General features: G+C 35.7%; 1 protein-coding gene across 15 annotated transcripts; it reads left to right on the top strand.

Annotated features, from left to right (window-relative positions):
- The first annotated feature begins 43,850 nt into the window (after nucleotides 1–43,850).
- Nucleotides 43,851–135,194, top strand: LOC110670968 (ADP-ribosylation factor GTPase-activating protein AGD4). 15 transcript variants are annotated; one of them, XR_009143374.1, is made up of 22 exons: nucleotides 43,871–44,061; nucleotides 44,435–44,558; nucleotides 45,372–45,448; nucleotides 48,430–48,530; nucleotides 50,457–50,527; nucleotides 54,395–54,457; nucleotides 55,480–55,524; nucleotides 57,795–57,860; nucleotides 59,061–59,108; nucleotides 59,204–59,299; nucleotides 59,400–59,441; nucleotides 60,958–61,029; nucleotides 62,298–62,513; nucleotides 63,595–63,726; nucleotides 87,049–87,264; nucleotides 87,727–87,813; nucleotides 87,902–88,174; nucleotides 100,589–100,710; nucleotides 113,611–113,701; nucleotides 120,729–121,195; nucleotides 129,421–129,487; nucleotides 134,504–135,194. XR_009143374.1 is itself a non-coding variant. In XM_058134912.1 (21 exons), the coding sequence occupies exons 2-21, from the start codon at nucleotides 44,511–44,513 to the stop codon at nucleotides 134,616–134,618; spliced, it is 2,448 nt and encodes an 815-aa protein (XP_057990895.1). In that variant the 5' UTR covers nucleotides 43,851–44,061; nucleotides 44,457–44,510; the 3' UTR covers nucleotides 134,619–135,194. The 15 variants fall into 15 exon arrangements, 14 of the variants coding, with proteins under 14 accessions (XP_057990895.1, XP_057990904.1, XP_057990905.1 ...); XM_058134912.1 differs by lacking the exon at nucleotides 129,421–129,487 and having other exon boundaries at nucleotides 43,851–44,061; nucleotides 44,457–44,558; XM_058134915.1 differs by lacking the exons at nucleotides 129,421–129,487; nucleotides 134,504–135,194 and adding an exon at nucleotides 122,143–122,416.
- Nucleotides 135,195–144,179: the final 8,985 nt, after the last annotated feature.

Below are 144,179 nucleotides of genomic sequence, written 5' to 3'. Positions count from 1 at the left end.
CGGCTACTTGGGGTTGATAATTGATATTGATTATATCTCCCATTAATAACGGTTAGTGGGTTAAGACTATATGAGTACTCATTACCTAGCTAGCCATTCTCTCATTAATAATAGTTAGTGAGGTTGAGATTGCTTTGTCGTAGTGTACAACACGACACTGATCATGAAATTGTAACACCCCCATTTGCATAGCCTGGTAGATTTCACTGTTCCGGTGATCGGTGTCGGTCCGGATAATTAAGGAGATTAGAGCCACACTTAAGACAACTTGAGAAGCCATAAACACAAATAATTAGTAATGTCTAATTAGTTAACTATAAATAAGAAAAAAAGAACATAAGAAGTTAAACGAGCCGAGAGTCACAGCGATGAGTGACCTCCTCGGGAATGACTGCGAAGTCGTTTTAAACTCAAATTTCGAACTGTAAAAAGTGGCGTTGCGGTCCTTAAGATCCTTATGGACACAGTGGAAAAGAGAAAATCACGAAAAAGAACTGTTAAGCCAGTCAAATAATTAGGTCAGGGAGCCGGAAGAAATATGGAATTATTTGCAAACCGGGATGAACCGGCGAGGGACAATTTGGTCAATTGACCTCGAGAGCTGACTCCTGACCTAACTGTCAAATAAAAATGGAGAAAAGAAAATTTCAGAATCGAGAATTAAATTAAAGAACTAATAGAAAAAAATAAATAGAAAAAAAAAGAAGTTAGAAAAGTCAAAGGTGATGACATCATGAATGATGTCATAAAAGAATTAATTAAATATTTATTAAATTAAATTTTTTATGGTCTCCCCTAAGCCTAAATAAATAAAGGAAACAAAAGAAAAAAAAATTAGAAAAACCCTTCTTCTTCTCTCTTGTTGCCGCCTCCCCTCTTCCATAAATCCTCCATGAAAGCTTTTCATTTAAGCTTACCTTTAAGCTTAATTTTTCATTACCCAACCTTAATAACTCTCATAAGAACTTCATTAAAGCTTGTAGTTGCAACTTGAGAAGAGAATTTCAAGAAGAAAGAGGAGCTAAAGATAGGGTTTTGAGGATTTAAGAGAGGTGAGCATGTTAACTTGTTACTTTCCATTTTTAATGCATCATTAGTTGTTGAATTAGCTTGTAATGTGTTAAAATGAAATAAAAATATGGGGAAGGACAAACTGAAATTTTGGCCAGCCATGGATGTAGGAAAGTTTGATGTATTTTGAATGAATTAAAGGTGTAGTAAGTTTGTATGAGTATGGTAGTAGAATAGAGATGCATAAATGTAGTTAAATACAATAATTTAGTAAGTTAGGGTTTTGGGACTTAGGGTTTGTGAACCAAATTTTTGAAGAAATGCATAAATGATATCTTTGACCACTTATGAACTGAAAAATGGTCTATAATGACCAAAGGAAATGTGTGGGAATTGTTGGAATGAAAACCAAATTCGTAGGTCCAATGCAGCATGACCAAACCCACTTTGAAGGACCAAAACTCAAATTTTACAAGTCCAATTGATATGCCACAAATTGGGGATGAAAATAGACATAAAAGAGCACAATTTTCATTGAGGAACCATGCCCAAAAATTGACCAAAACTGGGTGAACAAATTGACCAAAGTGAAATGAGAGCAGGCTGCCACTGCACCAAACTGACCAAATGAACAGTAATTGTTCATTTGGTCATAACTCGAGCTAGGAAGGTCAAATTGACCTGAAATTTTACCAGAAATTAGATAAGGTATAGATCTAAAACTGTTATGAAGAACACCACACCAAATTGTGCCATTAACCCATTCAAATTATTGAGCAAAGTTGAGTTACCAAACCTGCAACTCTGCAGAATTTCTATTGAGTAGTAATGTTTGAAGGGTTATAACTCTCTCTACAAAACTCTTATTTAGGCGATTCTTGAACCGATGGAAACCTAAGACATAGTAGAACATTTCATATGAAGAAATTTAGACCAAATTATGAACTTAACTTAATCAAATTACTGACCAAAGTTGGATCAAAATCTGCCAGAACCCAAAATCTCAGCATGAACAGTGCATGTGAACAGTAATTTTATTTTGGCCATAACTTGAGCTACAAAACTCCGATTGAGGTGATCCAAAAATGAGAATACACTTAAGACAATAAGGAACATTTTCTATGAAGGAAGTTTTGTCAAATTCCAACAGTATATTGACCAATGGAATAGTGCAACTTAGAACTCCAAAACCGAAAATTGGCAATTTTGCCAAAATGACCTAAGCTTTGAGAAAACGATCAAAACCAACAAGTTTAATGACCAAAATGTGGTATGTGGGTGAAGTTGGAGTTTCCATACCTATTAAGCCTTAGAAAGTGAACTATTTGACTTGAATAGTGCAGTGAATAGTAATCCGAAACACAATTTCAAGGACGTCAAAATTAGCACGTTAGAGCTAGGTATAAGTGAAGTTAAATTTATTTTTGGATTTATGTTAAATTATGGTACTGAAACACTATAAAATTGTATGTTTCAATAGAAAAGAATACCGGGATAGAACCCAAGGAGTCGAGTTAAGGCCAAAAGGCGACTCATTTGAGGTTTGTGCGCAACATCTTCATGCTTTAAAATTCATTGATAAAGTGAACGAAATATGTATTTTACTTGTGATTTGGAATTGTTGAAAGTTTATTTGTGACATTATTTATAATGTTTTGATTAAACTGTGAAAGTTATTGTGTATATTTGAAATAGCAATGTTTAGCAAATTGTTAAGATAAGTTTTGAAACCACAGTGTCATGACCATATATTTGAACACCTCACTAGCACGACTAGTGGGGGTAATAAGTTTCGAATTTTGATTCCTTCTCTGGAGAAGTGTTGAGGTGTGCCAGTAGAAGAGGATGTGAATGGATATCCTTATATTTGAGCTAGCTAGCCTTGTGATATGATTTCTCTTTAGCCTCTGGCTATTGAGATTATATTTGTTTCGAATGGCATGATCTAACTGTGGGTTTTATGAAATGTGTTTTGATACTTTGAAATGAACTTGGTTTGCATTAAAATCTCATAATTCATGTTTTGTGTTTAATGCTTATGTTTAGTCAAATTTTTGAATAAATGTGATTTTATTTTTGCATAAAGATTATTTTAGTATGTTGTGTACCACTGAGTCCTAGTACTCAGCGATAGCTTCTATTCATTGCAGAATCTGAGAGACTAGAAGAGCAGCTGAAATACTGAGGTGTGAGGAGCTATCATCTTGAAGTCTTCGGGTATAATTTATACCCTGCCTGTAAATATTTATTTTGATGTATGTATTGCATATAAAGGTATGGACATGTAAATGGGTCTTGAGCAGCTTGTACAAAATTTGTATGAAGTTTGTAATAAAATTTAGTTTGTATTTCTTTTGATGTGAATTTTGTAAGGATGTATATAAATTGTTTTGTCTCAAATGAAATGATTACGGAATTGTTGAAATTGATAGAGTTTGATTGTGAAATTGAAGTTGTGGTTGAGAAAAATTTTTAGAAGTGCTTTTTACAGGTATTTGAAGAACGGTTTTCTTAAAATACAGAGGAAACTCTGTCAAAATTTTTATAAAATTTGCGGAAAAATAAAATGGGCCAAAATTTCCAACTAGCTTTTCACTTAAGTACATGTTTTAAATACTTATTAGAAATGCTCACCACTTACCAAAAGTATGAAATTGTTTTAAAATCCCTTGTAGGGTGCTTAATGAGTTATCGGTAGGTGAAGTTCGGTAGTTCATTAAGTATTCTACGAGATCATGTTATGACTTACAGAGGGGTATGGTGTGACATGTTTAGTGGTATCAGAGCAAATTTTTGAAGTATGTTTTAACTTGTGAATTTGTTTTTTTCCTTGTTAAGTACAACTGCTCAATGAACATAATTGTTACATACAGTGCATTACATCATAAATATGAACTAATAGAGGGAAATCTCCTTGTGTTACTTGTTCAGGAGATACCCTAACTTCAACCTGAAATGGAAGAAGGGGATCGCTCAATTGAGCAGTCTGTTGAAGCTGAGGCACAAGGGGAAGCCCCAGCTTTACCGAATGTTAGTGGGTCAGCAGCACCAACCCCACAAATGCCGCAGTTCCCTGCACAGTCGCCTGAGATGGTCGCGATGTTTGACAAATGGTGGGGTATGCCCGCTCAAGCTCCACCACAACCACCTGTGGCACAACCATTGCCTCCAGCCAGACAGTATGACAAGTTATTGAAGTATGGGGCTGCAGAATTTAAGGGTACAGTGGACCCTTTAGAGGTAGAGCAATGGCTTGAAAGAATGGACAGAGTATTTAAGAAGCTACATTGCCAAGATGAACTAAAGTTTGAGTACTCTATGTCGCTACTGCAAGGGGATGCGTATGATTGGTGGAAGACCATCCCCACAGCTTGGCTGAACCACTAGTGTTGACTTGGGATGACTTCATCAGAGAATTCAGACAGAAATACATCCCAGATGCATATGTTGACCAGAAATTGCAAGAATTTTTTAGTCTGAAACAAGGGAACCGATCGGTGGCAGAGTATGAGAGGGAGTTCTCCCGCCTGAGTCACTATGCGAGGAGTCTCCTTACTACCAGCAAGGCAAGGTGCAAGAGATTTGAGACGGGTTTGAAGCCCAGCATAAGGATGCAAGTCATGGGATTTCGACACAGCAACTTCTCAGAGCTTATATCTCAAGCACTTGAACTAGAGAGAATTGAATCAGAAGCAACCCCAGTGAAAGAAAAATCAGAAAAAGCTAAGAAATCAGAAAAAGACAAGGGGGAAAAATCAGTTGAACAGAGTTCTGGTGCTACCGCTGGAAAGAGAAAGAAGTTTAGTGGACCCAGCAGGGGTCGAGGTGGAAGATTTGGTAGGGCGATTTTCGACAGAGACCCCCTAGGTGCAGTCGTGATCGGCGAGGGTTCACATTCTGCCCGCCCCTGTGAGACTTGTGGCAAGATTCATGGGGGGGAGTGCTACTGGGCCACTGGAGCCTACTTTAACTACGGAGGCACGGGCCATATAGCTAAAGACTGTACTAGTGCTCCGAGATATAGTCCAGCTCCTACTACTGCCGAGGGATCTATTCAGAGTCCTGCTCTCAGAGGTTCACAGTCAGTTGGCAAAGGAAGAGGTAGAGTTAGAGGCACTACTTCAGGCAGTCAGGACAAGGAAGTGCTTCAACCAGAATCTACACAATGAGACAGTGAGAAGAGGCTGAGACTTCTGATGTGGTAGCTAGTACATTCTCTATCTCTGATCAAGAAGTATTTGTGTTGTTTGATCCGGGTTCAACCCATTCATATGTTAGTGCTAGCATAGTTAGTTCACTTGTTGTTCCATGTGTGCAAATGGATTTTGAAGTGCTAGTAACTAGTCCGTTAGGACAAGAGGTCCGGCTCAACAGAATTTATAGAGACTGTTCTTTGGTGATCCAAGGACATGTTTTCCTGTCAGACTTGATTGAAATGCCCTTCAGAGAGTATGATATCATCTTGGGCATGGATTGGTTAGCCAGGCATCATGCGATGATTGATTTGTAGACGAAAGCGATCACTTTTGGTCTCCCTTTATACGGTGATATGGTAATACATGGGGAGAGGCATTTACTGCCATCAAACATCATTTCAGCTGCATTAGTAAGAAGGATGATCAGAAAGGGGTGTGAAGCATACTTGGCACATGTGATAGACACCCAAGTGGGGAGTCCAGTACAAAGGGACATCCCTACTGTATGTGATTTTCCGGATGTATTTCCTGATGAATTGCCAGGATTACCTCCAGAAAGAGAGGTGCAGTTTGAAATTGATGTTATGCCTGGTGTGGACCCAATCTCCATAACGCCATATAGAATGGCATCTGCAGAATTAAAAGAGTTGAAAGAACAATTGCAAGAGTTGCTTGGCAAGGGCTTTATCCTCCCTAGTGTGTCACCTTGGGGAGCGCCAGTGTTATTTGTAAAGAAGAAGGATGGCACTCTCCGGTTATGCATTGATTATCGACAGTTGAATAAGGTGACAATAAAGAATAGATATCCATTGCCCCGCATTGATGACTTGTTTGATCAGTTGAGGGGTGCAGCTGTGTTCTCCAAAATTGACCTGAGATCAGGTTATTATCAGCTGAAAGTAAAAGAGTAGAGTATTCCTAAAACTGCCTTCAGAACCCGCTATGGCCATTATGAATTCCTCGTCATGCCATTCGGGTTAACTAATGCTCCGGCTGCTTTTATGGATCTGATGAACACTATCTTCAGACCATACCTCGACCAGTTTGTTGTGGTATTCATAGATGATATATTGGTCTATTCGAGGAATGCAGAAGAGCATGATAGACATCTGCGGATTGTACTGCAGACTTTGAGGGAGAAACAGCTATATGCGAAATTATCGAAGTGTGAATTTTGGCTGAAAGAAATATCTTTCTTGGGGCATGTAGTATCAAAAGAGGGCATCAAGGTAGATCCAAGTAAGATTGAAGCTATCCTTAATTGGAGGCCACCTAGAAATGTCACAGAAATTCGTAGTTTTCTGGGTTTAGCTGGATACTACCGTAGATTTGTGAAGGGATTCTCCATGTTGGCATCTCCATTGACCAAGCTGCTTAGAAAAGATGTGAAATTTCAGTGGATGGATAAATGCCAACAGAGTTTTGATGAATTGAAAAAATGTTTGACTGAAGCTCCAGTCCTGACTTTACCTGCTCCGGGTAAAGAATATACAGTATATAGTAATGCTTCTCACAATGGGTTAGGCTGTGTATTGATGCAAGATCGAAATGTCATTGCCTATGCATCACGCCAGCTAAAACCGCATGAGAGGAATTATCCGACACATGACTTGGAGCTTGCAGCTATAGTGTTTGCTCTGAAGATCTGGAGACATTATTTGTATGGGGAGAAGTGCTACATCTATACAGATCATAAGAGTTTGAAGTATTTGGGCACCCAGAAAGAGCTGAATTTGAGACAGAGGAGATGGTTAGAGTTAATAAAAGACTACGATTGTCTGATAGACTATCAGCCAGGGAAAGCTAATGTTGTGGCTGACGCCCTAAGTCGCAAGACTATGGCAAGTCTACGGGTTAATCCTTTGTCTTTGGTACATGAGTTAAGATCATTGCATGCCAGCTTAGAGATTAATGATGATGGGCAGACAACAGTTGTATGGCATGTACAGCCAGTGTTGATTGATCAGATTAGAATGGCTGCTCAGAATGATCAGAAGTATCAGAAGTTGATGGAAGAAGTTAGGCAGGGCAAGAAACCAGAATTCTCAATCAGAGATGACAGTCTACTGCTACACCAGGGCAGAATATGTGTTCCCAATGATGTTGAATTGAGGAAGATCATTTTGAAGGAAGCACATGAGTCTCCTTTTGCCATGCACCCTGGTGGCACAAAAATGTATAGGGGGCTAAAGGAGCATTACTGGTGGATGGGTATGAAACGAGATGTGGCAGAGTTTGTATCCAAATGCCTAACTTGTCAACAAGTAAAGGCAGAGCATCAAGTACCTACTGGGTTGTTACATCCACTACCAGTGCTCGAATGGAAATGGGAAAGAATAACGATGGATTTTGTGATGGGACTTCCGAGGACACAGAAGAGTCATGATGCAGTATGGGTTATTGTCGACAGACTAACTAAGTCTGCTCATTTTCTGCCAGTCCGGATGGATTATAGTTTGGAAAGATTGGCCAAGGTATACATCGATGAGATTGTGAGACTGCATGGAGTTCCAGTATCCATCGTGTCAGACAGAGATCCTAGGTTCACTTCTAGATTCTGGGGCAGTCTTCAGAGAGCCCTAGGAACTAGATTGAACTTCAGTACTACATTCCACCCACAGACAGATGGCCAGTCTGAGAGGGTAATTCAGATCTTGGAGGACTTGCTACGGGCTTGTGTGATTGAGTTTGAGGGTAGTTGGGATACACACTTGCCTTTGATTGAGTTTGCTTACAACAACAGCTACCAATCAAGCATTGGAATGCCTCCATATGAAGCTTTGTATGGCAGAAAATGTAGAACCCCGTTGTGTTGGGATGACGGGGGTGAGAGAAAGATGATTGGACCCGAAATCGTTCAGCAAACTGAAGAGAAAATCAGGGTGATTAGAGGTCGACTTAAGACTACATCAAACCATCAGAAGTCCTACATTGATTTGAAAAGAAGGGATATTCAGTATGCAGTGGGTGAGAAAGTTTTCCTCAAGGTTTCTCCTTGGAAGAGAATTATGAGATTCGGCAGAAAGGGGAAACTGAGTCCTCATTTCATTGGGCCATATGAGGTTCTAGAAAGATTGGGTCCTTTGGCATATCGGTTGGCACTACCTCCAGAGTTGGAAAAGATACATAATGTCTTCCATGTGTCTATGTTGAGGAGGTACCGATCAGACCCATCTCATGTATTACCAGTAGAGGAAATTGAAGTGAATCCAGACCTCACATATGAAGAAGAACCCATAGAGATTCTGGCTTATGAGGTGAAGCAGCTACGGAACAAGTAGATACCATTGGTAAAAGTGCTGTGGAACCATCATTCGGGCCAGGAGGCTACTTGGGAACGAGAAGTGGACATGAGGAAACAGCACCCACAACAATTCAAAGATTAGTACCAGGTAAAATTTCGGGACGAAATTTATTTAAGGGGGGGGAGAATTGTAACACCCCCGTTTGCATAGCCTGGTAGATTTCAACTATTCGTGCAGGTGTCGGTCCGGACAATTAAGGAGATTAGAGCCACACTTAAGACAACTTGAGAAGCCATAAACACAAATAATTAGTAATGTCTAATTAGTTAACTATAAATAAGAAAAACATAACATAAGAAGTTAAAAGAGCCGAGAGTCACAGCGATGAGTGACCTCCTCGGGAATGACTGCGAAGTCATTTTAAACTCAAATTTCGAACCGTAAAAAGTGGCGCTGCGGTCCTTAAGATCCTTATGGACACAGCGGAAAAGAGAAAATCACGAAAAAGAACTGTTAAGCCAGTCAAATAATTAGGTCAGGGAGCCGGAAGAAATATGGAATTATTTGCAAACCGGGATGAACCTGCGAGGGACAATTTGGTCAATTGACCCCGAGAGCTGACTGCTAACCTAATTGTCAAATAAAAACAGAGAAAAGAAAATTTCAGAATCGAGAATTAAATTAAAGAACTAATAGAAAAAAATAAATAGAAAAAAAAAAAAGAAGTTAGAAAAGTCAAAGGTGATGACATCATGAATGATGTCATAAAAGAATTAATTAAATATTTATTAAATTAAATTTTTTATGGTCTCCCCTAAGCCTAAATAAATAAAGGAAACAAAAGAAAAAAAAATTAGAAAAACTCTTCCTCTTCTCTCTTGTTGCCGCCTCCCCTCTTCCATAAATCCTCCATGAAAGCTTTTCATTTAAGCTTACCTTTAAGCTTAATTTTTCATTACCCAACCTTAATAACTCTCATAAGAACTTCATTAAAGCTTGTAGTTGCAACTTGAGAAGAGAATTTCAAGAAGAAAGAGGAGCTAAAGAGAGGGTTTTGAGGATTTAAGAGAGGTGAGCATGTTAACTTCTTACTTTCCATTTTTAATGCATCATTAGTTGTTGAATTAGCTTGTAATGTGTTAAAATGAAATAAAAATATGGGGAAGGACAAACTGAAATTTCGGCCAGCCATGGATGTAGGAAAGTTTTATGTATTTTAAATGAATTAAAAGTGTAGTAAGTTTGTATGAGTATGGCAGTAGGATAGAGATGCATAAATGTAGTTAAATACAATAATTTAGTAAGTTAGGGTTTTAGGGCTTAGGGTTTGTGAACCAAATTTTTGAAGAAATGCATAAATGATATCTTTGACCACTTATGAACTGAAAAATGGTCTATAATGACCAAAGCAAATGTGTGGGAATTGTTGGAATGAAAACCAAATTCGTAGGTCCAATGATCATGCTGCTGGCAGCATGACCAAACCCAATTTTAAGGACCAAAACTCAAATTTTACAAGTCCAATTGATATGCCACAAATTGGGGATGAAAATAGACATAAAAGAGCACAATTTTTATTAAGGAACCATGCCCAAAAACTGACCAAAACTAGGTGAACAAATTGACCAAAGTGAAATGAGAGCAGTGCCATCAAGATTAAACTGACCAAATGAACAGTAACTGTTCATTTGGTCATAACTCGAGCTAGGAAAGTCAAATTGACCTGAAATTTTACCAGCAATTAGATAAGATATAGATCTAAAACTGTTATGAAGAACACCACACCAAATTGTGCCATTAACCCATTCAAATTATTGAGCAAAGTTAAGTTACCAAACCTGCAACTCTGAAGAATTTCTATTGAGCAGTAATGTTTGAAGGGTTATAACTCTCTCTACAAAACTCTGATTTAGGCGATTCTTGAACCGATGGAAACCTAAGACATAGTAGAACGTTTCATATGAAGAAATTTAAACCAAATTATGAACTTAACTTAATCAAATTACTGACCAAATTTGGATCAAAATCTGCCAGAACCCAAAATCTGAGCATGAACAGTGCACGTGAACAGTAATTTTATTTTGGCCATAACTTGAGCTACAAAACTCCGATTGAGGTGATCCAAAAATGAGAATACACTTAAGACAATAAGGAACATTTTCTATGAAGGAAGTTTTGTCAAATGCCAACAGTAGATTGACCAATGGAATAGTGCAACTTTGAACTCCAAAACCGAAAATTGGCAATTTTGCCAAAATGACCTAAGCTTTGAGAAAACGACCAAAACCAACAAGTTTAATGACCAAAATGTGGTATGTGGGTGAAGTTGGAGTTCCCATACCTATTAAGCCTTAGAAAGTCAACTATTTGACTTGAATAGTGCAGTGAATAGTAACTCGAAACACAAAATTTCAAGGACGTCGAAATTAGCACGTTAGAGCTAGGTATAAGTGAAGTTAAATTTTTTTTTAGATTTATGTTAAATTATGGTACTGAAACACTATAAAATTGTGTGTTTCAGTGGAAAAGAATACCGGGGCAGAACCCGAGGAGTCGAGTTAAGGCCAAAAGGCGACTCATTTGAGGTTTGTGCACAACATCTTCATGCTTTAAAATTCATTGATAAAGTGAACGAAATATGTATTTTACTTGTGATTTGGAATTGTTGAAAGTTTATTTGTGACATTATTTATAATGTTTTGATTAAACTGTAAAAGTTATTGTGTATATTTGAAATAGCAATGTTTAGCAAATTGTTAAGATAAGTTTTGAAACCACAGTTTCATGACCATATATTTGAACACCTCACTAGCACGACTAGTGGGGATAATTAGTTTCGAATTTTGATTCCTTCTCTGAAGAAGTGTTGAGGTGTGCCAATAGAAGAGGATGTGAATGGATATCCATATATTTGATCTAGCTAGCCTTGTGATATGATTTCTCTTTAGCCTCTGGCTATTGAGATTCTATTTGTTTCGAATGGCATGATCTAACTATGGGTTTTATGAAATGTGTTTTGATACTTTGAAATGAACTTGGTTTGCATTAAAATCTCATAATTCATGTTTTGTGTTTAATGCTTATGTTTAGTCAAATTTTTGAATAAATGTGATTTTATTTTTGCATAAAGATTATTTTAGTATGTTGTATACCACTGAGTCCTAGTACTAAGCGATAGCTTATTCTTTATCATGCAGATACAGAGACTAGAAGAAGCAGATGAGTCTTGAGGTGTGAGGAGCTATCATCTTGAAGTCTTCGGGTATAATTTATACCCTGCCTGTAAATATTTATTTTGATGTATGTATTGCATATAAAGGTATGGACATGTAAATGGGTCTTGAGCAGCTTGTACAAAATTTGTATGAAGTTTGTAATAAAATTTAGTTTGTATTTCTTTTGATGTGAATTTTGTAAGGATGTATATAAATTGTTTTGTCTCAAATGAAATGATTGTGGAATTGTTGAAATTGATAGAGTTTGATTGTGAAATTGAAGTTGTGGTTGAGAAAAATTTTTAGAAGTGCTTTTTACAGGTATTTGAAGAACGGTTTTCTCAAAATACAGAGGAAACTCTGTCAAAATTTTTATAAAATTTACGGAAAAATAAAATGGGCCAAAATTTCCAACTAGCTTTTCACTTAAGTACATGTTTTAAATACTTATTAGAAATGCTCACCACTTACCAAAAGTATGAAATTGTTTTAAAATCCCTTGTAGGGTGCTTAATGAGTTATCGGTAGGTGAAGTTCGGTAGTTCATTAAGTATTCTACGGGATCATGTTATGCCTCACAGAGGGGTAAGGTGTGACAGAAATTTTGTGTCATAGCCTAAACTGTGTGTTGATCTTGGCAATACTAATGCTTTGTTAATTATGATTTATGAAGTGTGATTTCTTATTTGAAATATTATTCCAATAAATGGCTCTTATGGATGTAGAACTATTGTGAAGTTTTCATGCTTAAAAAAAATGTGATTTATTATGCTTTGATAAATTGTGTTTTACCTTAAGTTTTAAAATTATTAATTATGCACTACTAAGTGATATACTTAGCGATAGCTTCTTTATGCTGTCGCAAGTAAGGGAAAGGAGAAGGCTGCTGAGTGAGAGACTTGGAAGCAGCATTTTGGTATTGATTGTGGGTATTTACGTTAGGTATACCCTTGTGATTCCTTTGGATATATTTTGTACCTATATGTATGGATGTACGGACATTGAGCAGTTTGTATTAAAAAACACTGCATTACTAAAGTATTTTGAGTTTGTAACTATTTGTATTTTATTTTGAGACTTATGGAAATGTAACCTTTGCAATATTTAGTCTATCATTATTTTCAATAAATATTTACATTGAATTTTAACTATTCCCATGCAGTTTTTCGCAAAATAATTGATAAGATAAAAAGCTATGATTTGTTTAAAATCCCTTGTAGCATAACTAATGGGTTATCGGTAGATGTAGTTTGGTAATTCTTTAGGTATCCTACAGGAACATGTGGTGCCTTATAAGGGATAATGTGTGATAGGCCACAAGAGCCATAAATCATGAAATGGCATAATGTCATATGCAGTATTGCTATCGGAACCCTATTGGCATACCAACCTATCCAAACCAATCATACTAGGTATACTAGGGCATGATACAATGTTAATTATTTAATTCTTTATATTTAAGGTTTGGTGGTTACTATTCATGCAAGAATGTTGACTTTTTCATAACTAATACGTAGGCAAGTTTTAATTACACTAAAATACCACATTTTGGGTTTTACATTTACTGGCATTGGTTGCCAATTTCACTTCCAAGCTCAGTGAAAGTTATTTCGAATTTTCAGTTTTGGTCACTAAAGTTTACTATTCCATTAAACATTTCTACAGCAAGAATTTGGCTAATCACTCTTCATCAAAGTTGTTCCGTATTGTGTCTACTTTAATTCTCTTTTTGAATCACTCAATTTGGAGTTTTGTAACTCAAGTTATGCCATTTTTCCCATGGCTGGCCAGATTAGTCATAACCCAAAATTTATGGGCAAAACTGGTTCTGGCAGTTTGATGTCCTGACTTTGGCTAGCAATTCGAGTGAGTTATGGTCAGAATTTAGATTTCTGTTCCTCATGAAAGTTGTTCTAAACTGTCTAAGATTTCCATTGCCATAAAAATCAGGTCATTTGGACCTTTCTACACCAAGTTATGACCATTTGAACAAATACTGTTTATATGGTCAATTTCTAGGTCTAGCATGTTGGTTACCCAGATTTAGGTAATTTTTAGGTCACTCTAGGTCGGTTTTCTAGGCAGGGTTTCTTCATAAAAAATATGGCATTATGTGTCTAATTTCATCTCTAATTGCCCTTACACCAATTAGAGCAACATAGTTCAAGTTATGCCCAATTGAACACTTTGGACACAAGCTGTCTAGAATCAGTCTCATTGCACAACCTTACATACCTTTAATTGTTTTGTTATCTCATCAATATATATCAACAAACACATGCCAAATAGTCTTAATTTAGGGTTAAATACATCAATTAAATCATAAGAATCCATATCCCCAAATTCAAAATTCCTAACTCCATTTGCTAAAATTTCAAAATCCAAGAGATCTAATAACACTAACCTTGTGTAATAGCTTCAATCACCCTTCAAACACTATTTTCTTCAATCAAACACCACTTCCCTCTTATCCTTCACTTCTGGCTGGATTTGCCTCTTGGAATTTAGTGTGTTTTTCTTTGCTTTAGGACTGGATATGAAGTTCTCTCAAGGTTTGCAACAATTTTGGTGAAGAAAAATAGATGTTTGGAAGCTTAGGTTTGATGTATCAATGAAAGAAATAAAGAAATTTTTGAGAGAAAATGAAAAGACAGAGTGACGGGAATGTTTAAGAAGAAGAAGAAGACCATTAGCCTCAAAATAAGAAACTAAAAATGAGTTTTCAAAATTCCATTTGATGGTGGCTTTTTATTGTGTCATGCTTAAGTCATCATGATGTCATAATTTGGGATTTTAATTTCTTTTTCTTTTTCTCTCTTATCTAATCATTTTCAATTAAATTTTCATCAATATTTATTCACATTTTATGTCATATGCCTCACTTACATTGTCACGACCCAACCTATGGGCCGGACCGGCACTAGGACCTGGGCCAGCCTAAAGCCCCCGAGGCCCGTAGTAAGCCTAACTGTTCATTAACCCAACTCTAAGGCCCATTTGGGCCCAATATCAAGAAAACAAACGGACAGAGTCCGGCCATAAAATGGACTTTCCAACGGGGAGTTTTCGACTCACCCGACCTGTAAACACAATAAATACTCAATTGGGGAGCTCAGCTCACCCTCCACATACTCATATCCTCGTAAAAATAAATGGGAGCTCAGCTCCCTCATCCAATCCATCAAACATGCATATCATTATACGTTTACAGGTCCAACATGATAATAATATTACAGACCATAACCAAATAAATAATTCTAACACATGCGGAAATTCTAGAAGTAAATAAAATTACACAAATATTGATAAACAACCTGCGAAGGAGAAAAGCAGGTTAACCAAAATAAAATCCTCCTGTAGCCTGAAAAAATATTGAACAGGAGTGAGCGTTCGACTCAGAGAGTAAAATATCAATTTTAACCATAATCTCTATAACTATCTAAAACTAATGCACCCTGTAGAGTGAAATGCAACATCAACAACATTTTCACATCATAACATCAAAAAGGTAATTTGGAGCACTCACGCACCCTGTAGCATCAATCATAACATATGGGAGCTGATCCCCTATACAGCTCTCTTAAATCCAACCTGGTGCCAGCGAAGAACTCAAGCCGGACTTTCGCTTAATAAACCAAATCGAGGGTCCCAGCGAAGAACTCAAGCCGTGACTACCCCTCGAAGGATCGGGTCCCAGCGAAGAACTCAAGCCGTGACTACCCGTCCTATCCATAGTCCACACCACATCACACGCACGCCAACGCACGCACACTACTCCAAATTACCACAACAACATCATGGCACTTTAACAGTTATCAATGCATCATAAATCGTGCCTAGAGTTTAACTACATAAATATATGCATATAAGTGATGCATGGGCATGCTGAACATATAATAATATCGAAATTATAATTAAAATTAATATTTTACTCACAGACTTGACGACAATCATCGTGGCGGGCGGAGGAAGAAGGTCATCGGCTCACTGACAATTTTATTACAATCATTTAATAAATTTGACTCAATACAGACAAAGAAAAAGACCAATACGTCCTAAGTCGTGCCGAAAATCCGGCAGAGTCTCCCCTATACCTAGGACCTACCCAACTTGCAAAAGGGCTCAAAACACACTTCTATATTCACAATCCATATGTCCACAACTCAATCACATCACACAGCCCCTCCTGGGCCCACCAAATCAATCATCCATCACAACATGTAAAATTTCAATTTAGTCCCTATAATTGACCATTTTTGCAAAAACTACCCAAATAAGCTCTAAAAATTCTAAAACTTTGCCCCGCGGTCCTTAACAATATTACTAGGCTATTGCAAAAAGAATCATAATTTTCTAAGCTAGCACGAATATTTTATTGATTTTTAATCCTATTTAAGCACTAGAAAATTACAAAAAAGCAAAGTTCGGGTTTACCTTTGCCAATTCCGACTTCAGTAACGCGCTCGGGACGTCGGACAATGGGGGGCTAGCCAAAACCTCGGTGCAATTCGGAGACTTTTCCAGAACAGTGCATGCGCCGAATTTCGCATCCGGTCAATCGTCGAATTTCCGCGAATCGAGGATACCTACACGAAGCCCATAACACGGGGGTTAGTACATAAATTTTTCAAAATTTTCTAAGCTCATTAAATGCTCGGAAAAACACTGCGAAGTTCCGTGGGACCCACCGAAAAACGGTGTCGGAAAAATTTGAAATTTATGTCGCCGCGAAGCTCTCGACGAGTGGAGCGTGCTGGTACCCTCGGTTTTCTCGTGGGATTCACGGTTTTCAAGAAATCTAGCCCAAAAGTCGAAATGGGCTAAAAACTTCCCTAGCAAAAATTGGACAAACCACTCGATGGATTTCGGCGTTCTTGGTGTCTATGGAAAGCTCTCGCCGAGTAGATGATTTTAGACACAAGATCCGGTCCAATTGGTGGCCGGATCGGCCGAATTTTGGCCGGGAAGTCCAACAGTCGCGCGCGTTCTATGGCGGCTTCCTGCGTTCAGGCGCCGTGGGGAAGGGCCGAGGTGGGGACGCAGGGGAGGCGGCGGCGCGGCAAGGGGAGGAGGGAGGAGAGACAAAAGAGAGAGAGAAGAGGAGAAGGTCGACGCGCGCGGGAGGAAGAAGAAAAAGAGAAGAAGACCGGTCCGATCCGGTCCGGTTCGATTCGGTCGGTTCGATTCAGAATACAAAATTTTGAATTTTTACTCTGCCTCGGGACCGAAAACGAGGTCCAAAAATTCCGAAAAAATTTCAGAAAACTCAGAAAAATACGTAGACTCCAAATATATTTTTAGTTTTGCCACGTGGTCTTTAAATTAATTTTTAAAATTCATCAATGTTTATATTTTCGGAAAATCAAACCCGATTTTTAAAATCCGAAAAATCTCAAAAAAAATCTTAAAATTTAAATAAAATTAAAATACCAAAAATGCTCATAAATTTAAAATTTTGGGGTGTTACATTCTTCCCCCCTTACAGAAAATTCGTCCTCGAATTTTACACAAGGCAGAATAAAGCACATGATTATACATTGAACAGATAAGGGTACTTGCTACGCATGTCCCGTTCTGACTCCCAGGTGCACTCTTCCACTGACTGACTCCTCCACAAAACCTTAACCATAGGGATCTGTTTTGATCTCAGCTGTCTCACTTGGTAGTCCACTATGGCTACAGGCTGCTCCTCAAATGTCAAGTTCTCTTTTAGCTCTATCACATCCGGCTGTAGTACATGAGAAGGATCTGGAATGTATTTCCTGAGCATGGAGATGTGAAACACGGGATGAACGTGAGAAAGGTTGGGTGGTAGCTCCAACCGGTAGGCAACTGCTCCAACTCTATCAGTAACCTCAAAAGGTCCGATATACCGAGGTGCCAACTTGCCCTTCTTTCCAAATCTCATGACTCCCTTCATTGGAGAAACCTTCAGGAATACATAGTCGCCCACTGCAAACTCCACATCCCTCCGTCTGGGGTCTGCATAACTCTTCTGCCTACTGAAAGATGTTTTCAGTCATTCCCTGATTAAAGGAACTACCTCTGAAGTGTACTGCACTAGGTCTACATCATGCACCTTCGCTTCCCCCATTTCTGTCCAACACAGAGGAGACCTACACTTTCTCCCATATAATGCCTCATAGGGTGCCATCCCTATGCTGGAGTGATAACTGTTGTTGTAGGCAAACTCCACCAAAGCTAGTTGCTCATCCCATTGACCTCCAAAATCCAAGACACTCATGCGAAGCATGTCTTCCAGTGTTTGGATTGTCCTTTCTGATCGTCCGTCTGCGAGGGTGGAAAGCCGCATCAAGTTCAAGCAGGTGCCAAGTGCCTCCTGCAACTTTGTCCAAAATCGAGAAGTGAACTGGGGCCCTCTGTCAGATATTATGGAAGTCGAAACTCCATGCAATCTGACTATTTCTCGAATGTAGAGCCGGGCATACTGTGCCATAGAGTATGTAGTCTTTACAGGCAAGAAGTGAGCTGATTTGGTTAGACGGTCTACAATTACCCATATTGAATCATATCCTCGCGTGGTACGAGGCAACCCAGTCACAAAATCCATAGTGATCATTTCCCACTTCCATTCTGGGATAGGGAGTTCTTGCAGCTTCCCTGACGGTCTTTGGTGTTCAAACTTCACCTTCTGACAAGTCAAGCACTTGGACACAAAATCTGCTATGTCTCTTTTCATACCATTCCACCAATAGCTATCTTTCACATCATGGTACATCTTGGTGGAACCTGGGTGGACACTGTACAGTGTATAGTGTGCCTCTCGCATGATTTCATTCCTGAGGTTGTCCACATCGGGCACACATATCCTAGAACCTTGCACTAGGGAGCCATCATTGGCAAATCCAAACTCACCACCTTCACCTTGCTGTACTCTTTCTATAATCTTCATCAATTGTTGGTCTCTGTGCTGGGAAACTCTAACTCTGTCCCTCAAGTCTGGCCTCACTGAAAAGTGAGCCAACAATACCCCCTCATCTAAAAGATATAGGATTAAACCTTGATCCATCAACTCATATACCTCCTGAATCAATGGTCTCTTCTCTACTGAAATGTGCGCCAAACTGCCAGAAGATTTTCTGCTCAAGGCATCTACTACAACATTGGCCTTTCCAGGGTGGTACTAGATGGTGCAATCATAGTCTTTCAGAAGCTCCATCCATCTCCTCTGTCTCAAGTTTAAATCCCTCTGTTGGAAGATGTACTTCAAGCTCTTGTGGTCGGTGTATATCTCGCACACTTCACCATACAGATAGTGTCTCCAGATCTTTAGTGCAAAGATTACAGCCGCCATTTCCAAATCATGGGTGGGGTAGTTCTGCTCATGCCTCTTCAGCTGCCTTGAAGCATAAGCCACTAACTTTCCATTCTGCATCAAAACACACCCTAGGCCAACTCTGGAGGCGTCACAATACACGGTGTATCCTTCACCACTCACAGGTAGTGTTAACACAGGGGCAGTGGTTAGACACTCCTTAAGCTTCTGGAAACTCACCTCACAGTCATCTGTCCAAATGAATGGAACATTCTTCCTAGTCAACTTAGTTAGGGGAGCCGCTATCCTGGAGAAATCTTATACAAAACGCCTATAGTAACCAGCTAAACCCAGAAAACTTCGCACCTCAGTGACTGTTGTAGGCCTAAGCCAATCAGTCACAGCTTCAATTTTCTTGGGATCCACTTGAATGCCGTCCCTAGAAACCACGTGTCCCAAGAATGAGATGCTTTCTAGCCAAAATTCACATTTGAAAATTTGGCATATAGCTGGTGGTCCCTCAACGTCTGCAACACCATCCTCAAGTGCCACACGTGTTCTTCCTCGGTCTGAGAGTATACCAAAATGTCATCTATGAATACGATGACAAAACGGTCCAAAAATGGCTTGAACACCCTGTTCATCAAGTCCATGAAGGCTGCTGGTGCATTAGTGAGTCCAAAAGACATCACCAAGAACTCATAATGACCATATCTTGTCCTGAAAGCCGTTTTGGACACGTCCTCATTCCTGATTCTCAATTGATGGTAGCCTAATCGCAGGTCTATTTTGGAAAAGAATCTAGCCCCTTGGAGCTGATCAAACAGATCATCGATCCGAGGGAGTGGATACTTATTCTTCACAGTCACCTTGTTCAGCTGTCTATAGTCAATGCACAACCTCAATGACCCATCCTTCTTTCTAACAAATAGAACAGGAGCACCCCAGGGTGAAGTGCTCGGACGTATGAAACCCTTGTCCAAAAGCTCCTGTAGTTGCTCCTTCAGCTCTTTCAATTCTGCTGGTGCCATCCTGTAAGGTGGCATGGATATGGGGTTTGTACCTGGCACAACATCAATACAAAACTCTATTTCCCTTCCTGGTGGCAACCCTGGAAGCTCCTCTGGGAAGACATCCATAAATTCTCTGACAACAGGAACATTTTCCATGCTGACACCTTCTACAGATGTATCTCTCACCAATGCCAAATACCCTTGGCATCCACGCCTCAACATTTTTCTAGCACTAATTGCTGACACCAAATTATATGGAGCCACGCTCCTGTCACCATCAAAGCTAAACTCTTCCACACCAGGTATGTGGAAATACACCTTTGTTCTGCAGTCTAAAGTGGCATAGTGAGTTGACAACCAATCCATCCCCAGGATTACATCAAAATCCATTACTGGTAGAGGAACCAAGTCTGCTGGGAGGATCTTTCCATCCACTACCACTGGGCTACCCGGAAAAACCATATCTACATCTATGTTGTCACTAAGTGGGGTAGCTACCGACAAAGGACATCCTAAGGTTGTAGGGTTTCTACCCAACCTCATGGCAAACACAAGGGAGACAAATGAGTGCGTAGCACCCGGATCTATCAAAACACGAGCCTCATAAGAACAGACCAGAAGAATACCTGCCACAACTGCATTGGAAGCCTGAGCATCCTGGTGGGTCAGGGTGAAAACCCGAGCTTGACCCCTACCCTGAGTGGCAGAACCCTGATACTGACTTCTACCTCCTGATCTGCTTCCAAATCCATGTCCCCCTTGTCCTCGGCCCTGTTGGCCACTGAACTGACTGCCTGCCATGTTGAAAGCACCCGGATACAACTGTCGAGGAACATTTGCAACAGAACCTTGTGACCCCATCTGTGGCTCGCTGAACACGAGGCATTCCCTAGCAAAGTGACCTACTTGGCCACACCTGAAACATACTCCTGAACCCATCAAACAAGGTCCTGAATGTCCTCTTCCACACTGTGCACAAGGTGCCAAGGAGGATCCTGAACCAGACCCAGAACTGCTGTACCCTGAACTGTGACCACTGCTGGATCCGTACCCTGGTCTGAATCCTCGAGGTTTGTGTCTAAAACCACTCTTCTTGTTCCTACTTTTTCCTCTGTAATTACTCTGGCTATCACTGTCTGGAGTACCCATGGAAGGGACACCTGAGGAACCCTCTGCTCTGTTTTTCTTTGCTCTCCCGCTGTCATCCGCAGCATAGCTAATCTCAATCTGTCTGGCTCGATCAACCACCACATCAAAAGACTGATTAGACATCATGGCCAGGTTCGCATACCTCCTGTCAAGCCCCTTTAGGAATCTCTTCACCTTCATAGTTTCTGTAGCTACTGCTGCAGGGGCATATCTGCTCAATTCCAGAAATTCTGCAGCATATTCATCTACAGACCTACCATTCTGTCTTAAGGCCTCAAAGGCCCACTGCTTCTGATCTCTGAAGCTTTCTGGCACAAACCGATTGATAAAAAGTTCCACAAACTGAGCCCATGTCAAACCCTCCATCCGGGGTAACACGTAGTCATTCATCCATTGTCTAGGCATAGGCCCCATGACATGCTGCATACACTCTATCAGTCTTCTATCAGTCAACTGTAATTCTGTTCCTGCCTGTCTGCAGGAATCCAAAAACCGATATGCATCGTCTGACACATCATAAGTACCAGGCACCAACTTCTTAAAATTTATGATCTGTTTGTAAGATTCCTCTCTTGGTGCGGTGGACTGCTGCTGCTGTGGAGGGTGGACCATATAGTGTGCCATCATATCAATGGTCCTCTGCAAACTAGCTAGAGTAGCTGCCATGGGGTCCATGGGACCCTGTGCCATAAAGGACTGATCCTGTACTGGGGGTGGCTGCTCCTCTACTTGAGCAGCTCTAGGCCTCCTACCCCGCCTCCTCGGGGCAGGCGCCTCATCCTGTGCTGACACCTCGTCAGGCACATCAGTTCTCGTGCGATGGCGCCTCTCCCGCTTCGCACATTTTCTGAAATTCAAGACATTAGCCCACAAAATTCAAAACTGCACATTACACAGCTCTATAGACTCATATTTATACACAATATATGGAGCAGAAACTAGAAGCAAAGACGACAATGCAAGACGAATGTGGACCCTATTTTTCCGCATGTGACTCCTAGTAGACTCTTCCCAACACTTTAGACAAACATTCCCTAAGAATCTGGAGCCTAAGCTCTGATACCACATTTGTCACGACCCAACCTATGGGCCGGACCAAGACTAGGACACAGGCGACCTAAAGCCCCCGAGGCCCGTAGTAAGCCTAACTGTTCATTAACCCAACTCTAAGGCCCATTTGGGCCCAATATCAAGAAAACAAACGGACAGAGTCCGGCCATAAAATGGACTTTCCAACGGGGAGTTTTCGACTCACCCGACCTGTAAAAACAATAAATACTCAATTGGGGAGCTCAGCTCACCCTCCACATACTCATATCCTCATAAAAATAAATGGGAGCTCAGCTCCCTCATCCAATCCATCAAACATGCATATCATTATACGTTTACAGGTCCAACATGATAATAATATTACAGACCATAACCAAATAAATAATTCTAACACATGCGGAAATTCTAGAAGTAAATAAAATTACACAATTATTGATAAACAACCTGCGAAGGAGAAAAGCAGATTAACCAAAATAAAATCCTCCTGTAGCCTGAAAAAATTATTGAACAGGAGTGAGCGTTCGACTCAGATAGTAAAATATCAATTTTAACCATAATCTCTATAACTATCTAAAACTAATGCACCCTGTAGAGTGAAATGCAACATCAACAACATTTTCACATCATAACATCAAAAAGGTAATTTGGAGCACTCACGCACCCTGTAGCATCAATCATAACATATGGGAGCTGATCCCCTATACAGCTCTCTTAAATCCAACCTGGTGCCAGCGAAGAACTCAAGCCGAACTTTCGCTTAATAAACCAAATCGAGGGTCCCAGCGAAGAACTCAAGCCGTGACTACCCCTCGAAGGATCGGGTCCCAGCGAAGAACTCAAGCCGTGACTACCCGCCCTATCCATAGTCCACACCACATCACACGCACGCCAACGCACGCACACTGCTCCAAATTACCACAACAACATCATGGCACTTTAACAGTTATCAATGCATCATAAATCGTGCCTAGAGTTTAACTACATAAATATATGCATATAAGTGATGCATGGGCATGCTTGAACATATAATAATATCGAAATTACAATTAAAATTAATATTTTACTCACAGACTTGACGACAATCACTGTGGAGGCTGGGCGGAGGAAGAAGGCTGTCCCGGCTCACCTGACAATTTTATTACAATCATTTAATAAATTTGACTCAATACAAACAAAGAAAAAGACCAATACGTCCTAAGTCGTGCCGAAAATCCGGCAGAGTCTCCCCTATACCTAGGACCTACCCAACCTGCAAAAGGGCTCAAAACACACTTCTATATTCACAATCCATATGTCCACAACTCAATCACATCACACAACCCCTCCTGGGCCCACCAAATCAATCATCCATCACAACATGTAAAATTTCAATTTAGTCCCTATAATTGACCATTTTTGCAAAAACTGCCCAAATAAGCTCTAAAAATTCTAAAACTTTACCCCGCGGTCCTTAGCAATATTACTAGGCTATTGCAAAAAGAATCATAATTTTCTAAGCTATCACGAATATTTTATGGATTTTTAATCCTATTTAAGCACTAGAAAATTATGAAAAAGCAAAGTTCGGGTTTACCTTTGCCAATTCCGACTTCAGGAACGCGCTCAGGACGTCTGACAATGGGGGGCTAGCCAAAACCTCGGTGCAATTCGGAGACTTTTCCGGTAACGGGTCTGTCTGGCCGGAATTTCGCAGACCCGGTCAACTGTCGAATTTCCGCGAATCGAGGATACCTACATGAAGCCCATAACATGGGGGTTAGTACATAAATTTTCAGAATTTTCTAAGCTCATTAAATGCTCGGAAAAACACTGCGAAGTTCCATGAGACCCATCGAAAAACGGTGTCGGAAAAATTTGAAATTTATGTCGCCGCGAAGCTCTCGACGAGTGGAGCGTGCTGGTACCCTCGGTTTTCTCGTGGGATTCACGGTTTTCGAGAAATCTAGCCCAAAAGTCGAAATGGGCTAAAAACTTCCCTAGCAAAAATTGGACAAACCACTTGATGGATTTCGGCGTTCTTGGTGTCTATGGAAAGCTCTCGCCGAGTAGATGATTTTAGACACAAGACCCGGTCCAATTGGTGGCCGGATCGGTCGGATTTTGGCCGGGAAGTCTAACAGTCGCGTGCGCACTGCGCTTCCGTTCTAAGGCCGTGGGGAAGGGCCGAGGTGGGGACGCAGGGGAGGCGGCGGCGCGGCAAGGGGAGGAGGGAGGAGAGAGAAAAGAGAGAGAGAAGAGGAGAAGGTCGACGCGCGCGGGAGGGAGAAGAAAAAGAGAAGAAGACCGGTCCGATTCGACCGGTCAGATCCGGTCCGGTTCGATTCGGCCGGTTCGATTCAGAATACAAAATTTTGAATTTTTACTCTGCCTCGGGACCGAAAACGAGGTCCAAAAATTCCGAAAAAATTTCAAAAAACTCAGAAAAATACGTAGACTCCAAATATATTTTTAGTTTTGCCACGTGGTCTTTAAATTAATTTTTAAAATTCATCAAAGTTTATATTTTCGGAAAATCGAACCCGATTTTTAAAATCCAAAAAATCTCAAAAAAATTCTTAAAATTTAAATAAAATTAAAATACCAAAAATGCTCATAAATTTAAAATTTTGGGGTGTTACATACTTAAATGGACAAGTGAGTCAAAAATCATCTCTGAATGTGAAATGACAAAAATGCCATTCGTTTTGCTTATTGAGCCAAAAACGTCTGTACCGATTGATAAAATTTTTTTAGTATTTTCTTGGCATTCTTTTGTCATCGAAGACTTAGTAACTCCTCACTAGAGTTCCAAAAATTATTTCACAGGATTTTCCCATGGGTCTAGAGCCGCTAACTGCCTTCACAGTCGCTTCCCATTAGGTCACCTATCGCCGGAGCACCGACTTATTTAACCTTAGATTATTTCATTACTTAAAATTTTCCTTAATTTTTCTTATCATTATTTGGTTTATTTATGACTCCTCACTCTAATTTAAATATGGTTCCAGATATTCTGTGTGACACCCCTTACCTGTCTACAGTGTAGCCGAGCAAGATATACCACGCAGTGTAGCCGAGCAAGATATACCACGTAGTGTATCGGAACACCCTATTTTAATTCAATCAATTTTTTTTCCTAATTTATTTTTTTTTTTTTGGTTTTTTTCCATAGTTATGAAGTAAAATTTATGAAATATAATTTATTTAAGTCATTTACTGAAATTATAATTTATTTGAGGTTCCGAAAATTTTATAGAAAATCCGGCAGAGTACCGGCTAAAAATGGAGAAAACAGTTCTTCGGAACCTGTGAAAAACACTTCCAAAATTTTCAACCAATCCCAAACTCCATTTCATCATCAAAATCTCAATATTTTTCAACAACATTTCCATTTCTCAATCATTCATTTCTCATGGTATTCATATACAAGCAATAAATAAATACTCAATTTTCCATTCAAAAACACAATTTTCACTATTTACATTAACATCAAAATATATTACATAAATATCAATTACACATGAGAAAATAAAAGTTAGTTACAAAATACCAAAATGAAACTTAGTGTCCTACCAATGCACTGAAGATGGTGAGGTGACACGGACACTATGCAGAGCTGCAGGAGGTCTCACCCAGTTTGTGGTCTAATGGGCTCTCGGTCAGTATCTCCAGAACCTACGTGTGGCAAAAGCAATGCGCTAAGCAATAATGCTTAGTGGTGCCAATAATAAAATAAAAAGAAATAACAGAAAATAAATATGCAGTGAATGTATTGATGTCTCATTGCAAATAAATTTTCGATGAGTATCTGTAGTCTTACTTATTTTGTACTTGTTATATTCATTATTTCATTAAATTTATCCACTTTCATTTTTTGTTGCCCAAGTAACCTATACTGAACGACTGGACTTGATAAACGGGTAAACTGGCACTGGGTATCAAGTACCTCGGGCCATCACACCATCGGTCACATATGCGTCTCCCAGTGTACAACAGAACAGCTAATAAGCTATAATAACATTAGGCACAAGGCAAAGTATCAACATAATGTTAGAATGGCTAAAAGCCATGAAATCACAGAATGGCATAATGCCATGTGCAGTACTGCTAACTGAACCCTATTGGCATGCTAAGCTATCCAAACAAATCTTGTTAGGTATATTAGGGCATTTTACACTTTTGAGTTTTACAATTTTTTAATTTCAAGTTTTGGTGTTACTATTCACTTCATTAGTCAACCAAAATGTTGACTTTTGCATAGACAATAGGTACATTAGTTTTAATACTCCCAACATACCACATTTTACATTCAAAATTTGTTGGTATTGGTTGCCAACACCATTTCTAAGCTTAAAGTTAATTAAGCAGAATTTTCAGTTTTCATACCTTATTTTTACTGTTCCATTAGTCATTTTTGCAGTAGGAATTTGGCAAAATGATCAACATGAAACTTGTTCTTTATTTTGTCTAGTTGAATTTCCTTTTTTGAATCACTCCATTTGGAGTTTTGTAGCTCAAGTTATGGTCCAAAAACCACAACTGGCCGGATAGGTTCTGCTCATAATTTGGGCTAGGTTTCTTCATGGAAGTTGTTGGTCTATATCTCAACTTGTTGTTGGTAAAATTTCAGGTCAATTGGACCATTCTACACTGAGTTATGGCCAAATGAACAATCACTGTTCATTTGGTCATTCTGCAGGTCACTCGGATTGGGGCAAGCTTTTGGTCAACTTGGTTTGATTTTATGGGCATGGTTTCTTCACCAAAGTTGTGCCATTATGTGTCTAGTTTCATGTCCAATTGGCCTTGTACCAATTGAACCTCTACAATTCAAGTTATGGCTGCCCAAACGTGCTGGACTCATGTCCAGTGCAGAGGTCACCTAGGCGACCACACTAAACCTAAATCCCATCACTAAACACACTTCATTTCTTGTTTACCAATAACCAAATTGTCACTAATTGACCATTAAAATGTTTCTACACCATTATAGGATTAAAACCTCAATTTGGTCAAAACCCTAAATTCTCAATTCCTCTATTCTTCCATTAACTTACAATATAAGGTGCTAAGTGTTAATTTCATATCAAAGGACAGCTTATATACTCTTTTAATCTAAAAAAAATCATCAAAACTCTCATAAGTCTATGGCTGCCAAAAATGGTAAAAATTCATCATGCAACTTTTGTTTAATTTTACTTAATTTTCACACTTAATTCCTACTCCACATATGATATACATAAAATTTCTAGAAGGAATTGGCACTAACCTCTTTTGGGAGATAACTTGAGCTTATAAATCTCCTTAATTTCTTCTTCTAATTGCTGCCTAGAGGATGTTCAAGTTGCTAGGTAAATTTTTTGTGAAGCAAGTTTCTGGTTTCAAGGTGAAATAAGGTGAGATTTGGGAGCTTTAGTGAGCTTTCATGGTGGAATGGCTTTGGGAGAGAAAGTGACGCCTGGTTTGGGTGAGGAAGAGAAGATGGCTTTTTTTTTTTTGTCTCAATTATCCTCTTTAATAGGTTAATTTAAGTGGCGCTTAATTGTGATTGGTGGATAGGTTTTTAATGACATCATATGATGTCATAATTAGGTATTTTCTTTTCTTCTCTTCTCTACTCATTTCCAATTTAATTTTTAGCAATATTTATTCATATTTTATATTATAATAATTATTTACTTAACTGGACAAGTCGACCAAAAATCACCTCTGAAGGCGAAATGACCAAAATGCCCTCCGTTTGGCTTAACAGACCAAAATTGTCTGTACCGATTGAAAAATTTTTCTAAGTATTTTCTTGGCATTCTAATGCCATAGAAACCTCAATGACCCTTCTCTGGAGTCCTAAAAATTATTTTATGAATTTTCCCCTAGGTCTAGGGCTCCTATTTACGAGAACCGCAACTTCTTACTAGGTTACCCGTCGCTTGGGCACCGACTCATTTAGCTTGGTTGTGTTTTATTTCTAAAATTTTTCCTAAATTTTTCTTATTAATATTTGAGTTAATTATGGTTCCTCACTTTAGTTTAAATATTTTTCCGGACGTTCTAGCTGTCCAATCCGACACTGGTCACCGGAATAGTAGAATGTACGGAGTTGCTACAGGGAGGGTGTTACAACTCTTCCCCTCTAATTTAAATTTCATCCTCGAAATTTACCTGATGCAAACAGTTGAGGGAACTGTTGCCTCATTGTCTCTTCACTTTCCCAAGTTGCCTCCTCGGTGTTGTGGTGCCTCCAAAGCACTTTCACCAGTGGAATCTGCTTATTCCTCAACTCTTTCACTTCCCGAGCTAGAATCCTTATGGGTTCTTCTTCATATGTCAAATCCGGTTGTACTTTAATTTTTTCCATGGAGATGATATGTGAAGGATCTGAGCGGTATCTTCTTATTCTTAGCATAGATACGTGGAACACATTGTGGATCTTATCCAGCTCTGATGGTAAAACTAGCCTATAGGCCACTAGACCCACACGTTCAATGATTTCATATGGGCCAATGAACCTAGGGCTTAACTTACCTTTTCTTCCAAACCTCAATACCTTCTTCCATGGTGACACCTTCAGAAACACTTTGTCGCCAACCGTATATTCTATTTCTTTTCTCTTCAGGTCGGCATAAGATTTTTGTCTGTCTGAGGCAACCTTCAGATTGGCTTTGATTAGTTTTACCTTCTCCTCAGTTTGTTTCACCAGGTCTGGCCCTACCAGTTTATCTTCACCCAATTCAGTCCAGCACACTGGAGTTCTACATTTCCTCCCATACAGTGCTTCATACGGGGCTATTTGGATGCTAGCTTGGTAGCTATTGTTGTATGCAAATTCTACCAGTGGAAGATATCTATCCCAACTTTCCTCAAACTCAATGACACAGCTCCTCAGCATATCCTCAAGGACTTGACATATATTTCACATTATTATTACCATTTCAGTTCAATATGTGCATTAGTTTAATTGGCTTCAATTGTTTACCTGGATTACTCTTTCTGATTGCCCATCCGTCTGAGGATGGAAAGCTGTGCTGAAGTGGAGTTGTGTACCCAAGGACTCATGCAACTTCTTCCAGAATCTCGATGTAAACCTTGGGTCTCGATCAGATATGATAGAAAGTAGAATTCCATGCAGTCTAACTATCTCACTGATATACAATTCTGCTAACGCGTCTCGGTGATGTCGGTCTAATTGGCGAGAAAGTCGCGACTTCGTCAATCTATCTACTATCACCCATACTGCATCATGCTTCTTTTGGGTGAAAGGTAGACCACTTACAAAATCCATGGTGACCCGATCCCATTTCCATTCAGGTATGCGTATAGGCTGTAGCAAACCAATGGAACTTGATGTTCTGCCTTCACTTGCTGACATGTCAAGCATTTAGTCACATAGTCAGCTATGTCCTTCTTCATACCAGGCCACCAATACTGAAGCTTCAGATCATGATACATTTTTGTACTTTCTGGGTATATAGCATAAACACTGGAATGTGCCTCTTTCAGAATACTGGCTTTCAATTCCCCATTATCTGATACACATACTCTTCCTTTGTAGTATAGACACCCATCTACTTTCACCTCATAGTCAGTTGCTTTTCCCTCTGAGATTTTGCTCATAATAGCCATTAACTTTTCATCTGCCTTTTGCCCATCTAAAATCTGCTGTAGCAGGTTTGGCCTCACTTGCAACTCAGCCAAAATAGCTCCATCTCAAACTAAAGATAGACGGGCATTCAATGATCTCAAAGCTGTGATGGATTTTTTGCTCAAAGCATCAGCAACTACATTTGCCTTCCCAGGATGATAGTCAATCACACAATCATAGTTCTTCAGGAACTCAATCCATCGCCTCTGTCTAAGGTTGAGCTCCTTTTGGGTTGGCAAGTATTTCAAGCTTTTGTGGTCTGTGTAAATGTAGCACTTTTCACCATACAAGTAATGCCTTCATATCTTCAGTGCGAAGATAATTACTACAAGTTCTAAATCATGGGTAGGGTAATTCTGTTCATGTGGCCTTAGCTGCCTGGAAGCATAAGCGACCACCTTCCCCTCTTGCATCAATACACACCCTAACCCATTATGAGAGGCATCACTGTAGACCACAAAGTCCTTTCCTGAAACTGGTTGTGTTAACACTGGTGCCTCTGTCAACATAGCCTTTAACTTCTTAAAACTAGTCTGACACTTGTCATTCCAGTCAAATCTAACATTCTTATATAACAATTTAGTCATTGGAGCAGCTATTAAGGAAAATCCCTTCACAAATCTCCTGTAATACCTAGCCAGCCCTAAAAAGCTTCTGACCTCAGTTGTATTTCTAGGAGGCTTCCATTCCATCACTGCTTCTATTTTCTTGGGATCCACCCTAATCCCATCAACTGACACTATGTGTCTAAGGAATGCAATCTCATTCAACCAGAAGTCACACTTGGACAACTTAGCATACAGCTTCTTTTCTCTCAGGGTTTGCAGAACAATCCTCAAATGCTCATCATGTTTTTCACTAGTCTTGGAATACATCAAAATATCATCAATAAAAACCACTACGAACTGATCTAGGTATGGATGGAAGATACGGTTCATAAGGTCTATGAATGCCGCTGGTGCATTTGTTAGGCCAAAGGGCATCTCCAGAAACTCATAATGCCCATACCGGGTCCTAAATGTAGTCTTTGGCACATCTGCCTCCTTCACCTTCAACTGATGATACCTTGATCTGAGATCAATTTTTGAAAATACTCCTGCTCCCTTCAAGTGATCAAACAGATCATCAATTCTAGGCAATGGATATTTATTCTTCACTGTCACTTTATTCAACTGCCGGTAATCAATGCATAACCTCAAAGTCCCATCCTTCTTTTTCACAAATAACACTGGAGCTCCCCATGGTGACACACTGAGGTGTATGAACCCCTTATCCAGCAATTCTTATAACTGGATTTTCAATTCCTTCAATTCTGTGGGCGCCATCCTATAAGGAGCAATAGAGATTGGTGCTGTACCCGTTAGTATATCAATAGCAAATTCAACTTCCCTTTCTGGTGGCAAACCAGGCAATTCTTCAGGGAACACATCTGGGAAGTCTTTTACTATGGGTATATCACACAGATCTAGCTTAGCCTGCCTAGTATCCACCAAATGTACTAGGTAGGCTTCACAGCCTTTTCTTATCAGTTTTCTTGCAATTGTGGCTGAGATAACATTGGAAAAGAAATCTGTCCTTTCCCCTATAACTGTAATCTCATTACCCTCAGGAGTTTTCAAAGAAATCCTCTTCAGTTTATAATCAACCATTGCCTGATGACGTGACAACCAGTACATTCCCAAAATCACGTCAAACTCATGGAAAGGCAACTCAATCAAGTCTGCTAAGAATTCATACCCCTGAATCCTTAACGGGCAACCCTTATACACGTTGTTCACCACTACACTGTGGCCCAATGGATTAGTGACCAGAATGTCTTGGTCACTCTCCCCTACTAGTATCCCCCTTTCTACAAGTAGGTTGATGCAGATGTATGAATGAGTGGATCCTGGATCTACCAATGCATGCACAGATGTATTGTAGAGGGAGAACGTACCCCTGATGACGTCCGGGGCATCTTGCTCCTCCTGAGCTCTCATGGCATAGGCTCTGGCAGGTGGTCTGCCCTCAGGCCTCTCTGCTGGCTCAGATGCAGGCCTCTGTGATGGTCCCACTGCCTCAGATTTGCCAGATTTCCTACCCCTTTGTGGTGCAGGAGCAGGTCTGTCTGCTTGTGTTGGAGCAGCTGTAGTAGTTCTGCGTGGACAGTTCCTCAACTGATGCTCTGTTGACCCACACCTTAAGCAGGCACCAGTCACTCTCCAACACTCCCCCTTATGCCACTTCAGGCAATGTGGACATGCAGAAGATGCTGGGGCTGGTCCCCTGAACCCCATCCCTGGAGAGCTGCCCACTGATGGTGTGGACTGACCTCTCCTAGGGGTGAACTGTGGCCTGGGCCCCTGAGACTGACCCTGACCTTGTGGTTGACCTGAACTCTGTGCAGGTGGACCTTTGAACTTCTTCCCAGGTGCAGGAGATGAACTAGACTGACCCGGGCCCCTCTTCTGCTGTCTCTCTCTTCTGGTCTGCTCACTTATTCTTACTTTTTCAACTTTTATTGCAGCTTCCACTAACTTGGTGAAGTCTGTGATTCCCAAGGCAGTGATCATGATCTTTATATTGTCATTTAATCCTTCTTCAAATCTCTTACACCTTTCAGCTTCATTAGGGACTATCTCCCTTCTGTAGCGACTCAATCTGACAAATTCCTTTTCATACTCGGCCACTGTCAACTGTCTCTGCCTCAGGCTAATGAATTCCCTTCATCTCTCTTCTAGGTATACACTACCCACATATTTCTTCTTGAATTCGGAGAGGAAGAAGTCCCTAGTTATTACTTGTGGCTGTACTTCACTGGACACCGTATCCCACCATTCATATGCATCATCTTGCAACAGAGATACAGTAGCTTCTAGATTTTGTTCAGGAGTGCAGTGGAGTTGTTTTAAAACTCTGCCTATTGTGTTCAACCAATTTTCGGCTGCAACAGAATCATCTTCTCTCTTGCCAAAGAAGTCCACTGCCCCAAATTTTCTCAATTTTTCCAGGTGTGATTTCGGTTGTGGAGGTGGTGGTGGTGGTGGCATTACCCCAGCCATTTGTTTGAAGAATTCGGGCATTTGCTGGAACACGGCCTGTAGAGGTTGAGCAGGCTCTGATGGAGCTAGCGGAGCAGGTTCCCCCCTACCCCTAGTCTCAGCTGGTGCAGGTGGAGCATGACTCTCCACTTCCTCCTCAACTGCTCTCTGTGATGTAGGGTCCATATCCTATTCAAAATAACAAAGACAAACAGATCTGCATTAGTGTCACCTCGACTCTTACAAATGCAATGCATGGTATGGACTCAATCTAGGCCCACAAACGCCTAAACCGTGCTCTGATACTACTAAATCTAGGCACAAGGCCAAGTATCAACATAATGTCAGAATGGCTAAAAGCCATGAAATCACAGAATGGCATAATGCCATGTGCAGTACTGCTAACTGAACCCTATTGGCATGCCAAGCTATCCAAACCAATCTTGTTAGGTATACTAGGTCATTTTACACTTTTGAGTTTTACAATTTTTGAATTTCAAGTTTTGGTGTTACTATTCACTTTATTAGTCAATCAAAATGTTGACTTTTGCATAGACAATAGGTACATTGGTTTTAATACTCTCAACATACCACATTTTGCATTCAAAATTTGTTGGTATTGGTTGCCAATACCATTTTTAAGCTTAAAGTTAATTGAGGAGAATTTTCAGTTTTCATACCTTATTTTTACTGTTCCATTAGTCATTTTTGCAGTAGGAATTTGGCAAAATGATCAACATGAAAGTTGTTCCTTATTTTGTCTAGTTGAATTTCCTTTTTTGAATCACTTCATTTGGAGTTTTGTAGCTCAAGTTATGGTCCAAAAATCACAACTGGCCGGATTGGAAATTTTCTGGACTGACCATATCTACAGTGCGGTGAACAGTGACTGCAACTCACTTGTTGGATAGGTTCTGGTCATAATTTGAGCTAAATTTCTTCATGAAAGTTGTTGTTCTATATCTCAACTTGTTGTTGGTAAAATTTCAGGTCAATTGGACCATTCTACACTGAGTTATAGCCAAATGAACTGTTCATTTGGTCATTCTGCAGAAACAGACTGCAGGTCACTCTGATTGGGGCAAGCTTTTTGGTCCACTTGGTTTGGTTTTATGGGCATAGTTTCTTCACCAAAGTTGTGCCATTATGTGTCTAGTTTCATGTTCAATTGGCCTTGCACCAATTGAACCTCTACAGTTCAAGTTATGGCTGCCCAAACCTGCTGGACTCATATCCAATTCTGTAGGTCACCTAGGGCAGCCACACTAAACCTAAATCCCATCGCTAAACACACTTCATTTCTTGTTTACCAATAACCAAATGGTCACTAATTGACCATTAAAATTTTCCTACACCATTATAGGATTAAAACCTCAATTTGGTCAAAACCCTAAATTCTCAATTCCTCTATTCTTCCGTTAACTTACAATATAAGGTGCTAAGTGTTAATTTCATATCAAAGGATAGCTTATATACTCTTTTAATCTAAAAAAAATCATCATAACTCTCATAAGTCCATGGCTGCCAAAAATGGTAAAAATTCATCATGCAACTTTTGTTTAATTTCACTTAATTTTCACACTTAATTCCTACTCCACATATGATATACATAAAATTTCTAGAAGGAATTGGCACTAACCTCTTTTAAGAGATAACTTGAGCTTATAAATCTCCTTAATTTCTTCTTCTAATTGCTGCCTAGAGGATGTTCAAGTTGCTAGGTAAATTTTTTGTGAAGCAAGTTTGTGGTTTCAAGGTGAAATAAGGTGAGGTTTGGGGGCTTTAGTGAGCTTTCATGGTGGAATGGCTTTGGGAGAGAAAGTGACGCCTAGTTTGGGTGAGGAAGAGCAGATGGCTTTTGTTTTTTTTTTTGGCTCAATTATCCTCTTTAATAGGTTAATTTAAGTGGTGCTTAATTGTGATTGGTGGATAGGTTTTTAATGACATCATATGATGTCATAATTAGGTATTTTCTTTTCTTCTCTTCTCTACTCATTTCCAATTTAATTTTTAGCAATATTTATTCACATTTTATGTTATAATAATTATTTACTTAACTGGACAAGTCGGCCAAAAATCACCTCTGAAGGCGAAATGACCAAAATGCCCTCCGTTTGGCTTAACAGACCAAAATTGTCTGTACCGATTGAAAATTTTTTTTAAGTATTTTCTTAGCATTCTAATGCCGTAGAAACCTCAATGACCCTTCTCTGGAGTCCCAAAAATTATTTTATGAATTTTTTTCCTAGGTCTAAGGCTCCTAGTTGCGAGAAACGCAACTTCCTACTAGGTTGAGGTTGCCCATTGCTTGGGTACCGGCTCATTTAGCTTGGTTGTATTTTATTTCTAAAATTTTTCCTAAATTTTTCTTATTAATATTTGAGTTAATTATGGTTCCTCACTTTAGTTTAAATATTTTTCCGGACGTTCTAGCTGTCCGGTCCGACACTTGTCACTGGAACAGTAGACTGTACGGAGTTGCTACAGGGATGGTGTTACATTCGGGATGTCCGGACAAACATTAGTTACCATAATAGTATAATATACGGACTATCTAAAGTGAGCACAAAAGTGTTTGAAAATGAAATTGCTAAAGATTGCTATGAAAATATGTACCAAAAGCTTGATTGGAAATTGAAAATAAAGTTAAATTAAATTGTAAACATTAATATGTGCAGTGAAATTGTAAAACTGAGTTGGAATTGAAAACTAGATTTGAAAGCAATGTAAAACTAAACTGTAAATTAATTTGATCACTTGAAGAAATTTGGAATTGATTGCTGAAATTAAAGGAGTGTTGGTACATGAAAAGTAAAGTTTGTACAAGAAAATTAAAGATTGTTCATTGTTGGAAATATAGAGGATTGCATTTGAAATGTAAAATCTGTGTAGAAAAATGTAAATTGTGTGCTTTTTTGAAAAGTATATTGCTTGCAAAAAATTTGTAAAATTATTTGCAGAAAAATAAATGAGAGCTTTGAAAACTAGAACACAAATTGCTAGAATTAAAATATTTGCAAGAAACTGTAAATTGTTATTGAAAGTTGAAGAACTTGATTATTGAAATTGAAATATTTGCAAGAGTTATGCATTGAAAATAAAAATTGATTGCTAAAATGTAAAGAGCAAAATTGGTTGCTAAAAAATGAAATGGGAAAAATATTAAACTAAGATATTGTGTCTATGTTGTCAATTGGGTTGAGTGTGTGTTTTTTGAATAAAGCTTGCTCCACTATTTATAAACGTGGCTTGCTTGGTGACCAAGAATTACATCTTAGGAAACTTAGTGATCAAGTAAATTACATCCACTATAAGCTTCTGGATCATTGAATTCAATTTCTGCACCATACAATTTAGCTTCAGTTTGCCTTTGTCATGAAAATCACATGATTTCATCTTTTACTTCTCTCTAAGATAAGGGAGAGCATTTGGTAGGTTTATTTTGGACTGATACAAAATCAAAAAACTGAAAAACCGATTTTATTGAAAATGTCAAAAGAAACTGAACCAAATTAAGGAAAAAACCAAATCAAACTGAATATAATCGGTTTGGTTCGATTTGGTTCGGTACAGTTCAAAATAGTTGGGTTTGAGAAAGAGACTAGATGAAGAGTTCATCTTAAAGATACGTTCTTCATATAACTCAGAAACCCATGAACAACTTAACAATCAATAAACAAATTCATATATCTTAAACAAATCACAATATCAAATGAACAATTTCTCAAAATTGTAATTTTAATAAAGATCAACAAAACCCTATGTCACACCTTACCCCTCTGTAAGGCTTAACATGATCCCGTAGAATATCTAATGAACTGCCGAACTTCACCTACCGATAACTCATTAAGTACCCTACAAGGGATTTTAAAACAATTTTCTTATTTTTGATAAGTGGTGAGCATTTCTAATAAGTATTTAAAACATGTAATTAAGTGGAAAGCTAGTTGGAAATTTTGGCCCATTTTATATTTTCGCAAATTTTATAAAAATTTTGACAGAGTTCCCTCTGTATTTTGAGAAAACAGTTCTTCAAATACCTGTAAAAAGCACTTCTAAAAATTTTTCTCAACAACTGCTTCAATTTCATACTCAATCTCAATCAATTTCTCAACACATTTATCAACTTTCAAATTTCAAATCCACTATCCAATGATCATCAAAATACTAGCAATCCATTTTATTCAAATTAAATAAAATATTTCCATTCATATTTCATTAGAAACAAAACAATTTAGATACATCATTACAAAATTTACATTAAGAGAATTTCAAGCTACAATATATATTACACCTTTATACAATTTTTATACAAACTGCTCAAGACCCATTTTTACATGTCCATACATTTATGTGCAATATATACATCAAAAGAAATATTTACAGTTAGGGTATAAAATATACTCGAAGACTTTAAGCTGATAGCTCCTCACACTCAAGAAATTCGATCTGCTGCTCCTCTAGTCTCTATATCTGCGACAGCAATAGAAGCTATCGCTGAGTACTAGGACTCAGTGGTACACAACATACTAAAATAATCTTTATGCAAAACTTAAATTACATTTATTTAAAAAATTTGACTAAACATGAGCATTAAATACAAAACATGAATTATGAGGTTTTAATGCAAACCAAGTTCATTTCAAAGTATCAAAACACATTTCATAAAACCCACAGTTAGATCATGCCATTCGAAATAAATAGAATCTCAATAGCCAGAGGCTAAAGAGAAATCACATCACAAGGCTAGCTAGCTCAAATATATGGATATCCATTCACATCCTCTTCTACTGGCACACCTCAACACTTCTCCAGAGAAGGAATCAAAATTCGAAACTAATTACCCCCACTAGTTGTGCTAGTGAGGTGTTCAAATATATGGTCATGACACTGTGGTTTCAAAACTTATCTTAACAATTTGCTAAACATTGTCATTTCAAATATACACAGTAACTTTCACAATTTAAATCAAAACATCATAAATAAGGTCACAATACTTTCAACAATTCAAAGCAAAAGTAAAAAGCATATTTCATTCACTTAATCAATGAATTTTTAAAGCATAGTGATGTTGTGCATAAACCTCAAACGAGTCGCCTGTTGGCCTTAACTCGACTCCTCGGGTTCTGTTCCGGTATTCTTTTCCACTGAAACACACAATTTCACAGTGTTTCAGTACCATAACTTAGCATAAATCCAATAATAAATTTAACTTCACTTTTACCTAGCTCTAACGTGCTAAATTCGATATTCTTGAAATTTTGTGTTTCGGGTTACTATTCACTGTACTATTCAAGTCAAATTATTGACTTTCTAAGGCTTAATAGGTATGGGAACTTCAACTTCACTCACATACCACATTTTGGTCACCAAACTTGTTGGTTTTGGTCACTTTCTCAAAACTTAGGTCTTTTAGGCAAAATTGCCAAATTTTTAATTTTAGTGTCCCTAATTGTACTGTTTTATTAGTCAGTTTACTGTTGAAATTTGGTAAAACTTTCTTCATAGAAATTGTTCCTTATTGTTTTAAGTTTATTCTCCTTTTTGAATCACTCCAATTGGAGTTTTTTAGCTCAAGTTATAAGCAAATTACATTTACTATTCATGTTGCAGAATTTTGGTTCTGTAGATTTGTTGATCCAACTTCATTCAGTAATTTGATCAAGTTAGGTCCATAATTTGGTCTAATTTTCTTCATATGAAATGTTTTACTATGTCTTAGGTTTCCATCAGTTCAAGGATTGCCTAAATCGGAGTTTTCTAGAGAGAGTTATAGCCATTGAAACTTTACTGTTCATATGGCAATCTGCAGTTCTGCAGATTCAGGTCACCAATTTTGCTTAGTAATTTAATTGGGTTAATGGCATAATTTGAGTTAGTGTTCTTCATAAAAGTTTTAGGTCTATTTCTCGTCTAATCACTGGTAAAATTTCAGGTCATTTAGACGTTCCTAGCTCGAGTTATGACCAAATGAACAAACACTGTTCATTTGATCAGTTTGTGCAGTGGCAGCCTGCGATTTCTCAACTTCGGTCACTTTATTCACTAGGTTTTAGTCACTTTTTGGGCAGGCTTCCTAAATGAAAATTATGTCATTTAGTGCCTATTTTCATCCCCAATTGGTCCCATATCCATTGGATTTGTAAAATTTCATTTTTGGTCCCTCAAAGAGAATTTTGGTCATGCTGCCAGCACATGACCTTATCCAATCCGAATTGGCTTTTAATTCCAACACTTCTAACACACCTCATTTGGTCACAAATGACCATTTTTCACTTCACATTAGGTCAAAGATACCATTTACAAGTTTTTCACATTTTTGGTCTCTAACCCTAAGTGTCCCAAAACCCTAACTTACTAACTTGTTGCATTTAACTAATTCAAAACATTTAATCATGATCATTCAACACCAATAAGCTCACATACACCTTTAAATTCACCGAGTTCATGCATACACATCCTCAAACCCTAGTTGACTAAAATTTAGGTTTGATCCTTCAACAATTTATTTCATTTCATTTTTCCACAATTTCTAGTGTAATTCAACTACTTAATTATGAATTTAAACATTATATTAAAAACTAACTACTAACCTCTTTTGTTGAATTTCTCCCTCTTCAAATGAGAGAGAAAGGGGTGACGGGACTGGAGGAGAAGTAATTAAATTTTTTTTTCTTTTTCTTTTCTTTTAAGTATTTTGTTTTTAGGAAGACCATAAATTCCAATTTAATTAATTATATTAATTATGACTTTTGGCATCATGCATGATATCATGCATGATGACATCTTCCTATACCTTTTTAACTTTTTCATTTTTCTTCTTTTTTTTTCTATTAGTTCTTTAATTTAATTCTCGATTCCAAAAATTTTTTTTTTTCTGATTTTATTTGACAGTTAGGTCAGGAGCCAGCTCTCGGGGTCAATTGACCAAATTGCCCCTCGCCGGTTCATCCCGGTTTGCAATTAATTCTATATTTCTTCCGGCTTCCTGACCTAATTATTTGACTGGCTTAACAGTTCTTTTTTGTGATTTTCTCTTTTTCACTGTGTTCATAAGGGTCCTAAGGACCACAGTGTCACTTTTTACAGTTTGAAATTTGAGTTTAAAACGGCTTCGCAGTCATTCCCGAGAAGATTACCCATCGCTGTGACTCTCGGCTCGTTTAACTTCTTATGTTATGTTTTTCTTGTTTATACTTAACTAATTGGACATTACTAATTATTTGTGTTTATAGCTTCTCTAGTTGTCTTAAGTGTGGTTTTAATCCCTTTAATTGTTCGAATCGACACCGGTCACCAGAATAATGAAATATACCAGGCTATACAAATAAGGGTGTTACACCCTAAATCTCAAGTTCCATTACACATATTTAGAAAACTCAAAAAAAAAAAAAAATCAGTAGCATGACTCTACAATCCCATAAGCAATGAACTCATAAACCTTGAAGCTATTAACATGACTTAGATGCCATGAACCTAGAGCCTAGAACTCATGTAAATCAATAGAGACATGATCTAGAAGCTATGAACGCGATCTAAAAGTGTTCCAAGTTCATTTCATTGTTTTTGTGTCACACCTTACCCCTCTGTAAGGCATAATATGATCTCGTAGAATACCTAATGAACTACCGAACTTCACCTACCGATAACTCATGAAGTACCCTACAAGGGATTTAAAAACAATTTTCTTATTTTTAACAAGTAGTGAGCATTTTCTAATAGGTATTAAAATATTTAATTAAAGTTGAAATCTAGTTAATATTTTTGGCCCATTTTTTTTCTTAAATTTTATAAAAATTTTGGCAGAGTTCTATCTGTATTTTGAGAAAACGGTTCTTCAAATACCTGAAAAAAAGTACTTTCAAAAATTTTCTCAACCACTACTTCAATTTCACAATCAATCTCAACAATTTCTCAAATCTCAAAATTCAATAGTCAACATTTCTTAATTTCTAAAATTCAATCATCAGTAAAATAATATCTATCAATCTTATTCAAATTAAAATAAAACATTTCCATTCATTAAAGACAACAAACTATATATATACATCATACCAAAACCTACATTAAGAAAATCCAAACTAAAATTTTATTACAGCTTTATACAAACTTTGTACAAACTGCTCAAGACCGATTTACATGTCCATACATTTATGTGCAATACATACATCAAAATAAATATTTACAGGCAGGGTATAAATTATACCTGATAACTTCAAAGCAGAAAGATCCTCAATCCTCAACAGCTTAGTCTGCTGCTCCTCTAGTCTCTATATCTGCGACAGTAATAAAAGCTATCGCTGAGTACTAGGACTCAGTGGTGCACAATATACTAAAATAATCTTTATGCAGAACTTAAATCACATTTATTCGAATTTTTGACTGAACATGAGAATTAAATACAAATCATGCATTATGAGATTTTAATCCCAAACAATTTCATTTTGAAGTATGAAATCACATTTCATAAAACCCACAGTTAGATCATGCCATTCGAAACAAATAGAATCTCAATAGCCAGAGGCTAAAGAGAAATCACATTACAAGGCTAGCTAGCTCAAATATATGGATATTCATTTATATCCTCTTCTACTGGCACACCTCAACACTTCTCCAGAGAAGGAATCAAAATTCGAAACTAATTACCCCCACTAGTCGTGCTAGTGAGGTGTTCAAATATATGGTCATGACACTGTGGTTTCAAAACTTATCTTAACAATTTGCTAAACATTGTCATTTCAAATATACACAATAACTTTCACAATTTAAATCAAAATATCATAAATAAGGTCACAATAAACTTTCAACAATTCAAAGCAAAAGTAAAATGTATATTTCATTCACTTTATCAATGATTTTTAAGCATAGTGATGTTGTGCACAAACCTCAAGCGAGTCGCCTCTTGGCCTTGACTCGGTTTCTCGGGTTCTTTCCCGGTATTCTTTTCAACTGAAACACACAATTTTACAGTGTTTCAGTACCATAACTTAGTATAAATCCAAAAATAAATTTAACTTCACTTTTACCTAGATCTAACGTGCTAAACTTGACGTTCCTTAAATTTTTGTGTTTCAGGTTACTATTCACTACACTATTTAAGTCAAATTATTGACTTTCTAAGACTTAATAGGTATGGGAATTCCAACTTCACCCACATACCACATTTTGGTCACTAAATTTGTTGGTTTTGGTTGTTTATTCAATTTCTAAGTCTTTTAAGCAAATTTGATAATTTTCAGTTTTGGTGTCTAAGGTTGCACTGTTCCATTGGTCACCTTACTGTTGGAATTTGGCAAAACTTTCTTCACAGAAAATGTTCCCTATCGTCTTAAGTTTATTCTCCTTTTTGAATCACTACAATTGGAGTTTTGTAGCTAAAGTTATGGCTATTTGAACCATGGCTACCGGATTGGATATAACCCAGAATTCTAGGCAATTTTTAGTGCTGGCAGATTTGGGTCACCAACTTGGGGTGGCCAAATGACTTGGTTAATGGAATAATTTGTGTTTGTGTTCATGAAAGTTTTAGGTCTATATCTCATCTAAACACTGGTAAAATTTAAGGTCATTTTGACCTGCCTAGCTCGAGTTATGACGAAATAAAAAAACATTGTTCATTTGGTCAGTTTGTACAGGGTAGCCTACAATTTTTCAACTTTGGTCAATTTGTTCACTAGGTTTTGGTCACTTTTTAGGCATGATTTTCTCTTTTTCACTGTGTTCGTAATGGTCCTAAGGACCACAGTGTTACATTTTATGGTTTGAAATTTGACTTTAAATCGACTTCGCAATCGTTCTCGAGGAGGTCACCCATCACTGTGACTCTCGGCTCGTTTAACTTCTTATATTCAGTTTTTCTTATTTATATTTAACTAATTGACAATTACTAATTATTTGTGTTTATGGCTTATCTAGTTGTCTTAAGTGTGGTTCTAATCCCCTTAATTGTCCGGACCGACACCGATCACCGGAACAGTGAAATATACCAGGCTATACAAATAGGGGTGTTACATTTTGACCTGCTAGAGATGCTGGAGATGCAATCTAGACTAGAGACACGAACCCAGAAGCCATGGTTGTTGTCGTGGCTCATCTTGTTGATGGTGATGTGATCTAGAAGCGTTTAGAGAGGAGGAAAGGGAAGGATTAGTGGGAAGAACTCAAGAAGACGAGAGATTGGAGTTGTGAGTCGTGGGTTTCTGAAATAGTTGAGGGAGAAGTTTAAGGTTGAGAGTGACTGAAATGTCAAGGAGAAGGCCTAGGGTTTCATTTCATAAGTTCGTGTGTGTGTGTATATATATATATATATATATATATTTGATTTTTTATTTTTTTACTGAATTAACCAAACCGTACCAAATAATTGAAATTATATAAAACTCAAAATTGAACTAAACCGCTCAAATTGAAAAATCAAACTGATTGAACTGAATGAATTCAGTTCGATTTGATTTTTTTGGATTTGAATCGAATATTGCATAGGTCTACTTTAAGGTCCGAAAACCTTGCTCTTTAAGTGATGCAACCACTTCTTCCACTACCTTGATTTTATGAGCTAATTATTGATACTCCCTAATTCATGTAACTACTTATATTCAATAACAAACTTCTTGATTTTAGGAGCTGCATTACTTGTTTTCCACCCAAGAAAATTACTACTATTTGACTCTTGCTCTTCCCATAACTTAATCACAGGCTAGACTATTTTATGTGGAAAATTTAATTTTAATTCTTGAATTCATAATAATTTGGGCCTAAAAAATTGAAATTCAATTGTGATTTAAATAAATATAATAGATAAAATAAATGATTAAGAAATTAAAAAATATTTTTAACATTAAAAAAAATATTGTTTTACAAGAAAAATATGTAACTAATATGAAGCCTTATAAGCATACTGAAGTTAAAAAATTGTTGCTCCTGCTATACAAGATTTTTATGTTTTTATGTATTTAAGTATTGTGTATGTATACGTATTGACCGTATCGAGAGCCGGTCAACACCTGCTGATGGATAAACATGTTAAGCCATGCGAACAGGTCATGTTGAGCTGAACCACGTTTCACTGAAAGTCGGTCCTTCTCAGTTGAAAAAAAAAAAAAAAATAAAAAAAAAGCAAGACACGACGAGTCGTTCACAACCTACAAGTTGCCATTTTGAGATTTCTCTTGCCCTAATTTCCTTCTGTGTTTCCCAATTACCAGTCAAGCTTCAACTCCCATCTAGCTTTTCTTTTAATTCGGTTCACTCAGTCTCCGGTAGTTTAAGGTGTCACTCTTCTACTCCTCTCCCTTTCATTTTGATTATGAAGAGTAGATGTGAATTTGATGATTGGGCTTTATAAATTCATGATTTGTTGAAGCTTTGAGCTTATTCATTTGTTGATTCCTAATGCTTCTTGCCATTGCTTGTTTAATGATCCAAATTTGACCCTTTTATGGATAATTTTGGCCGGTCTAATGAGGATCTGGTGAAATGGGATTCCAAGTTACTGAGAACTTGCTGCATTGCTTATTTATTTATTTATTTTGGATATATACATGTAAAGATGGGTTCTTTTAGCTATTCCACATTTGTTGATTCCATATCTGGTATCTGCTATTTAGTTTTGGTTTAGATTTATTGCTTTTATTTTGAGCAGATTGTGTGTGGAATTGGATCAGAGGCTGAGCTAAAGAGAAAGAAAAGGAGTGATTTATATATTTAAAGGAGGGAAAATGGCTGCCTTCATCAATCTACAGGATTCCCCAATGTTCCAGAAGGAGGTAATGCATATTCATCCTATGATTTTTCTTCATAATGTTGTTTTATGCTAAACCATTCTGTCTATTGTCAATTTCAATATTTTCTTTGGTTAGTGGAATGTAATTGTTGCATTTTTTTATGAATTTTGACAATTTCTTTAGTAAATAGAATAATGGATGCAAATTGCTGCATTTTCTGATTGAATTTTGACGGATACGTGTGTTTCTCTACTGCAGAATCATAAAAAATAGCTGAATTACCCAGAAACCTCGTTTTGAACTTTTCTTGCCGATTTCATTTCTTTGATATTTGGTCAGGATGTCAATTGATTAAAAAGAATTCTAGATAGATTGAAATTAGGGTTAGGGTTAGGGTTTCAAAAAATTGAGCAATGACTATTTCAAATATTTGTTTGAGATGAGTGCTACAACTTTTAAGAAGATATTACTAGCTTGTAGTTTTTATGGAATGAAACTATTTTCCTTGCTTCTTTAGGGTTTTCTACTTCAGGGAGGGTTGTAAAGGAGTGAAATTTCCGATGTTTGGCATCATTTGAGGGCTTTATTTTTGTGGTTTCTCATATGGCGCTTTTTAGAGGAGAAAAACTTATCCTTTATTAAATTCTAGGTTTTGGAAGTGCCTATTATTTGTAATTGAGACTACTTCAATAGGAGCTTAGTAAATCCTATAGGTTCACTGGATCTCAATGGCATCAAGCTTCCTAGAGCTAGTTTCCACAAATTGTGTGATCCCTTTATTTATTATGATCGTTAGTTAATTGACCAGATAACTAGATGTTTATTCAATGAGATCAATTTCCATTATTTGGACAGATATGTTCTCTTGAACAGATAGCCGAGGAGTTGAATGATCGCTGCCAACAACTGTATAAAGGGTGTAAGAGGTTTATGTAAGTTTCCTGCAGTCATTACTTACAAATGCTTCCTAATCCACGAAATTACTTTTTTAGACATTTGGATAAGTTTTGTTTTGATGCTTGTAGGTAATGAAAAGTAATCCATTCTACTTAAATTTCAAAACTTAAAAGTTGCTAATTTGTTCTACATGTATGTGCCTGTTAGATAAATAAAACAAGGAAAAGAAGACAATTTGAATTGTGGCCTAACTTTGAGGGCAAAACTAGACAGGATGTTAAAAATTTTTCCAATAACTTCTGAAAACCTCTTTAGCCAGTTACTTTGTTTAATTGGTAGTAATGAACTGCACCCTTTATCATATTTGCTGCATCTTGTGAGTCATATATATCACTTGGGAAACACCAATGCTAGTACTGCCACAAGGACCATCACTAGTGAATGTCTATCATCACAATTAGTTCCATTGGACTATGATTATATGAATTTTTTTCCCTTTTTTTCAATTATTTTATATTTCTTGGGACAAGCTTTTTTATTGTCCCTAAAAATGAAACATTAATAGGTTTTTACTAGTAACTACAACCAAACTAAAGTTAAAATAATAGTAGTTTTTATTAGGAGGATATTTAAGTTCTAACCATAGTTACCTAATTCACTCCTCCTCCCTACGAATCATGATCTGGATCGCGCGTCCAAGATTGCTGTTCTTCGGCTTTCCAAATCGCCTTGGAACACGATCTAGATTGCTAAAATTGGCGTTTGAACTCTTACTTTCCATTTGATTCTTTCTAGAAGAGGAAGCAGAAGCAGCGATGCCCAAAACTAGAAAAGAATTGCAAAACTAGAAGAAGAAGGTGGAGGAGGAGGAGAACTCATGGGCCAAAAAATTTGAGCTGTTTTGATTGAGTGTGCATTTTTATTTTGTTTTTTTAATAATAGGTAGGTGTACACATGTAGTGACCTTTCCTTTCCTATGTAAGTGGTTTAGGGTAAGTATTCCTTGGGTTCGAGAGTATTTAATATATAATAAATATTTTTAATTAATATATTATTGAAAATGTATAAAATTTTAGAAAATATAAATACTATTAATTATTAATTATATTTTTAAATACTTAAAAATTATATTATTTAATATTTAAAAAAATAAAATGAAATTTCAATTTTGAATAATATATTTATAATGCTAAAAAAATCATATTAATTAATTATTGTATTAAATTAATATTTTTAATTTTTTATAAATCTATTATGCTAAGTAAAATTAAAAAATAATTAGATATAAATATAATTTGTCTATCAGTAATTGAATTGGCGTATTGTGAATCGAATTAATTTACCGCAAACCGAATTGACGTACCAACTAAGTCTATTCCTTGCGTGTCCTATATTTCATTAAGTAGCATATCGTGTATCATGTACCCATACCACGACTCAAGAGTACAGCGTTCCAGATAACTATGGTTCTAACTAGTGGTAGGAGTAGACTATGATTATGTAAAAGTTTTTCCCTCTTTTTTTTTTTTCCATTATTTTATATTTCTTGAAACAAGCTGTTTTATTGTCCCTAGAAATATGAAACATTAATAGGTTTTTACTACTAACTACAACCAAGCTATAGTTAAAATAATAGTAGTTTTCATTAGGAGGATTTCTAAGTCTATTCTCCTGGCTATTGACCAAAATATATTAAAAGAAAATTCAATTAAGGAGAATATGTAATTTTGAAAACATTTTACCAAAATATGGTGGTTTGAAGGAGGTGAATTCAAAAAATATTTTACCAAAGGGTCGATGTTTTCTAGTGGGTTAGAAAACATCCAGGTTTGGAATTCACTCCTTGATATTAAACTGGGCATTGTAGATTATTAGTTAAATCTCATTTTTATTTGTTGAAAATGTTTATTACGAATGCAGGATGACTTTAGTTATCCCTTTTTACATGTCCACTAGCGATAAATTTTTTAACTAAAATAAATTATCAAAAGTATCCACACACATTTAATTTTTGTTTTTATTTTTTTAATCTTTTATATGTATAAATTTTTTCGTTACATCATAAAAATTAGAAAACAATACTAGTTACTTGAAAAACTCTCTCACCCTCTCTATCTCGCACACACATGTACTGTAAAGTCTTCCTCTAACTCTCTCTCTTTCTCTCTCTCTCTCTCTCTCCCCCTCTCGTCTATTCAGTATACACTTTATCACTCTCCATACAACAAATTTTCTCATTCTCTTCTCTCTCAAAATCTCTCAGAAGATTTCCCTTCAATTTGTTTCAAGATAAATTGGTTTTCTTTGCTCCTTTCAGGCTTATTTTAGGAGAGCCAATGTCATTTTTGCAGTTTTATTTATTAGCAATGTAGAGAGCTAATGTTATGATGTTTTATGGCTGGTGATCATATCCAAGTTTTAATTGAGAATTAGGTATTTTGCTTGTACAATGATTAGGTGATGTTCTGTAGGTGCAAATATGGTCCCATTTTAAATTATAATTCATTTTTGCTTCATTCGTGGTGAATCTTTCCTTCTCTCTTTTTTTCCAACACCTGTTTTTCAATCTATGATTACTTTCTCCATTTATTTGCGGCATAGCAAAGTACTGATGCTTTAAATTATAATCCATGTTTTGCTTTTGTTTGTGTTGAATCTCTATTCCATCACTTCTTTTCCCCTTCAAGTCCAACACCTCTTTCTACATCTATGTTTATGTTTGCTTTCTCGATTTATTTGGAGGATAGCAAAGTACTGATGCTTTTTATTCTTTTAGCTAGTATCATATGCTTTTGGAAAGAGTATCGTCTTTCTTTCTCTTCTACAATTCCTATTTCTGTCCATCTCGAACTTCTCAATTTAATTTGAATATTGCACAGTGGTATTTTTCTTTTTTTTTTTATATATTTTTTAATGACTATTATATACTTTTGCATTTGGTTCATTCTAATTCATAGCCAAAAGTTGAAAATGTTAAAAGGGAAAATTTGCTATTTTCTTGTTTGGTTTTCTACAGGGTAGCTCTTGGAGATGCATGCAGTGCAGACACCACTTTTGCTGATTCCTTGGAAGCATTTGGTGGTGGACAAGATGACCCTGTTAGTGTATCTATAGGAGGTTGAGAAGTCTCTTATCTTCTTATTGTTGTTTGTAGAAAAGCCTCACAATTGGTCTCTCTCTCTCTCTCTCTCTCTCTCTCACAAACACATTGACACACACACACACACACACACAGACACACATGCTTGATTGGGTTGGGAAAAGAGGGGCTGGCAAGGGATTAAGGTAAAATTTGATTAGAAAAAGGTAAAATAATTTATGATTTAGGGTCCCTTTGCCCTCTTCCTCTAGCAGCTGCACCAACAAGCTAATTACTTGCAAGGCTACCTCATAGTAATGTGCAGCTGAAATAGCATTACATTACCATATTGTCAAACATCCATGTTCCATCTCCTACGTTTTGATGTCCTATGTTCCCAATACATAGTCGTATTGGTTCATAATTTTATTTTAACTGCAAGTTAGAATTTGAGTGGGCCAAATAAGAAGTTTTGTTTGTAATATAGTCCATGATGTTTTTAAAAAAATTCATTTAAAAAATATTGTCTTTTCTTTATTTTTAAAGTAAAAGCTTCTAAAAGAAGCCCAAGATCAAAACTTGGCTTTTCAGATCAGAGCTTCCAATTTTTGTTATTTTTTTTTAATTTTTATTTTTGTCCTTTTATTTTCTTTTTTCACTCTTTAACATTATCTTTCTATTTTTAGTCTCTAGTTTAATATATTAGTTTTTTTTTTTTTTTTTTTTTATCTTTGATATAATGAGTTTTAGAAAATTTAATTTTATTACTTAAATTTTGAAATGATTACATTAATTTTATTGAATTTTCAACAAACATGATGCTTCATGTATAATGCAGAAATTCATAAGAGTTAAAAATGAATAAAACTTTATAAATTATGAAACAATTTTTACTTCATTCTTGGACATCATGTTTAAGTATTTAGTTTTTCATTTTTATTTAGTGTTTGAAATCTATGATCAATGCCTTTGCCATTCGAAGCAAATTAATAAAATAATTTGGCATGTGTACCTGTATTTTATTTGATGTTATGATGTTTATTAGGTGATTTAGGAAATAATGAAATTCAATTGTAGGTTTAGAATATTTTCTTCTCAGGAAAAAAAAATTATCACAATAGATGCATTTTTAAAAGAAAAATATTGAAGATCTAGAAGTTGGAAAAGATGGTCAATCATCTATTTCAAACCAACACCTTGTTTGGATTGGTGGAAAAGGGAGGGGAAGGAAAATAACAAGGGGAAAATAAGTTTGAAAGCACATTTTCCCTTGTTTGGAGAGAAGAAGGAAAATAAGGAGGGAGAGGAAAATTTATCTTATTTTTCTCTAGTTATTTTCTCTCCAATTTGGAGAGAATTTAAAATAAGATATCAAAGAGGAAAAGTAGCTTACCCTTTGCCATTTTTCATTTTCCATCCATTATTTTCTACTTATTCAAATGCAAGGAGGGAAAATAAAGGATGACAAATAAGAAAAAAATTTCCTTCTTTTATTTTCCTTCCTCTACAATTATTTATCCAAACAGAGTGTAAAAATTTAGTTATTGAGCATGCTAGGAAGTTTAAATGAGCTGAAACTGAAAAATTGACACTGTTTATTTCAACATGTAAATATAAAATATGGCTTGTGTATAAACAGTTACTTGTGTGCATAGCTGCACAATGTTAACAAAGAAGAATTCTTTCAAGGATGAGGCATTCTATTTTTGCTTATCCAAATCCTTTGTTGCATTATTAATTGAAACCGAGTTTATATATTGTGTAATTATATTATATTGTAAATTATAGGCCTTCATCTTAGGAAATTTTGCAATTGATTACTAATTTATCTTCAAAATTTAATGATGATTTGCGCCCAGTTACTGATTTAATAATTAAATTGTATGTTCAATCATGTTTTTGGGGATATTGTGAAGTTTGATTATAAAAAATGAAATTTTGTGTAATATGTTCCCATGATGCAGGCCCTGTCATATCCAAGTTCATCAATGCATTTCGTGAGCTTTCTACATATAAAGAGCTTCTCCGTTCTCAAGTGAGTGCTCAATTTCCATGTAATAAGGTCCTTGCTAATGATATTAAATACTGAGTTTCTAGTTTTCTGCCTATATATAGTGCAAAAATGTGTGCTTTTTTGACATAGTGGTCAAGTTGATAACTTTTGACATTTTCTCGAAAGTTTTACCATTTGCTAGTGTTTCTGAACTTTCTTCTTCTTCTTCTTCTTCTTCTTCTTCTTTTTTTTTTTTTTTTTTTTTTTTTTTTTGTCATTAGGCTTTTTTTTTAAAGGAAAATAATATTGTAGACAATTCTACTTGACTTGAAAATTGACATGAACTTGGCCTGAAATCCTTTATGTACCTCAACTCAATGGGTAGCTTGAGCGTGCTAGTAATCCGGCGACTTTTCCCTAACTTGACAGAAAAAATGGCACCATAAAAGGTCAAAACCTGAAACAATCCCTACGCGACCCCACTTGATTTGACATGTTTGCCACTTCTACATGAAGAAGTGTTTTTTCATTGATGAACTTTTTGGGTTCTATGCTCCTTCTTTGATTAACTATGTGACATCCCTTACCCGTCTACAGTGTAGCCGAGCAAGCTATGCCACACGGTGTACCGGCACACTCTATTTTACCTTAATTAATTTTTGTCAAGGTTTTGAATATAGTTTGTGAAATATAGTTCATTTATTGAAATTATAATTTATTTGAGGTTCCGAAAATTTTATAGGAAATTCGGCAGAGTACCGGCTAAAAATGGAGAAAACTGTTCTTCGGAACCTGTTAAAAACACTTCCAAAATTTGTATTCAATCATCTCAAACTCCAATATCCAAAATCTCAACAATATTTCTCAATTTCAGTTCTCAATAACCTTTTCATTTCTCAAACATCCATTTCTCATAATACTCATATACAAGCAATAAATAAATGCTCAAATTTTGCATTCATAGTCATAACTTTCATTATTTACATGAACATCAAAATATATTACATAAGTTCAAATACATATGAGAAAGTAAAAATTTGCTACAAAATATCAAAATGACACCTAGTGTCCTACCAATGCACTGCAGAAGTTGAGGTGACAAGGACACTGTGCAGAACTGCTGGATGGACTCACCCAGTCTGTGGTTTATTGGGCTCACGATCGGGATCTCCAGTAACTACGCGTGGCAAAAGCAACGCACTAAGCAATAATGCTTAGTGGTGCAATAATATAATAAAAGAAAATAGCAAGAAAATAAATGTGTATAGAATGTGTATGCTTTCTTTGTTTGGTGTTGGTATATTCATTATTTCATTAACTTTGTTCACTTTTATTCATTTGGTTGCCCCAAGTAACCTACACTAGGCATCGGATCGATAACGGGTAAAGTGGCACTGGGTAGCTAGTACCTCGGGCAGTCACACCATCGGTGACATATGCATCTCCCGGTGTGCAACAGAATAGCTAACAAGCTGTAAATAATATCTGGCACTAGGCCAAGTCTCAATACAAAGTCAGAATGGCTAAAAGCCATGAAATCCGCTGAATGGCATATCGCCATGTGCAAGATCGCTAATCGAACCCTATTGGCATGCCAAACTATCCAAACCAATCTTGTTAGGTATACTAGGGCATTCGATACTTTAAAATTCTTCAATCTTTGAATTTCAAGTTTCGGTGTCACTATTCACCTCTTTGGTCAACTAAAATGTTGACTTTTAGGTAGAAATTAGGTACATTGGTTTTGACACTCCCAACATACCACATTTTGCTGTTTACACTTGTTGGGATTGGTCACATTTACCATTTCTAACTTAAAACCAAGAGGGCAGAAAATTTCAGTTTTTGAAGCATATGTTTACTGTTCCATTAAACACTGTTGCAGTGGGAATTTGAAGAAATGACAAACATGAAAGTTGTTCCTTATTTTGTCTAGTTGAATTTCCTTTTTTGAATCACTTCATTTGGAGTTTTTTAGCTCCAGATATGGCTCAAAAACCACAGCTGGCCGGATTGCCAATCTGCAGAATTGACCATATCTACAGTAACATGAACAGTGACTGTGATTGCATTTTTGAATTGGTTCTGGCCATAATTTGGGGTAGGTTTCTTCATGAAAGTTGTTTGTCTATGTCTTAACTTGTTGCTGTAAAAATTTCAGGTCAATTGACTAAATCTACAGTGAGTTATGGCCACTGTTCATTTGGTCATTCTGCAGAATCAGTTGCAGGGTATTCGGATTGGGGCCAAGTTTTGGTCCTCTTGCTTTGGTCTTTTGGGCATGGTTTCTTCAGAAAAAATGTGCCATTATAAGCCTAGTTTCATGTCCAATTGGCCAAACATAAATTGGACCAACACATCCAAAGTTATGGCTGTGTAATTGGACTGGATTCTCAGTCCCCATTCTGCTGTCTTTAGGCAGCATAGTCATTCTCTTTGCCAAGCCATTTTTCAGTCCAATTTATGGTCAACATACCTCAAATGGTCACTAATTGACCATTAGAGTGTTCTTTAACAGTTTCATAAGCCAAGTAAAAGTTTCACTTCTCAAAACCCTAATGTCCAACTCAATTTACCCATAAACCTCAATTAGCACACTAGTTCAACATCCATGCATATTCATACCTTAAACACCATTTCTAGCTCACTTTAAATCCATTAAAACAATCAAAACCATTCCTCTATTAGGGCTGCCGAATTCTATGGTGGACATACACATGAATTTGTTTCATTTATTTCACAATTTCTCATCCATTACAAGCCTCAATCATGGAATTAATGAGTTTTAACTACATATATGCACTAACCTCTTATAGGGAGATTTTTCCCAAGCTCAAAACTTCACTTTCCTTCTTCTTCTTGGCTGCCAAAAGCTTCCCCAAGTGATATGGTCAAGGTTTAATGAAAGGGTTAGGGTTTAGTGGTGTAACAAAGGGAGCAATTAAGCTTGATTGAAAAAAATCAATGGAGGGGTCTAGGGCATGTTTCGGCTGGCTTTTGGGGAGGGAGATGGCTGCTGCAATTTTTGGTTATTTGGTCTTCATTTAGTCTCTTTATTAGTTAGTCAAATGATGGCTTAATTGTGATTGGTCATAGTTTTCTTAATGACATCACCATGATGTCATAAATGAGTTTTTTCCTCACTTTCTTTTCTTTCCTCCACTACTCATTTTCAATTTAATTTCTAGTAATGTTTATTCATATTTTGTGTCATATTAATTATTTACTCAACTGGACAAGTCGGCCAAAAATCACCTCTGAAGGCGAAATGACCAAAATGCTCTCCGTTTGGCTGAACGGGTCGAAATTGTCTGTATCGATTGAAAAATTTTTCTAGGTATTTTCTTGGCATTCTAATGCCATGGGAACCTCAATAACCCTTCTCTGGAGTCCCAAAAATTATTTTATAATTTTTCCGCTCCTCGTTGTGAGAACCGCAACTTCCCTCTGGTTACCCATCGCTAGGGCATCGGCTCAGTTAATTTGGTTGTATTTTATTTCTAAAATTTTTACTAAATTTTTCTTATTAATATTTGAGTTAATTATGATTCCTGACTTTAGTTTAAATATTTTTCCGGACGTTCTAGCTGTCCGGACCGACACCGGTCACCGGAACAGTAGAATGTACGGAGTTGGTACAGGGAGGGTGTTACAAACTATACTCTTCAAGTTCAAAGATTAAAAAAGATGGTATCAACATCATGAAAAATCAACTTAGAAAAAACATTATTTTGGTCGGTAATATTTGATTAAGTTGGTTATATTTGATTAGGTGCATTTTGAGAATTCATTTAAAGTTGAGGGTCAATTTATTATCGTCACAATCACAATGAAAAGATCCTGTTTTATCTGAATATTTGTTCTTTGAAAAGTTTTTATATCTAGCTTATGACATTTTCTGTATTACAGGTCGAGCACGTATTAATTGATCGACTTGTGCACTTTATGGATGTTGATCTACAAGATGCTAAGGTGCTTTATTGTTAAACTATATCTAATATGTTGATCCACCAAGTTTAAAGTAAAAGATTTTTTCAATATCATAATATGGAAGGTTCTAGATATCATTGTGCTATCATGAACGAGATCAACCATGATATCTCTTTTGGTTTTCTTAATGTTTGGAAAAGGAAATTTTATTGAGATAGGAAACCTGAGTTCTTGAAGGTAAGACATCTTCATATGAGAACAAAGAAGAAATAAATAAAACAAAATAGCTAGTAAATCTAAAGGAATCTCCAATCTCATTGTATATTTGCTAAATAAATTTAGCTTAAAGGAGAGATAGGATGGGGTAGTTGTTTAGATTTTTAAGTTATCAAAGTCAAAGAAGATGCTAGAGGACTGTTGGAGTGTTCTTGTTACTAACTTTATGAATGAAGGAGAAATTTAAAATTGCAAAAATTATTGGGTTATCACAACCATAATCCAAGTTCTGCAGTATCATTGTTCCTAATGCTTCAAACTCTAGAAACCAATTTGGTTTGATGCTTGGAAGATGTGCTATGGAGGCTTCTTTCTCAAAGCTGGGGCTAATGGAAAAGCATTTGGAGGGAAAAAAAAAAGACTTTCCTTATGGTTTTATCATGTTTACAACATGCAATATAAAATTTTCCTTTAAATAAAAATGCAGTGTTTATTATTACTTTTTTTTTTCCCTTTATAAATGAAAGAAGACAAAAAGAGTATAGCTACTACTAATTGAGGAGAAATTATCATCTTCATATCATTCTTAACAATTCTATTGATAATTTCTGATAGCACTATATAGGGCAAAGAATAGTGGAGCAAAATATGAATGAGAACATAAATAAAGTAACAGAATACACTAAAAAAAAAGTATTTTGTCCATTTTTTAATTTCAATTTTATGTTTTAGGGAAGGGGATGGAAAAATAGATCATTACAAAAACTTTGTTGTTAGAGGTTAAAATTTTTGGATGTGCATAATTTTGGGTGCTAGCATTATAAACTAATCTCTATTATTTTCTACAGGAGTCTCGCAAGCGCTTTGACAAAGCCTTTTATGCTTATGATCAGGTATTTGTGATTGAAAGAACTTGTTGAAAATGTAATGGTTCGATACTAAAATTTCTATTTGCATGGGATAATGTTAATAAATGAAAGTTTGTTTATTGTATACATAGATAGATGCCTAAATGCCTGTAGACATTCATTCCTATGTAGATTCTCTCTCTCTTGCTCTTGGGCGCTTGTTTACACACACGGGAATAACAAAAGTAACATATGTATGTGCCATAGTTCTTTTTTCCTCCTTCATTCATCTTCACTTTTAATGGGGCTGTGTGGCAGCGGTTGCAGGGGGAAGAAACTTACGAGAATATGCTTATACTGTAGATTTTCTATTTAATGCATTGTTGAGACCTTCATATTATGTATGGAGCATATTACCTGAAAGGGAACTTGATTCTTTGCTAGTCTAGTAGATTCTTTAATGTTCTGCTAACTATTGTATTGGGATAATAGCTGTAAAGCTTTCACTGCCCTTTATAATAAAAGTTTGTGGAACACCTGGCGAAACTGCTGGTAGTGAAAAGGGAAACTGGCCCATGTTTCTGCTGTTGCAGGTTCCTTAGTTAATGGGCTAGTGACGTAGTGTTTTCTGCTCTTGCAAGAAGAAATTATCTACATAATGAAATCAATATTTACAACTGAAGTAAGGTAGCATATGGAATATGTGAGGGCAGATTCTTTTGGATTTTTAATTTATAATTGCAGTTATAATGTGATAGAACTTTCTTTTTGTAATCATATTTGGCATAAATGAAGGCTTAGTAAGGCCTTATCTCTTGATTGGTGAGATATATTCTCACTTGTTTTCACATTTTGAGGTGGCATGGACAATTTAGAATCTTGTCTTTAGCGTCTTTGAGGAGCATTGGGTGTGTGCAGAGTCTCTGGAGGCTTTCTCAGTCAATGGAGTGGTTTAGGCGGTAGAATTCTTTGGAATTGTGGTTCTTTTAGTATTTTTTTTTTTTTTTTTTTGCTGTGATATGAAATATGGAGTTTGGATGGAGAGACATGCATACATCAGAGTTTGTCCCTTAATTTGTAGCGGGAGAAAGTGGTGTCTTTTGCTTCTGTATGGGCATATGCTATCATAGGTTCTAGGAGAGGGTTTTTTTTTTTTTTTTTTTTTTTTTAATCCAATTTGATTGGAGGAGGATTCTTCTTCCTCTACAGCATGGATTTAAATAGTGGTCGTGGCCGTATTTGCGGTTGCTGAAATAGGCTTGTAATAGTTGTAACGTAACGGTAAAGACCTATTGCTATGCAAATTATTTTGAAAAATTTGTAAAGTTCACGAAATGAATAGATATTTAAAGATATAAGTAAAACTAAGATACACAACTAAATAATAAGCATAAATATATTAAATAAAGACATTAAATCCATCATTCTTGGACATTATTAGCATTAATCAATTTAAAACTGAGATAAATAACTTGCCATTTGCAAAATATGTATGTAGAAGTGTGATTAATTACTCTCTTTCAATTCAAATAAATCTTCACTAAATGATGATCTTAGCTCAAGAAGTTAAATATTTGTAAAAGATGGAAAGTTGAGAGAAACAAAAGAGGAACCCTAGAACCAGAAAAGATAAGTTGTTTGCCCCTCTTCTCCAAAATAAGAAGTATCCCATATGAGTAACTGCCGTTACAACTACAAATTTTTTTCTGCCATTATTTCATGTATAGAACGGTAATGACAGCCTTCAAAACCTGTATTTAGTGGCCGTTAGATTATGTAATGGCCATTATTTAAAACCATACTCCACAGTGTATTCCTTTTCTCTTTCTCAATCAAATTTCTTTTTATGTAAAAAAGAAAGGGCAAATTACACCATACTACCTCATCTTTAGGGGTGACTTAAATGAATCCTCAACTTAATTCATTAACATGCCATTTTATGCTTTACAAATCATTCCCATTAAGACTCTGCCAAGGCTTTCTTTTTGTATTTTTGTTTGTCAAAATCAGTTTGGGTTTTAGCATTTAATATGACAAGCCTTAATTTGAAGGGTGGTTTGCATTAAGTAGTTGGAGGTTGGAGCATTAAGCAAAACATCTTAGAGAAAAGTTTCAGATTTAAGGGTGAATCTTTTTCACTGTGATTCACATATCAATTGCTTCTATTTGTAAAATTGAATGTACAATTCTGTGGAGCAATTCATATTTGGTGATTTATATTGGGAAATTTTATATTAGTGTTGATGTAGTATTATTTTTCTTGTAACTGGTTTAGAGCTTCTAGATATTGATGCTTAGTATTGTTTCTTTGGCAGTCACGTGAAAAGTTTGCATCTTTGAAGAAAAATACTCGTGGAGACATTATTGAAGAACTAGAAGAGGTATGCGCTTTTTTCTGTGCAATATTAAATGTTTGGTTTTTTTCTTTCATAATGCAATTTTTCTACAGTCCATATGTTGATCATGAATTTATTAATCCATATGTTGATCATGAATTTATTAATCTTAATTTGTTCTATTGTACAAATGATGAAAACAAATATGATTGTGCAAGGCATTGTTAAAATTTGCAAATGAATATTATTCATGTTGTTAGTTTCAGATTCCTCCAGGGTTAATTTTATTGATGTTGTATCAAATTTCTGTCAACTGATTGCTGGTACAATTTGAATCTGTTCTGTGGGCACTAAAAATGTCAGATTAGATTAGTTTGGACTCTTTTTTGTTCATTTATATTTACAATTTGGATTACAAGACTTCTTGGAGACAATGTTCGCTTTTCTAGGATAAAGCTTTGTGCTGTAACTTGTTGGAACTAGTAAAAATTATTTAGAAGTCGCTTATTTGTCTAGATATCTAATGCATCTTCTGTAGATATGATGCCAGGCAACCCTTATTGTGATGCTTAACTTGTTTGCTGCTGTTCTTCGCACAATTTTTTTTTCTTGATCTGTGGATTTTTTTTGGGTTGATTCTTTCTCTTTGTAGGTTTCACTTCTCAAATCTTCCCTCCTTTCCCCCCTTCCCCGCTTCAAAATCACAGGTTGTACAATTTTAAATCTCAAACAACTTGTAGTGTCAAGTTTCAATTCAGGAGTTATGAATTAGGATGCTGAAAAATTTAAAATACTGCCACACCATAGCTGTTTCACTGGAGGCCGTGAACTATATGTTAAGCAACATTTTAGGCTGTTGTAATTTATTTTTATATTTCTTAAATTCGTATATATGTGGAACCTTTTTTTGCTTAACTACTTCTGGGTTGATTGAGTTGGAGCCTCTTAATTTGTAATGGATTCCACCTCCTGGGTTGCTCTAAATGAGAACTTGTTATGATTTGGCAATTTTATAGTAAAAAAGAATGGGTTAAATCTCTCAATTTTGTGTTGCTACTCATTGTTTTGGGCCACTCTCAATTTTGTGTTGCTACTCATTGTTTTGGGCCATGTTTTGATGTTCAATTTTATTCTGTTTGAAGCAGCATTCATATCTTTCTTCTTCTCTTTTCCCCTGTAATTATTTTTTAAAAATGTGTATTTTTGGTGAAATGAATGACGTTAATGTCCCTTACTTTTTAACAGGGTTTGCAGAATTCCAAGTCAGCATTCGAGAGAAGCCGCTTTAATCTGGTGCGCGTTTTTGAATTTCTTTGTAGCTTCTTTAAAGGTTCTCTTTGATCTTCCTGCTTCTAATGATCCAATTTCCTTGGTTTTAAGGAACTCAGGTTAGCGCACTCATGAATATTGAAACGAAAAAGAAGTATGAGTTCTTGGAATCTATAAGTGCAATTATGGATGCTCACCTGAGATATTTTAAGCTGGTCTGATTTTATTGTCTGCTAGACAACATTTCCATTTTATATTGCATTAAATGCTTATTGTTTTCTGTGACTGAATAGATTTTATTTCCTTCTGATTTAGGGGTATGACTTATTTAGCCAAATGGAGCCATTTATTCACCAGGTGAGAGATTGCAGGTTCAATTTTAGTTCGATAAATTTAGGCAATGTATGGTTAGCTTCATAGCTTTGTTTTGTTAGTTTGAAAGATAAAGCAGAGAGTAATTATTGGTCAGAAGACCAAAACAATTTCAAAAAGCAAAGAAGTTACTTTTATAAGGAATTTTTTTTAACAAATAATTCATTTTTGTTTTTCTCATGCAAAATGAAGTTCATATATTTTTAATAGAGTCATCAAAGGTATTCCTTAGGCAAAGAGCATAGCTAGGTGTGGTTGCATATTGAATATCATACTCGCTAGTCATTTTTTTGATTTGACCTGAACCTATAAGAGAGAAAATTTGTGAAATATTTCTGCTTAATCAACTAGCAGTTTAATGATTTAATTAACTAATTTTTTTGTGCATTTATATTGAAATTTAGAATATACACAACTTTGGAGAAAAAGAAGAAGAAATGTAACATTACATTAATAACCAAGTATCCAACTTCTCCAACTAAAGTAGATATATCTTCTAAAATAAGTATATGTAAAAATAACAGATGGTTAAATTTTTGGATCTTTAAAATTGTATGGTTGCTTGAAATGCTTCTTCTTCATTGAATTTTTAATATACACGTTTCTTTTCTTGGCTTTTCTTACATAAGCCGCTGCCTGTTCTTCAAAAGATAACTGCTTATTTTTACACTCAAATTTGTATGTCACGGCAAAGTCCATGAAGATACCTAGTGACACATTGTTGGATTTCCTCCTTGAAGTTACATTGAGCATATAGTATATAAATGTCAATTTCCTTGTCAAATTGAGAAAGAGCACACACTTGAAATATAATTCCCTATGAACGTGAATGGACTTTTCCTTTGTTAGAGGTCTTGTCAATGCTAAATTGACCATAGTTAATTGTTGGCGAAGTTGGTTCTGCTGTGCGAGATTGTACTACTAAGTGTGGGGCATGCCCCTTCAAGCAAGTAACGCCAAGCTAACTTTTCTTCATTTGAAATCTGGATGCTCAAAGATGTGCTCCTTTGATTCAACCAATAATGTAGATTTTCTTGGATCACCCTCTGCATTGAATTCAAGCAAATTGATTTTGATCCCATAATCAGGCAATGGAGTATAAAGTATGTAGAGAATGTGGTGGCTGTAGTCCACTGACAGAGTAGGATTTTAAATATGGGATGATGCATAATTGATTTTTGTTTGGTATGCAGTTCTCTAAAAGGTATGTAGTACTAATAGTCTCTCTCTCTCTCTCTCTCTCTCTCTTTTTGCATAAAAGAAGGCCTGACAAATTTTTATCTGTTGGTTTGTTATGTCTTATAAACATGGTGAGACCTGCTCATAGTTGTTTCTACATTGGGAGGTGGCATCTGGCATGGGCAATTTGGAATTGCCTCTTTAGCATTTTGAAGAGCATTGGTTGTGTCTAGATTCTTTGAAGGCTTTTACTGGAGAGGTTTTGTTGGAAAGAAAGATAACAAAGTTCTTTGGAATTGTGCATTTTTTCACTTTTATATAGACTGGAGTCTTATGGATTGAAAGGAGTGCATGCATATTAAACATAAGAGCTTTTTGCTTGTTGTGGGATAAGGTGGTGTCTTTGGCTTCTTTGCTTGCATGTACTTCTGGTGCACTTTTGGGGAGCTATCCCACTTACTTGGAGGGCATATATTTTATCTTATTTTTAAGTTCTTGTTTGCAGTTGTTTGCTGGCTTTTTTTAGGATGACCCCTTATCCTCTGTGATGTTCTCATTTGCTCTTAATGAAATGTCTTCCCTTGTTAAAAAATGATGTTAGAATATGGAATTTAACTAAGGAACCCAATGAAATAATAAATAATGCAAAATTGCTTAGCTTACAAGTGCCTTATGTACCCTTTGACAACTATAATGTTAGCTCACTTTCGTAGATATTTTACTTGGACATGAGTATGAATATCTGGTTGTGTCCAGGAATTTGACTTGAGTATATTTTTGATTTGTCAAATGCCATATCATTAACCAACTTTTCTTGTTTAAAACATTTTAATTAAAAAATAGGAGACAAGAGAAACTATCTTTATGGATTTTTCTCATTTATGCTGAACAGTTTGTCAAATCCAATACCAAACAGTACAGGTGTACATATTCTCAAAAAAGATGGTTTTGATCGAACTGAAACAACTGGATTGAATTTCCGCCAATATTCTTAGGAAAGCAAAAATCTACTGCCTTTCCTGCCTTTCCTTGGGAGTAAAGAGAGCAAAGTTAAAAGTCTAGTTACGCCCAGAAACTTGCTGCCAATTTGAATTGCTAGGTTACCAAACAGATAAGTGGTACAATGTGGTTGTTGGAGATATGGCAATAGGTGATGGTTTAATTGTAGAATACAAATGGTATTGGTGAGAAAAGCTGCAGCTGAATGTGTGACATTCGTGCAGGCAGCAGTATTGGATTGATACCATGCCAGTTGAAAATAGGGAGGTATTTGAGAGAAACTTAAAAGTTTACATAACTAAGGCTGACCATTTTGTTATATAAGAAATTATGCTTATCTTACAATAATACCATTGAACTAAATTGAAAGTTTTAACTAGAGAGAGAGAGAGAGAGAGAGAGAGAGGGAGGGAGAGAGACAGAGAGTGTCTATTTGGCTTTCTTTTTAGCATTTATTTAATAATATTATGTCCATTCCATTTATAAAATAAGATAAGAGGTTGCTGCCTATGTTGATGTATGTACTGTCACTGATAGATTTGAATGCTCTTGACCTTGTTGAGAAGTTTAACTTATTCCTCAGTAATTAAATTTGAACAACTCTGACATAGCTTTCTTGAGGAAAACATATTTTCTGATAAAGAACTGGTTACCTTAAAGCAGGTATTAACATATGCTCAACAATCAAAAGAGCTATCTAATATTGAACAAGATAAACTTGCAAAACGGATTCAGGAATTCAGGACCCAGGCTGAGTTAAACAGTAATCTTGCTTCTAGCAATATAGAACCCTCAACAAGTGCTGATGGTATTCGTGTTGTTGGTATGAGCTCTAATAAAAACATAGAAGCAATTATGCAGTCCACTTCAAATGGAGAAGTAAGTAATTAATTCGCATCTTTCCTGATTATTATTATTTTCTCAAATGATCTAATACTATTTAACTTTCCTTGAGCTAGATGGGAATTATGTGATCACATGGTACAACAACCTGTAGAATTGTTCTTCAACTTGATAGATATTCCATGATAACATATTATGCCAGTTGTATTTACCTAAAATGACATGGAATGGAAGGAAGTAGTTTCAAAATATTTACGATCATTGAATATTGATGCAGAACTGGTCTCAAATTGAATAGTGAAAAAAAGATCCATATAGCCAACCTCAATTAGTTTGGGATTAAGGTTTAGTTGTTGTATTTCATACTTATAGTTTATTACTAATGTCATTAACCTTTTTTTTTCCTTATTATAAAATTTCCCCAATGCATAATTTATTTAAATATTCAAAAAATGGTCAGTTTTAGGTATTCTTTGACAGTAAATTTTCATTATTCTCTTAACTGTATGCCTACTCATCATTGAATTGCACGGCTTGAACTGTTAATCAACTGTGAATATAGTTCCATCTTTGATATCAATACCTTTTAATTTCCACTCAAAATGTGGACCTGAGAATTTTCTAAAATGCATGATGAGTTCATTCATAACTAGATGAAAAGACAAAGGGTGAAAACAAATCCATGTTATGAGCTAATTTAGTTGCTCCACTGCTTCTTCTACTAGATACTGCTCCTTTCGATATGTTGTTTCTTGCATCCATTACAAAGCTTCCTTTAGAATGATTTTTCTGGAAACCTGAAAAATGGTCTTCTTTCTGTTCTGTCTATCTATTTCATTATTCTCGAGTAAAAGTTAGCTCCCATTAAAAAAAAAAAATAGATTTATTCTATGGCAGCTTGTTCCATGGCTAGATTTTTCAATTGGTTCTCCAGAGTTTAATTTTATGACTTGTAATTTGAATACAAGCATTTCATGCATTTACGTTTGGTGATATTTGCATTTAATATTTTGTCCTTAAATCATAGAAGAAAATTTGTTGTGATAGAGAAGCAGAATGAGTAGATTAAGTACTTTTGGAAAGTTGTCTTATTTGTCCTTGGCTGCCCAATTTTTAGGTCTTGACTATCAAACAAGGATATCTGCTAAAGCGATCTTCTAGTTTGAGGGGAGATTGGAAGAGAAGGTTCTTTATTCTGGACAGTCGAGGAAGTTTGTACTATTACCGAAATAAGGGCATGAAGCCTATGGTATTGTTTATCTTGCTTATGAACTATCATTAATCCATTTTAATTATGAAATATTAGAAAGATTCCTTTTTCCTTTTTAGGCTTAATTCTTTCTCAGTTCAGTTTTGCCTGCATGATTGCACACATTTAGTTTTATGGCTTTATAGAATGAATTTATTAGTTGTACCGGGAAGCAACATTTATATGACTTGACAGATTTTTCCATTGTAATAGGTGGCACATGAGTTTATGCCACTCTATTTAGCTTTTGGAAAGTTCTTAGATTTGTTATTCTTTGCAATTTGTTCTTGTTCATCTCTACCTAAAACTTTTTGGTCCCCCTTTGAGATTTTTTAGGTTCGTAATTGATTGTAGTCATTCCTCAGTCTTTGCATATTTGTGAGGTTTAGGCCACATTGCCAAAAAATCTCTTAACATTTTTTAATATCCTCATTGCGTGCAACATTTGGAATATTCCCATTGCTTATTCGTGGAAATTGTTTCTTCTCTAATAGTATTCATCACCAATTCATTTCTTTATGTTAACTACATATTTCATGGGTGATATGTTATTATATTCTTTAAATTCATATCATTGGTTCTATGGGATGTTGTTGATCCATATGAAGTGAAATAGAACACTAGTGAAGGTGTTGCTAGAACTTTGCGTGTAAATGATTGACTTTGGCTGAATTACGTTGCCACACCAGGCCTCGATGAGGAAGGATTACATTATGTGACAGCCAACATAAACTTTTATCACATCTCTAAAATACAAATGCAGAGCAACATAGCATTGAGGTGTAGTGCTAGATGTGGTGTTAAATGGGGAAGTGTTCCCATTTTTTATTGGATGTGTGTTGGTAAGATAGTTCATGAAGGAGAGGACATTGATGTCCTTAGCTCTCATGCCTTTGCAAACAGGATTGGACAAGATTAGTGTAGTTTTTTAGGCAGTAAAAACGATGAAGAAAACAAGAAATACTTGACTGCAAATGTCATTTTATTTTATTCAGCAGCAACTTGTTTAAATACAAAACTATTAAACAAAAATTCCTAAAAACAAGGGCTTATGATTATCATGATAGATTACCATGATAAACTAAACTTCTTATTGAAAATCTAAAACAAAGTGATAACAACCAAAGTCCTAAAAATATGGTGGATAATCTTCTGAAATCATATCAGATTGGCAGCTTCTAGAGACACTTCCAACACTCCTCCTTGGATTTAGAAGCTGCAAACTCCAAGTTTCTTCCTCAAATGCTCGAACCTGCTAGGTGAAAGGGCCTTAGTGAAAATATCAGCCACTTGATCCTCTGTTTTGCAGTAAACCAGATTCACATCTCCATTCTTCTGCACTTCTCTTAGAAAAAACAATTTGATGTTGAAATGTTTGGTTTTACCATGAAACACAGGATTAAGTGAGATTGCAATTGCTGCTTGGTTGTCCACTAAGATTTTTGTGCCTTGCTCTTGCTCCAGTTGTAAATCTGATAAAATTTTCTTCAACCAAATAGCTTGGTTGACAGCTGCAGTTGCTGCAACGAACTCGGCTTCAGCTGTTGATTGAGCAACAACTTCCTGCTTTTTGGAACACCAAGAAAAAACACCTGAACCCATGGTAAAACAGTACCCTGAGGTACTTTTCATGTCATCCAAGGAACCTGCCCAATCACTATCTGAATAACCATATAAATTGAAATTTTGTTCCTTGCAGTACTTCACACCAAAGTTAATTGTTCCTTTGATGTATCTTACAATTCTTTTTGCAGCCTTTAAGTGTAATTCACTTGCACAATGCATGAATCTTGACAAAACACTCACTGCAAACAGAATGTCAGGCCTTGTTGCAGTGAGGTACATTAGACATCCAATTAATCCTCGAAAGTGAGCCTCATCAACTTTTTCAGCTCCATCCTCCTTGCTGAACTTCTCCTTTTGATTCATAGGAGTGCTCATTGCTTTGCAGTCATCAAGTTGAAACTTTTTGAGAATTTCCCTTGCATACTTCTTTTGACAAATAAAAATTTCATGCTTCCTTTGAATGATTTCCATTCCAAGGAAATAAGACATAAGACCAAGATCTGTCATCTCAAAGACATTCATCATTTCCTGCTTAAAATCTTCAATAAGTGCAGCATTGCTTCCTGTCACCAAAAGATCATCAACATATAAAGAAATAATTAAAATTTCTGCTCCAGAGTACTTGATGTAAAGTGTTGATTCTGATAGGCTTTTTAGAAAGCCTAAAGTCAGTAGATGATCATCAATTCTGCTGTACCACACTCTTGGTGCCTGCTTTAGACCATAGAGAGCCTTTTTTAGTAAATAGACTTTGTCTTCCTGCCCTTTGATTACAAAGCCTTCTGGTTGTTCAACATAGATCTCCTCCTGCAGAAATCCATTGAGAAAGGCTGACTTGACATCCATTTGGAACACTTGCCATCCTTTCTGTACTGCAATGGCAAGTAATAATCTGATTGTATCAAGCCTAGCAACAGGAGCAAAAGTGTCAGAGTAATCAACTCCAAATATTTGTGCATAACCTTTTACTACAAGCCTTGCTTTGTGCTTGTTCACAGAACCATCAGGATTTAACTTGGTTCTGAATACCCACTTGATACCTATGACATTTCTATCATGAGGTTTTTGTACAAGCTCCCAAGTCTGGTTTTTTTCAATCATGGACAGCTCCTCTTGCATTGCAGCCATCCATTTTGTGTTCTTCTTGGCCTCCTCAAAGCTTGCAGGCTCACAAACTGCTACATTGCATCTCTGATATATGTCAGAAAGCAATCTAGTGCCTCTAATAGGTGGATCATCCATCGTTTCTTCTGGTATTAGTTGGGGATTGAGATTTTGAATCTCCTTTGAATCTTTCCAACTCCATTGCTTGTCCTCCATGAAATGCACATCCCTGCTTACAAGGATTTTTTGTTTTTGAGGCTGATAAATTTTGTAAGCTTTAGAGATAGTGCTATAGCCAATGAATATTCCAGGTTCTGCCCTTTGATCAAGTTTGTCACGCTTGACCTGAGGTACATGTGAGTAACATAAACAACCAAATATCTTAAAAAAATCCAAAGAAGGTTTGAAACCAAACCAAGCTTCAAAAGGTGTTTGATTGTGCAAGGCTCGTGTTGGCAGCCTGTTTTGAATGAAAACTGCAGTATTTGCAGCTTCAGCCCAAAATCTTTTTGGCAAGATTTTTTGATGAAGCATGCACCTAGCCATCTCCATGATTGAACGATTTTTCCTTTCACTCACCCCATTTTGTTGAGGAGTGTAAGGAGCAGTAAGTTGATGTTCAATTCCAGCTTCAGTGCAAAATTGTTCAAATTGATCTGAAAGGTATTCTTTCCCATTATCAGACCTTAGAACTTGAATATTACAGCTGCTTTGATTCTCTACATGGGCTTTAAATCTCCAGAACATTTGTGCCACCTCAGACTTGTATTTAAGAAAATAAATCCAACACATTCTGGTTAGATCATCAATAAAAATGACATAATAAAGACTTCCCTTTAGTGATGGAGTTCTTTGTGGTCCAGCAAGATCAGTGTGAACTAACTGGAGTTTTTGTGTGGCCCTCCAAGCACTTTTAGGAAATGATTTTCTTGTCTGCTTCCCAAATTGACATGCCTCACAATCATTTAAATCTGCTGTCAAGGTTGGCACTCCATGAACTAGTTGATTTTGCTGCATGTAAATCATTCCAGAATGATGGAAATGACCCAATCTCTTGTGCCAGAGATCAGTTAAGCTTGCTGTAACTGGGAAGGCAGCCTGCTCCTCCTCCATTGGATCAAATGAAAAACTCTTGCTCCTCATTTTGATTTTGAACATCTCCTGGCCTGTCGGATCCTTGATCATGCAACATTTTTCCTCAAAAATAACTTTGAATCCTTTCTCAAGCAGCTGTCCAACACTTAGCAAATTTTGATTAATTTCAGGTACATAGAGAACATCAGTAAGAGTTTTTGTACCTGAGTAACTTGTTAAAACTACAGTGCCTTTTCCCTTCACAGAGATGTATTCACCATTTCCAATTTTGACCCTTTTGACCTCAGTCTCCGTCAATTCTTTGAACAGATCTTTGTCGTAGGTCATGTGGTTGGTGCAACCACTATCAATTAACCAAGATTCACTTGAGTTGCTGCTGGAAAAACAAGTTGCAACAAAGAGCTGGTCCTCTTCCTCTTGCTCGGCATTTTGTGCCTCTGCTGCTTGTTGGGGAGTTTTTGCTTTGCATATTACAGCCTCATGCCCCATTTGGTTGCACTTGACACATTTAGCATCTGGTCTCCTCCAACATTTGAGATGTGAATGGGATTTGCCACCACAATGTTGACAAGGTGGAAATTTTCCCATTTTGAAGTTGTTGCTTTTATTAGGAGCAGCAGGGTCACCATCTCCAGCCCTGTTCTTCTTGCTATTCTTTTTCTTTCCCTTTCCACCAAATTGGTGCTTTGCTTGTAAAGCTCCTTCAACTGTTCCTTCTTGTCGTATAAGCCTTCTTTGTTCAGTAGCCTGCAAAGCATTAATTACCTCTGCAAAGGTAATACTGGTAACATCCTTAGCATTTTCTAATGAAGAAATTGAGGCTTCAAACCTTTCGGGTACAGTTACAAGGAGTTTCTGAACAATTCTAGATTCAGGAAATTCAGTGCCAAGAAGTCTCACCTGATTTGCAATCTTAAGAAGTTTGTCAGAATATTCTTTGATAGTTTCTGACTCTTTCATCTTAAGTACTTCAAATTCTTTAATAAGATTGAGCACTTTCATTCCTTTGATCCGTTCATTGCCTTGATATTCATCACGAAGATAATTCCAGATAGCATTTGCTGATTCTAGAGTCATGATTCTAGTGAAAATAGAAGAAGAGACAGCAGCGAACAGAATGGCCTTTGCCTTTGTCTTCTTTGTTTTTCTTTCTTTGTGATGTCTGAGTTGGGCCAAGGTGGGATTCTCAGGAAGAGCAGGGATATGAAAGTCTGCTTCTTCCACAGGTTCCCAAACATCCAAGGCTTGAAGGTAGGCTTCCATGCGCACTGCCCACATTTGATAATTTTCCCCATCAAAGGCTGGTGGAGAAATTTGAGAGAAACCTATTTCAGCATCCATGGCTTGAAGGTTGATTTTAGTGAGAGTAGGGTCAGTGTTTAGGAGCTCTCAAAGACTCACAAAGATACTCACAGATCCCTTAAGAAGAGAGCTCTGATACCAATTGTAGTTTTTTAGGCAGTAAAAACGATGAAGAAAACAAGAAATACTTGACTGCAAATGTCATTTTATTTTATTCAGCAGCAACTTGTTTAAATACAAAACTATTAAACAAAAATTCCTAAAGACAAGGGCTTATGATTATCATGATAGATTACCATGATAAACTAAACTTCTTATTGAAAATCTAAAACAAAGTGATAACAACCAAAGTCCTAAAAATATGGTGGATAATCTTCTGAAATCATATCAGATTGGCAGCTTCTAGAGACACTTCCAACAATTAGTAAGCAAAAGTTCTAGGAAGATGTTGATAATATTCTTCCTATGTAGGATTTTTTCCTTTATTGTTTATTTCCTAATTAGGTCTATAATTTGGGTTCCTAATTAAGATAGTAATTAAGGTTGTAAAATAGGCATTTACATTTTTGTATATTCTAATTTCCTAGTTTAGAATATTCCTATTTTAGAATTATTGTGTAAATAGGCCGGCTTGTAACTTTCAGAATCAAGACAATAAGAATTAATCAGTTCAATTTCGTTGTCTTTGTTTACGTGATATTTGAGCCCTCTATCCATTAGGGCTTTGGTACTGTTTATCGATATTATTAATTTGTACTATTAATGGTTGAACATGTCGAAAGAAAAAAAAAGGTTCTTAGGCATTTAGATTGCCGAAATTGGAATGAGAAACTTGGGTGACAATCCTTCTCTTCAAATTAGTCCTTTAAAGCTAGATGGAACAAATTATCTTGTTGGGCCGAGGTCTTGTTTGTTGTTCATTCAAGTTTGAGGTTTTAAGGGCTATTTCTCAGGAGACAAATCCAAACCAAACATTACTAATTTAACTTTTGGCCAATGGAAATATGAAAATACTCTAATTATGTTGTGGCTTATCAACTCAATGCAACCTCAGATTGCTTGAGGACATCTTTTACTTGATACAACTCAGTAAATTTGGAATGCTGTTGCTCGAACTTTTCTTTGTTGGACAATGATACTCATATATACAAGTTTCAGAAGAAGGTTCATGAAACAAATCTAAGTGAGATGACAATGTCACATTATTTTGTTGAATTGAGTGGTTTATGGCAAAATCTCGATTATTAGTAAGACTCCCAAGTGTCATGTCCTGAAGATACAACTCAATTTTAGAAATTGATGGAGAAAGAATGTGTTTATGACTTTTTTTGCTAGACTGAATATTGAGTATGATCATATACTGGTTTGTGTACTTGGGAAAGATCCTTTTTGATCTTTAATGCAAACTTATTTTGTGCAATAAAAGGAGAGTCGACGGATTGCTATGTTGCAGACTATTCATGTTGATCGATCTAGCATGATAGCAAATTCTCTTTGTGAACCTATTAAAATTAATGTAGGAATCCCTTTTACATCCCTACATTATAGGGATTATTATGCTTTTCCTTCTGTGTATGTTTCTCCCTTGTAGTATTAGTTTCTTATTGTATATAGGTTTCCTTGTAAGGTAGATTGCTGATGTATAAATAGATGCTTTGTACAAGGTCTATACACACAAATAAATTAGAAAATTTCTCCTAAAACTACTGTTTCAACAGGGTATCAAAGCCTTGCCAAAATCTGTTGGCATAGGTTATGTTTTTTTACAAAACTAGATTAGGTTTTTTAGGGTTAAGCTACTAGGCAACTTTGCAGGGAGAGTCAATTGCCATTGCATACTCCAAGAGAGTGGTCAGCCATAGATTGGCCTATCCTCGGAGTCCCATCACCTTTTGGCCAAGCACGTAATATCATGCGCCGTCAAAGGTTCGGCCATCTCCCACGCGTTCCGGTGTGTGAGCCTACCTTGGGAAACCTTCTCCGGCCACGCATCTTTCCGACCTCTCCTCTTCACGTTGCGCCTACCTACTTCTGTAACTGGTTCTTGTTTTTCATCCTTGAAGTCTCTTTACATTATTAATTGTCTGTTTATTCTTGTTTGAGATGGCTGAAGGAAAAAGGCTGCTACTGGGGGTATTGTGAGTGTGTTTGGTGATAATCCTTCTCTCCAAATCAATCCCATAAAGCTTGATGGAACCAATTCTTGGTTAAGATCTTGCCTACTGTTCATTCAAGCTAGGGGATTGTAAGGGTATATCACTGGAGATAAACCTAATCTAAAGTCCACCTGTACCACTTATAATCGTTGGGAATCAGAAAATTCCCTTGTGATGTCGTGGCTTATTAACTCAATGCAACCTTAGATAGCTCGTGAGTTGAATAGTGTAGTTAAAATTTGGAGTGCTGTTTCCCAGATTTGCTCTCAAAACTCTCAAATAAGCAATGATGCATAGGTGTATGAGTTAAGAAACAAGGTCTATGGTACGAAGCAAGGTGAGATGACTATCGCCCGATATTTTGTTGAATTGAGTGGCTTATGGCAGGAATTGGAATGCTATCAAGATTTTTAGGCTATATGTGCCAATGATGCTATTAAATTTCAAAAATTGGTTGAGAAAGAGAGCATCTAGGATTTTCTTGTTGGGCTAAACATGGAATATGACCAAATTTGGGTCCAGGTACTTGGTAAGGACACTTACCCTCCTTAAGGCAGACTTAGAGCAGAAGTGTCATGGTCAGGGCTGGTTGCTACTGCCTTTAAAGTACAGTCACATAACTCTTGTTCATTAGACAAGTATCATTAGCATTGTGATTGTTGTGAGAGATCTTGCCATGCCAAGGAATACTGCTGGAAACTCCATGGCCACCCTATCAAGGGGCGTGGAGGAAAAAGGGCAGGCCCAGCAAGACCACAAACAAATATGTCTGAGACAATGAAATTTTCTAAGGATGCAGTTACAACTGGAAGACTTTCCAATGAGGAAGTACAATTCCTAAGACATTTGTTGTCATAGTTGGAATCTCAGTCTACCATAATTGCCTTTTTCAACTTTGTTAATTCAAGTAATATTTTTCTTGCCAATCTTGAAAAAACTCTTCGGGTTGTAAATTCTGGAGCAAACAAACACATGACAAGCCTCTCAAGCAAATTTACAAACCACATACCATGTTTAGGAAAGGAATAATTCCGTATAGCGGAAGGATCCCTAACTAGTATTTCAAGAATAGGTTATATTGAATGCAAACCTTGTTTGAAACTCACCTTAGTTTTGTGTGTGCTTGGTTTACCCATTAATCTCTTATCTGTCAACCTTATTACAAAAGCCTTTAACTGATCTCATTTTTCTCTACACATTGTATATTTCAAGAGTTGAAAATGGGAAGAATGATTGGTAGTGGTAGATCGCAATATGGTCTATATCTATTGGAACTGTAGTGGTTCTTCATATCCTAGTACAAACCAAGCTTTGTTAGGACAATGTGTGAGTGTAGACCAAGAGATCATCTAGTAGCATAAGAGATTAAAACATTCTTTTTCAACTTTGGAGAGGTTATATCCCATTTTATTTAGAAAATGCAAATCAAAATCTTTAGTTTGTGATGCTTGTGAATTAGCTACACACAAGACAGTTTTATCCTTTAATAAATAATAAAATTTTGATTCTTTTTATAACTATTCATTTTGATTTCTGAGGTCCTTCCCAAACTATGTTTTTATTTGTATATAGATGTTTGTCATTTTCATTGATTGTTGCACTAGATCGCAAAGAGTGAGGTGTTTTCGTGTTTTCAACAATCCCATAAACACTATATTATTTCTCTGTATATTCTGTATTCTGTATTCCTATTTAAGATTTCTTATTTAGGATTTCTTCCTAATTAGTAGAACACAATTATAGGAATTAATTATATATATATATATATATATATATATATATATATATATATATATATCTCCATGTACAGATTAATTGAAATTAAAGGAGAATCATCTCATTCTACATGGTATCAGAGCAGGTCATCTATCTAGGGTGACTTTGTTCTCACCACCAAGCTTAGGAGAGACCTTGGCCGCCGACCGGCCGTCCCCTCTGATCCGGTTGCCGGAATCCAAGCGCTTCTCGCCGTTTTTTCACTCGCCGGTGCGTGGAGGCGCGTCCGTCGGCCATTTCGACTCCGATCAACATCACCGGCGTCTCCTCAACCCCCTTATTCCACCGCTGTGTGCTGTTGCCTGATCCAGTATACCATTAAAGGACTTTGGAGGTTTGGCTCTCAGATCCTATTTCGGTATTTGCTTGATTTGTGATTTTGGGTTATTTTGTAGCTGTAAGCACTTTGGATTAACGTTTCGGTTAGTTTTCTTTGTCTCAACAAATGACAGATAATAAGAATGTTATTTCTGATGTGATTCCGATGATGACTAAGATCACGGAATACAAACTTAATGGTTCGAATTACCTAGAGTGGAGTAAGACTGTTAGGGTCTATTTGCGTAGCATTGATAAGGATGATCACCTTACTAAAGACCCACCTACTGATGATACACGACAAACTTGGCTAAGGAAGGATGCTCGGTTGGTTTTGCAGCTTCGAAACTCGATTCACAGTGAGGTAATTTGTTTAATTAATCACTGTGAATTTGTTAAGAAATTAATGAATTACTTAGATTTTTTGTATTCTGGTAAAGGGAATATCTTCCGTATTTATGATGTTTGCAAGGCATTCTACTGTGCTGAGAAAGAGAATAAGTATCTCACGGCTTATTTTATGGATTTTAAACGGGTATATGAGGAACTTAATGTATTGTTGCCTTTTAGTCCTGATATCATAGTTCAGCAGGCCCAACAGGAGCAACTGGCTGTTGTGAGTTTTCTTGTAGGCCTTCCTTCAGAGTATGAGACTGCTAAATCTCAGATTCTCTCCAGTTCTGAGATTTCCTCTTTGCATGAAACGTTCACACGGGTCCTTCGTATAGAGAGTACTCAATCTTCACAGCCTGCCAGTAGTGCTCTTATTAGCCGTAATCTAAATGGACAACAGGGTAATAGAAGAGAAAGTAGAAGAGGAATTACAGGCAATAGAGGTAATCAGCGTAATGGAGAGGCTAGTTCTAATCAGGACTCAAGAGGAGTCATTTGTTATTATTGCCATGAGCCTGGCCATACAAAATATAATTGTCCGCAACTTCAGAGTAAAAATCAACGATCATAGATGGTAAATATGGCAGCAGAGGATTCTATAGTATCTTCCTCTGAGAAAACTGTTTTGGTATCTGCAGAGGATTTTGCACAGTTTTCTTAGTATTAGGCATCTCTAAAGCCTACCAGTTCTCCTGTCGCTTCGATCGCTGAGTCAGGTAAATCTACTACAGGTCTTGTGTCTTCCTCTTCCAAATGGGTTATTGATTCTGGTGCGACAAATCACATGACAGGTAATTCTAGTCTTCTATCTGCTTTTCAGTCTAATCTCACTTCCTCTATTGTTACTTTAGCTAATGGTTCTACTTCTTGTGTCATGGGTTTTGGAACTGCGAATACAACTTCGTCAATTTCTTTATCATCTGTTTTGTGTCTACTAAAATTCTCTTTTAATCTACTTTCTGTTAGTAAACTTACTCGTACCTTAAATTGTTCTGTTTCTTTTTTTCCTAGTGTTTATTTTAGGATCTTACGACGAAGCAGATTATTAGTAGAGGACGTGAGTCAGGTGGTCTCCACGTTTTGGAAAATCATGTACCGCGGTCGCTTGTTTGCTCCAGTACCTTAACACCTCTTGAAGCTCATTGTAGATTGGGCCATCCTTCTTTGTCTACCATGAAGAAGCTGTGTCCTCTGTTTCAGTCTTTATCAGTATTAGAATGTGAGTCGTGTCAGTTTGCAAAATATCATCGTTTGCCTTCTATGTTTAGAGTCAATAAACGGGCTTCATCCCCTTTTGAGTTAGTTCATTCTGATGTTTGTGGTTTTTGTTCTGTTATTTCTAAAACTGGATTTCGTTGTTTTGTTACTTTTGTTGATGATTACTCTCGCGTTACCTGGTTATATTTAATGAAGAATCGTTCTGAGTTGTTTTTTATCTTTTGTGTCCTTTATAATGAAATCAAAACTTAATTTAATATTTCTGTGCGCATATTAAGAAGTGACAATGCCAAAGAATACTTTTCAGCACAATTTCAGTCTTGTATGACATAAAATGGCATTCTTCATCAGTCTTCCTGTGTTGATACCCCATCCCAAAATGGTGTGGCCGAAAGAAAAAATCAGCATCTTCTTGAGGTAACTCGTGCTCTTTTTTTTCATATGAAAGTTCCTAAACACTTTTGGGTGGATGCAGTTTCTACGGCATGTTTTTTGATCAATCGTATACCGTCTTCTGTCCTTAATGGGGATATTCCTTATAATGCTTTGTTTCTTACAAAATCTTTGTTCCCTGTTGAACCCCATATTTTTGGTTGTACCTGTTTTGTGCGTGATGTTCGTCTATAGGTTACCAAATTGGATCCAAAGTCTCTCAAATGTGTCTTCCTTGGGTACTTTCGGCTCCAAAAAGGGTACCGCTGTTTCTCTCCTACTCTTAATCGTTATCTTATTTATGTAGATGTCACATTTTTTGAGTCTACTCTGTTCTTTCCTCAATCATCTGTGTATGAGAGTCAGGGGGAGGAGGATGATCTCTTAATATATACTGTCCAACCAATGTTTAGTTCTCTCCCACAGCCTGTTCCTTCTGTCTTTAGACCTACTCGACCTCCCGTTGTTCATGTTTGTTGTAGGAGATTGGAGATTCCTGACTCAGATCCTCCACCAGCTACTTCGTTGGGAGATCCTGTACCTCATACTGATCATGATTTTGACCTAGACTTATCCATTGCTCTTCGTAAAGGCAAACAATCATGTACTTACCCTATCTCTTCTTTTGTTTCTTATAATCAATTGTCTTCTTGTTTTCGGTTTTTTGTTACTTCTTTAGACTTTGTTCCTATCCCTAATACTGTTGGTGAGGCATTGTCTCATCCTGGCTGGTGTGCTGCTATGAAAGAGGAAATGGAGGCTTTAGATGCTAATGGTACATGGGAACTGTTGCTTTTGCTCACTGATAAGAAAGCTATTGGTTGCAAATGGGTATTTACAGTAAAGGTAAATCCTCATGGTTCTGTGGCTAGGTTAAAAGCACGCCTTGTAGCAAAAGGATATGCTCAGACATATGGGGTTGATTATTCTGACACTTTTTCTCTTGTAGCTAAATTTATTTCTATTCGCTTGTTTATCTCTTTAGCAGCTACATATGATTGGCCCCTGCACGGAATAGATATCAAGAATGCTTTCCTTCATGGTGATCTTTAAGAGGAGGGTGAGCAACACCGGGTTTGTTGCTCAAGGGAGTTGGGTAGTTTGTTTGTAGGCTTCAAAGTCTCAGAGGGCTTTTAAAGTCTCTTTATGGTTTGAACAAAATCCTAGGCCCGGCTCTTTTGGGAGATTCAAAGTGAAGCAGATAAAGATAGGCTCTGGGCATGCAAACAAGAAGTGTGATTACTCAGCATTTTATTTGTGCAAGGCCTGGAAATGGTCTAATTTTCCCTCTGTTAGTCTATGTGATCTATGTGGATGATATTGTCACCATACCGAGTGACTCTCAGTATTTCATCTCTAAAACCTTCCTCCAAACTCTAATTTGCGTACTCAAAGACTTGGGATTGTTAAAGTATTTCTTGGGTAAGTTAGTTATGAGAAATAAGTAGGGTATATTCTTATCTAAAAAAATATGTCTCGATCTATTGACAGAGACAGAAAATTAGGTGCTGCTTTTAAAGCTTTGCAAAGGTACCAATTACTCTCCAAATTTACTCAAATCAAGTTACAACCTGTTAGTATGTGGATAGTGAGTTATTTAAAGAACTAGAGAGATACAGAGATTGTAGGGAAATTGAACTACCTTACACTACCGTGGCCCTATTACTGCTTATGCCGTTAGTGTTGTAAGTCTTATAGCTGCTAGTGTGGTAAGTCACTTGCAGCTTGTCTTTCCCAAACTCGTTCCAACCAAGCTCATGCTCATGGGAAGCTCTTGGGATAAATCTTGTGTTATTTAAAGGCGCTAGCTCTAAGAGGTTTGTTATATGATAATCATGGGTGGCATTTGAATGTTGAATGTTTTTCTCGATGCCGACGATCCGGGTCGGATCTAAGGTCAGATGAGGTCAATAACTACCTGGATATTGCATTTTTCGAGTTAGTGTCTTGGAGAAGCAAGGAGAAGAGTGTAGTTTCTGTAGCTTGATCTAGTGAATCGAAGCCGGTCTGAATAGCGAGCCATGATAAAACCAAGATGTGAGGTAAATGATACTCAATGTGACTAATTACTGGGGATGATATGATTTTAAACTAGATGAGCTGTCTCTCCTCGCCTGCTAAATTGTGGTGTGATAACTGGCTAGCTACTCTCCATTGCTTCTAATCCGATGTTTCATGAGTGTAGCGGACTAAAACTATTGAGATTGATTGTCACTTTATCTGCGGAAAAAGATTCAACAAATCATCTCAACAATGAGCATCATCCTAACAGTGCCACATCAAAACCGGAGAGAAGTTAGAGAAGTTTCTACAAAAGCTCCAATGGAGTTAGGATTCATTATATTTGTAGAAGTTGGGGCATTGCATGATTAACATCTATGCTCCAACTTGAGGGGGAGGGGAGTGTTATGGTGTCAATTACTATATTATTTCTCTTCCAGATTCTGGGATTCTGTATTCCTATTTAGGATTTCTTATTTAGGATTTCTTCCTAATTAGTAGAACACAATTATAGGAATCAATTGTATATGTATACCCATGTACAGATTAATTGAAATTAAAGAAGAATCATCTCATTCTACAGACATGTACTCAATTGAATGCTCAGGTTAAAATTCTAAAAATTGATAATGGTACAGAGTATATGAATTGGGTGTTTCAAGCTTACTTGGATTCACATGGAATCTTGCATCAAACCAGGTGTGTTAGCACTAGTCCACAAAATAGGGTGTTAGAATGGAGAAATAGACATTCACTTGAGGTAGCTAGAGCTCTCCTGTTTACTATGAATCTTCCTACTTCTTACTGGGGGATGCTGTTTTGCCAGCGGCCTATTTGATTAATAGGATACCTCTTAGAACCTTAGATTTTAAAAGTCCATTGGATGTTTTGGAGGAGAAAACTCCTGCACTGTTCCACCTAAAGACTTTGGTTGTGTGTGCTTCATAAGACAAATATTGGGAAATTAGAACCGTGGACTCTTAAGTGTGTTTTCGCAGGGTATTCTGGTACTTAAAAAAGGATATAAATATTAACGCCCACCTTCTAGGAAGTATTTTGTGAGCATCGATGTTAACTTAAGGGAATCTGAACCATGTTTTTAGACAACTCTTCAGGGGGAGCATAAGAGAGAAGAGGTGATTTTTCCTTCATCATCTTTCCTTTCATCTCTTCAGGGGAAGGATAATAATGTTTGAGATCAATCACCACAAGATGATTAGGATAGATCACCTTAGCTCATAGGGAGATTGAATATGTTGGATTTGAGAACCTATATTTGTCAGAACATAATGGATGAGGCCATTGAACATAATACACTTGACCAATCAAAATTCCTGGATTTAGACCTTGGATATCCTGAGGTAGGTAATGAGTCTCCTGCTACTTATATTCTTATTGGTTTTAACCCTGGTTTTGATCTTGATGTCCCTATTACTCCAAGAAAAGGAGTTAGAGCTTGTACCAAACACCCTATCTCTAATTTTGTATCTTATGACTCATTATCCCCGTCGTATGGAGTCTTTGTCTTGTCTGTTTCTTCTGATTCTATCTTATAGGATTGGAAGGAAGCATATACTGATTCAAAATGGAAGGTTGCTATGGTTAAGGAGATGAAGGCTTTAGCAAAGAATGGAATACATGATCTTGTTACTCTTCCTGTTGGGAAAAAACCAGTTAGATGCAAATGGGTGTTCGCTGTAAACATAAAGCAGATGGCTTAATTGACAAATAGCTTAATTGAGAGATACAAAGCCAGGTTGGTGGCAAAGGGTTTCTCTCAGACATATGAGGTGGATTATTAGGAAGCCTCTGCTCTTTTTGTAAAAATGAACACCGTTAAGATTTTATTGTCATGTGCAACAAATTTTGATTGAGATCTATGGTACGATTTCAAGGATTCTTTGTTACATGGGGCCTTAGGGTAAGAGGTGTGTATGGAAATACCTCCTTGGTTTGATAATGAAAAAACTAGAGGAAATGTTTGTGGGTTGAAAAAGGGTTTGTATGGTCTGAAACAATCTCTTAAGGCATGGTTTGACAAATTCAACAAGGCTATGATTTCCTTTGGGTTTCTTCAGAGCAATGTTGATGGCACCTTATTCATAAAACATTGTAGAGGTAAGGTCACATTGTTATTGTCTATGTGGAAGATACAGTGATGACAGGATATGATAAGGAAGAAATTACTCGTATGAAGGAACAACTGGGAGAGGAATTTGAAATTAAAGACTTGGGTATACTAAGATACTTTATTGGAATAAAGGTCGCCAGATCATTCAAAGTTATCTTTATCTCTCAGAGAAAGTGTATACTGGATCTTCTAGAAGAAATAGGTATGTTGGGCTATAAACCAGCATAGCCTCCTATTGAAGCAAATCATAAATTGCAAGTTAGGGTTGGGGAGTCAGTGGATTTAGGGGGATATTAGAGGTTATTTGACAAATTGATTTATCTTTCATAGACTAGATCGGACAACATATGCGCTTATGTGGTGAGTTTGGTGAGTCAATATGTGCATGATTATTGTGAGTCTCATTTAGAAGTTGTCTTCTAGATTTTTAAATATTTGAAACCTGCCCCTGGAAAAAGACTTCTTTTCTTAAAGTATGGACATTTTCAGATAAAAGTCTTTATAGGTGTAGATTGAGTTGGATCTCTTAATGATATAAGATTAACAATAAGATATTCTACTTTTATTGGTAGTAACCTGAGCACATGGAGAAGCAAAAAGTAGAATGTGATAGCTAGATCTAGTGCAGAAGCCAAATACATAGCCATGACTTAAGGTATTTTTGAATTGTTGTGGCTACGAAAGTTGGTGGAAGAGATAACACTAACAAAAACAAATAGTTACCCTTGTTTTGTGATAATAAAATTGCTATCAGTATAGTCCATAATTCAGTTCAGCGTAATCGGACCAAGCACATAGAGATTGAATGATACTTTATAAAGGAGAAAATTGTGATGGATTATCGAGTGTCTCTTATGTGGCTTCAAAAGATCAGTCGGCCAACGTGTTCACTAAAGGCTTAAGTAGCAAAATGTTTCATCCTCTTGTTTGCAAGTTAGGTATGTGTTGGAATCTCAATCCTACATTAAAAGGATTATTATTTCTTTCTTCTTATGTATATCTTGTTTTCTGTTTGTATTAGTTTCTATTAAATTATATCTTCTTGTAAAGTTAGGAATCTTGTATATAAATAGGCATATGTACAAAGTCGTTGATACATAAGAAGATGCAGAATTTTCTCTCCAATCTGTTATTTGAAATTAACATGGTATCAAAACTTTCAATTCATTTGGATGGACTTTAGTATTGTTCATAATCGGAAATTGTTTGAACAACTGTATTCATTGAATGAATTTTGCATTCGGCTCTTCATATTCATAGGTTTTCACGTAATCTTTTATCTGTTAGTGCCTTCACAAGATATCTTAATTGTAAATCTGAACTTTATCCACCCCATTGTGTTTTTCAAGATTTGAGCATAGGGAAAATGGTTGGCTGTGTTAGAATGCAAAATGGCTTATATTTGCTAGAAGGTTGTACTTGTCTAGCCTCATCTAGAAGCTTTGTTCGGAGAGACTATAATTGTTAGTCAACAATTAATTTAGTGGAATAAATGATTAGGACACCCATCTTTTTTTGTTTCAGAAAGAGTGTATTCTAGTTTAGCTAAACAATGCAGACTAAATTCTCTAGACTGTAATGCTTGAAAGTTTGCAAAACATACCACAACTTCTTATCTTTCTATTAATAATAAAAGTTTTGTTCATTTCATGACTATCCATTTAGATGTATATATCAAAATTTGATATTGTCTAGCTATAGATGATTTGTTTCTTTTATTGATTATTGTAGTAGGATGGCTTGGGTGTATCTGATTCATTCATAGAATGTGGTTTTTCATTGTTTCAAGTTATTTCATAAAATGATGTGTATCTAGTTCAACGCCAAGTGAAATTTTGAGAACTAATAGATAGTGCCTTTTGTGACTATAAGAATTCTCGTGGGATTTTGCATCGGGCTAGTTGTGTGAATACAAATGCTCAAAATGGGGTTTTTGAAAGGAAAAATTAGCGTTTTCTAGAAGTTACCTAAATCCTCAAGTTCACCATGAATGTTCCAAAAGCCTATTGGGGGTGCAGTGCTTTCAGTCTTATTAATGAAATGCCTTTGAAACTTTGAACTTTAAAAGCCCTTGGACATCATTCAAGATACTAATTCTTATGTTGTTCTACCTAAAGACTTTGGACGTGTACATTTTGCCCATAGGATAAATATGGGAAAGCTAGAGCATCGAGCCCTTAAATGTGTGTCTGTTGGTTACTCTACAGCTTGAAAAGATAATAAGTGTTTTCATCCACCTTCTAGGAAATTTTTAGTATGTATGTTATATTTCGAGAACTCGAGCCTTTTTTTTTTCTATCTCAATCACCTCTTCAGTGGGAGAAAAGTGTATAAGAGAGGACCCCATCAAACTTTGCAACATACTTGATTTTAGTCTAATTCCTATTGAAGGGTAGATTGAAAATAAGGTTGGTGATGGTGAGAAACAAGCAAATAAAATGAACTAGAGGTTGATCTTAATAATATTGGGATATTAGAGAGGTTAGATTTAAACAGGTACTCGTTGAAAGACGGTATGACAGATAAAGCCATTGAGCATGTCCCATGTGGCTAGGCAAAACCTTTGGAATTGGTCTTTGATTGAACATGATAGTAAGTCTCATTCAAACTCTATTTTTGATTATACTTTTTCTAGCTTTGCTCCTCTTAGAAATGATATTGATATTCCTATTGTTATTCAAAAAGGATTTAGAGCTTGCATCAAACATTCCATGTCTATTTTGTTTCATATGATTCACTGTATCTTTCCTATAGAGCATATCTATCATCCGTATCTTTTGTTTCTATTCCATAGGATTGACAGAAAGTTATTAATGATCCAAAGTGGGAAGAAGTTATGGTTGAAGAGAGAGAGCCTCAACAAAAACATGAGGCTTGGGAACTTGTTACTTTTCCATTGAGAAAGAAACCAAGAGAGTGCAAATGGGTGTTTATTGTAAAGCACAAAGCGGATGGATATGTTGAAAAATGTAAAGGTCCATTGGTGGCAAACGTTGTAGACTAGCAAGCGACATTTGCCCCATTTCTAATATTAACTTCATTAGAGTTGTCCCATCAATCTTGGTTGGGATCTACAACAATTTGATGTCAAGAATGCATTCTTGCATAGAGATTTGGAAAAAGAAGTTTATATACAAATTCCTTTAGGCTTTGCTAATGAGATAACTCATTGAAAAGTGTGTCGTTTGATATAGTAATGACAGGAGATAACTTAGATGAAATGCCTAAGTTGAGAAGATATTTAGTTCAAGAATTTGATATCAAAGATTTTGATAAGCTATGATATTTTCTTGGGATTGAAGTTGCTAGATTTAATAAGGAAATATTTCTTTCAACCCAAAACTATTTTAGATCTTCTTAAGGAAACATTTATTTTAAAATTACAAGCTAACATTGGGAAACTTGTTGATGTTGGTTGCTATCAAAGATTGGTTGGAAGTTTGATTTACCTTTCTCACACTAGACTAGATATAACATATGCTATAAGTGTGGTTATTTAATTTATGCATGATCCTCAGAATTCATATTAGATGTTGTTTTTCGTATATTTTAGGTACCTGAAATCTAATATGGGAAATAGATTTTTTGATGCAGATCTAACTCCTACTCTTAGGGATCTTGGTTCTACATCATTATTATTTTCTAAACATGGTCACCTAAAAAATAGAATGCTTTGTGTGTGTATTGGGTCGCATCTCTTGATGATAGGGGTTTATATTGGGTTATTTGTCGGTGAAAATCTAGTCACTTAGAGAAGCAAAAAGCAGAGTATAATATCAATATCAATTGTAAAGGCTAAATATAGAGCCATGGCTTAAGGTTTTTGTGAACTTCTGTGGATTCAAAGATTGATGCAAGATTTATGGTTATCGGATGAGCAAAAACTATTCTTATATTGTTATAATGCTGGCATTAGTATTGTTCACTGTTTATTTCAACATGATCTAACAAACCACATTGAAATTGATTGACATTTCATTAAAGAGAAATTAAAACGTGGAGCTCTGGATATTGCTCGTGTGACTTCTGAAAATTATTTGGCTGATATTTTCACTAAGGGAATTATTAGCAAATATTTCCATGATTCAGTTTGCAAGATGGGCATGCGAGATATCTATGCACCATCTTGAGGGGGAGTGTTGATAATATTTTCCTATTTAGGGATTTTTCCTTTATTGTATATTTCCTAATTAGTGCTAGAATTAGAGTTCCTAGTTAAGGTTGTAAAATTGACATTTATATTTTCGTATATTTTAATTTCCTAGTCTGAATATTCTACTTTAGAATTATTATATAAATAGGCTGCCTTGTAACTTTCAGAATTAAGACATAAACCCTTTGTCAGAATTTGAGAGAAATTAAACAAGGGAAATAAAGAGAAAAGAAAAGAAAAGAAAAGAAAAGAAAATAAATTTAATTTACATTATATTGTTTGGATAGATTATTAGAATAGAAGAAAAATACAATTTCTCCCTTAAAAGAAAAAAGGGGAAATAACTTTTATAACTACCAACCCCTTTACTCCTCGCACCCTCCCTTTTTTTTTTTTTTTTTTCATGTTTGTTGTATTGTAGAAGTTCATTTAAGTATTTGACTATAATTTACACCAATTTCTCTCCATTGTTCACTAATTTGGAGAGAAATGTTATGGGTTAATTACAAAGAAGTTGAGCTATGGAATTTCTCCTCTTTTCTCTTCCTTTTTTTCCTCTATTTGATGTCCAAATAAGTGAATCGTGATAAATCAAATTTCTTTTCTTTTCTTTCCTCTCTATTTCCCTCAATTCAAACAAGGGGTAAGAATTATTTAGTTCAATCTCTTGTCTTCTTTGTTAACATAAGAAATTAACGAACTAGTCTAATGGATAGCTAATAGTGAAAGTATTTTTATGTGAGAAAGGAGAGAGGGGAAAAAAACCATTTGGAGACTCATAAACTTGGTAAGTTTTGCAACTTTTGTGCTCCACTTTAGGCCCTTAAAACATTTATTAAACTCAACATCTGGAATATTTTTTAAACATTGTGAAGTGTGTAAATTTCATATATTCTTAACTTCACGTTACGAGACTAGTTTAGGGCAATAAAAGGAGTTTGATTTATAAGTTCAACTAATAAAACACATAAAGTTTATGGGCTTAGTAGAGAACACACAAATGGTTAAGGGCTTAATAGACAAAACATGAAAAATTCAGGGTTCTCATGATGGTTTGCTCCACAAAATGGTTTTCATGTTAGACATGATACTTGATGATTTCAGGGAGCCTATAGAGGTTATGGTTTTACAAGTAGAAATGAGAATTGAAAATCTATTTTGGGGCTCATTTTGGCCTTATATCTAGTCTTAGTAAACGCTAGTTTTTTTTATGGACTACATCTCAATAAGATCTATTAAGATCTTCCTCCTAGAAAGAGGTAGCGGATCACATTTGTTTGCTTTTAGAAGTAGCCAAAAACATCAATCGAATAAATAACTTCCCTTCAAGAAGTGCGAATAAGAACTTGTGCAAAGGTTGCAAAGTTATATTAGTGGGGGTGCTTATTAGCATTGGCTATAAATGTGAATATTCAGCAAATGAACAAAGAGAAGTATAAGAAATGGAAGGACAAGATGGTAGGAGCCTAAGATAAGAGAAACAAGTGGCATTCAAGTGTCAACTATTGAAACATTGAACATGGAAGCTGTAGATGCTAAGCGTATGAAGAAGGTTACAAAGCTATGAGTTTGTGAAAGACGTCATAATGGAGTCGATAGGCAATGGACCATTCTTAAAGGAAAGTTTATAATGGAATGACAAGGTCTAAACAATAATCAAGAGTGAAGAGGAGTGCTACAAAAAATTGTCTAAGTGCTACCGTATGGGTGCTTTTGAACAATATAAACAAGCTAAAATGGAGGAAAGGCATTTTGTGAGGTTAGAACAAAGTCCCTGGGAAAAGATTTATGAATAAACTAGTATGGGAAAAATGGACGAAGACGAGTAAATTTGCAGGGGTGAGGATTTGGGATTTCGGGACTCATGATATAAGTTTACATAATGAATGGCAATTAGATTTTTTTCAACAAAGAATATATGAATGAAAAGTGGAGATTATTTTATGAGCTCTTTAATGGTCATCAATAAAAAAGCTTTGAGGCCCTATTATGTGGAAAGGTACAAAAACAAAACCCTATTGTAAATTTGAGGTTTTAATTTATGTATTGTGCTTGAAGAAATTTCATGGTGAAGTACCTATATCCTCTTCGCACTTGGAACCACTCATCATGGTAAAATCTGTCCAACTGCTCAAGCTGTTCTAGATTCTCAAATTTGCAATGGGTCTACTGAGGTTTTAATTCATTGGAGAGCTTTGTCCCCAGCCAAATCTTCTTGTGAACCAGCTGCCACTTTGCTGACTTGTTATCCAGCTTTTATGTTTGAGGTCACATGTTTTCTTGAGGGTAGAGTGATTTTACAGGCTCAAGGTTCAACTTCAGCTATTTAGGGTTAAGTTTATCAAAGGTTCTCTCATGGCTAGAAGAGAATGAAGTTAACCAAGAGTGGCGGAGGGAATCAATTTTGCGGAATGTGGAGTACCAGCTGAAGTTAATTGCTTCAGTATATGTTTGTTGTTTTTGTGTTTCCCTTGTATTTGCATTAATGTAGAACCAAGAACAAGAACAAAGAATGAATCAAGGACTAATCCTTGACAAAAGAACTAATTCTCAAAATATTATTGATCTCAAATAATTGTCATAACAAAGCTATCGAATGATAGAAAATTAGCTATATATATAGAGCTTACAACTCTAATTAAATTAGGAATAGAAACCCTAATAAACTCTAATTAGAAATACTAAATAAGATAAGTTAGGAAATAATAGACCTAATAATAATAAAATTCCTAAATAATAAAAACTCTTTAAATTTCCTAATTCTATAATAATTAAGAACTCTTAAATAAAGTTCTAAGCTTTCTATACTGCATTATGCATCATCCAAGTTTGGTTTTGTCTTGGTTATTTTATTTTACGGTTATCGGGTAGTGGCAATTTTCTTTCAGTTATTGGCTTGCTCTGAATATTATATACATTGTGGAAACTGAAGGAATGGCAGCAATTAACTTCTCAAAATACTATAATTTCAAGAGATCAAAGGTTCTCTCTTAATGAGCTGTTACTGCCATTTAATTTTCCTGCTTAATGCCTCAAGATAGGTAAAAGGGGAGAATGGTGACAATTTGTCCCGTAATTTTGAATTTGATTTCTGAATGTCTAGCCCAATAATGAGATCCAAAACCTTTGGTCATAAAATAATGGCTGTTATTTAAAACTATCAATTATCTTTCTTTTCATTGTATGTGGCATTTTGAAACCATACCTAATTACTGTTTGACTTGCAGGAGGAGATGGAATAAGAATTTAGGAATGCTTTTCTGACTTTCTATTTGTTTTTTCGTGAAGAAAACATGTGGAACCAACCACTAACTATTTCCTTGCATGAAAAATGTTTCCCATGAGCTCATCATGTAGTTTTTTAAAAGCATGATCCGATTGGGAAACTTCAGCTGTTCTTCCACTAACCCTTTCTTTGCAGACTGCCTTATGAAAATCAATTTCAATTTTCTTATGAAAAAATTTCCAACAGAACTTTTGTTTGATGACCAAATGAAGCTTTGAAAGTATTGCTGATACTGAACAAATTTTTCACGTGTCATAATGTATTTAGCTTTTTTTTCTATTAAGCATATATTTTCAATTATTTAGAAATTGAATCATTATGATAGAATTCCTTGGATCTGCTTTAGTCTTATCATGGAAATGTGTTATATCCATATTTTTGTTCCCATCAGAGCTTCCAGCATCTCTCAACTGCCTCAGTTGAACACAATACTAGCGTCTTTGCTAGATTTCGTTCAAGGCACAGCAGGGCATCATCAATTAGTGAAGGAAGTCTAGGTTGCCGTATTATTGATCTTCGTACTTCAACAATAAAGATGGATGCAGAAGACACAGATTTGCGGCTATGCTTCAGAATAATTTCCCCGTTGAAAATGTACACATTGCAGGTGATTTATTGATTTGGTATAGCACAGTTTTATTAATACTTATCTTTGTGAAGAATGAATCCTTTGTTGCAGTAATTAGCATAAGCAACCTGTCTGAATTGTAACAGGTTTTTTCCATTGTACTAAACTGTCAAGTAAGCCACTAGAAAATTTTGTATAAACATGCTTAATTCTTCGAAATGATTGAGGGAAAACTGAAAGTGATAAAATAAATTATCTACAACGATTGCCACTTGTTCTGCTTTTTCAAATTTTTGTAATTTTAATATAGACTTAAAACAATCTTGTAAAATTATTACATCATCGTGATGTATGCAATAAATAAAAGAATACACACACACACACACACATGTATATATAATAGCAAATTAATCCTCCTTTCAAATCATTCTCATCTTTTAACTTAAGAGGTTAGAGCTATTTTAAAGTTATTTGAATCCTTTGTCTTACCTGGTTTTTCAGGCTGAAAATGGAGCAGATAGAATGGATTGGGTAAACAAAATTACAGGAGTAATTGCATCTCTTTTTAACATTCATTTCCTGCAACAGGTTGATCTCTAAAAAGCCTTAATGCCCTTGTATGTAATACAAATTACATGCTACAGGTGTTGCTTATGTGAATTATTTACTTCTGCAGCCACATCCAAGAACGAAAAATCTGGAACATAGTGTGTGTACAATTGGTACTTCATGTGCTGTTGAACAAGTAGATAGTCATCAACATTTAGAAGCTGACATGAACATTAATAAAGCTGATTGTGCTTCTTGGATTCTTAGAGAAATTCCAGGAAATGATTTTTGTGCTGAGTGCAGTGCTCCTGAACCTGATTGGGCATCCCTTAATCTCGGTATATTGTTGTGCATCGAGTGCTCTGGTGTTCATCGGAATCTTGGCGTTCATATTTCTAAGGTGCTTCTTCGTTTGAACTGTATCCATATCTCTTCCTTCCGTAGTTTTGAGTTGGTAGTAATCATTAACTATTTTACGACTTATGGCAGATGGTAGTCTCTCTATGATTGCAGAGTAATGTGAGAATGGGATGATATTTTGATTTGGGGAACATGATAGTTGCCTTTTTGAGGTTTTGGAGAAATCTGCACTTTAATCGTCGCACTTTGAAAATCAAAACTTTCATCTCATCATTGTAAATGTAGATATCCAGGCTTTATTTGGCTTTTTTAGGGAAACAAAGCCTGTTTTCCAAAAAACTATTGCAAAAAAACTGGAAAATGAAGTTTGACTTTTAATTGTAATAATTTTTCCAAATAGAAAATTGGAACTCAATTTTTTATGTTTTCTAACAACATACTGTTGTGGATAGCAGCAGATCATGTTGCAGATTTAGCTGAAAGTGCAAATAATCCATTTCGGTTTGTTGGTTTCGAACATCAAGGGATCCAGCTGCAACATTATCATTTTGAAGCTTTCATCTTAGTTTTAAATTTTTAAATTTTGAATTTTAGGAGTAGTTATGATGTAATCCTCTTAATTGTAGGTAGACTTGTTCTTTTGAAATTCTATAAGCTTTGCTTTTAAAAAAGGCAGAACTTATCATTAATAAAATAAGCAGAATTTCTATACAGAAGTGTTCTTATGAGATTGGAGGGTTCTCTGTCAACGAGACCTCAATTAATTCTTCATAGTAGGTTCCTCTAAGAAAGGCGGGAATGTGAATAAGGGAAAGTCCGAGTCACTTGAGACAGATATTCAGGTCCATTGTCCCATGACAAATCCTATTCAAGGACACATAACAAGTTGGTATTAGAGCCAGTCGTCATGGGTGAACTATCAAATCTAGAAGAGAAGTTGAACTCTTTCATGCAACAATCTGAGGCTCGATTCAATGACTTGGCTCGGCAACTATCAGAGTTGGTCCAAACATTGAACAAGGGAGCAAACCAGAACCAAGATGGTACGAGTGGCGGCTAGCAAAATTTTGGCCAGCAAGCTAATGAGCAGACGGAAGGGCTTTTGGTGCCTAGTTATACCAAACTTGACTTTCCTTCATTTGATGGTTTCGATGATTTGCTCAGATGGCTCAACTGTTGTGAACAATTCTTTCATAATTGTTATGGAAAGTCAATCACTATGTTATGGAAAGTCAATCATTATATTATTTCTCTGTATATTCTATATTCTATATTCCTATTTAGGATTTCTTATTTAGGATTTCTTCCTAATTAGTAGAATAAAATTATAGGAATCAATTGTATATATATACCCATGTACAGATTAATTGAAATCAATGAGAATCATCTCTTTCTACATTGTATCAGAGCAGGTCATCAATCTAGGGTGACTATTTGTTCTCACTACCCAACTCAGGAGAGACCTTGGCCACCGACCTGCCATTTCGACCCCGATCAACATCTTCCGCGTCGCCTTAACCCCCTCATTCCACCACTGTGTGCTGTTGCCTGATCCAGTATACCATTAAAGGACTTCTGAGGTTTGGCTCTCAGATCCTATTTCGGTATTTGCTTAATTTGTGATTTTGGGTTATTTTGCTACTATAAGCACTTTGGATTAGCGTTTCGGTTAGTTTTCTTTGTCTCAACAAATGGCAGACAATAAGAATGTTATTTCTGATGTGATTCCGGTGATGACTAAGATCACGGAACACAAACTTAATAGTTCGAATTACCTGAAGTGAAGACTGTTAGGGTCTATTTGCGTTCACAACCCAAAATGGACAATAGGGTAATAGAAGAGGAAGTAGAGGAGGAATTACAGGCAACAGAAGTAATCAGCGTAATGGAGAGGCTAGTTTTAATCAGGACTCAAGAGGAGTCATTTCTTATTATTGCCATGAGCCTGGCCATACAAAATATAATTGTCCGCAACTTCAGAGGAAAAATCAACGATCACAGATGGCAAATATGGCAGCAGAGAATTCTACATTATCTTCCTCTGAGAAAACTATTTTGGTATCTGCAGAGGATTTTGCACAATTTTCCCAGTATCAGGCATCTCTAAAGCCTACCAGTTCCCCTGTCACTGCGATCGCTGAGTCAGGTAAATCCACTACATGCCTTGTGTCTTCTTTATCCAAATGGGTTATTGATTTTGGTGCGACAGATCACATGACAGGTAATTCTAGTCTTCTATCTGCTTTTCAGTCTAATCTCACTTCCTCTACTGTTACTTTAGCTGATGGTTCTACTTCTTGTATCATGGGTTCTGGAACTGCGAACCCGACTTCGTCAATTTCTTTGTCTTCTGTTTTGTGTCTACCAAAATTCTCTTTTAATCTACTTTCTGTTAGTAAACTTACTCATACCTTAAATTGTTCTGTTTCCTTTTTTTCTGATCAGTATTTGTTTCAGGATCTTACGACGAAGCAGATTATTGGTAGAGGACGCGAGTCAGGTGGTCTCTATATTCTGGAAAATCATGTACCGCGGTCGCTTGTTTGCTCCAGTACCTTAACACCTCTTGAAGCTCATTATAGATCGGGTCATCCTTCTTTGTCTACTATGAAGAAGCTCTGTGTCCTCAATTTCAGTCTTTATCAATACTAGAATGTGAGTCGTGTCAGTTTGTAAAACATCATCGTTTGCCTTCTGTGCCTAGAGTCAATAAACGGGCTTCATCCCCTTTTGAGTTAGTTCATTCTGATGTTTGGGGTCCTTGTTCTGTTACATCTAAAATTGGATTTCATTATTTTGTTACTTTTGTTGATGATTACTCTCATGTTACCTGGTTATATTTAATGAAGAATCGTTCTGAGTTGTTTTCTATCTTTTGTGCCTTTTGTAATGAAATCAAAACTCAATTTAATATTTTTGTGCGCATATTAAGAAGTGACAATGCCAAAGAATACTTTTCAGTACAATTTCAGCCTTATATGACACAAAATAGCATTCTTCATCAGTCTTCCTGTGTGGATACCCATCCCAAAATGGCGTGGCCGAAAGAAAAAATCGACATCTTCTTGAGGTAACTCGTGCTCTTCTTTTTCAGATGAAAGTACCTAAACACTTTTGGGCGGATGCAGTTTCTACGGCATGTTTTTTGATCAATCGTATGCCGTCTTCTGTCCTTAATGGAGATATTCCTTATACTGCTTTGTTTCTTACAAAATCTTTGTTCTCTATTGAATCCCGTATTTTTGGTTGTACCTGTTTTGTGCGTGATGTTCGTCCACAGGTTACTAAATTGGATCCAAAATCTCTCAAATGTGTCTTTCTTGGGTACTCCCGGCTCCAAAAAGGGTACCGTTGTTTCTCTTCTACTCTTAATCGTTATCTTGTTTCTGCAGATGTCACATTTTTTGAGTCCACTTCATTTTTTCCTCCATCATCTGTGTACGAGAGTCAGGGGGAGGAGGATGATCTCTTAATATATACTGTCCAACCAATGTGTAGTTCTCTCCCACAGCCTGTTCCTTCTGTCTCTAGACCTACTTGACCTCCCGTTGTTCATGTTTATTCCAGGAGATTGGAGATTCCTGACTCAGATCCTCTACCAGCTACTTCGTTGGGAGATCCTGTACCTCATACTGATTATGATTCTGATCTAGACTTACCCATTGCTCTTCGTAAAGGTAAACGTTCATGTACTTACCCTATCTCTTCTTTTGTTTCTTATAATCAATTGTCTTCTTGTTCTCGGTGTTTTGTTACTTCTTTAGACTCTGTTCCTATCCCTAATACTGTTGGTGAGGCACTGTCTCATCCTGGCTGGTGTGATGCTATGAAAGAGGAAATGGAGGCTTTAGATGCTAATGGTACATGGGAACTATTGCCTTTGCCCACTGGTAAGAAAGCTATTAGTTGCAAATGGGTATTTACAGTAAAGGTAAATCCTGATGGTTCTGTGGCTAGGTTAAAAGCACGCCTTTAGCAAAAGGATATGCTCAGACATATGGGGTTGATTACTCTGATACTTTTTCTCCTGTAGTTAAAGTTACTTCTATTCGCTTGTTTATCTCTTTAGCAGCTACATATGATTGGCCCCTGTATTAATTGAATATCAAGAATGCTTTTCTTCATGGTGATCTTCAGGAGGAGGTGTTTATGGAGCAACCACCTGGGTTTGTTGCTCAGGGGGAGTTGGGTAAAGTTTGTATGCTTCGGAAGTCTCTTTATGGCTTGAAACAAAGTCCTAGGGCATGATTTGGGAGATTCAGTGAAGCAGTACAGGAATTTGGTATGCAAAAGAGTAAGTGTGATCACTCAGTATTTTATAGGCAATCTGAGGCTGGTCTAATTCTCTTGGTAGTCTATGTGGATGACATTGTCATCACTGGGAGTGACTCTGTAGGTATTTCATCTCTTAAAACCTTCCTCCAAACTCAGTTTCAGACTAAAGACTTGGGATTGTTAAAGTATTTCTTGGGTATCGAAGTTATGAGAAATAAGAAGGGTATTTTCTTGTCTCAAAGAAAATATGTCCTCGATCTATTGACAGAGATAGGAAAATTAGGTGCTAAGCCTTGTAGCGCACCAATGACTCCAACTTTATAACTGTTAGCAGGGGATAGTGAGTTTGAAGATCTAGAGAGATACAGGAGATTGGTAGGAAAATTGAACTACCTTACAGTCACTCGTCCTGACATTGCTTATGCCGTTAGTGTGGTAAGTCAATTTATGTCTTCCCCAACTGTTGCTCATTGGGAAGCCTGGGAACAAATCTTGTGTTATCTGAAGGGCGCTCCAGGAAGAGGTTTGCTATATGGTAATCATGGGCATTTGAATGTTGAATGTTTTTCAGATGCCGACTGGGCTGGATCTAAGGTTGACAGGAGGTCAACTACTGGATATTGCTTTTTTATTGGAGGAAATTTGGTGTCTTGGAGAAGCAAGAAGCAGATTGTAGTTTCTCGATCTAGTGCTGAATCGGAATACAGAGCCATGGCACAATCAGTATGTGAGGTAATGTGGATACTTCAATTACTAGATGAGACAGGTTTTAAGATCTCCTTGCCCGCGAAATTGTGGTGTGATAATCAAGCTGCTCTTCATATTGCTTCTAATCCGGTGTTTCATGAGCAGACCAAACATATTGAGATTGATTGTCACTTTATTCGTGAAAAGATTCAACAACAGATCATCTCAACAGGACACATCAAAACTGGAGAGCAGTTAGGAGATATTTTCAAAAAAGCTCTGAATGGAGCTAGGATTGACTACATTTGTAACAAGTTGGACATTATTAACACCTATGCTCCAACTTGAGGGGGAGTGTTATGGAAAGTCAATCACTATGTTATGGAAAGTCAATCACTATATTATTTCTCTGTATATTCTGTATTCTGTATTCCTATTTAGGATTTCTTCCTAATTAGTAGAACACAATTATAGGAATCAATTGTATATATATACCCATGTACAGATTAATTGAAATCAATGAGAATCATCTCTTTCTACAATAATCAACATATTGCAAAGGCGGATAAAGTCAGTCTAGTCGCTTTTCACATGACGGGTGAGGCTCAACTATGGTATTGCAAACTTGAACAGGAAGAGATAGGGTTGACACGGCAAGCGTTTAAAGAATATTGCAACTTGCGATTTGAGCCCCCTATGTGTAGTAATCCTTTGGGAGAATTGGTGAACTTGAAGCAAATGGGTTGGTGGAAGAATATCAACGGCAATTTTAGTCATTGTTAGCATAACTTTTGTTTGGACTGATCAACAAGTTGACATTTTCACTGCTGGGCTATGTGATAATATTTGCTTGGAAGTAGAGTTGCAAAATCCTCTGAATTTAGTTACTACCATGAATTTTGCCTGTGCTTTTGAGAAGTAGCAGTTCTCAGTTCAATTAGACACTAAACAAACAACTTCTACTGGGTCATTCAAAAGATTAACCCCATCTGTTGGGGGGCTTCACGAGAATCGAAGGAAGTGGAAGCTGGTGGTGTAGTGACTTTGATTGTGGGTAGTGCTTCAACTCCATTCATTAAATGGCTTAGCAAGGCGGAGACGGCTGAACGTCGCGCTAAGGGATTATGTTACAATTGTGATAAGTCGTATACACTCAACTACTGTTGCACAAAATTATTTTGTCTAGAGTTATTGGACCTTAGACCACTTGTTGATGAGTCAAACAACGTATGAGTTGGTGGGAATCATTGAATGAGTTTCGTTTGCGTATCCACAGTTCAAGCTTAGGACTAGCTTGATCTTTAGGGTTGGGGGGGGGGGGGGGGGGGGAGGAGGTGGAGAGTAATGTTGTGGATGGTAGCAGATAATATTGCAGATTTAGCCATTTGAAAATGCAAATAATCCATTTCAATTTGTTGGTTTAGAAAATCAGAGGATCTAGTTGCAACGTTATCATTTTGAAGCTTTCATTTTAGTTTTAAATTTTAAAATTTTGAGTTATAGTAGTTATGATGTAATCCTCTTAATTGTAGGAAGACTTGTTCGTTTGAAATTCTGTAAGCTTTGCTTTTAAAAAAGGCAGAACTCATCATCAATAAAATTAGCGGAATTTCTATACAAAAGCATTCTTATGAGATTGGCCCTCAATTAATTCTTCACAATTTAAGAGTCTGAGGTTTTAATTTCCCAGCATTTATCTTATGAACAAAATACACACAACCAAAGACTTTGGGTGGAACAATATGGGAATTTTTTCCCTACAAAACTTCCAAAGGACTTCTAAAATCATCCTATTAATTAGATAGGTTGCAAAAAGAACATCCTCCCTTCAGTAAGGTGTAGGAACTTAACTCAACTCAACTAAACCTTTATCCCAAAAATTTGGGATCGGCTATATGGATTTTCTTTCTCCACTCTAAACGATTTTGGGTTAAATCCTCGGAAATGTGTAATGCTTCTAGGTCATGTTGTACTACCCTCCTCCAAGTCAGTTTAGGTCTACCTCTTTTTTTCTTTCTACTCTCTACCCTAATGTGCTCTACTTGTCTAAGTAGAGCCTTCGTATGTCTATACTTCACATGATTAAACTACCTCAATCTCCTTTCTCTCAACTTATCCTCAATTGGTATGACTCCTACCTTTTCTCTAATACTCTCATTACGGACTTTATCTAGTCTAGTATGGCCACTCATCTACCTTAACATTCTCATCTCCGCAACTCTTATCTTAGACACATACGACTCCTTCAGTGCTCAACACTCACTACCATATAACATGGTCGGTTGTATGGCTGTACGGTAAAATTTTCCTTTCAACTTATTAGGAATCTTGCGATCATATAAAACTCCCGTGGCACGTCTCCACTTCAACCATCCGGCTTTAATCCTATAACTAAATATGAGAGTCCAAGCTGCCTCAAGTAAATGTCTTAATTCCTTTGAGACACCCCATTTTGAGCACTGGGATTGACACAACTAGTTTGGTGCAAGATTTTATGTGACTCCAAATAAGCCTGAAACACCTCATTTATATACTCTGTACCATTATCAGTTCTTGGTATCTTAACTTGAGCATCAAATTGTATACAAATCATTTTATGAAATTGTTGGTACAGAAAACACCTCTCTTTGTCTTCATCAAATAAACCCAAGTTAACCTAGTACAACAATAAATGAAAGTGATAGACCATCTATATCTAGATAAAGACAGTTTGGGTGATTTCCCATACATCAGAATGAATAGTCATGAAAAAAATCAAGGTTTTATTATTTATTGAAGGATAATAAGCATCATAAACTAGAGATTCTATGTTGTATTTTTTAAAGAAAATGGGTATAACCCATGGTTTTAAATAAACAGATGTTATTTATTGATCTTTCAAGAAGCCGTTACCCTTTGCCTCATTATTTAAAGGCAAATGCCAAGTTGCATTAGTAACAATCGTTACCATTATTACATAACGGTAACGGCCGTTATTTACTGTCAAGTAATGGTAACTGTTGTTACTTTAATGATGCAGTTGACACAAAACATATGCAGGCAATGTTTTCTTTAGTTTTTTTCATTTTCTATGTGTTCTGGCCTTTCAACTACTATTTTTATCACATTTTTCTCTCAAAATTTTTCATAAACTTCCTCTTCTTTCTACATCTCTCCCTTCTTTTTTAAGGTAAGATCTCAAATATTTTTAGATCTCAAATATTTTTATTCTCTTTAATTACCTATTGACGAAGTTGAGTATTATTATTATTGTTATTTTTTTAGCATATTTGTTGAAGAAAATTTTGTTTGATATTAGGTTTGTTGTTAAATTTATAGTATAAAGCATTGGTTTGCTTGATTCATAGGTTTATATGATTTTTTTTTTCTAATTTAAATTATTTTCAGAATTAATTTTACTAAAATGCATTAATGATATCTAATTTGATGTATTTATACTTATTATATAGTTGTACATATTAATTTTACTTATATCTACTAATATTTACTCATTTTATCAACTTTGCAAATTTCTTAAAAAAAATTTGCATAATGTCAGGCTGTTGCCATTACGTTACGACCGTTATAGGCCTGTTTTTGTTACTCCTGACCGTGACTACGAATACGGCTGCCATCGCGATTTATAACTATGGTATAACCTCTCTAAAACTTAAAAAAGAAGGATGTCCTAATCTCTTATGCTATTAGACGATCTCTTGGTTAGCACTCATAGATTTTCCTAACAAAGCTTGGTTTGTGCTAGGATTCAAGGAACCACCGCAGTCATTTTGTAGATATAGGCTATCTTGCAATATACCACTATCAATCGTTCTCTATTTTCTCAATTCCTGAAATATGCAATAAATAGGAAAAAATTGATTTTACAGTTAGTAGCTTTGGTAATAAAGCTAACAGATAAAAGTTTAATGGGAAAACTTTGCACATGCAGAACTGAGGTAAGGTTTAAAGTAGGAGTGCATCCAATAGAACTTGTTCCAAAAATACTAGCTAGGGATCCATCCGCTATGTGGACTTTTTCCTTTCTTGAACATGGTGAATAGGTTGTGAATTTGTTTGAAGAACCTGTCATGTGTTTGTTTGCTCCTGTCATGTGTTTGTTTGCTCCAACTCTACAACCCAAAAGGTTTTTTAAAGATTGGCAAGAAGAGCATTACTTGATTTAACAAAGTTAGAAGAGACAATTGTGATAGACTAAGATTCCGATTGTGAAAGCAAACGTCTGAAGGATTGTACATTTGTTAGAGATTCAAAGAGCCCAAAGCACTTGAGGAGAGTCCTTTTTGATGGGCTTTGTGGAAGAACACACTCATGGACTTGACACCACATCTAACTCAAAACCTTAAGGCAATGGGTGTATGGATCCTTCCTACTTATATGTCTTTCACTCATCCTATCTCTTTTCGATGTGGAAATTCTAACACTTGAATATTTTCAACAATAACTTCCTCATTGGAAAGAATTCTAGTTGTAGCTGTATCCTCACAAAACTCCACTATCTCGTATACATTTGCTTGTGGTCTTGCAGAGCCCATCCTTTTTCTTCCATGCTCCTTATTTGGGCGGCCATGCAATTTCGAGCAGTGTTCCTTGGTGTGTCTAGGATTTTTCACAGTAGTCACTGTGCAACTGACCTTTGTCTGATGGTCTAGAGCTATGTGACTGTTTCTTAGAGGCAGCAGTAACAAGTCCTAATTTGTCAATCATGACGCTTCTTCTGCCCTCCTTCTGTTGAACATAAGAATAACTTTGCCTTAAGGATCGTAGAGGATCCTTACCAAGTACTTGCACTCGAATCTGGTCATATTCTATATTTAGCTTAGCAAAAAAGTCATAGATTTGCTCTTTCTCAACCAACTTCTGAAACTTAACTGCGACACTGGCACATGTGGCTTGAAAGTCTTAATAGTAATCCAATTCCTACCATAAACTACTTAGTTCAGTAAAGTATTGAGCAATAGTTATCTCACCTTGTTTTGTGCTATGAACCTTATTTCTCAACTCATATACCGGTGTATTATTGCCCACTTGAGAATAAGTTTGAGAAATAACACTCCAAATGGTAGCTGTACTGTTTAACAATAAATATTGGCGGGTTATCTAAGATTGCATAGAGTTGATGAGCCATGACATCATGAGTTCGTTCTTGGATTCCCATTGACTGTAGGTATAACTAGTACTCTCTAGTTTTGGTTAATCTCCAGAAAGATACCCTATAGTCCTCTAGCTTGAATAAACAAGGGACAGGATCTAGACCTTGCCAAGTAATTTGTTCTATCAAGCTGTACAAAGTTTATTTGTAAAGTAGGGTTGTTATTAATAAAACTCATTTTTGTTTCAAAAGCAACCTTCTTTCCATTAGCCATCTTAAATCAAGAGGAAAAGAAAAAGTATTGAAACCGTACTTGAAAGAATGGGTACCCAAAAAACAAGAAAAGGCAAACTAGATTGAAAGTTGGGTCTGGGTAGAGACACAACACACAAGGAAAAGTTGAAAAAAAGGTGTACATGCTGTGAACAGTACCCATGAGCAGTATTGGTGAACAATATCCGTGAAATAGTGCCTGTGAACAATACTTGTGAACAGTGTTGGTGAATAGTAATGAGGAACAATAGTAAAGTCACCCTAATGAATTGACTGCTCTGATACCACGTTGGACAGTGATTTTTGAGAATATTTTTTGTATTTCTCTCAATAATATTGATAGAATACATATGACAATTTATATACAAGGAAGAATTCTAGAATAGGAAGCTAATAAATGTAATTGATTCCTAAATTAGCTCCTATAAATAATTTCCTAAAGAGTACATTCCTAAATTAACATGATTCCAATAGGAAGAAATTGCTAACTTATGAATTTTCCTATTAGTAAAATGGCTGAAGGAAGAATTTTGGTTGCAATTGGTCATGTCCAAGATGGAATTGAGTCATGATAAGGAGTAGGGTTATGACTATGGAGAGGCATACATACTTCATCATTCTTCTCCTAAAATGGAGTGTTCAATTTGAAATGATGAGAAACAAACTTGGGAGAATCCGAGGAATCAATAGAGAACATACCAAAGATCAGATGCTCTTGTTCTTGATTAAACAACCACATAATCAATAAGATCAACAATTTACATTTAATGTGAAATAGTGTGTGGAAATTTGAATTAAAATTTTTTAATCAATTTTATGTCCAAATTTGTACATTTAAATGTAAAGGTTTTGATTGTAACATGCTCTTTTTTTCTTTTTGTTTTGTTTTCTTTTCTTTAGGCCTATGATAAAATGGTTATCATTGATGCTTGAGACCAAAGTAAATAACCACATTAAAAACAATCCGTCCGAATCAAGCACAATGAGATTGTTTGAGACTATATAGGGCTCACCAACCTTGACTTTCCCTGAAAATAAATCCTCATGTAGATCTTTACATGATGAAAGCATTGTTTGTGTCTAATTGAATGAGGGACAATGATAAATGGCAGCAAAACAATGATTAGCCCTTTGTTTGGGGAAAAATGTAAGAGGGGAAAGAAAATGAAGGTAGAGAAAGTGAAGGGAATAGGGAGTGAGAATGAAGGTGGAGAAAGTGTACTTTCTCTTCTCTTGTTTAGGAAGCGAAGAAAGTAAGGAGAAAGAAATCATAATAATAATTATTATTTTGTTAATTTAATTACCACAATGATCCTCTCTTTTTTCAAACAACAATTAATTAAAAGGGCAAAATAATAATTATATTGATTTTCATCCCAATTTGGGTTTAAAGGATTAGTGGGCCTAATAGAGTCATTTCTCATAATTTTTTTCTCCCCTTCTCCTTCATTCGCCAAACAAAGGAAAGTGATAATATCCCTTACTTTCTTCCCCTCCACTTTCACATCCCTCATTATCCTCGGAGAAAGGGTAAATGAGCAGAGGTTAGCTTCACAAATGAAGGCAAAAAGTCTCAAAATAATCCAGTCTTAAGGCAGAGTACAACCTTAGCAAAAAGATTAGCTTCCAACAATTCAAGGCTGTGACTGGCATTAACTTTAACAGTGTTATTGGAGTTCAAAGCATCCCAGCCATACTATGAGCAGAATGGTAATCTAAGATAAGGATCTTATGAAGGTAGGAAAAATAAAAAGAAGAGATATACAAACAAAAAAATGAAGTTAGAAATATGATGAACAATGATAATTTACCTTTTCCTTTCCAAATTGTTTATAATCATTGCTTAAAATTCTCACTCTAGTATACTTGTTTATCAGTACAGTTAAGACTATGATTTCCTGACAATTCTAAATCAGTGTGTGGTTGTTGTGGGTTGTGAGTACCTCCATATCATTAGTTTTGAGGTTGTAAAATTCCTTTAGTTGCTAATTGAAGATTAAATGAGAAAGAAAAATGGTATAAATACAGATGATCTAATAATTTTGGACTATTTTTGAGAGCCAATGTTGAAAGTGTATGTGGTTTTTTTTTTTTTTTTTTTTTTTTTTTTTTTTTTTTTTCAACCTGCAGGTGAGATCTCTAACATTAGACGTCAAGGTTTGGGAACCTACAGTCTTGGACTTATTTCACTCTCTTGGTAATGCTTATTGCAACTCCATTTGGGAAGGATTGCTTTTAGTAAAGAACGAAAGGTAAGATTTCTTGAGTTCAATTCTAATACATTGGATTTTTTAATGGGCATAATGACCAATTTTTTCCTCTATGTTGTTCTTTTAAATTGTAGTCAATTGATAGATGTTTCCAATTGTACCGATGAACTTTAATAGTTGAACCAATACTTGCCAGCTGTCAATATATCCTACTTCGCAAAATATGGTTAACACTTTTTCTTCCTTGTACATAACCGTTAATACAATGCCAACATTTTATGGATAGAGACACTAATGGAAAATCCTAGTTTCTTTTGAGTATTTGATTTGAGGCTTCATTTGGTTTAATTATCAAAGGTCAAGGACACCATTGGTATGTTTTAAGCAATTGTGATTTTTTTGATTTTTGTGGTCATTAGCTATTTCAATTACCTATCACAATTCCTTCACACTTAGTTTTAGATCCGAAAACTTAACATATTTCATATAGGTATCAAGTTGTTTAGCGATATGCTTCCACACCTCAAACTTAAGGGCTATGATGAACTTAAAATCAAAGCATAGATACCTTAGTCTCACTAGCTTATCTTATTTAAACAAATCTCAAGGATGAATTTACCTATACATCAAGTATTGTAATAACATGATGTCAAATAGTTCCATCAAAATGCACACCAACAAAAAAGAAATCTTAATGTATTGAATTTGTATTTCAGTTTCCAAGGTGTGTGCCATTTATTGATGTGGCATATATTTAATCTATTAAAAATTCAATACTCTACTCAACTCAATTAAGCTTTTATCCAAAAAATTTGGGGTCGGCTATATGGATTCGTTTTCTCCACTCTATTAAAAATTCAATGTTATAAATAAATTCAAGGTGGTGGATACTTATTGAATTAACCAAAAACTTTAGGCTAGTTTTCTAAACCCTATACTAAAATTGTTGCAACTAAGCCTTCAATATTGCAAATCCTTTCAACTTAAGAAATTCACCAATTCATAGGCATATAGTGGATATGCAACGGAAATTGATTGGTTGAAAAATTAATTCAAGGGCCTAAGAAACCTATTATAATTATAAAATTATTTATAACATAGTTTTTGTAATTGTGTAATTTAGTTAGTTTCGGTCTTTATTTTTTATTTCCTTATCACTTTTTACGATTTTTATTTTAGTTAACTTGTTCAAGTATTCCTGGGATTTTTACTCTTGTAAATAGGTATTTTATTTACTGAGGGGATTTTAGTTGTGTAGCACAATTTTGGGAATTTTATTCTTTTACTATTTAGGTATTTGAGTTGTTGATGTAGAACAAAGGAGAAGAACCAAGAAGAGGATAAATCAAGGACTAATCCTTGAAAAGAGAACTAGTTCTCAAGATATTATTGATCTTTTAGAAATTGTCATAATAAAATTTATCTAATAACAATAGAAACTCTAGGTCTTAATTATAGAATTTGGAATCCCAATTACATTAGAATTTTAGAACCCTAATTCAATCCTAATTGGAATTATTAAATTAAAAAAATAAATTAAGAAATAATAAAATTCGTAAATAATATACCTAACAAAAATAAAATTTCTAGATAATAAAACTCTTAAATTTCCTAATTTTACATGGAATATAATTCCTAAATTGTTTTAGGAATATCATTCTCCTATTCTGCATTATTTTTCCCTGGTTGGAAAAAACTCGTCCTCGAGTCTTGAAGTATGAGAGAATCAGAAACTGCATTAGGTGAACAATTAACTTTTCATTCTTGTATGGTAGCAACAAGCTTGAAATCAAGCACTTCATGCTTTCCTTTGCATCTCTAAAAGGATCTGGACAAACAAAATCAAATAGATTAACAGTTGAAAGGCTCTTCAAATTAATAGGAATATCTTGATTTTTTTCAATCTCCATTGAAGTTTTTATAAAGTGATCTTCTTTGTTTTGCAATTTATCCTCCTCAAGCTTTGCTTTTGCATTTTCATCAACATCTTGCTCTAGAATAGCTCTTCAATAGGTGTATGTTCAATTATCAAATCTTTAAATTCTTCGATTTTAGGTTCTTCAGGTTGCTCCTTTTCAAGTTCATCTTCAACCTCAAGTTGCTTTTCAAATTCAAGCTTCTCTTGTTGTTGGCTTGCTTTTTCAAGATTTTTTGCCTTTATATTTTCAATACTTTTTACTATATCGAACTGTTCTCTCAATTGGAATAAATGTGCTTCTTTCTATGCTTTAAATTCTTCAAGTTCTTTATCCTTTAACTTATTGATGAGCCTGTTGATCATGATACTCATTCTTACATTCTTCAAGTTACATTGTAAAAGTAGTTGAATATCTCGATAATCATCAAATAAACCACAAGGATCATAGTTAGGTGTTGAAAAGGATTCTCAATAAGAAAAAATTATATTTTGGTATATATTTCTATTGTACACTCTTCCTATTTATATACAATAGGCCTAGATATAAAAGAAGTCTAGATAATCTAGGAAACTAATAAAAAAGAAGATAACTACAACTAGGATAGAAGAAATTCAATCCCTTTAATTTAGGGATTTACAATTTGATAGGATTCCAACACTCCTCAAGTTTGTTCATGTATGTTATACATGCCCAACTTGCAAACTAGAGTGTGAAATAGCTTGCTGTTTAAACCTTTAGTAAACACATCGGCCACTTGTTCTTTGGAAGTCACATAAGAGACATTTAATTCTTTTTTATGAAGTGTCGATCAATCTTTATATATTTGGTCCGATCATGTTAAATTGGGTTATAAACTATACTCATACCAGCTTTGTTGTCGCAAAGCGAGGATACATTTTTTGTTTCTGACAATTGCATTTCCTCCATCAATTTTTGCAATCACAATAGTTCACATATGCCCTGTGCCATGGCTCTATATTTAGCCTCTGCACTCGATCTTGCTGTTACATTCTGTTTCTTACTTCTCCAAGTGATCAAATTGCCACCAACAAAGGTGCAATAACCTGATGTCGATCTCCTATCATCAAGAGATTTAGCCCAATCCGCATCTGTAAAGGCTTTTATCTGGAGATGACTATGCCTTGAAAACAAAAGTCCCTTCCCAGGTGTAGATTTTAAAAACCTTGAAATACGAAAAACAGCTTCTAAGTGAGGTTTTTGAGGATCATGCATATATTGGCTCACCAGGCTTACAGCATAGGCTATGTCTAGTCTAGTATGAGAGAGATAAATCAATCTCCTAACTAACCTCTAATATCTTCTAATGTCAACTGCCTCCCCAATTCCAGCTTGCAGCTTGTGATTAGCTTCTATAGGAGATTCTGTCTGTTTACAGCCTAACATGCCTGTCTGATCTAAGAGGTCTAGTATGTACTTCCTTTGAGAGATAAAAATCCCTCTGTCTGATCTGGCAACTTCTATTCCAAGGAAGTACCTTAATCTTCCCAATTCTTTAATCTCAAATTCCTGAGCCAAGTGCTCTTTTAGATGAGCAATCTCTTCCTTGTCAGCTCCTGTTACCACTATATTATCAACATAAACAATAAGCAGTGTGATCTTACCTCCACGGTGTTTCATGAATAGGGTATGATCGGCATTGCTTTGATAGAACCCAAAGGAAATCATGGCCTTACTAAATCTGTCAAATCATGCTCTTTGTGATTGCTTCAAGCCATATAGTGCCTTTCTCAATCTACAGGCTTTTCCTGTTGTCTTTTTACCCTCAAACCTGGGAGGGATTTTTATGCGTACTTCTTCTTCTTCCAAATCTCCATGCAAAAAGGCATTCTTCACATCAAACTGCTATAGGTCCCATTCAAGGTTTGCAGCACATGACAGCAAGATCCTAATTGTATTCATTTTAGCAACAAGTGCAAAAGTCTCCTCATAATCCACCCCATTTGTCTGAGTAAACTGGGTGCAAATCATTTTACGAAATAACTAAAAACAAGAAAAGACTTCATGTTTAGCTCTCATCAAATAAACCTAAGTCAACCTAGTGTAACAGTCAATAAAAGTGACAAATCATCTATAACCAGATAAAGAGGTTGTTTGAGTGGGACCCCATACATTAGAATGGATAGTTATAAAAGGAACCAAAGCTTTATTATTTATTAAAGGATAAGAATGTCTTGTATGTTTGGCAAGTTCACAAGCATCACAAACTAACAATTCTGATTTGCATTGTCTAAACAAAATGGGATATAACCTTTCTAAGGTTGAAAAAGAAGGATGTCTTAATCTCTTATGCCGTTGAATGATCTCCTGATCTGCTCTTATTGAATTTCCTACCAAAGCTTTGAAGTTTGAGAAACTATTACTGTCATCCAGTAAATACAAGCAATCTTGCAATCTACCACTGCCAATCACTCTCTGTTTTCAGTTCCTGAAACACACAATGAGTAGGAAAAAATTCAATTTTGCAATTAAGGGCTTTAGTAATGGAGCTAATAGATAAAATGTTGATAGGAAAACTAGGCACCTGCAAAATTGAGGTAAGATTTATAGTAGGAGTATATTCAACAGAATCTGTTTCAGAGATATTGGCTAAGGATCCATTCGCTACGCGGACTTTTTCTTTTCCTGAACATGGGGAATAGGTTGTAAATTTATTTGAAGAGCCTATCAGGTGCTTGTTTGCTCCAAAATCTATAACTCAAAGAGATTTTTCAACTTTGGCAAGAAAAGCATTACCTGATTTAACAAAGTTAGAAGAGGCAACTGTGGCAGTTTGAGATTCTAGCTGTGACAGCAAACGCCTCAGGGATTGTACTTCTTCATCGGAGAGAATTCCAGTGGTGGTAGTAGGAGTATTGTTTTCAGGAAAATCCACTGTCTCAGAAATATTTGCTTGTGGTCTTGCTGAGTTCGTCCGTTTACCTCCACGCCCTTTGGATGGGCGACCATTTGGCTTCCAACAATGTTCTTTTGTGTACCGAGATTTTCCACAGTAATCACAATGTAAATGATCCTTATCTGATAAACCATTAAGAGGGACATGTGATTGTTTTCGGGAGAACGCAGCTACTAACCCTGCCTCGTCAGTAGGTAAAGAGTGGGTCATGACACTCCTCTTGCTTTCCTCTGGTTTTACATATGAATAAGTTTGCCTTAGGACAGGCATGAGATCCTTACCTAGTACTTGGACCTGAATTTGATCATATTCTATATTTAACCCAGCAAGAAAGTCATAGATCCGTTCTTTTTTAATTAATTTTTGGAATTTAACAGCATCCGCGGTATTGGTGGCTTGAAAGTGTTGGTAATAGTCTAGTTCTTGCCACAAACCACTCAATTCAGCAAAGTATTGAGCAATGGTCATCTCACACTGTTTCGTATTATGAACCTTGTTCTGTATCTCATAAATCTATGCATCATTGCTCATTTGAGAATAAGTTTGGGGCAAAGCACTCCAGATGGCAGCAGCACTATTCAAAAGCAGATAGCCATGGGCAATCTGTGGTTGCATTGAATTAATTAAATAGGGCATTACAAGAGAGTTCTCTGATTCCCATTGGCTATGAGCAGAACTACCCCTTTCTGGTTTTGTTTTGTCTTCGATAATATATCCTTGTAGCCCTCTAGCTTGAATAAACAATTAAACAGGATCTTGACCATGCATGATAGTTTGTATTGTCAAGCTTTACGGGGTTAATCTGTAGGGAAGGATTGTCATTCATTTGGTTCATTTTTGTTTCAGTCACACCCTTTTTTCCATTAGCCATGTTAATCAATCAAGCCACAAAATCCAATAGCAATAGGCAAGAAAAAAAGGCAGAGCAGAGCAAGAAAAGAGTACCCAAAAAGAAAAGTGCAAACCAAGGTGTGGGAACCAGCTGAGCAGAGGCACAACACCCCAGGGAGACCGTAGGAAATAGAGGCGGACAAAAAAAATCACCGGAGGAGGCTCCATGCATCGGCATGTGACAAGTGGCCGGAAATTTGAATCGGCGCGTGTGCACACGCACAACACTGGATGGCGGCGTTCTCTCCGGGAAAGGACCGATCGTCAGTCGTACTTCCTGTGTAGGTGGTGTAAGTCAACTCCTCCTTGAAACGTTGCCTAAAAGCTTGCCCAACTCTAAACCCTAACACCGTCAGTAATGGAAACACGCCAAAGAAGGTTGGTAGTGCTCTAATACCATGTTGAGAAGGATTCTCAATAAGAAAAAAATATATTTCAGTATATATTTCTGTTGTACACTTTTCCTATTTATATACAATAGTCCTAGATACAAAAGAAGTCTAAATATTCTAGGAAACTAATAAAAAAGAAGATAACTACAACTAGGAAAGAAGAAATTCAATCCCTTTAATTTAGGGATTTACAATCTTATAGGATTCCAACATTAGGACCTCCATATAAATCAATTAAATAACCCACTTCATCAAGTTGTTCTTAATAATCATCAATTTCATCTAGTATTCTTTGAATTGCATCCCATAACTCATCTTGTACCTTAAAATCATCCACGTTATAATTTTGAATTAAAGAAGCATACCTCATTGAAGAAAAATGAAATTTCAACCATTTAGGAGTCATTTTCATCAACAAAAAAATCTAGCAGATTCCTTGACCTGACCCAACAGATTTTTGCAGCTGGGAAGTCGGATAGTAGTTTTGACAACAGAGATGGGCAGATTGGCGATTGGAGAAGGGCTGGGGAAGGTCAGATGCCAGAGAAACCTAGAAAACTTGCAGGTCTAGATTCGGATTAAGATCTGACCCGGTCATATCTTATTTTTTGAGAAGTTGCAGCTCTGCAAGTTGTTGGAATAGATGAGATTTTACCTTATTCTATGGGATATGCTTATAAAAAAATCATGTGATTGATTAGTTTAGTTAGAGCTTGTATAAAAGAGTAATTTAAGGAATGCCATATATCTTGTATTTTTTATTATAAATGTGGATTCTTATGTATTATGCTAAGAACCCTAATTTAATCATAATTACGTATACTAAACTACACTAAAATAAACTAGGAAATAATAAAATTCCTAAATAATCAACTTAATAAGAATAAAATTCCTAAATAATAAAACTTTTAAATTTCTTATTTTTACATGGAATATAATTCCTAAATTGTTTTAGGAATATCATCTCTCTATTCTGCATTAGTTGTATATGTGTATTATGAATGAATAAAATTAAGGATTTCTAATTCAAAATTAACATGGTATCATCGCTCTCGATTCATTAGGGCTTTAGTACTATTCATTGGCACTGTTATGGGTAATATTCATCGGCATTGTTCATGGGTACTATTCATTAGCATTATTCACAGTTCTTTGCCCTAAATTTTTTTTTTTTTCTGGTTGCATACTTCTTTGCTTTTGGCCTCTCCTCCTTGCTCTGGTGTGTGGGGGAGAGTGCTTCACCTTTTTTGGTTCCAATCTTTTTCTGTCTCGACTAAAGGAGGAGAGTATGTCTTGGTGTTCCTCTCTTGGTTCAAACTTTGCTTTTTGGCCGACTAGAAGTGTCGTTTGGAGTTTGTCTTTTTGGGAATCTTATTCCTATTTATTACTATTTTTAGGCCTAGTGACCCTTTGAGGTGTTCCGACTTTCGGTGTTGTGCTTTGTTTTGGATGACTCTTTAGCTATTCTGTTGTTAAGTACTCTGTGTTGGGTTGTTTTGTTTTTAAGCTTGCTGGTGTTTTGACCTTTTGTTTGGTATTGTTCTATGGCTGTTTGGGTTTGGACATCCATCGTAACACAACCTTGTGAGCTTTTGGATAAAGATCCATCCACTGTTTCGTCTCTCTCATCAGCATTGCCTTTGGAAAAGGAAGTGCAACGTTGAGTCGTGTTGTGTTGGTGTTTCCTTGCTTACATCACCTTTGGAGAGGAAGTGCAATCGTGTGAGTTGCTTTGTATGTTGGTGCCGTTGTGTAGGGTTTCTAAATATGGGAGGGAACTTTTATGTTGAGGCTACTGTACATTCTGATGGGTGCTTTGGAGCCTGATGTGTTGTAGCCCTATGCATCCTTGTGAGTTACTAGTTGTTCTATTAGTTTCAATAAGAATCTCATCAAGGGGTAGCATTGGAATTGATGAGATTTCATGCTCCAACTTAAGAAGTATTATGGAAAGTCAATATCAATATTTTATGTATTTGTATTTAGTTGTGTAGTTTGTATTCTTATTTAGTTGTGCATTATAATTTTAGGGATTTTGTTTTTTTCCTATTTGGGGATTTAAGTTGTATATATATGTCTATTATGAATGGATAAAATTAAGGATTTCTAGTTTAAAATTAACAATCTAGCTTAGTCATCGTCATTCAACACAACTTCCTCAGCAAAAGCAAAGCTGAGGAAGAGAAACAACATCAATCTTGTTGTTAGAATAGAAAAAAGGTTGGGGAAGGTGGGGTTAGGGAAAAGAGGGAATTTCATTGTTGGGATGAGAGTTACCCATCAATTTTTTTTTTTGTTTTATCACATTATTATTTTGTTGTATTTTTCAATTTTCAAAACTAATCAATTGCTTCCACATATTTATTGTATTCAAACTGACAAAATTCTTAAATTAAAAAGGTTTTGTAATATTGGATAATAATTTTTAGCATGGGATTTGTTGAAATTTAAAATGATAGAAAAGATTAAGGAAAATAATAAGAGAATGATTTACGTGGTTCTGCTACTAAGAGCCTATGTTATGGACATAAAACCTCAAAGGGTTACGTTAGGAATTGAATTGGGCTAAATGTCCCACAGTGATAATATGCACAAAGAAAGGGCAAAATATAACTCAATTACTTACCTATAAAATGAATAAAGTATAATTTGTCTAGTACTTTTTGAATTTCATATGGTATCAAAGTTTTGATTGGGTTGTAGGTTTCAACTGTCTTTAAGGCTTTTAATTGGGCCCATATTTGGTTTAATACATGTTAATTGTCAAGTGACAATCATGTGGTGCACCTAAGGAGGGAATGTTGGGAGTTGTATTAGGCTAAATCTCCCACATTGAGAATATACACAATGAAATGGAAAAATATAAATGGTCGGATTGCAATATTGAACTGGCTAATTATTATACTATGCAAAACAACTCAATTACTTATATATGTTCGAATTAAAATAAATTAAAGTATAATTGTCCAGCAATCCGAATTTTACGGGTTACATTTTATTCACTTGCATAAAATTACATGCTTATAGTGGAAGATACACAACATTTGTGGAATGCTATCAATAAATCATGGACAAATTTTGACAATTGTCCCTGAACTTATCTAGTTATAACATAACATTCCCTCAACTTAAAAATGTAATATAAAACCCCATCAACTTTCAAATTTTGTACAGTAAAATCCCTCTAATCTCCAATTACCAGTTTTTCAGTTAGACGCTGACCTGGACAGCTCCAGCATAGAGCTTAGTCAGTATTTATCTTTTCTCTCTCAAGCCATGTGTAAATTGAATCCTTATTCTCTCTATAGACAGAATAATTTTGCATGCGTAAAGAGAATAATTTTACACTTTGCATAAGAGAGAAGAGAGAAATGTTGACTAAGTGCCATGCGGGAGCTATTCACATCAGTTTCTAACTGAAAAAATCAGTAATTGAAAGTCAGAGGGATTTTATTGTGCAAAATTTGAAAGTTTAAGGGATTTTATGTTACATTTTAAAGTTGAAGGACTGTAGTGTTACAATTATATAAGTTTAGGGACAGTTATTGAAATTTATCTAATAAATCATCAATCACTCCTAAGATTTTGATAATCAATCTTATGATTTTCTCATAATTATGGGATTCTGTAATGATATATATCCTATGCATTAAGGAAAAATCTCATTAATTCCAACAGGATTTCAAAATTATTGTAAAGGTTGGGGTTGCTTTTATAAGCCGACGAAAAATATATGAAATACAAGTAGGAAGCTTCTACTTAATTGGAAGAAATAAATGGGAAAATATTCTCATCTTGGTGTGAATAAGTGTGTTAGCCATAATGGACTACTTGTCATTACCTACTTTACCTGCAAAAGGATGATTCAAAAAGTATTGCCACATTGGCCTTGTTTTACTCCTATGGGCCCTAGCTCATATAGAAACCCCAATGCATTTAAGTTTGTAGCATATTTATCTCTACATCAACCATTACCATTGGCAACATCTCCTAGATACCTGAGTATACTTCATCATCTTTGGATCATCAGTAGTATTAGTGTTCAAGGGATCGAACTTGAAGATTAGGTGTAAGACCTTAGTTCAAGCTGCTTAGTGTTTGAGTTTTGAGTTTAATTTGCCACACTCATCCCACTTGAGAAGTAATATGCATTGGAATAGGAGGTAGTGGCATCCTTCTTGTTATCTTAGAAATGAATAAAAATGTAAGGGTGAGCTAATAGAGAGAGGTGGTAAATAAAAAAATAAAAAAAGAGGGAGAATTAGGGGAGATACTAGAGAGCATAGTTATTAAAGGCGCGTCTCAGGCTCAAGGTTCACCAGGCTCCAACTGTAGCGCCTTATGTGCTTAGGCATGCACCTTTGTTCCAAGCCTCTAAAAAGGCATGCATTCTTTATTTTCATTTTTAGTGAGCACTTCTATTGGCAAAAAGCACTACCACTTCTTTGAATTAGTTTCGTTGGTGTTAACTTGTCATTAAAATCTCATCAAACCAACACACCCAAGATCGCAAACTTCCCATATTTTCATTTTCAACCCTACTACTCTATTATTATCCTTTTTTAAAAGAAATATTACATCTACACCTATTTCAAGATATATACCAAAGGAAAAAGGAAAAGTTTAGTCCACTAACTTGAAAACTAATACTCTTTTAGTTCTTAGAGATAAGGAAGATGACGAAAATATTGATTTTGAAAATGAGTATCAAGAGGATGAAAGTGTTTATGATTGTTTGACTTTAGTTTGTATACGTTAAAAGATTATTCAAGTTTCATTATATTAGTTTAAACTTTTAGTAGTTTATTTTTATTTTATTTGAAATGCAAAATTATTGTTACTTGAATGCTTATTAGTTATTATTATTTTTTAATTTCATGTTATTTGAAGTTTGATGCAATATTCACATTTTTTTGACTTTTATGAAATTTTTAAATTTTTTTTACTTTTGTGCCTCACCTCGCTTAGGCGCGTGCCTCCTAGGCTCTATTATCCCTTGGTGCCTTAGTTGACCTTGAGCCTTTAATAACTATGCTAGAGAGGCGAAGGGAGAGATGTTATTTGTGAGTCGAACAATGTGTTAACATAAAAGAAAAAAAAATCTAATGGAATAATTCTTAGTCTTAATTCTGAGAGTTACAAGGTAGCCTATTAATTCAAAATTCTAACATAGGAATATTCTAAACTAGCAAATTAGGATATATAGAAACATAAAGGCTTATTTTAAATCCTTAATTACAATGCCACTGAGGAACTATGCAATAAAAGAAAAAACAATTCTAGATAGAAAGAATATTGTCAATACTCCCCCTTAAGATGGTGTATAAATATCTAATATGCTCATCTTGCAAACTAAAACCATGAAAAGATTTGCTACTAATTCTCTTAGTGAAAATATCTGCCAACTGATTTTCAGAAAGCACATGAGAAATATTCATAGTTGCACATTTTAGTTTCTCTTCAATGAAATGGCTGATTGATGTTGTTGAAATTTAGAAGGATAGAAAAGATATGAGAAAAGTAGTAAGAGAAGGATTTACGTGGTTCAGCTATGAAGAGCATGCATCCACAGACACAAAACCTTAAAAGGGCTATATTTTATTCACTCGTGTTGCTTGTCTTGCATAATACATAGAACTCTATATTCATAATGGAAGATTCATAATATATATGGAATGCTATAATGAATGATAAATCATTCCTAAGATTTTGGTAATCAGTTTCATGATTTTCTCATAACTATGGGATTCTTCAATGTTCAATGAAACAATATCCCATGCATTAAAGAAAAACATCATTAATTCTAACGCTCCCCTTTGATGAGATTTTTGCTAAAGTTATGATTCATCATCAAGCTATTTCTCTCTCTCTCTCTCTCTCTTTTTAATCTATTTCTTTTCATGAGAAATAGAGGAGAAAAACAGAAGAAATAAAGTAGGGACTTCAAACCCTTGGTTTTGATTAAGAAAAGAAAAAAGACTAGAAACTTCAACACTTGGTTCTGATGAGGAGAAGAACAGAGTAGGGACTTCAAGTCTTGGCTCTAATGAAGGAGAAGAAGAGTAGGGATTATGTTGAAATTTAGAATGATAAAAAAGATAGGAGAATGTAGCAAGAGAAAGATTTACGTGGTTCGACTACGGAGAGCCTACATCTACGGGCACAAAACATCAAAAGGGCTATATTTTATTTATTTTATTGTGTCTTACATAAAACCTAGAACCCCATATTTATAATGAAAGATACATAATATGTGTAAAATGCGATTAATAAATCATAAACCACTCCTAAGATTTTGGTAATCAATCTCATGATTTCTCATAATCATGAGATTCTTCAACGAGATGTATCCCATGTGTTAAGGAAACATCTCATCAATTCCAACAGATTTCAATGTACTTTGTTCAATCATGTTGAACTGGATTACGAACAATACTAATAGCAATCTTATTTTTACAATGTAAGAACATTTTTTTCTCATCTGTTAACTATTAATCTTGGATTAGTCTTTGAATCCGCCAAAGTTCTCAAACATCTTAAGTAATTGATATGTATTTAGTTTTTGCACTTGATATTGCAACTGCACTCTATTTTTTGCTTCTCCAACTAACTATATATCCATCGGCAAATGTGCAATAACGCAATATAGATCTCCTATCATCAAGTGATTCAACTCAATCTACATTTGTAGAGGCTTAGATTTTTAGGTAACCATGTTTAGACAAAAATCAAACTTGAGTTCAATTTTCATTTATTCTTTTTGTTGTAAAATATATTTTGTAAGTAATTATTGATATTAGTCTACTGCCTTACAATTCCCATGCAGAGTGGACAAATCAAATTTTATTGCATCATTAATTGAAAAACCAGGTCCAAGAGATGCCATTTGCTATAAAGAGAAGTATATTCAGGCAAAGGTACTTGCTAAAATTAGTTACTTGCATAGCATGTGCATGGTGATTTTCATTTCTTGTGTTAAAAACAAATTTTCCATTGCAATTCAAAGGGTTATGTAGCGAATTGAATTGGGCTAAATGTCTCACATTGAAAATATAAACAATGGAAGGGCAAAATATAAATGGTTGAATTGCAACATTGAAATAGCTAGTCATTTTGATGTGTAAAATAACTCAATCACTTATATTGCCCTATTAAATGAATTAAAGTATAATTTGTCTATCATTCTCAGAATTTTACATGGTATTAAAGCCTTGATTGGGTTATGGGTTTCAGCTTCTCATTTATAAAGCTAAATAATTTGGCTCGTATTAGGTTAAATACAAATTAACTATTAAGTGACAATCATGTGGTTGCACTTGAGGAGGAAGTGTTCAGAATTAAATTGGGCTAAATGTCCCATATTGAAAATATACACAATGAAAGGTCAAAATATAAATGGTTAAATTGCAAAATTGAATAGTCAATTGATGTGTAAAACAACTCAGTCACATATATAAGCCTAGATTAAAATGAATTTAAGTATAATTTGTCTAGCACTGTAAGAAAGAATTTTCAAGGTTACATTTACACTTGTGTTATGTGTCTTACATAATATATAGAACTACATACTTATAATGGAAGATACATAATATATGTGAAATACTATCAATAAATCATAAATCACTCCTAAAATTTTGGCAATCAATGTCATGATTTTCTCATAATCATGGGATTCATTAATGAGACATATCCCATGTATTAAGAAAAAATCTCATCAATTTCAACACTCCTCTTTGATGAGATTTTTGCTAAAGTTTGGATTAATTATCGAGCTCTCTCTTTCTCTCTCTCTCTGCCTTTTTTAATTTGTCCTCTCTTCCCTTTTTTTTTTTAAATTGCCTCTAACTCTCTGTTTTTTTTTTTTTTTTTTTTTTTCTCCTGAGAAATAGAGGAGAAAAATAAAAAAATATAGAGTATGGACTTCAAACCCTTGGCTCTAAGAAAGAAAAACATAGCAAGCACTTAAACCTAGGCTTAGATACCATGTTGAAATTTTGAAAGATGGAAAATGTAGAAAGAGATGATTCTCATTGATTTCAATTAATCTGTACATGGGTATATATATACAATTGATTCCTATAATTGTGTTCTACTAATTAGGAAGAAATCCTAAATAAGAAATCCTAAATAGGAATACAGAATATACAGAGAAATAATATAGTGATTGACTTTCCATAACACTCCCCCTCAAGTTGGAGCATAGATGTTAATCATGCCCAACTTGTTACAAATGTAGTCAATCCTAGCTCCATTCAGAGCTTTTGTGAAAATATCTCCTAACTGCTCTCCAGTTTTGATGTGTCCTGTTGAGATGATCTGTTGTTGAATCTTTTCACGAATAAAGTGACAATCAATCTCAATATGTTCTCATGAAACACCGGATTAGAAGCAATATGAAGAGCAGCTTGATTATCACACCACAATTTCGCAGGCAGGGAGGTCTTAAAACCTGTCTCATCTAATAATTAAAGTATCCACATTACCTCACATACTGATTGTGCCATGGCTCTTTATTCCGATTCAGCACTAGATCGAGAAACTACACTCTGCTTCTTGCTTCTCCAAGACACCAAATTTCCTCCAATAAAAACGCAATATCCAGTAGTTGACCTCCTGTCAACCTTAGATCCAAATTTCGATCGATCTAAAAACATTCAACATTCAAATGCCCATGATTACCATATAGCAAACCTCTTCCTGGAGCGCCCTTCAGATAACACAAGATTTGTTCCAAGGCTTCCCAATGAGCAACAGTTGGGGAAGACATAAACTGACTTACCACACTAACAGCATAAGCAATGTCAGAACGAGTGACTGTAAGGTAGTTCAATTTTCCTCCTACCAATCTCCTGTATCTCTCTGGATCTTCAAACAACTCACTATCCCCTGCTAACAGTTGTAAAGTTGGATTCATTGGTGCGCTACAAGGCTTAGCACCTAATTTTCCTGTCTCTGTCAATAGATCGATGACATATTTTCTTTGAGACAAGAAAATACCCTTCTTACTTCTCATAACTTCGATACCCAAGAAATACTTTAACAATCCCAAGTCTTTGGTCTGAAATTGAGTTTGGAGGAAGGTTTTAAGAGATGAAATACCTGCAGAGTCACTCCCAGTGATGACAATGTCATCCACATAGACTACCAAGAGAATTAGACCAGCCTCAGATTGCCTATAAAATACTGAGTGATCACACTTACTCTTTTGCATACCAAATTCCTGTACTGCTTCACTGAATCTCCCAAACCATGCCCTAGGACTTTGTTTCAAGCCATAAAGAGACTTCCGAAGCCTACAAACTTTACCCAACTCCCCCTGAGCAACAAACCCAGGTGGTTGCTCCATATACACCTCCTCCTGAAGATCACCATGAAGGAAAGCATTCTTGATATCCAATTGATGCAGGGGCCAATCATATGTAGCTGCTAAAGAGATAAACAAGCGAATAGAAGTAAGTTTAGCTACAGGAGAAAAAGTATCAGAGTAATCAACCCCATATGTCTGAGCATATCCTTTTGCTACAAGGCGTGCTTTTAACCTAGCCACAGAACCATCAGGATTTACCTTTACTGTAAATACCCATTTGCAAACAATAGCTTTCTTACCAGTGGGCAAAGGCAATAGTTCCCATGTACCATTAGCATCTAAAGCCTCTATTTCCTCTTTCATAGCATCACACCAGCCAGGATGAGACAGTGCCTCACCAACAGTATTAGGGATAGGAACAGAGTCTAAAGAAGTAACAAAACACCGAGAACAAGAAGACAATTGATTATAAGAAACAAAAGAAGAGATAGGATAAGTACATGAACGTTTACCTTTACGAAGAGCAATGGGTAAGTCTAGATCAGAATCATGATCAGTATGAGGTACAGGATCTCCCAACGAAGTAGCTGGTGGAGGATCTGAGTCAGGAATCTCCAATCTCCTGGAATAAACATGAACAACGGGAGGTCGAGTAGGTCTAGAGACAGAAGGAACAGGCTGTGGGAGAGGACTAGACATTGGTTGGACAGTATATATTAAGAGATCATCCTCCTCCCCCTGACTCTCATACACAGATGATGGAGGAAAAAATGGAGTGGACTCAAAAAATGTGACATCTGCAGAAACAAGATAACGATTAAGAGTAGAAGAGAAACAACGGTACCCTTTTTGAAGCCGGAGTACCCAAGGAAGACACATTTGAGAGATTTTGGATCCAATTTAGTAACCTGTGGACGAACATCACGCACAAAACAGGTACAACAAAAAATACGGGGTTCAATAGGGAACAAAGATTTTGTAGGAAACAAAGTAGTATAAGGAATATCCTCATTAAGGACAGAAGACGGCATACGATTGATCAAAAAACATGCCGTAGAAACTGCATCCGCCCAAAAGTGTTTAGGTACTTTCATCTAAAAAAGAAGAGCACGAGTTACCTCAAGAAGATGACGATTTTTTCTTTTGGCCACGCCATTTTGGGATGGGGTATCCACACAGGAAGACTGATGAAGAATGCCATTTTCTGTCATGTAAGGCTGAAATTGTGCTGAAAAGTATTCTTTGGCATTGTCACTTCTTAATATGCGCACAGAAATATTAAATTGAGTTTTGATTTCATTACAAAAGGCACAAAAGATAGAAAACAACTCAGAAAGATTCTTCATTAAATATAACCAGGTAACACGAGAGTAATCATCAATAAAAGTAACAAAATAACGAAATTCAGTTTTAGATGTAACAGAACAAGGACCCCAAACATCAGAATGAACTAACTCAAAAGAGGATGAAGCTCGTTTATTGACTCTAGACACAGAAGGAAAACGATGATGTTTTGCAAACTGACACGACTCACATTCTAGTACTGATAAAGACTGAAATTGAGGACACAGTTTCTTCATGGTAGATAAAGAAGGATGACCCAATCTACAATGAGCTTCAAGAGGTGTTAAGGTACTGGAGCAAACAAGCGACCGCGGTACATGATTTTCCAGAATGTAGAGACCACCTGATTCGCGTCCTCTACCAATAATCTGCTTCGTCGTAAGATCCTGAAACAAACACTGGTCAGGAAAAAAGGAAACAGAACAATTTAAGGCACGAGTAAGTTTACTAACAGAAAGTAGATTAGAAGAAAATTTTGTTAGACACAAAACAGAAGACAAAGAAATTGACGAAGTCGAGTTCGCAGTTCCAGAACCCATGACACAAGAAGTAGAACCATCAGCTAAAGTAACAGTAGAGGAAGTGAGATTAGACTGAAAAGCAAATAGAAGACTAGAATTACCTGTCATGTGATCTGTCGCACCAGAATCAATAACCCATTTGGATGAGGAAGACACAAGGCATGTAGTGGATTTACCAGACTCAGCGATCGCAGTGACAGGGAAACTGGTAGGCTTTAGAGATGCCTGATACTGGGAAAATTGTGCAAAATCCTCTGCAGATACCAAAATAGTTTTCTCAGAGGAAGATACTGTAGAATTCTCTGCTGCCATATTTGCCATTTGTGATCGCTGATTTTTCCTCTGAAGTTGCGGACAATTATATTTTGTATGGCCAGGCTCATGGCAATAATAACAAATGACTCCTCTTGAGTCCTGATTAGAACTAGCCTCTCCATTACGCTGATTACTTCTGTTGCCTGTAATTTCTCCTCTACTTCCTCTTCTATTACCCTGTTGTCCATTTGGATTACGGCTAATAAGAGCACTACTAGCAGGCTGTGAAGATTGAGTTCTCTCTGCACGAAGGACCCGTGTGAACGTTTTATGCAAAGAGGAAATCTCAGAACTGGAGAGAATCTTAGATTTAGCAGTCTCATACTCTGAAGGAAGGCCTGCAAGAAAACTCATAACAGCCAGTTGCTCCTGTTGGGCTTGCTGAACTTTCACATCAGGACTAAAAGGCAACAATACATTAAGTTCCTCATATACCCGTTTAAAATCGATAAAATAAGCCGTGAGAGACTTATTCTCTTTCTCAGCACGGTAGAATGCCTTACAAACATCATAAATACGGGAGATATTTCCTTTACCAGAATACAGAAAATCTAAGTAATCCATCAATTCCTTAACAAATTCACAGTGATTAATTAAACTAATTACCTCACTATGAATCGAGTTCTGAAGCTGTAAAAACAACCGAGCATCCTCCCTTAGCCAAGTTTGTCGTGTATCATCAGTGGGTGGATCTTTAGTAAGGTGATCATTCTTATCAATGCTACGCAAATAGACCCTAACAGTCTTACTCCACTCCAGGTAATTCGAACCATTAAGTTTGTGTTTCGTGATCTTAGTCATCACCGGAATCACATCAGAAATAACATTCTTATTGTTTGCCATTTGTTGAGACAAAGAAAACTAACCGAAATGCTAATCCAAAGTGCTTATAGCAGCAAAATAACTCAAAATCACAAATCAAGCAAATACCGAAATAGGATCTGAGAGCCAAACCTCAGAAGTACTTTAATGGTATACTGGATCAGGCAACAGCACACAGTGGTGAAATGAGGGGGTTGAGGCGACACCGGCAATGTTGATCGGGGTTGAATCGGCCTGTCAGCGGTCAAGGTCTCTCCTGAGCTGGGTAGTGAGAACAAATAGTCACCCTAGATTGATGACCTGCTCTGATACCATGTAGAAAGAGATGATTCTCATTGATTTCAATTAATCTGTACATGGGTATATATATACAATTTATTCCTATAATTGTGTTCTGCTAATTAGGAAGAAATCCTAAATAGGAATACAGAATACAGAATATACAGAGAAATAATATAGTGATTGACTTTCCATAACATAGTGATTGACTTTCCATAACAGAAAAGATAGGAGGAAAGTAGCAAGAGAAGGATTTATATCATTTGGTTACAAAGAGCCTCCATCAATGGACACAACCTCAAAAGGGCTACATTTTATTTACTTGTGTTGTGTGTCTTACATAATACATTGAAATCCATATATATGGAATGCTATCAATAAATCATAAATAACTCCTGAGATTATGGTAATCAATCTCATGATTTTCTCATAAACATGGGATTCTTCGACTAGACATACCCATGCATTAAGAAAAAATCTCATCAATTCCAACACAAGCAATTAATTTCTTTCTATTCCTTTCTTTATTACTATTAATAAATCAAATATATAAAATCCAAATGACAGGACCACAATCTTTTAAAGTAAAAGGATGAATATGCTGCAAGGAATCATTAAATCCTATAAATGATTGTTTTGATGTACGAAAGAAATTTTTTGAAATGCAAGAATCAAATAACTTTCTATGGTGGAATAAAATATATATTTAACTTTGTGAATGTACCTGTATCTTCCATTTCAAGGACTTGCAAATCTGCTTTAATATCTATTGCTATATTAAAAAATTGGGTTTTAGATCTAATATCTGCTAGACATGACCCTTTCTAATGATATAACGTGATAGAATTTGCATCAATTGGTGTGATTATGTTGATATCAACTGATAAGGCAGTTTACCTAGATTAATATCCTAAACAGGCAAATTGTTTGTAATATGCATGCGGCTACTAGTAACATTTTAACTTTTTTAGTTTTATTTTTAAATATTTATGTACATTGCAGGGAGGTTATTTTTATGCCATAAGTATTAAATTTCCATTGTTATTTTTTTAATGTTAAATGAAAGCATAGATAATTTAGCTAATGAACTGTTTATGTTTAGTTTCTATGTTCATCCAGCTGGTCAACTAATAAGTTTATGGATAGGTCACCATGACTAAATGTTTATTCTGTCAAAATGTGGTGATTGCTCTTTTGTTAAAATTTAAAAATGTTATCTAGTGTCTTGAAAATTCTGTTCCCACGAATGATTCACATCCATGCTTATTTTTGTTAGTGTTAATCAACATTATGGTGTTGTACAGAAAAAAGTAATTTATGTAAAATATGAGACTAACTTTGGTTGCTTAATGTTAGTATGTGGGAAAATTGCTAGTCATCAGAGAAGCAAGTGAATCTGGCATTTTCTCTCACAAATCCAGGCTATGGCAAGCCGTCAAGACAAACAATTTGCGAGAAGTATATCGTTATATTGTGATTTCAGACGCAAACATTGTTAATACCAACTTTGATGAAGTTGTTGGCATTGAATCATTTCACCATATCGATGAGAGAGAAAATTCTGAGTTCGGTTCTCATCCAGCAGAAATGAAAGACTACGATCCAGCAAGCTGCCAGAGAATCAATGATTCCAAGGATCCAGGGAATTGTCTTCAAGGTTGTTCATTGATGCATCTAGCATGTCACTATGGCAACCCAGTAATGCTTGAACTGTTGCTGCAGTTTGGTGGTGATGTGAACTTGGGCGACTTCCATGGAAGAACTCCTTTGCACCATTGTATTTCTAAAAGGGACTATCCAATGGCAAAGTTTCTGCTTCGAAGGTACTATTATAGTTGCCATCTCATCTTCATGAAACATGAAAATATGAAATATGCTGATTTTCTTTGAGAAAAGATGGCGTTGGTTTTGTGATAAACCTAAAATTGTCATTCTAGGTCATAAAACAACCTAAACAAATTAACCATTGTATTCTTCTGATGGAAGTTCTTTTGATGTGAATCATTGTTCTTCTCATATTTATTCCTAATGGATTTGAGAAATGACAGTTGAACTCAAAACTCAATCTAAATGTTGGTGCATACATTCATTTTGGCATCCTCATTTTATGGACTTGTTTTTTTCCAAGTCCAACATTCATCATCACATTGCAGCCACTTATGGCTCCTCAACTAAAAAGAAATGTTATGTTCACATAACACAATCATACTTCTCTATTCCATCTATCTTGATTTGATCCTGAGAGTGACTCCTCTGCACTCTTCCTATACCTTTATGTGCCAAAAGCTGTTATTTTAAGGCTTTTCTTGTCCATCTGCTTTAACCTGTTTCTATCTAGTCCTTGTTATTGCATTGCATATTGCATTTTAGTTCTAATGAGCTTAAAATCTCTAGAATCTAGTGTGTACTCTATCATTCTAGCTTCTAGTTAACCTTAGCTCAAGTTTCATCTATCAAAACTGTGTTGTCAACAAAATGTATTCACCAATAAGTATCTTCTTATGCTTTGTCAATCCATCTGCTACCAAACAAAAAGAGACTAGACTAGTTGTTGGTATAAGATTAAGATTATTGTTACAAGGAATCTCTATTTCTCTCATACTCCTCATACTGCACTACTAGTGAATGTAGTTTCATACAAGCCTTCTCCACATTGATACGTGTTGGAATCTCATATAATCTTCTGTATTATAGGATTTGATCTTACTTTCCTTGTATTATTTTCTTTCTTGTTCTACATAATTGTTAAAGAGCGCGCCTCAATTGCCAGGCGCTCGAGGCTGAGAGGTTTGCGCCTAGAAACCTTCTAGGCAGGCAATGTTGCAAAGGCGTTACTAGGTGCACCAAGGTGCTGTGCGCGCCCCAGTGAGATTAGCCCTTTTGCAGCAGAGAGCAGCAAAAAAAGAAGAAGACATGGTTTCTTTTTTATGTATTTTTATTTTTATTTTTCAAAAATTACAATTAAATATAAAATACTTTTCTATTGAATATATAATTATTCAAAATAAATTTATAGAATTCAATTTAAATAATTTTAAGTTACATATAGTAAGCTATTATTAAATTAAATATATAATAAAAATAAAATTATAATGCAATAGAAAATTAAAATGGTCATTTTAATATTATATTTGATTAAAAATAAATTAATATTATGCATTTTAATAATAATTTTCACTCATATATGTAATTTGTAATAAAATAAAAATAAATAATGAAACAGATATTAATTACATATAAAAAATTATATAAATTAAATTTATAGTGCATGTATAATTTATTTTTATGAATTTTTTTGAGCCTTGCCTCACTCCGGCTTGCGCCTAGGCTCTAGAGCGCTTGGCACCTTAGTGCGCCTTGAGCCTTTAATAACTACCTTTGTTCTATTAATATCTTATTTTATCTAGGTTTCCTCTTGTATCTAGTACTCTTGTATATAAATAGGAAGGAGGTACTAAAGATTGGTATATAGAAAAATATAAAGATTTTCTCTCCCAAGTGATCTGTTTGAACATAGTATCAGAGCTTTGCCATCCATTATTGGCGTGAGTCTTCTGCAAACAGAGTTAGGGTGCTAAGGTTAAGCTTTTAGGGCTTAGTTACAGAGGGAGGTGACGTACACCACTCATCCAAGAGGAAAGGGCAGGCGCCAATTGGTTTGTCCTTAGAAGACTGCCATCGTCCGGTGACGCAACTGAGAACACGTGCTGATATAACTCTCTTCGTTGTTCCCACATGCTAGCATGTGAAGCTGTTTTTGGTGTCTTTTTCTGGCCAACTCCTTCGAAGGTTCTCCTATTATGTCGCATCTCTGCCCTGTACGTTTCCCCTACTTAGTTTGCACTTTTGTTTTTCTTGGATTTTTTCTTCCACTATGCTACTTCTTTCTTTGTTATTTTTTTCCAACTTGATATTTAAATATGGTTGATGGAAGAGAAGAAGTAATTGAAATAAAGATAAACCCTATGAGTGACAATCCTCCTTTATAAATCAGTCCCATAAAGTTTGATAGTACTATCTTGCATGGTCGAGATCTTGTTTGTTGTTTATTTAGGCTAGAGGACAACAAGGATGTAGAAAGAGATGATTCTCATTGATTTCAATTAATCTGTACATGGGTATATATATACAATTGATTCCTATAATTGTGTTCTACTAATTAGGAAAAAATCATAAATAAGAAATCCTAAATAGGAATACAGAATACAGAATATACAGAGAAATAATATAGTGATTGCCTTTCCATAACATAGTAATTGACTTTCCATAACACTCCCCCTCAAGTTGGAGCATAGATGTTAATCATGCCCAACTTTTTACAAATGTAGTCAATCCTAGCTCCATTCAGAGCTTTTGTGAAAATATCTCCTAACTGCTCTCCAGTTTTGATGTGTCCTGTTGAGATGATCTGTTGTTGAATCTTTTCACGAATAAAGTGACAATCAATCTCAATATGTTTGGTCCGCTCATGAAACACCGGATTAGAAGCAATATGAAGAGCAGCTTGATTATCACACCACAATTTCGCAGGCAGAGAGGTCTTAAAACTGGTCTCATCTAGTAATTGAAGTATCCACATTACCTCACATACTGATTGTGCCATGGCTCTGTATTCCGATTCAGCACTAGATCGAGAAACTACACTCTGCTTCTTGCTTCTCCAAGACACCAAATTTCCTCCAATAAAAACGCAATATCCAGTAGTTGACCTCCTGTCAACCTTAGATCCAGCCCAGTCGGCATCTGAAAAACATTCAACATTCAAATGCCCATGATTGCCATATAGCAAACCTCTTCCTGGAGCGCCCTTCAGATAACACAAGATTTGTTCCAAGGCTTCCCAATGAGCAACAGTTGGGAAGACATAAAGCGACTTACCACACTAACGGCAAAAGCAATGTCGGGGACGAGTGATCAAGGTAGTTTAATTTTCCTACCAATCTCTGTATCTCTCTGGATCTTAATACAACTCAATATCCTCTTCTAACATTTGTAAAGTTGGAGTCATTGGTGCGCTACAAGGCTTAGCACCTAATTTTCCTGTCTCTGTCAATAGATCGAGGACATATTTTCTTTGAGACAAGAAAATACCCTTCTTACTTCTTATAACTTCGATACCCAAGAAATACTTTAACAATCCCAAGTCTTTGGTCTGAAACTGAGTTTGGAGGAAGGTTTTAAGAGATGAAATACCTGCAAAGTCACTCCCAGTGATGACAATGTCATCCACATAGACTACCAAGAGAATTATGCCAGCCTCAGATTGCCTATAAAATACTGAGTGATCACACTTACTCTTTTGCATACCAAATTTCTGTACTGCTTCACTGAATCTCCCAAACCATGCCCTAGGACTTTGTTTCAAGCCATAAAGAGACTTCCGAAGCCTACAAACTTTTCCCAACTCCCCCTGAGCAACAAACCCAGGTGGTTGCTCCATATACACCTCCTCCTGAAGATCACCATGAAGGAAAGCATTCTTGATATCCAATTGATGCAGGGGCCAATCATATGTAGCTGTTAAAGAGATAAACAAGCGAATAGAAGTAAGTTTAGCCACAGGAGAAAAAGTATCAGAGTCTATAAGGCGTGCTTTTAACCTAGCCACAGAACCATCAGGATTTACCTTTACTGTAAATACCCATTTGCATCCAATAGCTTTCTTACCAGTGGGCAAAGGCAATAGTTCCCATGTACCATTAGCATCTAAAGCCTCCATTTCCTCTTTCATAGCATCACACCAGTCAGGATGAGACAGTGCCTCATTAACAGTATTAGGGATAGGAACAGAGTCTAAAGAAGTAACAAAACACCGAGAACAAGAAGACAATTGATTATAAGAAACAAAAGAAGAGATAGGGTAAGTACATGAACGTTTACCTTTACGAAGAGCAATGGGTAAGGTTAGATCAGAATCATGATCAGTATGAGGTACAGGATCGCCCAACGAAGTAGCTGGTGGAGGATCTGAGTCAGGAATCTCCAATCTCCTGGAATAAACATGGACAACGGGAGGTCGAGTAGGTCTAGAGACAGAAGGAACAGGCTGTGGGAGAGGACTAGACATTGGTTGGACAGTATATATTAAGAGATCATCCTCCTCCTGACTCTCATACACAGATGATGGAGGAAAAAATGGAGTGGACTAAAAAAATGTGACATCTGCAGAAACAAGATAACGATTAAGAGTAGGAGAGAAACAACGATACCCTTTTTGGAGCCGGGAGTACCCAAGGAAGACACATTTGAGAGATTTTGGATCCAATTTAGTAACCTGTGGACGAACATCACGCACAAAGCAGGTACAACAAAAAATACGGGGTTCAATAGGGAACAAAGATTTTGTAGGAAACAAAGTAGTATAAGGAATATCCCCATTAAGGACAGAAGATGGCATACGATTGATCAAAAAACATGCCGTAGAAACTGCATCAGCCCAAAAGTGTTTAGGTACTTTCATCTGAAAAAGAAGAGCACGAGTTACCTCAAGAAGATGACGATTTTTTCTTTCGGCCACGCCATTTTGGGATTGGGGTATCCGCATAGGAAGACTGATGAAGAATGCCATTTTGTGTCATATAAGACTGAAATTGTGCTGAAAAATATTCTTTGGCATTATCACTTCTTAATATGCGCACAGAAATATTAAATTGAGTTTTGATTTCATTATAAAAGGCACAAAAGATAGAAAACAACTCAGAACGATTCTTCATTAAATATAACCAGGTAACACGAGAGTAATCATCAACAAAAGTAACAAAATAACGAAATCCAGTTTTAGATGTAATAGAACAAGGACCCCAAACATCAGAATGAACTAACTCAAAAAGGGATGAAGCCCGTTTATTGACTCTAGACATAGAAGGCAAACTGACACGACTCACATTCTAGTACTGATAATGACTGAAATTGAGGACACAGCTTCTTCATGGTAGACAAAGAAGGATGACCCAATCTACAATGAGCTTCAAGAGGTGTTAAGGTACTGGAGCAAACAAGCGACTGCGGTACATGATTTTCTAGAATGTAAAGACCACCTGACTCGCGTCCTCTACCAATAATCTGCTTCGTCGTAAGATCCTGAAACAAACACTGGTCAGGAAAAAAGGAAACAGAACAATTTAAGGTACGAGTAAGTTTACTAACAGAAATTAGATTAAAAGAGAATTTTGGTAGACACAAAACAGAAGACAAAGAAATTGTGAGTCGGGTTGCGATTCAGAACCCATGACACAAGAAGTAGAACCATCGGCTAAAGTAACGATGAGGAAGTGAGATTAGACTCAAAGCGGATAGAAGACTAGAATTACTCGTCATGTGATCTCATCGCACTGAATCAATAACCCATTTGGATGAAGAAGACACAAGGCATGTAGTGGATTTACCTGACTCAGCGATCGCAGTGACAGGGGAACTGGTAGGCTTTAGAGATGCCTGATACTGGGAAAATTGTGCAAAATCCTCTGCAGATACTAAAATAGTTTTCTCAGAGGAAGATACTGTAGAATTCTCTGCTGTCATATTTGCCATCTGTGATCGCTGATTTTTCCTCTGAAGTTGAGGACAATTATATTTTGTATGGCCAGGCTCATGGCAATAATAATAAATTACTCCTCTTAAGTCCTAATTAGAACTAGCCTCCCCATTACGCTGATTACCTCTATTGCCTATAATTCCTCCTCTACTTCCTCTTCTATTACCCTGTTGTCCATTTGGATTACGGCTAATAAGAGCACTACTGGCAGGCTGTGAAGATTGAGTACTCTCTGTACGAAGGACCCGTGTGAACGTTTCATGCAAAGAGGAAATCTCGTAATCGAGAGGATCTGAGATTTAGCAGTCTCATACTCTGAAGGAAGGCCTGCAAGAAAACTCATAACAGCTAGTTGCTCCCGTTGGGCCTGCTGAACTTTTACATCAGGACTAAAAGGCAACAATACATTAAGTTCCTCATATACCCGTGTAAAATCCATAAAATAAGCCGTGAGAGACTTATCCTCTTTCTCAGCACGGTAAAATGCCTTACAAACATCATAAATACGGGAGATATTCCCTTTACCAGAATACAGAAAATCTAAGTAATCCATCAATTCCTTAACAAATTCACAGTGATTAATTAAACTAATTACCTCACTATGAATCGAGTTCCGAAGCTGCAAAAACAACCGAGCATCCTCCCTTAGCCAAGTTTGTCGTGTATCATCAGTGGGTGGATCTTGAGTAAGGTGATCATCCTTATCAATGCTTCGCAAATAGACCCTAACAATCTTACTCCACTCCAGGTAATTCGAACCATTAAGTTTGTGTTCCGTGATCTTAGTCATCACCGGAATCACATCAGAAATAACATTCTTATTGTCTGCCATTTGTTGAGACAAAGAAAACTAACCGAAACGCTAATCCAAAGTGCTTATAGCAGCAAAATAACCCAAAATCACAAATCAAGCAGATACCGAAATAGGATCTGAGAGCCAAACCTCAGAAGTCCTTTAATGGTATCTTTGGATCGTAACAAAGACACACAATGGTGGAATGATGGGGTTGAAAGCGCCGGTCGGCGCCAAGGTCTCTCTGAAGTGGGTAGTGAGAACAAATAGTCACCCTAGATTGATGACCTGCTCTGATACCATGTAGAAAGAGATGATTCTCATTGATTTCAATTAATCTGTACATGGGTATATATATACAATTGATTCCTATAATTGTGTTCTACTAATTAGGAAAAAATCATAAATACAATTGATTCCTATAATTGTGTTCTACTAATTAGGAAAAAATCATAAATAAGAAATCCTAAATAGGAATACAGAATACAGAATATACAGAGAAATAATATAGTGATTGACTTTCCATAACATAGTGATTGACTTTCCATAACAAAGGATATGTTACTGAGGACAAATCAAAACCAAAAGCTACTAGTCTACTCATATTCAGTGGGAATTAGAGAATTTCCTTGTAATGTCCTGGCTTATTAACTCAACATAACCACAGATAGCCCATGGGTGTCTGCCACTGAACAGTGTTGCTGCTATTTAGAATATTGTTTCCTAGACTTATTCTCAAATGGGCAATGATGCTCATATTTATGAGATACGGAACAAGGTTCATAATACGAAATAAGATGAGATGATTATTGCTCAGTATTTTGTTGAATTGAGTGGTTTATGGTAGAAACTGGATTATTATCAAGACTTTTCAAGCCATATGTACCGCTGATGCTGTTAAATTCCAGAATTCAATCTATGATTTCCTTGTTGGGTTGAATATAGAGTATGATTAGATTCGATTCCAAGTGCTTGGTAAGGATCCTATGCCTTCCATAAGGCAGACTTATTCATATGTGCAACGGGAAGAGAGTCCAAGAAGTGTCGGGATCCACTTTATACCTACTAACAAGGCAAGGTTGGTAACTGTCTCTTCCTGAGAACAGTCTCATCTTTCTCACAATGGTCCATCAGATAAGGATCATTTGCATTGTGAATACTGTGGGAAATCCCAGCATACAAAGGAACATTGCTAGACCTGGTCGCTTAATTAGAATGGTATAGGGGTAAAAAGGCAAGCTTAGTTAGACCACAAGCAAATGTATCTGAGATGGTGAATTTTGCTTCAAGCACCTCTCCTACAGTTACTATTGGGATCATTTCCAAGAAAAGAGTACAACCCCTAAGGCGTTTGCTATCATAGTTGAAATCTCAAATTGCCATAGTTGCTTCATCTAATTTTGTTAAATCAAGTAATGTTCTTCTTGTCAATCTTGAAAAATCTCTTTGGGATATAGATTCTAGAGCAAACAGGCATATAACAGGATCTTCAAATAAATTTACAGCCTATATCCTATGTTCAGAAAAAGAAAAAGTCTGCATAGCAGAAGGATTCTTTGCCAAATTTTTGGAACAAGTTCTATTGATGTACTCCTATTATAAACTTAATTTCAGTTCTTCATGTTCTCAGTTTTTCTATTAATCTTTTGTCTATTAGCTTCATTATTGAAGCACTTAACTGCAAAATGGAAAATTTTTTTTTCAACTTTTGCATATTACAGGAATTGAAAACTGGGAGAACGATGCAGTGGTAGATTGCGAGATGGCCTGTATCTGCTGGATGACAATGTTGGTTTTTCAATCCCTATCACAAACCAAGCTTTGTTAGGAAATTTAATAGGAGCTGACTAGGAGATCATTTAGTGACATAAGAGATTAGGGCATTCTTTTTTTTCAACTTTAGAAAGGTTATATATTGTATTTTGTTTAGACAATGCAAACTAGAATTACTAATTTGTAATGCTTGTGAACTTACTAAACACACAAGATATTTTTATCCTTCAATAAATAATAGATCTTTAGTTTCTTTTATGACTATTCACTCTGATGTATGGGGCCCTATCCAAACATTTTTTTTTATCTAGGTATAGATAGTTTGTCACTTTAGAGCAGTTATATCTTTTTTAACTTTAAAAAGGTTATATCATATTTTGTTTAGACAATTCAAACTAGAATTACTAGTTTGTGATGCTTGTGAATTTGTTAAACACACAAAACATTCTTATCCTTCAATAAGCAATAAAACTTTAGTTCATTTTATGACTATTTACTCTGGGGTATGGGGCCTTATCCAAACATTCTCTTTATGGGGCCTTATCCAAACAGTCTCTTTATCTAGCTATAGATAGTTTGTCACTTTCATTGATTGTTGCACTAAATTAGCTTGGGTTTATTTAATGAGAGCAAAACATGAAGTGTTTGCTAGTTTTCAACAATTTCATAAAATGATTTGTACCCAGTTTGATGCACTACTTAAAATCTTAAGAACTGATAATGAAACAATATATGAATAGAGTTTTTCAATCTCATTTGGATTCACATGATCCTACATCAAATTAGTTGTGTAAATACTAGTGCACAAAATGGAGTGTTTGAAAGGAAAAATAAGGATTTACTTAAGGTGGCTTGATCCCTTATGTTCACTATGAACCTTCCCACATCCTACTGAGGGGATGCTATTCTTTTTGCAACATATCTTATCAATTGAATGCCCCTTCCGCATTGAATTTTAAGAGTCCTTTGGAAGCTTTTAAGGGTAAGGATTCCTATACTATTCGATTGTGTTTATTTTGTTCACAAGTCACATGTTGAAAAATTAGAACCTAAAGTCCTAATGTTTGTGGGTTATTCTGGAATTCGAAAGGGGTTTAAGTGTAATCGTCCTCCTTTTAGAAAGCACTTGGAGAGCATGAATGTCACCTTTAGGGATTGTGAGCCTTATTTCCAGCCACCTCTTTAGGGGGAGCATAGAAAGGAAGATATTACTTTCTCTTTACCTTTACAGGGGGAGATACCCAATCATAGTAATGAGGATAAGGTTCCATCAGCATCATCACCTCTCCAACCTTAACCCCCTAGAGAGATTGAATAAATTGGATTTAAGAACCTGCACTAGTTGGGATAAGGCAGATGCAGCCATTGAGCATGATATATCTAATTAGTCAGAATTCCTGGATTTAGCTTTCGAACATCCTGATCCTGAAGAATTATGCGGTGAGTTTTCTTCTTCTAATAACCCTTCTGCTCATGATCTTGATATTCCTAATTCTCTCAGAAAAAGAGTTAGGACTTGTATTAAACATCCTATATTCAAGTTTATCTTCTGTGATTTTTTGTCTCCCTTCTATAGAGCCTTTGTCTTGTTTGTTTCTTTTGTTTCTATCCCATAGGATTGTAGGAAGCATATCTAGATCCAAAATGGAAGGTAGCCGTGGTAGAGGAGATGAAGGCTTTGACAAAAAATGAGACATGGGATCCTGTTTCTTCTCTTTTGAAGAAGAAACCAATTGGATGCAAATGGGTGTTTATTGTAAAGCATAGGACGGATGGTTCCATTGAAAGGTATAATGGCAGAATGGTGGCAAAAGGCTTCACTCAGACATATGGGGTGAATTATCAAGAGACTTTTACTCCTATTGCAAAGATAAATACTATTATGATCTTGTTGTCATGTGTTGCCAACCTTGAATAGAACTTACAGCAGTTTGATGTTAATGCATTTTTTTGCATTGAGATTTAAAAGAGGTGTGCATGAAAATTCCTCCAGGGTTTGAGGATGAAAAGATCAAAGGAAAAGCATGTAGATTGAATGTGTTATATGGCTTGAAACAGTCACCAAGAGCATGGTTTGACAGATTTAGGAGAGCCATGATTTCCTTTAGATTCTATTAAAGCAATGTTGATCACATCCTATTTGTGAAACACCGTGGACGTAAGATCACACTGCTTATTGTCTGTGTTGATGATATAGTTGTAATAGGAGATGATAAGGAGGAACTCATTAATCTAAAAGAGCGCTTGGCCTAAGAGTTTGAGATTAAAGACTTGAAGAAATCAAGGTACTTCCTTGGAATAAAAGTGTTTTTCAAGGAAAGTACATACTAGATCTCTGAGATGAAACAGTCATGTTGGCGAGTCGGTTGACATAAGAAGATACCAGAGATTGTTTGGGAGATTGATTTATCTCTCCTATACTAGACCAGACATAGCTTATGTTGTGAATCTAGTGTGTTAGTGTATGCATGATCCTCAAGAACTTCACTTTGAAGTTTTTTTTTTCTCCGCATTTTAAGGTATTTGAAATCTGCACTTGGAAAGTGACATTTTTTTATAACATGGTCACCTTCAGATAAGAGCCTATGCAGATGTAGATTGGGCTAGATCTCTTAATGATATGAGGTCAAGATCAGGCTATTGTACTTCTGTTAGTGGAAATTTAGTCAATTAGAGGAGTAAGAAGCAGAATGTAACAGCAAGATTCAATGCAAAGGTAGAATATAAAGCCATGGCATAAAGTATTTGTAAACTATTGTAGTTGCGAAAATTGATGGAGGAAATGGGGTTTATTAGAAACAAATAGTTTGTCTTTGTTTTGTAACAACAAAGCTGCTATCAGTATAGTATATCTTGTCTAACATAATCGGACCAAGTATATAGAAATTGAACGACACTTCATAATAGAGAAAATAATAGATGGATCTTTAAGTGTCTCTCATGTGACTTCAAAGGAACAATTGATTGACGTATTTACTAAAGGCTTAAGTAGCAAATTATTCCATACTCTAGTTTGCAAGATGGGCTTATGTAACATGCATGAACCAACTTGAGGGGGAGTGTTGGGATCTCGTATAATCCTTTGTATTATAAGATTTGAATTTCTTTTCCTTCTTGTATTATTCTCTTTCCTATTCTATTAGTATCCTTTTGTATCTAGGTTTCCTTTTGTATCCAGTACTCTTGTATATAAAGAGGAAGGATGTACTAAAGATTGATTACACAGAAAAATACAGGCATTTTCTCTCCCAAATGATCTGTTTGAATGATGTTAAGATTTAAAAATAAGAAGAACAAAAAGAAATAAAGGGAAGAAAAAGAAGAGAAGGAAAGAACAAATAGACTACATCTTTATTATTCTCATTAATTCTAAAGCAAATTACGCATATGTGTATATATATATATATATATATATATATATATATATATATATATACACACAATTCTTTCCTATAATTGTCCTAGACTAGTAATCCTTTACTAATTAAGAATACATATCATATCTATATAGGAACATAAATCCTACACTAAATAGGAATGCATAAAATTGACTTTCCATAACACTCCTCCTTAAAATGCAATCTCATCAATTCCAACAAACAATATGTCACTATGTCAAGAAAAATAATCGATTTCTTTCCAACATCCTACATACAATCTCTCCTAGAAAGTTACCATTAACCTTCTTAATCAGTAAATATTGTTTTGTTCTTCCTTCTATCAATATATCTTCACTAACCCCCTATGATGAAGGTTGCTTTCATATTGAGTCTTCTTAGCATAAAACCAAATTGGTTCTTAAGAATGTTATGCTACAGTTTGAATTGTGCTCCATAACTCTCCCTAATAATTTGTGTAAACCCCCATGTAAATCTCAGGGTTGTCTGATTTCATTTATGCAGACAAAATAATTTACGAGATTTACATTAGGACCCTTTTATGAATAAAATAATGAACAGAAACCCTCTACAATTACTCTTTTACTCTCCCTCAATTGAAGGGGGTGTAGAAACTAGAAAAGAACATAAAGAGTGTTGCATGAATCCAGTATAACACAACATAACCAATTTGCTTCCAAAGCTGTGGGTAATACACACCATAACAGGGGTGGTATGTCAAATGAAGAGACAAAAAACATATCTTTCTTCTTCTTCTTCTTTTTTATTTCCTTTTTATTTTTATTTTTTTTTTCATTGCATAAAAAGGATGGTTTGAGGTAGCTGAGAAGTAATTTTAAAAATTGAAAGAGGTTGAAGAAGCAATAAAGAAGACATGAAGATTGAGATGCCATGAAAATCAAATAAGAAAGAAAAGATAAAAGTAGATTTAGGGTTTGGAGGAAAAGAACATATTTTTCTCACTATCGTATACCATGTTTTGTTTTTCATTTTAGCAAGCAACATATATCAGTAGGTTAGCAGTTGGTTGTTAGAAAAGCATACATTGCTCCAGCAGCGTGGAACGTAGAAGACACAGACAAATCTCCCCATATGCTGTTCTGGTAGTGGTTTTACCACTAGGCAAATTGCCCTGTGGCGGTTGTATACCAAATTTGTGACACTAACTCTAGGGAATTTGGTTAGTGAGTTTTAGCCTGCCATAAACTAGTTTGTAAGGATCTCTATTTCATTTTGGTTTGGCAATTCTCGTTTACTATCAAGCTTCTTAAGGGTGATCTATCACCTTTCAACTTATCCAAAACTTCCACTCCTGACCTTGTCGATTTTCAGTCTTCATGCACATGGCATTTGGCATCTTTTTTATGATGCCATTTCTCATCTTTTAATAGCCAATACTTTAAAGTTGCTTGTTAGAAGTGAACAAAAAGATGTCAAGCATTTGTTACATTTTAGTTAGGTAATGAAGTTTCATGATCTACATTGCCTGATCTAAGCGGTTCAAACTCATTTCATTATACTTTTGTTCACTACTGTTAAACTTAGGATCTCTAGTTGGATCTCATACAACTTTTCTTTCCCCTGTTTTGGATCTGCTCTATTCTGTCATCTACTGAAATTACTAATTGTGCAGAGGTGCCTCCCCAACAGTAAGAGATGGTGGCGGACTAAGTGTACTGGAAAGGGCAATGGAGATGGGAGCTATAACAGATGAGGAATTATTTGTCATGCTAGCTGATAGGCAGTGAAATGGACAAACGAAATGATTAACCTGTTCAGTGCCTCTTGTGTTGGTCACCAATCATCGTCATCTTGAAGAAAACCTGTTACCTGTCTCAATCTTTTAAAATTAGGAAATTTCCAAGTGATCCAAATTCTTTGCGAATATATGTAGTGTTTATCAAAATTTTTATTTCATGTTGTAAAATGAATTCTGGGATTGTCATCATTCTGCTAGCGTGAATTCCTTTACACCAAAGCTCTGCTGAAACAGATGACATGCTTTATGTAAAATAACAATTTTTTTGGGGGGTTACATTTTTAAAGTAACACTTTGATCTTCTTGTTTGTGCAAAGTGTCACAGAGGACGTTGGCATGTATTGAAATCCCACATTGGGTGTGTCCTTGGAGATACAGGCTATATATTTTAAGGACAAAACTGTAAAGTTGGCTATGTTAGCCATGTATCCAACCATTAATACGAAGAACTTGTGCGCTTGACAAGATGAACAATTTCTTTAGGAATTTGTATGTACTAGGCTTGTTATCAAAATTGGTATTTTATCTAATTGAATAAAGATATGAATATATAACTTTTTTTATATATTTACTATGTAGCTAGTTTTTACGCACGTGGATTTACTAGTTATATATACTCATCAATTTAAAATTTTTTATATAGTTTTGTTTTAATTTTTCATATATGATAATGGTCAATTAAATTTAGTTATTCATTGGTATTATTGTATTTTAAAAAAATTATAAGAATAAAATTAATAAGTTAATATTACTTTAATCAATTAAAATATTATAAATAAAACATATGAAATGAAATTTTTAATATATTGCTTTGGTGATTAAAATGTTGTAAATAAAATACCATGAATATGGGGTGGGATATGAATATTTTGATTTTATAAATTAAAATTTATTATGTACTAAGAATAATTTTCAAAATAGTTTTAATTTTTTTAAATTTTTTTAATAAAATTATTATAGTCCATTTAGAATAAAAATGGTAAGGTAAAAAAATTGTGTTTATTGCTTGATTTATCTTGATTCAATAAGAATTTTAGAATTAATAATTTTTTAAAAATACATTTTAATTTGGTACTTTTGTAAATAAAAAAAAATAATGAAAAGTATTTTTGAAAATCTCAACGTTCCTCCTTCCCACTTTTTAAAATTAATTTTCAACTCTTTGCTATTGTAACGCCTTCATTGTAGGTAGTCCGTACGTTCTACTGTTCTGACGACTAACGTCTGTTCGAACAGTTAGAATGTCTGGAACTACATTTAAACTAGGGTGAGGAGACATAAATTGATGAAATAAAGACCAAGAAAAAATTAAGGGAAAATAAAAGAAATAAAATGTAATTAGGTTAAAGGAGCCGGAACCACGGCGATGGGTGACCGTACTGGGAAGTCACTGAGTAGACAATTGACTACCCCAGACAATTGACTACCTCACACCCTACTTCTCCGTAAGATTTTCATATCATGCAATTTCGGATTTAGGCAATCTTTTAGGTCACTTATAGGCAGAATTTAGGCATGACTTATACATGAAAATTGGTCTACTATAAGTCATATTTCATCTCCAATTGGCCTCATACCAATTGGGGTAACACATTTCCATTTAAACCCTAAAATGCATACTGCCCTAATTAACCTTGCTTGCATTGCCAATTTTTGCATTTCTATTGAATACCATTCACATTGTGCATATTGTACTTTGGTCAATTGTCAATTATCAATCTAATATAACCAATATCCAGCCACCAAATATGTGATCCAGTATCCCATAATTCAATGTCCAAACACAATTTAACTCAAGCAATTATCCATCAATTCAAGCAAATCAATCAATTGTCCCATAACCAATTCAAAACCTAAATTCAACTAATCAAAATCAACCATATACATGACATCAAGTACTAGTACATGAAATTAACTTAATGAACTTCCCAAATAGTAATTTACATATAAGAATTAAAAAAATCTTCTATGTCTTTCATAGCTGCCCAATTCGACATTGCACAATCCTTCAAAATCTACTTCAAAATTCTAACTCTAAACATCAATTCCCCACTTATATATAACATCATAACCTAATTAACTTCATTACCGACTAATTACATGTAAAAAGAAATCAAGCTCCTTCAATATACATGGCTGCCGAAAATAGTACACATCATTAACTCCTCAATTCCTTCAAATTGCTTCACCATTTAACACTTCTCAACCTCAACACAAACTTTAGTTAAACAATGGAAGAAAATGGGCACTTACCTCAACTTGTGCTTTACAATCCATGGAATTTCCTCTCCTTTTGGCTGTCTTTATGTTGCCCATGGTGTGTAGACAAGATTTAGTGAAGACACTTAGGAAGAAAGTGACTTGATCATGGGTAGATTGAATCTTCTTTCATGGCCGGTTATGGAGGAACCTTAGAGAATTTGAGAGAAATGGAATTCGGCTATGAAGTGAGGAAGATGAAGATGAGTGTGTTAGTTGGATATTGTGACACCCTCACCCGTCTACAGTGTAGCCTAGCAAGACATGTCACACTCGGTGCCGGACCACCCTATCTTATCTTACTTTAATTCTTAATTTATTTTGAACTCATTATAATTTAAAATCAATTATCTTCTAAGGAGAATCTCTTATTTTATTGACGTTTTTCACGATTCACCTGCTTTAAAAATCCCATAATATTTTGAAATAAAAATCTCATCCATATTAATCATAATCATCTGATCAGTTCAAATATTCTCTATATAATTCAATTTCACATTCATTTCCATACATTATCATTCATGTTCCATTCACATATCAAAATTCTCATATTTTCATTAATTTACATAATTTACAAATTAATTGAATAAATTCACAATTTACATGATATACAAATTAATTACAATTCCATAATCTATATTACAATTAATAGCTAATTATAAATACACAAAATAACTTTTGTGAGCCCTATCTACATGCATTGCTGAGGAGGTGACAACTTGAACACTTTTGACATTTCTGCAGATCTGGACTCCAAAAATCCCAGTCAAATGTCCACTGAGTTTTAGTTAAAGTACTTGCGCGAAGGAAACAAATCCATCGCGCTAAGCATTTCTACTTAGTGGTGCAATAATATAACAAGAAAATAATATATACAAATAAAGAAAGAATCAAGCATTCTAAATATTCTAGTATTAATTTGATTTAAAATGATATTTGAGTATTAACTATTTTATATGCTAATTCGTTCCTCTTTGGAAGTACTGAGTTTATAGCCTTACAGTAACAATATTCCATATACATTTTATTTTAAGAGTATTGTATTTGACGTCTCTCTATAATTCTGCAAATTGTATTTTTGTTATGTTTCTATTGCTAATTTTTTTTCCTCATTTCATTCAATACTTTCTAATGTTTTTAATTATTAACATTCTTAAATAATTTCAATAATTTACACTGCCTAGGTAACCTATGATAGGCTGACTAAACTGGATAACGGGTCGTTGGCACTGGACAACGCGGTGCCTCGGGTCGTCATACCATGGGACGCGGAACGTCAATCACGTATGCAGTCAATATGGCTAAAAAGCCATGATAACATATAATCGGGCATAAAAGCCATTAGTGCGGGCATAAAGCCACGAGTACATGCATAGTACGGATATAAAGCCATGAATACAGGCATAAAGCCTTACACAGTATTGCTAAAATAATATCCTATTGGTATGCCAATTTATCCAATCTGACACACGTGTCTAGGCAATACATGGGCACATAGTACCATTAAGAGTTCATAAGTATCATTATTTCATTATATGTTCCAATTATAATTTATAACGTTTTAATTTTTATTACTAGCAGAAGTATAAATTTCCTAAAATATAATTTTACATAAATTATACGTTCATCATAATTTATATATTCATTATATTATCCATATTGATCACAATTTATAACAATTATGCTCATGTAAAATTGTACTCAAAGCATTTTCTCTTCTCCAATAATGAGAACTAATGTCTCATTCATACACTCATTTATTCATTATACTATTTATATAATTATCATTATCATTCATATTTCAAGTAATCCATGACCATTTCATGGATTTTAAATTTAGCTTAAATTTTCTTTATATCCTAGAGCTACTCAAAGTCAAAAATTAAAATTCATTAATCACATTATATATTAATGATCATATTAGCTTCTCTAATTTATTTTACTATTTTCTAAATCATTGGGGTCACTATTCACATTATTATTTACTCAAAATGTTCACTTTTTTTCTATATAATAGGTGTGTTAATTCCAATTGCACTAAGATCCCACATTTTGGGTTCTAAATTTGTTGGCATTGATTGCCAATTGCAATTCAAAGCCTCCTAAAAACATTTTCAAAAATTCAGTTTTTTTGTCTTAGGTTTACTGTTCCATTGGTCTATGCTAAAGTGAGAATTTGGATAAACTTTTTTCATAAAAGTTGTTTCTTTATGTATCTAATTTAATTCCCTTTTTGAATCACTCTATTTGGAGTTTTGTAACCCAAGTTATGATTAAATAACCATAACTAGTTCTTTTCCTAATTCTGTCTCTTTAATTAGGCAGATTTTGGCATTACCATTTACTAATTTAATTGGACATGTTATAGTTACTTTTAGGCTTAGCGTTCTTCATATAATTTGTTGCCCTATATCTTATGGTCATTCAAAAATTTTAATTATAATTTTCCAAGTTTTATAGAATTAATTATACTAATTTAATTGGCCTAGACTCCAGTACCCTATGCCTTCATGGTCCAAGTTCAGGTCAGTAGATTTGACCTCTATTTTATGGTTCTTATGCTCATAATTTGAGCACAATGTCTAAAACAAAGTTGGAACCCTGTTTTTTAGGGTTCCAGATCAGTATGGCTCAACCTAATTAGAGTTTCCTAGTGAAAGATATGCTATAAAAACTATTCTGGGGTCAATTTTGATTTGGTCCAACTCTAAGTTTTGATGTGTTAATTTCTTCTAACCATTTGACCTAGTTCCTTTGGGTTCTGGGTTTTGGTCGAGAGACCAATATTGTAGACCTATGTCTTATAAAACTTTTGCCATTAGTTTCATTGCATTTGAATTTTTATAGACCAAGTTATGGCTATTTTTCCAAAACTGGTCGGGTAGGCTTATGTCCAGGAAATTTCGGGCAGAATTGATTCTGGTCAGTTTGGTGATCTAACATGGGTCAGTAATTTCATTTGGTTAGAGGCATTTCTGGGCTTGGTGTTCTGAATAAAAGTTGTATTCCTATGTCTAAGCTTTCCAACGATATAAAATTCAGATTATTTGGACCTGTTTAGAGGGAGTCATGGCCAAATGAACAGGTTTAGTCATTTTTCTAGATTCAGAATTTGTTAAGCCAGATTGGACCAGCAAATTAGTCAACTTATGGATAGAATTTGAGCATAGTTTCTTCATGAAAAATGGGGTATTTTGGGTCTAGTTTCACCCCAATTGGCTTCATACCAATTGGAGTCACACAACTTCAGTTATGACTCAAAGAGTACAAGGGACTCATAGGTCTGAATTTCCTGCAAAGAACATGCACTCCCAATATTCATTCCTCCTTACTCCCAAACTACAATTTGTCATTCATAGCACTTCAATTAAGCAACAATCAGTCTCAATTTGATCAATTCCAAACAATTCCACAAAAACCCTAATAGTTAGGTCAAACCCTAACTCAAAGTCCAATTTTCAATCATGTCCATGCAATTCCACTTCTATTGTATGTAATTTATCAATTATCCTCACTAATCAAGTTTAGATGAACCAAAATTATCCAACTCCTAAACCTCCTTAGGTTGCCAAAAATTTAAAGTTCCCATATATTCAAGGTTTTCTTCAAATTTCATAAAATTTACACTTAGTTTATCATGCTTCTACAAATTAAGGAAGAAGAGAAGATTGGTTAATGCACTAACCTCTTGTAGCCAATTACAAGAACTCCAATTCTTCAATTTTTCTACTTCTTTTTGTTTTCAATCTCTTCTTCAAGGTCTATTGACAAATTTTTGTGTTTGGGGTGTAGGAAAATATGGTATGAATTGAAGGGAAATTAAGCTTGAACATTCAAAAATGGTGGAAGCTTTGGGAAAAAGAGGTTCAGCCATATGAAGAGGGAAGAAGACAATATGAAATTTTCTTTGATTTTTATCTATTTTTAAGTGTTTTATGAGTACTTGTTGAATGGTGATTGGTTAGGGCTTTTTAATTGCATCATGTATATGTCATAAATCCTATTTACTTTCATTTTTATTTTTCTTTTCCTTTCTTCTTTTATTACTTATTTTTAATAAATTTTTCTTCAATATTTATTCACATTTTATATTATATACCTCACTTACTTAAATGGACAAGTCGGTCAAAAATCGTCTCTGAAGACGAAATAACCAAAATGCCCTTCGTTTAGCTTAACAGATTAAAATTATCTGTATCGATTGAATAAATTCTCTGAGCATTTTCTTGGTATTCTAAGTCCATCGAAACCTCAATGACTCTTCTCTAGAGTGGCAAAAATTATTTCATGAATTTTCCCCCGGGTTTAGGGCTTCTAGCTGTAACAACAGCAAGTTCCCATCAAGGTCACCCATCGCTAGGGCACCGGCTCATTTAACTTTGTTGTATTTCATTGCTTAAATTTTTCTAAATTTTTCCTTACTATTATTTTAATTATTTATGACTCCTTACTTTAGTTTACATATAGTTCCAGTCATTCTAGCTGTGAGGACAGACATTGGTCATCAGAACAGTAGAATGTACGGACTAAATGAAGTGAGGGTGTTATAGATATGCTGTCCACTTGGCCTTTTATACCCCCACTTAATCAATTAAATATTACTTAAATAATTAAGTTTCCATTATTTGTAATTTACACCCCATAATTTCCCTTAATTGCATTTCCTATATAATTTCATTTTTCATGTGATTTTCAAAATTTAATACTACTTATTTTTTATGGACATTTAGGTCAAAAGTCAACTCTAGGTGTCAAATGACCAAAATGCCCCAATTCGGTTTGTATTCCCGATTTTTCAGTAGCACCGATTTTTTATCAGTTTCTCAATTTTTTGTTTTTATTTGTACTAATTCATTAATTTTTCTTTGACACTTCTAATGTCAATTACACCTCTATAGGCCTTTAATTATGTCTCAAAAATTATTTCCAAGGGTTTTCAGCAGTCCTGGGGTCGGCAATTGCCTTCGCCGTAACTTTCCAGTGTGGTCATCCATTGCTACAGTGCCGGCTCGTTTAACCTAGTTTCATTTCCTCTCTTTTATTTTTCCTTAAATTTTCTTTTATTTTCTTATTATTTATTTCATCATTTTATGCCTTCTCACTATCACTAAAGTGTAGTCCCAGACATCCTGACTTGTCCAAACAGACATTAGGTCACCGGAGCAGCATAATGTACGGACTACGTAAAGTGAGGGCGTTACAATTCTTCCCCTCTAAATAAAAATTTTGTCCTCGAAATTTACCGGATGTATCTATTACTTCCTTGCTTCTTCATTTCCTTGTGTTGTTTCATCAATATCTGGGTTCCGCTCCTCTCTAGCCTTCATGGCATACACCCGTGGTGTCACCTGATTTCGGGCCTTTCAACTGTCTCTGTAACACCCTCATTGCAGTGATTCCATACATTCTACTGTTCCGGTGACCGGTATTGGTCTGGACAGCTAGAACGTCTGGAAAAATATTTAAACTAAAGTGAGGAACCATAATTAACTCAAATATTAATAAGAAAAATTTAGAAAAAATTTTAGAAATAAAATAAAACTAAGTTAAATGAGCCGGTGCTCTAACGATGGGTAACTAGTGGGAATTGCGGTTGTCGCAACTAGGAGCCCTAGACCAGGGAGAAAATTCATAAAATAATTTTTGGGACTCCAGAGAGGAGTAATTGAGGTTTCTATGGCATTAGAATGCTAAGAAAATATTTAGAAAAATTTTTCGATTGGTACAGACGATTTTGGCTCAATAAGCCAAACGGAGGGCATTTTGGTCATTTCGTCTTCAGAGATGATTTTTAGCCTACTTATCCAGTTAAGTAAATAATTATTATGACATAAAATGTGAATAAGTATTGCTAAAAATTAAATTGAAAATGAGTAGAAAAGAAAAGGAAAGAAAAATGAAAGAAATAGGGAATTATGACATCATATGACCTCATTAAAAGTGCTTCCATCAATCACAATTGAACAAGCTATTAAAAACCAATTAAAAGGAGGTAAAATGAGGTAAAAATAAACAAAAAGCAATCTATTTCTTCCCCAAAACCAGACCAGCTGTAAACCTTACCCCAACCCAACCTCCATGGAAGCTTGAGTAAGCTCCCAAATGCCACCTCATCTCACCTTAAAACCACAACCTTGCTTCACAAAAAATTGATCTTGCAACTTGAACATCCTCTAGCCAACAAAAAGAAGAAGAAAGAAGGAATTTTTGGAGACTTGGAAGAGTGAGCAAAAGAGGTTAGTGTCCAATCTTTTATTTCTTTTACTTAAGCCATGTTTAATACCTTGAAATACGTGGGAAGTGTAAGAAAACAAAATAAAAATTTGAGTGTGTGCATCCCTAAAATTTTGGCAGCTTAGGGGTGGTTAGGGTTTGATGAAATTACTTGAAACAAAGTGGTTAGGAGCTGCCCATAGCATGAGATGAGTGCTTGATCATGTAAGAGTAAGTGAAATGCAAGTGTGATGCATGAATGAACCTTGAAAATGTGGACACTTGAACAACATTAGGGTTTGCTCATGTAATGGTATGTTAACATTGTAATAGTCAATTAGTGACCATTTGAATGTGTGTGAGTAGGAATTGAAGTGAGCAAGGATGTTGGAGTTGAGTTTAGGCATGCTGCCCTTGTTGACTTGTAGGACTGAGTATGAGTCCAGCAGGTTTGGGCAGTTATAAATGGAGTTATATAGGTTCAATTGGTGCAAGGTCAATTGGATATGAAACTAGACACATAATGGCACAACTTTGGTGAAGAAACTCTGCCCAGAAAACCAAACCAAGTTGACCTAAAAATTGCCATAATCCGAGTAACTTGCATTCTGCCTGGGCAAAATGACCAAATGAATAATATTTATTCATTTGGTCATAACTCAGTGTAAAAAGGTTCAATTGACCTGAAATTTTACCAGCAGATAGTTGAGACATAGATCAACAACTTTCATGAAGAAAACAAATCCAAATTTTGACTGTAACATATCCAAAAACTGACCTGCAATCAGTGTACAAAACCTGCAGAATTGGTTCTGCCCATAAAAATTTGAAAAATTTACAATCTGGCCAGTTATGGTGTTTAGGCCATAACTTGAGCTACAAAACTTCAAATGGAGTGATTCAAAAAAAGAAATGTAACTAGACACAATAAGGAACAACTTTCATGAAAATTTTTTTATCAAATTCCTACTGTACAAATGACCAATGGAATAGTAAACTTAATGCTTGAAATTTGAAAATTGTGAATAACTAAAACTAAGTTTTGAAATGAAATTGGCAACTAATGCCAACAACTTTA

The sequence above is a fragment of the Hevea brasiliensis genome, chromosome 14 (assembly GCF_030052815.1).
Source record: "Hevea brasiliensis isolate MT/VB/25A 57/8 chromosome 14, ASM3005281v1, whole genome shotgun sequence".
NCBI classification, from domain to species: domain Eukaryota; kingdom Viridiplantae; phylum Streptophyta; class Magnoliopsida; order Malpighiales; family Euphorbiaceae; genus Hevea; species Hevea brasiliensis.
Note: the sequence above shows the minus strand (reverse complement) of the source record. Positions and strands in the feature narration are given on the sequence as shown.

Coding starts and splice junctions, on each gene's coding strand:
- LOC110670968 (XM_058134912.1), top strand. CDS start 44,511: ATGGCTGCCTTCATCAATCTACAGGATTCCCCAATGTTCCAGAAGGAG. Junction 50,528..54,394: donor AAGAGCTTCTCCGTTCTCAA/GTGAGTGCTCAA, acceptor TCTGTATTACAG/GTCGAGCACGTATTAATTGA. Junction 59,442..60,957: donor TGGAGCCATTTATTCACCAG/GTGAGAGATTGC, acceptor ACTTTTATATAG/ACTGGAGTCTTATGGATTGA.